The 144,179-nt window shown below is 42.6% G+C and overlaps 4 protein-coding genes and 1 long non-coding RNA gene across 8 annotated transcripts; 3 read left to right on the forward strand and 2 right to left on the reverse strand.

Moving 5' to 3' along the window:
- Positions 1-20,518: 20,518 nt before the first annotated feature.
- On the reverse strand, positions 20,519-69,174 carry lrrc75bb (leucine rich repeat containing 75Bb; the record flags this gene model as incomplete). The annotated part of the gene is made up of 4 exons (XM_029710635.1): positions 68,458-69,174; positions 51,119-51,247; positions 46,493-46,605; positions 20,519-21,005 (listed from the first exon to the last, which is right to left on the reverse strand). Coding segments are annotated over exons 1-4 (1,023 nt in total), but the record flags the coding sequence as incomplete, so codon positions are not given.
- Positions 69,175-76,109: 6,935 nt separating this feature from the next.
- Positions 76,110-86,045, forward strand: ggt1b (gamma-glutamyltransferase 1b). Its single transcript, XM_029709115.1, has 13 exons — positions 76,110-76,209; positions 80,839-81,009; positions 81,384-81,514; positions 81,664-81,753; positions 81,902-82,094; positions 82,277-82,437; positions 82,560-82,709; positions 83,786-83,922; positions 84,950-85,137; positions 85,225-85,352; positions 85,473-85,588; positions 85,700-85,813; positions 85,899-86,045. Exons 2-13 carry the CDS (start codon positions 80,843-80,845, stop codon positions 86,043-86,045), a joined length of 1,722 nt encoding a protein of 573 aa, XP_029564975.1. The 5' UTR covers positions 76,110-76,209; positions 80,839-80,842.
- Positions 86,046-88,557: 2,512 nt separating this feature from the next.
- On the reverse strand, positions 88,558-98,755 carry ggt5b (gamma-glutamyltransferase 5b). The gene is made up of 12 exons (XM_029709116.1): positions 98,458-98,755; positions 95,006-95,133; positions 94,793-94,888; positions 94,309-94,504; positions 93,439-93,599; positions 93,129-93,275; positions 92,868-92,998; positions 92,600-92,784; positions 92,294-92,385; positions 92,044-92,156; positions 91,778-91,888; positions 88,558-90,645 (listed from the first exon to the last, which is right to left on the reverse strand). Exons 1-12 carry the CDS (start codon positions 98,634-98,636, stop codon positions 90,499-90,501), a joined length of 1,686 nt encoding a protein of 561 aa, XP_029564976.1. The 5' UTR covers positions 98,637-98,755; the 3' UTR covers positions 88,558-90,498.
- Positions 98,756-106,723: 7,968 nt separating this feature from the next.
- Positions 106,724-125,605, forward strand: LOC115159420 (calcium-binding protein 1). Of its 4 annotated transcripts, none has more exons than XM_029709117.1 (9): positions 106,724-107,672; positions 119,030-119,194; positions 119,373-119,378; positions 121,283-121,313; positions 121,682-121,825; positions 122,518-122,627; positions 122,962-123,036; positions 123,162-123,234; positions 124,330-125,605. In XM_029709117.1, the coding sequence occupies exons 1-9, from the start codon at positions 106,992-106,994 to the stop codon at positions 124,353-124,355; spliced, it is 1,311 nt and encodes a 436-aa protein (XP_029564977.1). In that variant the 5' UTR covers positions 106,724-106,991; the 3' UTR covers positions 124,356-125,605. The 4 variants fall into 4 exon arrangements, with proteins under 4 accessions (XP_029564977.1, XP_029564978.1, XP_029564979.1 ...); XM_029709120.1 differs by lacking the exon at positions 106,724-107,672 and adding an exon at positions 115,580-115,989; XM_029709118.1 differs by lacking the exon at positions 119,373-119,378.
- An 11,464-nt stretch (positions 125,606-137,069) lies between these two features.
- On the forward strand, positions 137,070-139,737 carry LOC115159421 (uncharacterized). The gene is made up of 3 exons (XR_003868883.1): positions 137,070-137,306; positions 137,482-137,595; positions 139,684-139,737. It is a non-coding gene; the product is annotated as an uncharacterized LOC115159421 (long non-coding RNA).
- Positions 139,738-144,179: the final 4,442 nt, after the last annotated feature.

Consider the following 144,179-nt stretch of genomic DNA (forward strand, 5'->3'; position numbering starts at 1 on the left):
TCATGCACAAAGTAGATGTCCTAACCAACTTGCCAAAAGTATAGTTTGTTAACAAGAAATTTGTAGAGTGGTTGAAAAACGAGTTTTAATGACTCCAACCTAAGTGTATGTAAACTTCCGTCTTCAACTCTCTATATATGAGATGAGTAATGCAAGATATGTAAACATTATTAAAGTGACATTATTAAAGTGACCAGTGATCCATTTATTAAAGTGGCCCATGATTTCAAGTCTTTGTATGTAGGCAGCAGCCTCTCTGTGCTAATGATGGCTATTTAACAGTCTGATGGCCTTGAGATAGAAGCTGTTTTTCAGTCTCTCGGTCCCAGCTTTTATGCACCTGTACTGACCTCGCCTTCTGGATGATAACGGGGTGAACAGGCAGTGGCTCGGGTGGTTGTTGTCCTTGATGATCTTTTTGGCTTTCCTTTGACATTGGGTGCTGTAGGTGTCCTGGAGGGTAGGTAGTTTGCCCCCGGTGATGTGTTGTGGGTGGTGCAGTTGCCATACCAGGTGGTGATTGTCTGTGTGGGTGGACCATTTCAGTTTGTCAGTGATGTGTATGCCAAGGAACTTAAAGCTTATTACCTTCCCCACTGCGGTCCCGTCGATGTGGATCGGGGGGTGCTCCCTCTGCTGTTTCCTGAAGTCCACAATCATCTCCTTTGTTTTGTTGACGTTGAGTGAGAGGTTATTTTCCTGGCACCACAGTCCCAGAGCACTCACCTCCTCCCTGTAGGCTGTCTCGTCATTGTTGGTAATCAAGTGTCATCTGCAAACTTGATGATTGAGTTGGAGGTGTGCTTGCCACGCAGTCATGGGTGAACAGGGAGTACAGGAGGGGGCTGAGCACACACCCTTGTGGGGCCCCAGTGTTGAGGATCAGCGAAGTGGAGGTGTTGTTTCCTACCTTCACCACCTGGGGGCGGCCCTTCAATAAGTCCAGGACCCAGATGCACAGGGCGGGGTCCAGACCCAGGGCCTCGAGCTTAACCTCTTTGAGAAAGGCGTACCGCTAGCGCCCGGCCTCGTCAACATCCGGTGAAATTGCAGAGCGCAAAATTGGTAATATTAAACATTCATGAAAAAACAAGTGTTATACATTGATTAAAAGCTTAACTTCTTGTTAATCCAGCCGCTTTGTCAGATTTCAAAAATACTTTACGGCGAAAGCATACCATTCGATTATCTGAGGACAGCGCCCCGCGTACAAAAGCATTAAAAACATTTTCCAACCAAACAGAGGCATCACGAAAGTCAGAAATAGCGATAAAATAAATCACTTACCTTTGAAGATCTTCCTCTGTTTGCAATCCCAAGGGTCCCAGCTAAATCACAAGTGGTCATTTTGTTCGAGAAAGTTATTTTTTATATAGAGTTAATTTAGAGTAGTAATATTAGACCTGTTAATATAGAGTAGTAATATTAGACCTGTTAATATAGAGTAGTAATATTAGACCTGTTAATATAGAGTAGTAATATTAGACCTGTTAATATAGAGTAGTAATATTAGACCAGTTAATATAGGTCAGAGTAGTAATATTGGACCTGTTCATATAGAGTAGTAATATTAGACCTATTCATATAGAGTAGTAATATTAGACCTGTTAATATAGGTCAGAGTAGTAATATTGGACCTGTTCATATAGAGTAGTAATATTAGACCTGTTAATATAGGTCAGAGTAGTAATATTAGACCTGTTCATATAGAGTAGTAATATTAGACCTGTTAATATAGAGTAGTAATATTAGGCCTGTTAATATAGAGTAGTAATATTAGACATGTTAATATAGGTCAGAGTAGTAATATTAGACCTGTTAATATAGAGTAGTAATATTAGACCTGTTAATATAGAGTAGTAATATTAGACCTGTTAATATAGAGTAGTAATATTAGACCTGTTCATATAGAGTAGTAATATTAGACCTGTTAATATAGAGTAGTAATATTAGGCCTGTTAATATAGAGTAGTAATATTAGACATGTTAATATAGGTCAGAGTAGTAATATTAGACCTGTTAATATAGAGTAGTAATATTAGACCTGTTAATATAGAGTAGTAATATTAGACCTGTTAATATAGAGTAGTAATATTAGACCTGTTAATATAGAGTAGTAATATTAGACCTGTTAATATAGAGTAGTAATATTAGACCTATTCATATAGAGTAGTAATATTAGACCTGTTAATATAGGTCAGAGTAGTAATATTGGACCTGTTCATATAGAGTAGTAATATTAGACCTGTTAATATAGGTCAGAGTAGTAATATTAGACCTGTTCATATAGAGTAGTAATATTAGACCTGTTAATATAGAGTAGTAATATTAGGCCTGTTAATATAGAGTAGTAATATTAGACATGTTAATATAGGTCAGAGTAGTAATATTAGACCTGTTCATATAGAGTAGTAATATTAGACCTGTTAATATAGAGTAGTAATATTAGGCCTGTTAATATAGAGTAGTAATATTAGACATGTTAATATAGGTCAGAGTAGTAATATTAGACCTGTTAATATAGAGTAGTAATATTAGACCTGTTAATATAGAGTAGTAATATTAGACCTGTTAATATAGAGTAGTAATATTAGACCTGTTAATATAGAGTAGTAATATTAGACCTGTTAATATAGAGTAGTAATATTAGACCTGTTAATATAGAGTAGTAATATTAGACCTGTTCATATAGAGTAGTAATTGTCACGTCCTGACCAGTAAAAGAGGTTATTTGTTATTGTAGTTTGGTCAGGGCGTGGCAGGGGGTGTTTGTTTTGTGTGGTTTGGGTTTTTTGGTTTATGTTCTACATTTTCTATTTCTATGTGTTTATCTAGTTTTTCTACTTCTATGTTGGGGTTTTGGTAGGACCTCCAATTAGAGACAGCTGGTTGTCGTTGCCTCTAATTGGAGACCATATTTAGTTGGGGTTTGTTTCACTTGTGTTTTGTGGGTGGTTGTTTCCAGTATAGTCTGTGCACCTTATTGGACTGTTTTCGTCGTTTGTTTTGTTTAAGTGTCTTTCTCTTTAATAAAATAAGAAGATGAGCACTTTAACCGCTGCATTTTGGTCCACTCCTTACGACGACCATGACAGAACCACCCACCAAAGAAGACCAAGCAGTGGAGGAAGGAGCAGAAGGAGAGCTACTTGGAGTCATGGACATGGGAGGAGATCCTAGATGGAAAGGGACCTTGGAGGCAGGCTGGGGAGTACCGGCGACCGAAGGAAGAATTGGAGGCAGCAAAGGCATAACGACAGAGTTATGAGGCATTATATCCTCCATTTCAGGAGGAGAGGATGCAGCCCCCAAAAATATTTTGGGTGGGGCACATGGGTAGTTTGGCTGGGCCAGGGGTGAGCCCTAAGCCAACTCCCCGTGCTTATTATGGTGAGCGTTTGGCGTGGAGAGCACCGTGCTATGCGGAAGTGCGCACGGTCTCGCCCATCCGCAAGCACAGTCCGATGCGGTCGATACCAGCCCCCCGCAAGTGCCGTGCTAGAGTAGGCATCCAGCCAGGAAGGAGTATGCCTGCGCAGCACATCTGGCCACCAGTGCGTCTCCTAGGCCCAGGCTACCCTGCGCCTGCTCTACACATGACAGCCATCATTCCTCAGCACAGCCCAGTTCGCCCTGTGCCAGCACTCCGCCTGTGCCGGTCTACAGTAACAACTCAGCCAGGACGGGTTGTGCAGGCAGTGCGCTCCAGACCTCCAGTGCGTCTTCAAGACCCAGTGTATCCTGTTCCTGCTCCTCGCACTAGCCCTGTGGTGCGTGTTACTGTTCTGGCAACTCCAAAGCCAGTCCCACGCATCAGGCCTCTAGTGCGTCAGCCCAGCCCAGTACGTCCTGTTCCTGCTCCTCGCACTAGCCCTGAGGTGCGTGTCAATAGTCTGGCGCCTCCAAAGCCATCCCCACGCATCAGGCCTCTAGTGCGCCTGCCCAGTCCAGTACGTCCTGTTCCTGCTCCTCGCACTAGCCCTGAGGTGCGTGTCAATAGTCTGGCACCTCCAAAGCCAGCCCCACGCATCAGGCCTCTAGTGCGCCTGCCCAGTCCAGTACGTCCAGTTCCTGCTCCTCGCACTAGCCCTGTGGTGCGGGTTACTAGTCTGGCGCCTCCTAAGCCAGCCCCACGCATCAAGCCTTCAGTGCGCAGTCCAAGTCCAGAGCTTCCGGCAACAGTTCCCCGTCCAGAGCTTCCGGCGACAGTTCCCTGTCCAGAGCTTCCGGCGACAGTTCCCCGTTCAGAGCTTCCGGCGACAGTTCCCTGTCCAGAGCTTCCGGCGACAGTTCCCCGTTCAGAGCTTCCGGCGACAGTTCCCCGTCCAGAGCTTCCGGCGACAGTTCCCCGTCCAGAGCTTCCGGCGACGTCCCACAGTCCGGAACCGGAAGAGACGGCCCACAGTCCGGAACCGGCAGAGACGGCCCACAGTCCGGAACCGGCAGAGACGGCCCACAGTCCGGAGCCGGCAGAGACGGCCCACAGTCCAGAGCCGGCAGAGACGGCCCACAGTCCGGAGCCTGCAGAGACGGCCCACAGTCCGGAGCCGGCAGAGACGGCCCACAGTCCGGAGCCGGCAGAGACGGCCCACAGTCCGGAGCCTGTAGAGACGGCCCACAGTCCGGAGCCTGCAGAGACGGCCCACAATCCGGAGCCTGCAGAGACGGCCCACAGTCCGGAGCCTGCAGAGACGGCCCACAGTCCGGAGCCTGCAGAGACGGCCCATAGTCCGGAGCCTGCAGAGACGGCCCACAGTCCGGAGCCTGCAGAGAGACGGCCCACAGTCCGGAGCCTGCAGAGAGAAGGCCCACAGTCTGGAGTCTGCAGAGAGACGGCCCACAGTCCGGAGCCTGCAGAGAGACGCTCCTCAGCCCTGAGCCTGCAGCGACGCTCCTCAGCCCTGAGCCTGCAGCGACGCACCTCAGCCCGAGGTCTCCAGTGACGCACCTCAGCCCGAGGTCTCCAGCGACGCACCTCAGCCCGAGGTCTCCAGCGACACACCTCAGCCCGAGGTCTCCAGCGACACACCTCAGCCCAGAGCCTTCAGCAGTGGTCTACAGCCCTGAGCCTTCAGCGGGGGTGGGCAGGTTAGAATGGGGACTAAGGCCGGAGCCAGAGCCACCTCTGTAGTTGGAGGATTGGGGGGGGTGTAGCACGGGAACCGTCGTTGACGGTGGCCCCCCTCCCTTCCCTCCCTTTAAGTTGGGGAGGGAAGGGAGGGGGGGGGGGGTGGTACTGTCACGTCCTGACCAGTAAAAGGGGTTATTTGTTATTGTAGTTTGGTCAGGGCGTGGCAGGGGGTGTTGTTTTGTGTGGTTCGGGTTTTTTTTGTTTATGTTCTACATTTTCTATTTCTATGTGTTTCTCTAGTTTTTCTATTATAAGTGTCTTTCTCTTTAATTAATAAAATAAGAAGATGAGCACTTTACCCGCTGCATTTTGGTCCACTCCTTACAACAACCGTGACAGTAATATTAGACCTGTTCATATAAAGTAGTAATATCAGACCTGTTAATATAGAGTAGTAATATTAAACCTGTTAATATAGGTCAGAGTAGTAATATTAGACCTGTTAATATAGAGTAGTAATATTTAACCTGTTAATATAGGTCAGAGTAGTAATATTAGACCTGTTAATATAGAGTAGTAATATTGGACCTGTTAATATAGAGTAGTAATATTAGACCTGTTAATATAGAGTAGTAATATTAGACCTGTTAATATAGAGTAGTAATATTAGACCTGTTAATATAGAGTAGTAATATTAGACCTGTTAATATAGAGTAGTAATATTAGACCTGTTAATATAGAGTAGTAATATTAGACCTGTTAATATAGAGTAGTAATATTGGACCTGTTAATATAGAGTAGTAATATTAGACCTGTTAATATAGAGTAGTAATATTAGACCTGTTACTATAGAGTAGTAATATTAGACCTGTTAATATAGAGTAGTAATATTAGACCTGTTAATATAGAGTAGTAATATTAGACCTGTTAATATAGAGTAGTAATATTAGACCTGTTAATATAGAGTAGTAATATTAGACCTGTTAATATAGAGTAGTAATATTAGACCTGTTAATATAGAGCAGTAATATTAGACCTGTTAATATAGAGTAGTAATATTAGACCTGTTAATATAGAGTAGTAATATTAGACCTGTTAATATAGAGCAGTAATATTAGACCTGTTAATATAGAGTAGTAATATTAGACCTGTTAATATAGAGTAGTAATATTGGACCTGTTAATATAGAGTAGTAATATTAGACCTGTTCATATAGAGTAGTAATATTAGACCTGTTAATATAGAGTAGTAATATTAGACCTGTTAATATAGAGTAGTAATATTAGACCTGTTAATATAGAGTAGTAATATTAGACCTGTTAATATAGAGCAGTAATATTAGACCTGTTAATATAGAGTAGTAATATTAGACCTGTTAATATAGAGCAGTAATATTAGACCTGTTAATATAGAGTAGTACTATTAGACCTGTTAATATAGAGTAGTAATATTAGACCTGTTAATATAGAGTAGTAATATTAGACCTGTTAATATAGAGTAGTAATATTAGACCTGTTAATATAGAGTAGTAATATTAGACCTGTTAATATAGAGTAGTAATATTAGACCTGTTAATATAGAGTAGTAATATTAGACCTGTTCATATAGAGTAGTAATATTAGACCTGTTAATATAGAGTAGTAATATTAGACCTTCTACAAGGGGCTATTTGTGACTTCTTACCTGCAGTAATCAACTCCTTCCAGTTTGAAGTTGCTGAAGGAAAGAGTGCGAGAATGTATGACGTGGGATTGACATTGTTTTCTCTAATCATATGCTGATTCAGTTGATTACTGTAATTATTGATCCCAACGTCCTCCTAAACTTACATGAGAGTTGTGCCTCCTCTGGTTGGGGGGGGGGGGGTTGAAACAATCTGTGTGTGTGTGTGTGTGAGTGAGTGAGTGAGTGAGTGAGTGAGTGAGCGAGTGAGAGAGAGAGAGAAAGAGAGAGATGAATTGTATTTCTGTATTTATTCTTGGGTGGGGTATTTCTGTATTTATTTCTGGGTGAGGTATTTCTGTATTTATTCCAGATTGGGGTATTTCTGTATTTATTCCTGGGTGAGGTATTTCTGTATTTATTTCTGGGTGAGGTATTTCTGTATTTATTCCAGATTGGGATATTTCTGTATTTATTTCTGAGTGAGGTATTTCTGTATTTATTTCTGGGTGAGGTATTTCTGTATTTATTTCTGGGTGAGGTATTTCTGTATTTATTTCTGAGTGAGGTATTTCTGTATTTATTTCTGGGTGAGGTATTTCTGTATTTATTCCTGGGTGAGGTATTTCTGTATTTATTCCTGGGTTAGAGAACTTCGGTATTTATTTCCGGGTAAGGTATTATTCGTTCCTCTGCAGGTTAACCACCATGGATCCTACAAAGGGCCTTCAGTATAGAACACACTAGGTCTGAGATGGCTGGACTGGACGGGTATCGTAGATGTTAGTACCAGTACACTTCCCGCTCTGATGTAACAGTCGTCTCTAGAGACAGCTGTGGAAACCAGAGACACCAGATTCACTAGACCATGGACATCTGAAAGCTTCAGAAATCTCAAATTCACTCACCATTTTACTTCCCTACTTAGGCACTCCTCAGGGAGCAGAGGTCATCAACCACTCCTCTCCATCTCTCTCTATTACCTATTTACTCTGACCAGTCCTGACCCCTAGTCTCACTTTACCCTCACCTCACCCCATTGTTAACCCTCACCCCTATCCTCCTCACCCCATCCGTAACCCTCACCCCTATCCTCCTCATCCCATCCTTAACTCTCAGCCCTAACCTCCTCACCTTACCCTTACGTCTACCTACACACAGATCCCTCTATCATAACCTCAAACAGACACTCCCCCAACACACTTAAGGGAACCCCAGCCAAGAAGTAGAAAACATAGTTATTTGTCTGTCCCCATAGGAGAACCCTTTTTGGTTCCATGTAGAACCCTCCAAAGAAAGAGCTCCACAAGGAACCCAAAAGGGTATTATTGCAACCAAAAAGGGTTCTTCAAATCGTTCTCCTATCGGGACTGCCAAATTAGCGTTTTAGGTTCTAGATAGCGCCTTTTCTAAGAGTGTAGTTTGGCCTCCCCTGCAAGCCACTTCAGGAGCAAGGAGACCGTGGTCAGTCTGCATACCTACCTACATAGTCTAACCCCCATGGGAAAACTTCCAGGAAAAGGGTCAGAGGTTAGAGTTCAAAGTTTAACATGGCTCACTGCAGAATGGGAACAGGATAGGGGTAAATTCCGTTAGACTCATATTGACTACTTACTAATGGCATGTTAGTGAGTGTCCCATTGTCCACTGTCCACTGTCGATTGTTTGAGGACGGCGCCCCACATCAAAATATTTTTCCACCGGCACAGGTTCACAAATAGCGATTAATAATTCACTTACTTTTTGAAAATCTTCCTCTGATTTGTCATCCAAAGGGTCCCAGCTATAACATGTAGGATAGTTTTGTTAGATAAAATCATTATTTATATCCCAAAAAGTCTGTTTAGTTGGCGCCATCGATTTGAGTAATCCACTCGTTCAACATGCCAAGACAGGAATCCGAAAATCTACCCTTAAACTTTGTTTCAACAAGCCAAAATATGTTTCTATTTAACCGTCACATACCCTAAAATGTAATTAAACTGTAATATTTCATACAGAAAGAAGTATGTCAGCAGCATACAACCCTGCATCCCACTGCTGGCTTGCTTCTGAAGCTAAGCAGGGTTGGTCCTAGTCAGTCCCTGGATGGGAGACCAGATGCTGCTGGAAGAGGTGTTTGAGGGCCAGTAGGAGGCACCCTTTCCTCTGGTCTAGTGACACAGTGACCCTGTGATGGGTGCTATCTTTCAGCTGAGATGTTAAAAATGTGTCCTGAGGTCATTAAAGATCCCATTGCACTTATTGTAAGAGTAGGGGTGTTAACCCTGGGGTCCTGGCTAAATTCCCAATCTGGCCCTCATACCATCATGGCCACCTAATCATCCCCAGCTTACAATTGGCTCATTCATCCCTCTCCCCTGAAACTATTCCCCAGGTTGTTGCTGTAAATGAGAATGTGTTCTGAGTCAACTTACCTAGTTAAATAAATGTTCAATAGGAAGGTGATATTAGCATGTGTGTGTGCATACATGAATTTCCAAGTCTGTGTCCCTGTAGTATAACTGATATTTCTTACTTGTTTTGGAAGAAACAAGCCTGAAACTTTGAACAAGGACTACTGACATCCAGTGGAAGCCATAGGAATTGCATACTGGGAGCTAGATTTAATTATTTCCCTATACGTTCCATTGGAAAAGCATGGCTCTCAAAAACAAATAATTCCGGGTTGGTTTTTATTTAGATTTTCTCCTAACATATCTATTGTAATATATTATCCTACATTACTTTAGCATTTCTACAAACGTCAAAGTGTCTTCTTTCCAATGGTACCAATTATATGCATATCCTGGCTTCAGGGCCTGAGCAACAGGCACTTTACTTTGAGCACGTCAGGTCATGCGGAAATTGAGAAAAAAGGACCCTAGCCCTAACAAGATTTAACAAGCTACCAGAGATGATGTTCCGTATAGCTCAGTTGGTAGAGCATGGCGCTTGCAACGCCAGGGTTGAGGATTCGTTTCCCACAGGGAACCAGTATGAAAATGTATGGTCTCGCTACTGTAAGTTGCTCTAGATAAGAGTGTCTGCTAAAATGTAAATGACTATCTGATATAATTGTATATTCAGCCAGATAGCAATGTTCACATACCTATAACAGACATACACTGTGTACAAAACATTTAGAACACCTCCTCTTTCCATGACATAGACTGACCAGGTTAAAGCTATGATCCCTTATTGATGTCACTTGTTAAATCCTCTTCAATCGATGAAGGGCAGGAGACAGGTTAAAGAAGGATTTTAAAGTTTTGAGACAATTGAGACATGGATTGTCTCTGTGTACCATTCTGAGGGTGAAGGGGCAAGACAAAAGTTTGAAGTGCCATTGAACGAGATATGGTAGAAGGTGCCAGGCGCAGAGTGGCTGCTTTCGACACCTTGTAGACTCCATGCCCCGACGAATTGAGGCTGTTCTGAGGACATGTGTGTGTGTGTGTGTGTGTGTGTGTGTGTGTGTGTGTGTGTGTGTGTGTGTGTGTGTGTGTGTGTGTGTGTGTGTGTGTGTGTGTGTGTGTGTGTGTGTGTGTGTGTGTGTGTGTGTGTGTGTGTGTGTGTAGCCTGCTTTCCCCAAAATAATATTCTGTCACTACAGCGGGTCGACAGGCAGCCTTTTCAGCAGGGGCCAGTGGGGGCTACAGACCCTGGGCATAGTGGAGCCACTCAGTCTCACATCAGAGAAACACACAATGAGAGAGTCTGTTGGGCTAACAGCTATACACACACACTCTCTCTCGTTTCCTCCCCTTATTCACTGGACCCCTCAGCCACTCTGCTGGTTGAACACAAATATGATAAGCTGTTCCAGGATCAACCAGCTACAGATAGAGAGACAGTGATTGAGCAACTCCATATGGAGAAACAGAAACATGCATTCAGTCACACAACCTCAGTGTATAACCCACACAACAAGCCTTTATCTGATATCCACTCACACTAATGTGAGACACTGGTTGTTGTTTTGATACTGTCTCATTCCATCTCACTACACATCATGGTGATTGAAGCCAAAATGCAGGAATCTATATTTCTTTAAATTCTAATAACCATCTCTCAAGTAGTCTATCCCTGCATTTAATTGGTTCGTCAACCATCCTTCCCTCCACCATCTCCCATTCCTCTCAGCCTCAGAGACAGACACGGGGAAAGAACGGTCCCATTCCTCTCAGCCTCAGAGAGGGACACGGGGAAAGAACAGTCCCATTCCTCTCAGCCTCAGAGAGAGAGACGGGGAAAGAACAGTCCCGTTCCTCTCAGCCTCAGAGAGAGAGACGGGGAAAGAACAGTCCCGTTCCTCTCAGCCTCAGAGAGAGAGACAACAAAGACAGAGACAGATGTCATTTCCAACAAACTCAAACTGTTTGAAAGTTTTCTAATCAAGGTGGATGGAAATGTTCTTCTTTTCTTAGTAGTCTGTATGGCGCCAAGGAGGTGCAAGTGTCAAAGGCACATAAGCAACGATACAGTTGACAGGGGCCTAGTATTTTGTATAGACGTACATATGTTATGCGTAAAGAAATGTAGGCCTACGTGTACACACAGTGTCACGGAACGAGAAATGCAATTTATGATATTTACCTTCTGACCCCATCCTAATTAGAAATATTGTTGTTTAGATTAAAAACCAAGCATAGCCTCCCCTCCCTCAATAAAGGCAGTTTTTTTGTCCTTCCCAATGTAATCGCCAAATAGCAGTCTCTCAATAAAGGGGTTTGCTCGTGAGACTGCTTTGAAATGAATATGAATGACCAAAGCTTACTAAAAGATCAGGTTTGGGAGCAGCAACACAGTGAGCTGACATCCTCTTTTCATCAGTATTCTAGCCAGCTCACCTTATTATTTTGGATGTGCGTAAACGCCTCCATAGTCTACCTTAATATTATATGCCCACAGGGAGCAATTATGGTGTTTGACCAGGGGTGCAACTTTCAATGACGATGGGGGGACATGTCCCCCCCACATTCTGAAATTGCATTTTTGTCCCCCCCCCAGTTTTATCATTGGAATGTGATACAAAATGAGGCAATGGTGTGCTTTAGGACCATTCGGAAGCCTCCGAGTGGTCGGGTAGGCTGTTTGGAGTGTTTATCTGATAGGATAAAATAAATAAATAATAATAATTATGTCCCCCCACTTCTAAAACCAAACTTGCGCCCCTGTGATTATTCACTCTCCCCACTGGGCACAGACGTCAATTCAACTTCCATTCCACTTTGGTTCAACGTAATTTGATTGAAATTATGTGGAAATAATGTTGATTCAACCAGTGTGTGCCTAGTGGGTCTTTTTAAGCCTTATCCATAGTAAATTGAATCCTGCTTATTGACAACCTTTGGCATGTCCATTGCTTAGACATGGCAGACATAATGCAATTTAAATTAGGCCTAGCCCCTATAACAGTTGGAATGCTATGTTTAACAAAACATTTCCATATTGAAGCCATGCAATTAGGTTTCTTATAATTTTGACTGCAAACATGTTAAACATATTTAGCAAAGATGGAATATGCCTACATACAGTTTGTTATTTTCTTTCTGTAGGTTAAACTAGGCTATAACCGACTAACATTCAAATTGGAGTTGATGACAATGCAATATTAAAGACTGTAAATACACAACTTCAAGCAACTACATATTTAGCTTTGGACCACGTTCTGATTGGCCAGTGAGAGGTCAAGTCTCACCACAACTACAACTTGTTTATTAATCAGCTACTGTGCCCATAATTCTGGTTGTGAAAATATTTGTAGTTCACGTGTTCACTGGACGTGCTACCTGTGCCTGACCTGCTGTTTTCAACTCTCTAGAGACAGCAGGAGCGGTAGAGATACTCTGAATGATCGGCTATGAAAAGCCAACTGACATTTACTCCTGAGGTACTGACCTGTTGCACGCTCTACAACCACTGTGATTATTATTATTTGACCCTGCTGGTCATCTATGAACATTTGAACATCTTGGCCATGTTCTGTTATAATTTCTACCCAGCACAGCCAGAAGAGGACTGGCCACCCCTCAGAGCCTGGTTCCTCTCTAGGTTTCTTCCTAGGTTTTGGCCTTTCTAGGGAGTTTTTCCTAGCCACCGTGCTTCTGCGTCTGCATTGCTTGCTGTTTGGGGTTTCAGGCTGGGTTTCTGTACATCACTTTGTGACATCAGCTGATGTAAGAAGGGCTTTATAAATACATTTGATTGATTGATAATGCCTGCGCTCCTGAATGGCGCAGCAGTCTAAGGCACTGCATCTCAGTGCAAGAGGTGTCACTACAGTCCCTGGTTTGAATCCAGGCTGAATCACATCCGGCTGTGATTAGGAGTTCCATAGGGCGACGCCCAGTGTCGTCTGGGGTAGGCTGTAATTATAAATAAGAATTTGTTCTTAACTGACTTGCAAATAAAGGTTACATTTTTAAAAATGCCATCTTTTTGTGGGCACTAACTCCGTCATGGTTCATTGGATAAAGCCTATAGGAAAATTAATGGAGTTGTTGTAGGGTTTTTGCATAAACTCAAAAAATAAGGTCTGTGGTACAGGTTTAGGAGATCTTATATGTTTTGTACTATGAGATAATCTTCATCAGCTAACGTCACTTTTTGTGAATTTTTAAGAATTGATGTAATTTAAAAAAGCACATAAACCACATGAAGACTTCATAATTCATAAAGGTCATGTTAACTGACTGATATTATCTCATAGAACAAAACCTATAAGATCTCCTAAACCTGTGGTAACCTCAGAACTTATTTTCAGCGTTTATCCCAAAACCCTATTCTTTCCCCATTAATTTCCGCCATAGGGATGGCCGAACGAACCAGAGGTAACTCATTTCCAGGTTTTAGGACAAGCTGGCGAGCTTTATGTCAGCTGCAAATTGGCCCAGAATCTCCTGTTATCTGACACTGAGCTCCAACGTGAATTTCTACAGGCCTAATAACAGCAGAAGATGGATGGCCCTGCATACCGGTACTATCCCTATGAACCGGGAAAGCTGCATACCCAGCAGAGCATTGGGTCACAGTCAGCACTATAGTGATATTACTCTACCACTGGCAGGTCCATATAGGACTGGGCCTCGCCTCCATCTCATTGCAATCTGCTCATTCACACAGAACACAGACCGTGGCTGAGAATCCAGCTGATGTATTGGAAAGCCATAGAACTATACAGAGGGATATCCTCTCTCGATGGACAGATAGGGTGACCACATTGTGCGGGAAAGTACTGCATTTTGGCCCTTTGTCCCACGACCAAACAATTATGTCCCAACAAATTCAAACACCATTAATTTATGAAAAAGGTTGATTAGTCCCGTATTTCAGTCAGACATTTCAACCTGTCTCTTTTGCAGCAGAGAGGAAGAGGTGAAGCGAGAGGTTTCACTCGCCAAAATCTGCCCAAAATAAGCCCAATGTGTTTCCATGGGCTTATTTTGGAACTAAACTAATCCATGAGCTTCTCGTCATTATATACAGATCTCTATTTGCCGTCACGTTGCGCTTTTGACAAGATATACAGTACCAGTCAAAAGTTTGGACACACCTGCTCATTCAAGGGTTTTTCTTATTTTTACTATTTTCTACATTGTAGAATAATAGTGAAGATATCAAAACTATGAAATAACACATATGAAGTCATGTAGTAACCAAAAAAAGTGTGTTTTTATTATATATTTATATTTTATATTTCAGATTCTTCAAAGTAGCCACCCTTTGCCTTGATGACAGCTTTGCACACTCTTGGCATTCTCTCAACCAGCTTCATGAGGAATGCTTTTCCAACAGTCTTGAAGGAGTCCCCACATATGCTGAGCATTTGTTGGCTACTTTTCTTTCACTCTGCAGTCCAACTCATCCCAAAGCATCTCAATTGGGTTGAGGTTGGGTGATTGTGGAGACCAGGCCATCTGATGCAGCACTCCATCACTCTCCTTCTTCGCCAAATAGCCCTTCCACAGCCTGGAGGTGTGTTTTGGGTCATTGTTCTGTTGAAAAACAAATTATAGTCCCACTAAGAGCAAACCAGATGGGATGGCGTATCGCTGCAGAATTCTATGGTAGCCATGCTGGTTAATGAATTTTAAATAAATCACAGACAGTGTCACCAGCAAAACACCCTCACACCACCTCCTCCATGCTTCACGGTGGGAACCACACATGCGGAGATCATCCGTTCACCTACTCTGCGTCTCACAAAGACATGGCATTGGAACCAAAAATCTCAAATTTGGACTCATCAGACCAAATTTCCACTGGTCTAATGTCCATTGCTATTGGTCCAAGCAAGTCCTTTAGTAGTGGTTTCTTTGCACAATGGGACAACTATGCATTGCCTCATGGGTCTCCCAGTCAGCTGTGACACAGCCTGGGATTGAACCCAGGTCTGTAGTGACGTTTACATTTTAGTCATTTAGCATACACTCTTATCAAGTGCAACTTAATGTAAAGAGTGTATACATTTTAACTCTGGTCCCCCATGGGAATCAAGCCCACAACCCTGGCAATGCAAGCACCATGCTCTAACAATTGAGCTACACGGGACATCTTGTGATTGCGGTGCGTAAGACTGCTGAAGTCTTGGTTTAAGGGTCTCTCTTCCAAGCTTAAAAGGATAAACATTTACATGCAACACCATGGGCCAGAAAAGGTTGAATACAGCACGAGTGAAAGAGTAGTTAGTTTGTACATTTCATAGTTTGTACATTTCAATTGTCAGTAGAAACCACATTTGTTTATGAAAGTCAGCCATATCAGCTATGTTTTTTTTAAATGCAGTAAATGAGGCTGAATGAACTGTTTCACTGCCAGACAAGGCTCCACTGATATCCTGGTGTAGCAGTGGTAAGGATTCAGTCCATGGTGCTGAAAAGAAAGCTCTGCTGTTGGGACAGCTTTATGTAGGCCCTAACAGTTTGTGGTACATGTTTTGTCATTGTTATAGTGCAATTAATGTATTGTTTAGTGTTGTGTTCTATAGTGGTTTTGCTGGCATGCATCTACATTCTTTTTTTAAATGTTGAGTTTGCCCCACCAATATTTACATTCTAAAATCGCCACTGCTTGTGAAGCTCTCCATGCTCATTAGTTGCGTCAATATATTTTCTGCTCACTCAGTCTGGTTTTCAAAGTCTCCCTTCCTAACTGTTTTACACTTGCTGAAACCAACCAAAATTGTTACCATGGTCAAGTATTCCCAAATGTTCATAAAACAGCCAACATTTGGTCTCTCGTTTCTGTATGACCAAAAGGATTAGCCTATAGGCCCCCGTCAATTATTTTCGGTTCAGCGGAAAGGGGATTTTTTGCTGCCCCAAAAAATTATGAATGTAGGTGACACTGTCCCGCAAAATCATCCCTTTGTCCCGCATTTGGGTATTTTAAATGTGGTCACCCTATACCAGTAATGATGTTAGTATGTAAATCTTGGTGGAGCAAACTCAAAAAGATGCATGCTAGCAAAGCCACTACACAACACTAAACAATACATTAATTGCACTATAACAGCCACAAATGGTGCCCACAAACTGTTAGGGCCTAAATAAAGCTCTCCCAACAGCAGAGCTTTCTTTTCAGCACGATGGAGTGAATCCTTACCACTGCTACACCTGGTTATCAGCGGAGCCTTGTCTGGCAGCGAAAACAATTCATTCAGTTCATTTACTGCCTTTTTATAAAACATAGCTGATATGGCTAACCATATCTCCCTGGCATATTACATAATTTATGCAGCAGCATATAAGACATTTTTGGACTCACTTTGTGTGCGGCGGTCCTTGGTCAGCAAATTTAGTCATCAAAGAAAAAGTTTACAATTCCGAGTTGGATGACCGTTCAAAACGGATTTTCCAAGTCTGGCTTCCCAGTTGCAATGCTTGTGGTTAGCCACTGTCACCGATTCCTTCCAAACAACTAATTGCTGAATTTGCGATATCCATCTTGTTGTTTATGTCCAATGGCCAATGAGCACTGATATGTTTTATCTATAATTTATCTTCATATGACAAGGATTAAAAAGGATTTGCCAGTAGATTGTCTACTTGGTTTATGATGATGACGGCTAGCTAAGATTTTGAAAGTAAGATGTTCAGTCCAATCAAAACTACTGTAGATGATTTGGAAGTGCCCTTCCAAGAAGGCTCAAGGTCATTGGCCACAAATAAAACGAGATTTTATCTGTGGCCCATGACCTTGAGCCTTCTTGGAAGGGCACTTCTAATGTAACTAACTCTATGGCAGCACCCAAAGGGCTCACATTCTTGATGTCTACCCTTACTAAAGGGGGGTGATGTAGTGTCCCCATGAGTGACAGAACATTGAGCTAATCACGGTGCAATGCTGAGCCAATCACAGTGCAATGCTCCTATTTTCTGCTGGCCAGCCCCACCACCAAAGAAAGCACTGAGCTAGGCTGAAACACCTGCATTTTGGAGCTGCCTGTCTGCGGCTTTATTAACTCAATGATCTAAAAAAAAAAAGACATTGTTTGCAAACTGATATGTGACACGTATTAATGCCAAAATAACATGCAAAACAGGCAAGCCCCCCAATTTAAAAAAAAGATGACGTGTCGCCACTGCCCTATGCACAGAATATGAGTGTTCAACTTCTTGGTTTAAGTGCTTGCCTTGGGGGAGATAAACGTCAGTTTATACAGTTCAACAACAAACAACAACAATGACCACGTGGATGGAATTGTGACATGTATTTATTTTGTTACAGTAAGCAAGAACAGTCATAACATGTATTCTATCATTTGTTACTGTAGAGTAGACTGAGGTGGGAAGCAGAGACAAATGCAGTATGTTGGAAGCCATAGTGACTATAGCGGTTTGGATGAAGATCAATCCATTCTGGTGGACATTCATTTAGGGAGTTGTGACTGGATAGAGCCAGTCTAAACAGGCATTGACTTGTACTTGTATTCAAAGTGCGAACGAGTAAACAACAGTTTCTAGAGGACACCAGGTAATTCCAGAGCACTCACAAACACATACATCCACACCCACACAACTGTGCACACAGACACACATAGACAACCACACGAGTGCACAAACAAGTACACACACACACACAATATAAATAATTTATTTAAAACTGTATCTCTGCAGACTATTGTTGAGCTGCAGTAAACAGTCATGTCAGTAAAAAAAATAAAAAAAATAATGCTCAAAATAAACACTGAACAGAACGTCTAAAGAGAACAGGTGATGGACACCTGTAACATGCTTCTTCTGATCCTCATATTATGCGCAAACAGCAGTACAGAGGAAAGAAAAAACAAATTCATTCATCATCTCAATATTTTTGCCTTTCATTTGAACAAGTAGGGCACATTTTATTTATATATGGTGCGATTCACAAATATAATCTTCCACATAACCAACGGTGGAAGATGCACTCGAGAGATCATTCCGTTTTGCTATGAGAAAAATGGTTAATCTCCTCAGCATCTGTCTCTGGTCACCTCTAACACGACCTGACGGAGGAGGCAATCAGTTCATCAGCTGCCCAAACCCTCCCAGACAGACAGACTGGGTGTCCTCTCCCCAGCTCCCAGCCCAGGGCGGCCCGGCCCAGAACTCGCCGGCTGAGGCTCACTCAGAGGTTCACAGCCTCACCGGGGCTGCTCTACTTAGAAAATAATAACTCTTCTTTGATGAATGGGATTCTGGTGAATTAAAACCATCTGTTCTGAAATCAGCGTTTAGTCAATGTTGTGTGTTGTACAATAAAACACAGCAGCATATTTATGCAAACAAACCCTCCCACTGTGTGATCCAGTCTGCATGTGCTACATGAAAGTACCTCAATACATTAGAAAAAAGTACTTGACATTAGAAAGCCAAAACAGTCAGGTGAAATCTAATCTGTCTTGTTCCTGTTGAGGATCTTATCCCGATCTAATCCCGGTAATGGGATTCATTGTCATGTGACCATGGCGGGGAATTCAAAACTGCAAGAGTAATCATTTCAAATAATCAAATAATCAACTATTTTCCTCCATTTGAAAGATATATCTCCTAAATCTAACCACGCTGTCCGATTTTCCGAGGCTTTACAGAGAATGCATAAAGTTAGGTTATGTGAGGAGAGTACATTGACAATAGCTGCATGTAATGTTTAGCCAATTCAAAGAAGGGCATCAACAGACAGAAAACTAGCTAGAATTATGCACTTACCTTTGACAATCTGCATCAGATGACACTCATAGGACATTATGTTATACAATACATGCATTTTTAGTTCCATCAAGTTCATATTTATATCCAAAAACAGCATTTACAGTCGCGGTGAAATTCAGAATTTTTTTCGGCTCGAATGCACCCAGTGAATCCAGCATTACAAATCACGGAATAACTATTCGAAAACATTGGTAAATTATAATATTGTCATTCAAAGAATAATATATTATCATCTCGTAATTGCTACCGAAGGGCCAGATCTCAAAATAACTTTACTGGGAAATCACATTTTGTATAAACTGGGTACTATGCTAACAACAATAGGCTATATGCTAAGCTAAGCTAAGCTATACCGTTAGCATTAGCATCATCTAATATCGATAATAACATTCTAAATATCCCCTTACCTTTGATTATCTCCATCAGAAGGCGCTGCCAGAGTTCCCAGGTCCAGAACAAATGTGGTTTCTTTTGACAAAGTTCATCATTTATGTCCAAATAGTTAGCGTTCAGTAGGCTCCCACAAAATGAGGTGGGCACTGTAAAGTCACTTCGAAAAGCTAAAGAAAACCTAGTAAATAATCTATTTACGTTTGTTTAAACATGTCAAACGTTGTTTAGCACTAATCTTTTGTTTCATTTTTAACGTGAAACATCAGTAAACATCAGTAATATTTTCACACAACCTATCAAGTGTCTAGAATAAACGATAATGACAAAGACTCTCTTCTCAGATTCATGCGCAGGCGCAAAAAATGAAGTGATGACGTGTCAACTTGTAAGCTTTCTTATTCGGTCTGTATTCATGACAGATGCTTCCAACAACTTTCTAAAGATCGTTGACATCTAGTGGAAGCAGTAGGAGTTGCGAACAGAATCCTTTCTCACTGTGGTATCTTTAAAACAATGACACTAAATAGTACAGTCACAAAATTCTCATTTTTTTTAATCTATTTTTCACAGGTTTTTGCCTGCAATATGAGTTTTGTTATACTTACAGACACCATTCAAACTGTTTTAGAAAATTCAGAGTGTTTTCTATCCAAACCTGAACAATAATATGCATATTCTAGCTTCTGAGTTGGTGTAGGAGGCAGTTAAAAATGCGCACATATTTTTTTCCAAAATTCTCAATACTGCCCCCTGGCCTCAACAGGTTAAGATTCCTTTGCTCATAAATAATGACATTCGGAGGACGACACAGTAACAACGTCACTGCAGTACCTAGGATACCAATGTCTGTACCAACAAAAGAACTGTACATTTTCCTGAAACTGTCTTTAGCTCTCTGCAATCGGAACATACAAAGGGACAACACAACACAGTGTTTTCTCCTAGTGGGTGTTTTATGAAATTGGTGACCCCAAGCTTCTCCTGTCATGATGACGCATGCTGACACGGGAGGCAGGACTCAGGGCAAGGTGAGGGTACAGTAGGGTACAAAGATTTGTCAATACACAATGCTGGCTCTGACCATTCACCTCTCACAGTAGTGCAGAGCCACATTCGTGGATACAACCTTCCCCCCAAGCTTCTCCCCAACACCCCACGCCTCCAGCTCCAGCTTATCCTCATTCTCTTCCCCCTCCTCCTCCTCCCTCTTTCCCCCCTCCTCCTCTTCATACAGGCTGGGTTCTTCAATAGAGGTCTCCAGGGTATAACTACTATAGGCCTGCACCTCACTGTACTCATAGATTGTGGGCAGGCTGCTCCGGAGGCCGAAGCGTCTGCGCAGGGCCACTAGGAGAGGCTGTGGCACGGTGAAGATGTCCACGTTGTTGCCCAGGTCCACCCAGGCCAGGCTGGGGAACTGCAGGGGGTTCTTCACCATCTCCGTCAGGTCCTTCAGCACGCCCACCGTCAGACGGTTGCCGTTGATGGCCAGGGTGGTGAGTTTGGGCATGGAGCCCAGGTGGGGTAGCAGCAGGCGCAGGCTCTCGTCCTGCAGCTCGGTGAAGCTGAGGTCCACGGCCGACACAGAATCGCCGTTACTTCGGAGGTAGTAGGCCACCCGGTGGACGTCTCGGCCAGACAGAGGGATGCCAGACAGGTTGACCACATCGTTGGTCAGTTTCTTCTTCAGTGTGGTTTTAAGACTGTGAAAGGAAAGACCAGAGACTGTTAGAAACTATACAGAGAATAGAATTGAAAAGCCAATATTGTTTGCAAGTTGTTTTGGTTCTCAGACTCTAGAGCACAGAATAGCCATTTAGTATACATGATAACAAAGCTGAGACCAAGCATCCTATATTGGCAGTTAGGTATCCTCTAGCGTGCAAAAACAAATTATCTTAACTTAATGAGCCTGTCTTTATCGATGTACAGAGAGCCCTGTTATGGGGGACTATGGATGTTGTTTAACTTGACATGGGATCAGAGGTCCCACTGCAACCAGGCAGTAAAAACAGATTATAAGAGAACTGGGAGAATTGTTTTGAGAAGTGTTTTTGATGAATGTCATGTATTCGTGTGTGTTTCTCTCTCTCTCTCCCTCCCTTCTTCCTTCAGAACAGCCCAAAAAATGCCAAATGTCCCTTTCCACAGGGCACGGCTGACATTGACTATACTGTCCCTTTTACACAGAGCTGTCAGTGGGCAAAGAGGCATCAAACTGGCACTACCGACAATGTGATTTACTCAACTCTATCTCTGCATATAGTAGAAGAGCAATCTGTTTTAAAAGAGGATGGAATCTGTGGTGATGGCAAATTAAGGGTATGGCATTTAATGATCATACCAATCTTCAAATGACTGGACTAGTGAAATAAAAAATAAAAGTGTATGGAGAGTTCAAAGTGTATGGAGAGTTCAAAGTGTATGGAGAGTTCAAAGTGTATGGAGAGTTCAAAGTGTATGGAGAGTTCAAAGTATATGGAGAGTTCAAAGAGTGGTGCTATTGGACCTTTGACTCTGTCATGGTGAATAATCACATCCCTCACTAGCTCTGAGACTAGGCAGAATAGAAGCACTAAACAAAAACCTGCTCCCTGCCATAGTGTGATTAAAAATTCATTTGAAAGCTCTGAGGCAGCTGTACCGTGCGGAGGTGGCACTGGAGTGCAGGACTCTAGATGTGTCATGGAAGAATATGTTATGGATTTGGGGAGAGGGTTGAGCTCCTTTCTCTAGCTTCCAGCAGGACATTACAGTAGGAGGAAGTCAGGGGGAGGAAGTCTTTAAAACAATTGACAATGACAAAGTGGGCATGGAGAGAGATTTACATACACACACACAGCATTTCTGTAGTTCGCTGGGGGATGTACTAGGTTACACTCCAGTCGTGTATACATTAGCCCCTCTCTCTTCTTAGTCAGTCCTGTTTGCCTGGGGGTTTGAACCCCCTCTCCTCTTAGTCACAGTGCTGTTTGCCTGGGGGTTTAAACCCCCTCTCCTCTTAGTCACAGTGCTGTTTGCCTGGGGGTTTAAACCCCCTCTCCTCTTAGTCACAGTGCTGTTTGCCTGGGGGTTTAAACCCCCTCTCCTCTTAGTCACAGTGCTGTTTGCCTGGGGTTTGAACCCCCTCTCCTCTTAGTCAGTCCTGTTTGCCTGGGGGTTTGAACCCCCTCTCCTCTTAGTCACAGTGCTGTTTGCCTGGGGTTTGAACCCCCTCTCCTCTTAGTCAGTCCTGTTTGCCTGGGATTTGAACCCCCTCTCCTCTCCCCTCCTGCTCCTAGGTTGTGTGGGAGCAGGAGCTTCATAAGCAGGAGCTTCATAAATGGGCTGCCTGTGGTCCTCACATCTGTCAGCCTCTCTGCTCTGGAGCAGCCAGGGAAAGGCCTGCAGCAGCTAACTGGAGCTCAGATTTGTGAAGTTATTGATTCCTTGAGTGGGCTATAATTCAACTCCCTCTCTCTACTTCCTACTCTTGCTTTCCCTCCTTCCCTCGATCACCATCCATCCCGCTCTCCCTTCCTCTGCAATCCCAGTCTGGGCTGCTTTCAGGTTATTTTGATCTGTATGTTGTAAGATCTATTTTTATCTTGCTACCCTTTTCTCTCTAATAACCCCTAAGGATTAGAATGGCAAGCTGATTTCCCCATAGAAATATAAGGTGTACTCTGCACCTCCTCTATATGGTAATTAACGTCATTGGCATTGACTGGTTGCTCCTTCACTCTCCCCTCTAAATGCCAGGGAGCCCCATCTGTCTCTCCCTAGCTCTCCTCAGCAGAGTGGCTCTGGGACTTTTGCTTTGTGCAAGATCTGCAAGATGTAGGCTACACTTTCTGAGCCAACAGAGCCATGCATCAACTTTCGTTTTGTGTTGCTCTGTATTTTGGCAGCTTGAGGGCTCAGAGGATGTGGGTATTTCCCAGTTCCTGCTGGAGCAGCCTGCTTTCTCACCTCACTGTGTGGGCGGAGAGAGAGAGGAAAGAGAGAAGGGGGAGTAGAGCGAAGAGGGGATAGGGAGAGAGAAAAAGAGAGTGCAGAGAAAGAGCGAGAGAGGGAGATAAATAAGGAAGGAAAGAGCCTGTTCCAGTTCGACTGCGACGGGGCGTGTGGGTGGCGTAGGGGAATATTCTCTGTACTATTGTTTTAATGAGGCTGAGAAGCAGAGACGGTCTCAGACCGCCATCCAAATCCACTGCCTCCTAGCAAGGTGGGCAGAATGCCACCCACAGGCCTAGGGCTCCGCTTGGTTCAGACTTATGGGCACAACCAACCTTTCTCACTGCCCGTTACCATGAAAAGATAAAATAACATAAAAAGTATTCTCTCTTGTTCTAATTTAATGCACCCACTTTGCCTGTGGCCACCAGTATCATTTTACTTGGACCTGCAGTTTCTACAACACAAATAAAGGACTTCAAAGGCAGCCAGATTCTGTCTGCATAATAAGCAAGATGCATCTCAAGAACACTGAGCTTTTCCTGTATTAGGTCTCATTTAACAGCAAATGAGCGAGGGATATCCATCTATCCACTCCAGCAAGAGGGAATTGATTATGCAGCACAGGAACCTAAATGAGAATGGAGTCCCCTTCGAAAAGATATTAGCTGGTTAAGTCCCTTATTTAGGGGACTTTGAGCAGTTCTGGACCGGTTCCGGACAACATTTTGTGTACAGAGCTCTCAGCTGAGATGCAGTATGTGAAATCTGACACTTCATTTGCATAGGGAGCGACACGTCACATTTTCTGGCATAGCCAGACAAATGATCGATTTCCTCTGGCTGTGAACCTTGCAGCTCCGCTTGCAATACTGCATATGAAACGGAGCCTAGCGATTACAGATAAAGCTGTCTCATCTCACTGTAATGTCCTCAGATGGATTAAGAGCTCACATCATGAAAAAATACCAAATCATTTTGTCAAATTGAAACAAGACCACTTTCTCTTGGTCACAGAGGGACGAAATCCCTTCGTGCTTAAAGCTAAAATTATATCGAGTCATCAGCCATTTGAATGGCGTCTCTGTTATTGGAAATGGTGAGATGTTAGCATGTCTTGGGGGTATGATCTTTGACCCTCTGTAACTTTCTCACTCATCTTTATTCACGATTCATTGAGGATTATCCATAATCATGGTAGCATTCACATTAATGTAGAAGTGTTTAGAAACATATGAAATTCTTATTTACAATAAAACTGACTACAAAACGACACAATACAATATTTACAATTCATTTCTATTGGGCACAACATAATCTGAAACACAACCAACATTTCTGTAGTTCGCTGGGAGGATGTATTACAGTGGTTCGTCCTTTAAAAGTTGCAGCGTACTGCGGCACAGCTTGCATGGTGCCGCAGAATTCAATGGCACATTATTTAAGTGCCAACTACTGGTACCATTAATGCTAGTTAGTGCTAGTTTGACCACCAGAGGGCATCTTTGAGAAGCATTTGACAGCCTTCAATAGTGGCTGTACTAGAGAATTTAAAACCTTTTTTGTAAGAACATAGTATATGGGACTGATTTAAAGAAGTTTTGCTTAATTAATTTGATTCATATTATGGTGTTTTTATTCCAAGAAAAACAAAAAACCCTCTGGGTTTCCATTAGGATGGAATGGAAAATATGGCGCTGTATAACGTGACGGTCGGGAGTAGGCTACAGTACTTGGCTATTTAGCTAAAGAATCTCCGTGTTGTGCGGGCATGTGGGAGGCCGGGGTTCAATTCCCTGATGGGGAGGAAGGAGTAGGCTGTCCTTGTAAATAAGAATATGTTCTTAACTGACTTACCTAGTTAAATAAAGATTATACTAAGAGCATAACATTTCTACACCCTAAATGTATAATTCTAGTCTAATCAATAGCCAAACGGTGATTCAGTCAAAATAAAAATCTCATTGATTTATTAAGACCAGCAGCGTAAAACAGTCCTAAAATAGTTGTAGGCACAGGTATCTGTAGCAACACATTTTGCACTGCGATGCGGTGACTTAGACAGCTGCGCCTCTCTGGAGTCCCCATCCACAAAGTATCAAAATACAGAGAGGTGTTGGTAAAGGTATATTGTCCTGCTAATAGCCCATAATGGGCTATTATAATACATACATGGGGTCCATAACTAAATAAACATTGTTATTTTGAAAGAGTATTTTTATCATTATTTCATTAACAAAAGCATAAAGATGCCATTATTAGTTATATTGTTTTAGTTTGAACGTGCAGACTGGCACTAAGAACAGCGGGAATGTTTTCCTAGTCAGTGCCATTATTAGTGCAAAACCCCTTAAAGTGTTGCTCTGTGCTACCCAGTGTGGCGGGGTGGGGGGCCACCCCCCTTCCCCATGGGCTTAGGTCTGTCTTCTGTGGCCCATCCCGTGCCCCCTGCCCTCGTGCCTTAAACCTCACGCGCTTTCAGTGGATACAGCTGGAGAACTGCAAGGCAATCCCATTGTGCTCCACTCGGGAGCCATGACCAATATGACCAATAGATATTGTCCTGCTAACAACAGGGTTAATCATATATCTGTGAGAATATCCAATGGGCTTTTATATAATTCTAAATGAATAATAATCACTTTGTTTAAAAAATAACATTATTTTGGAGGCCATGGGGTGAGACATTGTTACTAATTTGTAAATAAAGCCAGTTCGTTATTTAGAATGATTTATTTCTGTTTTTACAGGGAGAGAAACCAAAAACCTACAGGCATCTCATTGGTCTCCCAGTCGAGGCTGGCCCAGGTATTGAACCAGCATCTGTAGCAACACAGCTTGCACTGCTATGCAGTGTCTTAGACTGCTGCACCACTCAGGCACTGTACAATGTGATCGGTCAGGAGTGGGCTACAGTACAACAGTAAGAGCAAAATAATCCTAACAAAATAAAATAATAAAAACCTCAGTATAACAACAGTTTTAGTAAGTAATACTGAAGTCATGCACAATTAGCCGTTTCGATTTAGGTTTATGGTCACCCATTCATTGTCAGTTAGAGACAAAGCAGGACCCAAAAGCATAATCGGTGCTCTAACTCTCCCTTGTGCTGGTCTGGAGCAATGAAGTGGTGACGCAGGGTACCGTACTAAACAACAAATTACCTCTAAGTCCCGCAGCATAATCACACTACTTTTAGTGGAGCAACCACTGTAGGTTACACTCCAGACGTGTACACATTAGCCCCTCTCTCATCTTAGTCAGTCCTGTTGCCTGGGGTTTGAACCCCCTCTCCTCTGTTTCAGATTATGTTGTGCCCAATAGAAATGAATTGTAAATAATGTATTGTGTCATTTTGTAGTCACTTTTATTGTAAATAAGAATATAATAATTTTCTAAATACTTCTACTTTAATGTGGATACTACCATGATTATGGATAATCCTCAATGAACCGTGAATAACGATGAGTGAGAAAGTTACAGAGGGTCAAAGATCATACCCCCAAGACATGCTAACGTCTCACCATTACCAATAACAGAGACGCCAGTCATGTAATCATTGCGTGCTAGGAATATGGGACCAAATTAGAGGTCGACCGATTAATCGGAATGGCCAATTAATTAGGGCCGATTTGAAGTTTTCATAACAATCGGTAATCGTATTTTTGGCCACCGATTAATTTTTTATTTTTTTTACACTTTTATTTAACTAGGCAAGTCAGATTAAGAACACATTCTTATTTTCAATGACAGCCTAGGAACGGGGGTTAACTGCCTTGTTCAGGGGGGATTCGGGGATTCGTTTTTGAAACCTTCTGGTTACTAGTCCAACGCTCTAACCACCTGCCTTACATTGCTCTCCAAGAGGAGCCTGCATGGCAGGCTGACTACCTGTTACGCGAGGGCAGCAAGAAGCCAGCTAGCATTAAACTTATCTTATAAAAAACTATCAACCTTAACATAATCACTAGTTAACTACACATGGTTGATGATATTACTAGTTTATCTAACGTGTCTTGCGTTGCATATAATCGATGCGGTGCCTGTTAATTTCTCATTGAATCACAGCCTACTTCGACAAACGGGTGATGATTTAACAAGCGCATTTGCGAAAAAAGCGCTGTCGTTGCACCAATGTACCTAACCATAAACATCAATGCCTTTCTTTAAAATCAATACACAAGTATGTATTTTTAAACCTGCATATTTAGTTAATATTGCCTGCTAACATGAAATTGTGTCACTGGTCTTGCGTTCATTGCCTGGCTCGTTGCGAACAAATTTGCCAGAATGTTACGTAATTCGGTAGCGGGTTTTTGGGCCCCCAATAATCGGTATCGGCGTTGAAAAATCATAATCGGTCGACCTCTAGACCAAATACTAACATTTTGACTACTTTATTTCTAAGAATATTTAGGGGTGTCAATAATTTGGAACCCTACCGTGTTTTTATAACTTCTGAAACAAATGTATTTTTCTGAGTAATTAGTACAAACAAATATAACTAGAAAGCATTTCAATCATTTCAAGCCCTATTCCCCCATTTTTGTTGAATAGGGAGAAAAAAAATCTTATGATTTTTCATATTTGTACTGTGTTCTTGAGCTTCTGTCCTCAAAAGTGACTACAGCTCAGCAATTCAATCTTTCTGGCAGTATAAGCATTACTTGGTATTGTTTATGGCCCTCTCATGATAAAAAATGATTGGTTATGTCTATTTATGCGGAAATCTACATTTTGATATTACATTTATCAGGTTAACATTTAACAGCTGCTCTGGCTGATTGACTTTCATAGCTGTTCTTTCCTATAGGAAATAATCCTCTTTTTAATATGGATGTCTATGGACACTCATTCTCATTATATGACAATCTATGTTATCTATTGAGGAAAAGGGCTGTAGGGTAAAATATCCTCAAACACTGGTGTATAAAGCTGAGATGGTAGGCCAGAACTAAAGACAGATCTTTATCAGCTTCAAAAGCTCTGAACAAACAATCCTTTCAGTGAAATAGGGTGAGGCCATCACCTGTGATTCAGTGTCAGTTTAAACAGCTCTGGATTGAGATCAGACAGGCTAAATTATGGCAACATCCATTTCAAGACGTGCCGGCACAAATCCAGAGATTTACAGAGCGAGCCGCGACAGCACAGATAACATGATGTCAACTCATGTCTCAGCCAGAGGAGCTCTCTTCATGCAATCCCTATTCCCTATTTCAGCACACATCAGCATGCATGTGAATTTGTATTCAGGATGTTGGTTTGCATGTGTATTTGTGTACTGTGTAAGTGTTGCTTTTCAACTCTGGTAGTTGAGTTAATTCTGGTCACTTAAACTTTTCCTGGCTGTAGTGATAGCAACTCCAGTAAAAACCTTAGCGGACCCATTGATTTCTTTCTTTACCTTCACCCTTTCTGATCCTCTCCTTTAATCTCTACCACTCTACTACTGTCTGTCAGGGTAATTTTAGACCCATTGAGGCTAATGGCTATATTCAGTGTAGCTGCTCTCCTGGTGGACAGAAGGTAAGTGGTCATAAGCATTGGCCTTCTTTGTCCCTCCCAATTATTTCTCCCTGGGAAAACCCTGGCACGACTTAACTCTCTCAAGGTACGCAATCTATCTTGAAATGGGAAAGTGGGGGATGAACATTTCTGTCACCACTAAAAACTTGATTTGGAAAGAAATGTGGTTAACTTTTACCAGACACTTTTCACACAAAACCTAAAGTGCCTGGGGGTGGGTGGTGAGTGATAAATGCAAATGTCGAGGGAATCTTGAAATCTGTCCATCCACATAGAATACACATCCCCCTTCATTTACCCCCATAAATCAGCATAGAGAGCCTGGGTGTAAAGTTCTAGTGTTTCAGTGGATATAGACTAATTCCTACTGACCGGTTTTTGTGCACTTAAATATCCAAATCTACTCCAAATGGTGGGATGACTCAGTCTCATATGGTAAATGTAAGGAATTGCTGTGATGATGATGAAACTCACACTTAGTCATTTACCAGACACTCTTATCCAGAGCGACTTACAGGAGAAATTAGGGTTAAGTGCCTTGTTCAAGGGTACAGACAGATTTTTCACCTAGTCGGCTCAGGGATACAAACCTGTGACCTTTTGGTTACTGGCCCAACACTCTTAACCGCTAGGCTACCTGCCAGCGTAGCAGGACACTCCAGAAATATGCTCGGAAAGGTGCTCAGGCATAAATAATATGCACTATGTGAGTCTCTCAGGGAACTGGGAAGAGGGCCTAACTAGGTAATGCTAATTAGAATGTCCTCCAGTCGGCTACACTTCAGCTGAGCATGCAAAGACACACGTGACTAATTTCAGCCGAATTAAATAAAGGCACTTGAGAAACATTGGATGTGGATGCGATCCCAGAGTTCTGGTGGATCCAGCTGGATCAATGTCTGCTTCATCAACACTTTGGTCCTGAGTTGTTTATTCAGGATATGGATCCAGGCTGTTTTGTCTCTGGGTATCTGTATTAAACATGATGGATGGTCTGGGTATCTGCATTAAACATGATGGATGGTCTGGGTATCTGTATTATACATGATGAATGGTCTGGGTATCTGTATTATACATGATGGATGGTCTGGGTATCTGTATTATACATGATGAATGGTCTGCGTATCTGTATTAAACATGATGGATGGTCTGGGTATCTGTGTTATACATGATGAATGGTTTGGGTATCTGTATTATACATGATGAATGGTCTGGGTATCTGTATTAAACATGATGAATGGTCTGGGCATCTGTATTATACATGATGAATGGTCTGGGCATCTGTATTATACATGATGAATGGTCTGCGTATCTGTTTTAAACATGATGGATGGTCTGCGTATCTATATTAAACATGATGGATGGTCTGGGTATCTGTATTATACATGATGAATGGTCTGCGTATCTGTATTAAACATGATGGATGGTCTGGGCATCTGTATTATACATGATGGATGGTCTGGGTATCTGTATTATACATGATGAATGGTCTGGGTATCTGCAATAAACATGATGGATGGTCTGGGTATCTGTATTATACATGATGAATGGTCTGGGTATCTGTATTATACATGATGGATGGTCTGGGTCTCTGTATTATACATGATGGATGGTCTGGGTATCTGTATTATACATGATGAATGGTCTGGGCATCTGTATTATACATGATGAATGGTCTGGGTATCTGTATTATACATGATGAATGGTCTGGGTATCTGCATTATACATGATGGATGGTCTGGGCATCTGTATTATACATGATGGATGGTCTGGGTATCTGTATTATACATGATGAATGGTCTGGGTATCTGCAATAAACATGATGGATGGTCTGGGTATCTGTATTATACATGATGAATGGTCTGGGTATCTGTATTATACATGATGAATGGTCTGGGCATCTGTATTATACATGATGAATGGTCTGGGTATCTGTATTATACATGATGAATGGTCTGGGTATCTGTATTATACATGATGAATGGTCTGGGTATCTGCATTATACATGATGGATGGTCTGGGTATCTGTATTATATATGATGAATGGTCTGGGTATCTGTATTATATATGATGAATGGTCTGGGTATCTGTATTATACATGATGGATGGTCTGGGTATCTGTATTATACATGATGAATGGTCTGGGTATCTGTATTATACATGATGGATGGTCTGGGTATCTGTATTATACATGATGAATGGTCTGGGTATCTGTATTATACATGATGGATGGTCTGGGTATCTGTATTATACATGATGAATGGTCTGGGTATCTGCATTAAACATGATGGATGGTCTGGGTATCTGTATTATACATGATGAATGGTCTGCGTATCTGTATTAAACATGATGGATGGTCTGGGTATCTGTATTATACATGATGGATGGTCTAGGCATCTGTATTATACATGATGAATGGTCTGGGTATCTGTATTATACATGATGGATGGTCTGGGTATCTGTATTATACATGATGAATGGTCTGCGTATCTGTATTAAACATGATGGATGGTCTGGGTATCTGTATTATACATGATGAATGGTCTGGGTATCTGTATTAAACATGATGAATGGTCTGGGTATCTGCATTAAACATGATGGATGGTCTGGGTATCTGCATTAAACATGATGGATGGTCTGGGTATCTGTATTATACATGATGAATGGTCTGCGTATCTGCATTAAACATGATGGATGGTCTAGGTATCTGCAATAAACATGATGGATGGTCTAGGTTGGCTGAGCCTTGTGAGAACCAGGGCTTTCTGCTAACTAATCTATTCTTTCAACACTAAACCAGGTGTGGAATTCTCTCATTGTGCTGTATGTTATTCTTTCTTTCAGTCTGTGTCATGTCTATTGGCGAGATAGGGCACAGATTCCTAGGCCTGGGTGGTTTTAAAAGGGGACACCACAGAGAAGCTTTTCAGAGTGAAAATATTTTACAACATTTTAGTACTGCTGCTGGGCCCATTGCACAAATGGATGTGCATGCAGTGATTCAGAACTTTGCCACAGGGCCTTGGAAGCTAACATCCAGCAACACGTTTGGTTTGAGCCAAGCTATCATTCTGATTGGGCACGCATACGAACATACACACACAGGCTTTCACCCCTAAACCCACCGCTAAGTAAGCCTCTTCCAACAGCCTCTGAAGGAGTCCTCTCCTCCCACCAACCCTTCATGATCCAGCTCTATGAGACCCCCCAGGCTTCTCCACAGGTGTATGCCAAGATGCTTTAATTAGCCCAGAGAAGGGCACAGAGGTCTCAGAGGGAGGGGAGGAGCAGACTGTATCAGTGCCAACCAACGCCTCCTTCCCTCCACTAATCCGCCAATCAGCCACTTCTCATGGGCCCTCCTGACACCAGCACGCCACCGGGTTCTCCTAACACAGGCTGGAGTGGCAGCTCAGCGCAGTGTACAACGACACGCACCACAACACAACAACGTGACGGAACAGAACACAACACAACATGAAGGAACACACGTACAATAACACAATTCAAGGTAAAGCAAAGCCATGAACTATAAAGCGTAATAACCTTTCTCCCACACTCTGTTTGCCTCGCTCTCCTGCCTAATAGGATCTACTGTATCTGTACTAAGTTCACAAAGGTTGTTTTTTTCATTGAATGTATAAAGTGAATTATTAATAAAGTGAATCAATGACAGTTGCTTACTCAGTATCTAGAGCTACAGGTGTTAAGACATATCTCTGTGAGCATGTATTCTACGCTCTTAGAAGAATCTTGTGCTATGTATAACATAGAAGGGTTGTTTGGCTGTCCCCATAGGAGAACCCTTTGAAGAACCATTTTCTGGTTCCAGGTAGAACCCATTTGGGTTCCATGTACAACCCTTTCCACAGAGTGTTCTACATGGAACCCAAAAGAGTTCAACCTGGAACCAAAAAGGGTTATATGGGGACAGCCAAAGAGCCCCTTTGGAACCCTTTTTCTAAGAGTGTATGAAAAAACAAAAACTATTCCAGAAGTACATTATTTGCCATGTTTTCAGTTTCCATGGAAAAGGGTTTGCGTTACATAACTGTAACTGGACACCAGGAAGAGTAGCTGCTGCTTTATCCTGATAAAATACTGAATAGTAAATCATGGAAGACTGCACCCCTGTCTGCAATGTCAAGGCCCGGTTATGAAACCAACATTAAAGTGCAGCGTTCCAAAGGGACACAGTGGTGCTTGATGGTAGTTGGGAGGCAATGGGGATTTGCTCTGTGTAAAAGTCAGACCAGGCAGCAACAAAAATGCTCGTTGACTCATTCTTCAGGTTTTCTCTCCCTCCATATTTTCCTGTAATCCCCAATGTTTTTTTCTACGCAAGGTCCAAATCAAAAGCTCTAATATCAGATCAACATGTTTTCACAGATATAATCAATGGATCACAACCACAGAGAATGTGGATATCCTAATTTAGAATTTGGCTAACAGAGCAAAAATGCTGTCTACTGGTATTAAGGTAATCAAGGTAATTCTTGCAGGTACATGTGGTGTGGGAGAGCCCTACCACTCAGAGGGGAGAATGTGGTGTAGATGTCTCCCACACTATCTCCTGAGGTAGTGTGGGAGACATCTCTTCAAGAGAGATTTGAATCTAGATCCGTCTCTTTATACTACACAAGTATCTCTCCTGGACCTAGTTTGTGCCGTCAAAGAAGTGTAGTGTAAAGAGGTCCTACGATGCTGGGCTCATTGGGAAATGTGTCATTCATTATGGATAAGGACCACGGGTGACTCCTTATGTTTCTCTACAAGGTGGAGGCTAGACATTTTTTTAACCATTATTTTACCAGGTAAGTTGACTGAGAAAACATTCTCATTTACAGCAATGGCCTGGGGAATAGTTACAGGGGAAAGTGCAAACTGGGGATGATTAGGTGACCATGATGGTATGAGGGCCAGATTGGGAATTTAGCCAGGACACCAGGGTTAACACCCCTACTCGATAAGTGCCATGGGCTTTTTAGTGAACATAGAGAGTCAGGACACCTGTTGAACGTCCCATCCAAAAGACAGCACCCTACACAGGGCAATGGGATATATTTTTAGACCAGAGGAAAGAGTGCTTCCTACTGGCCCTCCAACACCACTTCCAGTAGCATCTGATCTCCCATCCAGGGACCAAACCTGCGTAGCTTCAGAAGCAAGCCAGCAGTGGGATGCAGGGTGGTATGCTGCTGGCGAAGAACAATGAGAGATTGATTGGATTACCTAGAGTATACAAGAAACTACACCGACTACTTAATCTATGAGAGGAGGAGACTTTTATACTCAATCAAATGGGTAGGGGAGGGACAACACGAGGCAATGTTCACAGATAAGGTACTTACAATGACATACCACTCTGTGACCTGCTAAGACATTTCCCTTTTTCATTCTCTATTTCATTCTAAGTAAGCATTTCACTCGACTCTAAAAGGAAGTCTATATTTCTGTTTATATTTTCCTCCCACATGTTGTTTACTCATTTCACCTCCTTTTCTCACCTTGAGCATGTCTCTCAGGTTATTAAAGGGTCAGGAGGGATGAGTCAGAGTTGTCATGACCTTTTTGTAGAGAGACCTCAGGGGATGCCTGCCGAGACTCTCTGGAAATAGGTTAAACACATTGAAACAGCTGACACCGGGGAAACAGGCAGATGAGTGATGTAAATAAATAAATGAAGGAGAAGTGCTTCAGTATCATGAACAACTTTGACCTAGACTCACAAGTCTACTGGAGTCATTGAACAATGGTAGTGACACAACAGGTAGTGGTAGCAATAGAATGACAGAACACTGTTGTGCTCCTGAGCAGGGTAGCTAATTAACCTGAACTGCCTGAGTAAACCAACGTCAACTTGTATACAATACTGCATGCTTAGCTGAACAAGCAAGCCAGCCAATGAAAAGCATACTACAATGTCCTTGTGAGTGTATGAGTGAATTCAAGGGACAAAAATAGGCAAGAAAGACCAATGAAGTTACATCGCATGGGATGTGCAAAAGTAACCTTGGCAGTATCTTTTTTTCCGCACTGTATCAAGTCGTTTCACACCTTTGGATCAGTGTGAAATTGACAGTCAATCAAACGGGGCTTGACACGTGCTGAGTTGACTGAAACCCTACCTCCTCCACCTGCCTTGGATAAACCTGTTACCTCATGTCACAGCCAGAGTGTATGTGGAAGTGTCTAGATGTGTGGGTGTGTGTGTGCAAAGGTTTGTGTGTGCCAGCAGTGTGCTAGGGATAGCAGTGAGGAACAGGCTGTCAAATGCGTGGTTGGTACTATGTAACCTAATCGTCTGATTCTGTAGCCTGTGTCTGGGTCAGATATCAGAGCCCCTGGTAGACAGCCTCACGTGTAGCAGACAGATGGAGTCAGAGTGGATATATTCACCCACATGCACAGCTGATAAGACCTGTGCGAGGTCAGTACAGGTGCATCAAAGCTGGGACCGAGAGACTGAAAAACAGCTTCTATCTCAAGGCCATCAAACTGTTAAACAGCAATCACTAACTCAGAGAGGCTGCTGCCTCGATAGAGACTCAAATCACTGGCCACTTCAATAAATATATCACTAGTCACTTTAAACAGTGGCACTTTAATAATGTTAACATATCTAACATTACTCATCTCATATGTATATACTGTACCTTATACCATCTATTGCACCTACCCTATGCCGCTCGGCCATCGCTCATCCATATATTTATACAGTTGAAGTCGGAAGTTTACATACACCTTAGCCAAATACATTTAAACTCAGTTTTTCACAATTCCTGACATTTAATCCTGGTAAAAATGTCCTGTCTAGGGTCAGTTAGGATCACCACTTTATTTGAAGAATGTGAAATGTCAGAATAATAGTGGAGAGAATGTGTCACGTCCTGACCAGTAAAAGAGGTTGTTTGTTGTTGTAGTTTGGTCAGGGCGTGGCAGGGTGTGTTTGTTTTATGTGTTTCAGTATATGTTCTATGTTAGTATATTTCTATGTCCGTGTCTAGTTTTTCTATTTCTATGTTTAGGGTTTTTGTTGGAGGCAGCTGTTTCTTGTTGCCTCTGATTGGAGGTCCTATTTAGTAGAGGTTTTTCAGCTTGTGTTGGTGGGTGGTTATTTCCTGTTTTGTGTTTGTGCACCTGACGGGACTGTTTAGTGTCGTTTGTTGTTTTTGTATACGTGTTTCTTTTGTTTTCCTTCTTTAATAAAATAGGAAGATGAGTTTACACGTTCCCGCTGAGTTTTGGTCCAATCCCTACGACACCCGTGACAGAATGATTTATTTCAGCTTTTATTTCTTTCATCACATTCCCAGTGGGTCAGAAGTTTACATACACTCAATTATTATTTGGTAGCATTGCCTTTAAATTGTTTAACTTGGGTCAAACATTTCAGGTAGCCTTCCACAAGCTTCCCACAATAAGTTGGGTGAATTTTGTCCCATTCCTCCTGACAGAGCTGGTGTAACTGAGTCAGGTTTGTAGGCCTCCTTGCTCGCACACACCTTTTCAGTTCTGCCCACAAATGTTCTATAGGATTGAGGTCAGGGTTTTGTGATGGCCACTCCAATACCTTGACTTTGTTGTCCTTAAGTCATTTTGCCACATCTTTCGAGGTACATCCACAGGTACACCTCCAATTGACTCAAATTATGTCAATTAGCCTATCAGAAGCTTCTAAAGCTATGACATAATTTTCTGGAATTTTCCATGCTGTTTAAAGGCACAGTCAACTTAGTGTATGTAAACTTCTGACCCACTGAAATTGTGACACAGTGAATTATAAGTGAAATGATCTGTCCGTAAACAATTGTTGGAAACATTACTTGTGTCATGCACACAGTAGATGTCCTAACCGACTTTCCAAAACTATAGTTTGTTAACAAGAAAATGGTGGAGTGGTTGAAAAACGAGTTTTAATGACTCCAACCGAAGTGTTTGTAAACTTCCGACTTCAACTGCATGTACATATTCTTATTCCATCCCTTTAGATTTGTGTGTATTAGGTAGTTGTTGGGGAATTGTTCGATTACTTGTTAGACATTACTGCACTGTCGGAACTAGAAGCACAAGCATTTCGCTACACTCGCATTAACATTTGCTAACCATGTTTATGTGACCTATACAATTTGATTTGATTTGCTAACAGCCCGACAGCCATAAAAGCACTCAACGCCAGTATCTAACCATTCACCTAAAGTTAATAATGCTTTCTATTGAGCTGCTTGGATAACCGTTGACCCATGCAGCTGATAATGCTTCTGAATGATGAGTTTAGTATGAGTGTAGTACAATATAAAGGGATAAAAAAAAGTATAAATTGGGTTAGAAGTAGAAGTAGCATTTATTTACTGAGCATGCACACACAGCATAGAGCATTTAACTCAAATCCACTGACTTCCTTCATAACTTCAAACCCTCATCAGCTAGTACTGTGCAATGCATTTATTACTACATGGGGAATGTTGTCTTACGGTATCCACTAAATTGGCTGCAGGCAGGGCTTCTTCCTATTTTTACTGAGCTAGATTCATCATTGGATGTCGTTATTAAGACCTCAGATGACGGCGTCAGTGATTGCCTGGAAGTAAAGATAAGTAATGAAATAACATCTGCTATATGAGCGAATTCTCCTCCGATTGTGCTGGAAGAGCAATTTCAGGGTATTAAAGAATATGGAGTTGATTAATTTGAAATCCAATGCAGATGTAGAAAATATTATAAACATGTTCAGGGGGACTCAGTCAGTTATTAAAAGGAGGACACTACAACATGCTATTGCGGACACTAATCAAATAGACTTTCAACTCTCCTGGAACACGATTCCAAACAATAAAGGACAAAATGTCTCTGCACCTTACACAGTGTTCTAGGACTGAGCTGACTGAAGTAATACATTTTATGCATGAGCTCTGAAACGAATACAATGGATTCTATTCCATCTCTTCTGTGAAAATAATGACATTTTCTGTCGCTGGAAAGCATGCTATTGCACATGTAATAAGTATTTTCTTTCCTATACATGAGAGAACAGATCTATAGCTGTAACCTATTTACTGTAAGACAAGGTGGGAGGAATGAAAGAAACACAGGGGTTCTAATGGGTAACCTTGTAGTGCCCCCCCTCCTCTCCCACCCACCCTCTCTCATTCTTTCTCTTCCTCTCTTCGCTCTCTCCCTCCCTCATCTCTCTTCTTCTCTCTCTCTATGACAGAAGATTTTCCCAGGAGCCCCAGCTCAGACCGCAGACCTGCTCTGTTCGCTCTGTGAGGCAACTGTTGAACAAAATGGACTCTTAAAAGAAAGAAAGAAAAAATAGAAAAAAAATCGATGTGAGAAAAAGGATTAGAAAATAGGACCAACCTGAGAGAGAGCGTGAGAGAAACAGAAAGAGAGAGAGAGAGAGAGAGAGAGAGAGAGAGAGAGAGTGAGCGAGCGAGCGAGCGAGCGAGCAAGAGAGAGTGAGAGATAAAGAGGATAAAAGGGGAAGATTACTCAAAATCATAAAGACATCAATTGAAGAAAAGCGTAACTTTATGTAAAGTATACCCATTATCAAACATTGTTAAATACCTATTATCATTGAAACAGTGAAACCATTATGAATTCTAAATGCTACTAGTATATTCACAGCACAAACTCTTTCAAAGTCTTCTGATATTTTTCATTAAGCCTGGAAATGTACTTGAATAGAAATGGGTTGACGGCAGGGTTTCCGTTAGAAAAATGTGGCGCCGGATATTTGACCGGCAGCATTTTCATTTACCGCACACCTGAGAAATTTACCGGACCGATATGCATTCGGTGCGTAACCTGATTAGGGCGTCCATCCACGGTGCTCAGAATAACAGAAATCACATTTTGATTATGGTAATTCATATGAACAGGACATACAAGTCGAGGATGCAACGATGTGCGATACTTCTTACCGAATTCTGATGTACACTTTGAAGATGTTAGAATTCCTTTCCACATTTACTTTTCCCCAGCCAACAAGATGAGTAATGAACAGCAAAATCACTAGCCTATGTCAATCTACTATCCCCCATAGATCAAAATCGACCTATTCTATTGGTCAGTTTGTCGAGAAAGAAATAGCCTATTCCAAACAGACTCTGGAACAGTTGTGAGACGATAGTGCCCAAATTCATACAACCAGTAGGCCTAGGTTACATATAAAATATTAAAAAGCAACAAATCTGATGCAACAGATCAGAACTTTTAGCTTAAAATGTTTGTTACATAATGCAATTAGCGGGAAAACACAGTTTTAAGAAGGGCAACGTGCATGTGAATGGTTTCATGTGACAGAGATATAATTTAGAAAGAGGGGAGATCTAATATGCAACAACTAGCATGGGTTGCTAATAGGACTAGTATTGTGCCTTTGGCTACAAGACAATGAAAGAAAGTTGATATTAAATCACTGTCCATGGATATGGTATGACTTTGGCTAGGTTACTTGGAAGCAAGGTAAGACATGCCTCATAATAAACTCAGCAAAAAAAGAAACGTCCTCTCACTGTCAACTGCGTTTATTTTCAGGAAACTTAACATGTGTAAATATTTGAATGAACATAACAAGACTCAACAACTGAGACATAAACTGAACAGCTTCCACAGACATGTGACTAACAGAAATGGAATAATGTGTCCCTGAACAAAGGGGGGGTCAAAATCAAAAGTAACAGTCAGAATCTGGTGTGGCCACCAGCTGCATTAAGTACTCCTCCTCATAGACTGCACCAGATTTGCCAGTTCTTGCTGTGAGATGTTACCCCACTCTTCCACCAAGGCACCTGCAAGTTCCCGGACATTTCTGGAGGGAATGGTCCTAGCCCTCACCCTCCGATCCAACAGGTCCCAGAAGTACTTAATGGGATTGAGATCCGTTGCCCATAGGCGACGTTGTTGCCGGTGATGTCTGGTGAGGACCTGCCTTACAACAGGCCTACAAGCCCTCAGTCCAGCCTCTCTCAGCCTATTGCGGACAGTCTGAGCACTGATGGAGGGATTGTGCGTTCCTGGTGTAACTCGGGCAGTTGTCATCCTGTACCTGTCCCGCAGGTGTGATGTTCAGATGTATCGATCCTGTGCAGGTGTTGTTACACGTGGTCTTCCACTGCGAGGACGATCAGCTGTCTGTCCTGTCTCCCTGTAGTGCTGTCTTAGGTGTCTCACAGTACGGACATTGCAATTTATTACCCTGGCCACATCTGCAGTCCTCATGCCTCCTTGCAGCATGCCTAAGGCACGTTCACACAGATGAGCAGGGACCCTGGGCATCTTTCTTTTGCCGTTTTTCCAGAGTCAGTAGAAATGCCTCTTTAGTGTCCTAAGTTTTCATAACTGTGACCTTAATTGCCTACAGTCTGTAAGCTGTTAGTGTCTAACGACCGTTCCACAGGTGCATGTTCATTAATTGTTTATGCTTTATTGAACAAGCATGGGAAACAGTGTTTAAACCCTTCACAATGAAGATCTGTGAAGTTATTTGTATTTTCTACGAATTATCTTTGAAAGACAGGGTACTGAAAAAGGGACATTTCTTTTTTTGCTTTATGTATTAAAACGATCAGGTTTCAAACGATTCAGTATATGTTTTCAAAATGCATACTGCCTCCAGTTCATTGCAAAGTGGTGTGTGAAGCGCTGATTAAGCATGCCTTCTGTTGCCTATGCATTTTCTGTTTGAGATTTTCCACTCAAAGGCTCTGTATTTGTATGCTGTACGCATGTGATAAATAAGATACATAACGAATATACTGTACACGTGCCAATTTAATTCCACAAAATTATGGAAATGAACATATACACCAATAAGCATTACCAGTCAAATGTATTTAAAGTACATTGACTGGTATTTCCATCAATGAATAGGCTAAAAAGCATCATTTCGCAATGAGATTTTTTCTTCTTCTCCCGGACAATTGGTAGGCACCAATTTTATTTATCGGCTTTTCTATTTTTTTATCGGTCAAAATGCGGCTATTACCAGCTAACGGAACCCTGGTTAATGGGGTTCCATCGCAGTATGGCTGAGGCTGTCTGGCTAGGTAGTTAGTTAGGGTTGAGGCAGTGAGGAGAGAGGCTGCCTGGCTGGGTAGTTAGTTAGGGTTGAGGCAGTGAGGAGAGAGGCTGTCTGGCTAGGTAGTTAGTTAGGGTTGAGGCAGTGAGGAGAGAGGCTGCCTGGCTGGGTAGTTAGTTAGGGTTGAGGCAGTGAGGAGAGAGGCTGCCTGGCTGGGTAGTTAGTTAGGGTTGAGGTAGTGAGGAAAGAGGCTGCCTGGCTGGGTAGTTAGTTAGGGTTGAGGCAGTGAGGAGAGAGGCTGTCTGGCTGGGTAGTTAGTTAGGGTTGAGGCAGTGAGGAGAGAGGCTGTCTGGCTGGGTAGTTAGTTAGGGTTGAGGCAGTGAGGAGAGAGGCTGTCTGGCTGGGTAGTTAGTTAGAGTTGAGGCAGTGAGGAAAGAGGCTGTCTAGCTGGGTAGTTAGTTAGGGTTGAGGCAGTGAGGAAAGAGGCTGCCTGGCTGGGTAGTTAGTTAGGGTTGAGGCAGTGAGGAGAGAGGCTGCCTGGCTGGGTAGTTAGTTAGGGTTGAGGCAGTGAGGAGAGAGGCTGTCTGGCTGGGTAGTTAGTTAGGGTTGAGGCAGTGAGGAGAGAGGCTGTCTGGCTGGGTAGTTAGTTAGGGTTGAGGCAGTGAGGAGAGAGGCTGTCTGGCTGGGTAGTTAGTTAGGGTTGAGGCAGTGAGGAGAGAGGCTGCCTGGCTGGGTAGTTAGTTAGGGTTGAGGCAGTGAGGAGAGAGGCTGCCTGGCTGGGTAGTTAGTTAGGGTTGAGGCAGTGAGGAGAGAGGCTGTCTGGCTGGGTAGTTAGTTAGGGTTGAGGCAGTGAGGAGAGAGTCTGTCTGGCTAGGTAGTTAGTTAGGGTTGAGGCAGTGAGGAGAGAGTCTGTCTGGCTAGGTAGTTAGTTAGGGTTGAGGCAGTGAGGAGAGAGGCTGTCTGGCAGGGTAGTTAGTTAGGGTTGAGGCAGTGAGGAGAGAGGCTGTCTGGCTGGGTAGTTAGTTAGGGTTGAGGCAGTGAGAAGAGAGGCTGTCTGGCTGGTAGTTAGTTAGGGTTGAGCCAGTGAGGAGAGAGGCTGCCTGGCTGGGTAGTTAGTTAGGGTTGAGGCAGTGAGAAGAGAGGATGCCTGGCTGGGTAGTTAGTTAGGGTTGAGGCAGTGAGGAGAGAGGCTGTCTGCCTTGGTAGTTAGTTAGGGTTGAGGCAGTGAGAAGAGAGGATGCCTGGCTGGGTAGTTAGTTAGGGTTGAGGCAGTGAGGAGAGAGGCTGTCTGCCTTGGTAGTTAGTTAGGGTTGAGGCAGTGAGGAGAGAGGCTGCCTGGCTGGGTAGTTAGTTAGGGTTGAGGCAGTGAGAAGAGAGGATGCCTGGCTGGGTAGTTAGTTAGGGTTGAGGCAGTGAGAAGAGAGGCTGCCTGGCTGGGTAGTTAGTTAGGGTTGAGGCAGTGAGAAGAGAGGATGCCTGGCTGGGTAGTTAGTTAGGGTTGAGGCAGTGAGGAGAGAGGCTGTCTGGCTGGGTAGTTAGTTAGGGTTGAGGCAGTGAGGAGAGAGGCTGTCTGGCTGGGTAGTTAGTTAGGGTTGAGGCAGTGAGGAGAGAGGCTGTCTGGCTGGGTAGTTAGTTAGAGTTGAGGCAGTGAGGAAAGAGGCTGTCTAGCTGGGTAGTTAGTTAGGGTTGAGGCAGTGAGGAAAGAGGCTGCCTGGCTGGGTAGTTAGTTAGGATTGAGGCAGTGAGGAGAGAGGCTGCCTGGCTGGGTAGTTAGTTAGGGTTGAGGCAGTGAGGAGAGAGGCTGTCTGGCTGGGTAGTTAGTTAGGGTTGAGGCAGTGAGGAGAGAGGCTGCCTGGCTGGGTAGTTAGTTAGGGTTGAGGCAGTGAGGAGAGAGGCTGCCTGGCTGGGTAGTTAGTTAGGGTTGAGACAGTGAGGAGAGAGGCTGTCTGGCTGGGTAGTTAGTTAGGGTTGAGGCAGTGAGGAGAGAGGCTGTCTGGCTGGGTAGTTAGTTAGGGTTGAGGCAGTGAGGAGAGAGGCTGTCTGGCTGGGTAGTTAGTTAGGGTTGAGGCAGTGAGGAGAGAGGCTGCCTGGCTGGGTAGTTAGTTAGGGTTGAGGCAGTGAGGAGAGAGGCTGCCTGGCTGGGTAGTTAGTTAGGGTTGAGGCAGTGAGGAGAGAGGCTGTCTGGCTGGGTAGTTAGTTAGGGTTGAGGCAGTGAGGAGAGAGTCTGTCTGGCTAGGTAGTTAGTTAGGGTTGAGGCAGTGAGGAGAGAGTCTGTCTGGCTAGGTAGTTAGTTAGGGTTGAGGCAGTGAGGAGAGAGGCTGTCTGGCAGGGTAGTTAGTTAGGGTTGAGGCAGTGAGAAGAGAGTATGCCTGGCTGGGTAGTTAGTTAGGGTTGAGGCAGTGAGGAGAGAGGCTGTCTGCCTTGGTAGTTAGTTAGGGTTGAGGCAGTGAGGAGAGAGGCTGCCTGGCTGGGTAGTTAGTTAGGGTTGAGGCAGTGAGAAGAGAGGATGCCTGGCTGGGTAGTTAGTTAGGGTTGAGGCAGTGAGAAGAGAGGCTGCCTGGCTGGGTAGTTAGTTAGGGTTGAGGCAGTGAGAAGAGAGGATGCCTGGCTGGGTAGTTAGTTAGGGTTGAGGCAGTGAGGAGAGAGGCTGTCTGGCTGGGTAGTTAGTTAGGGTTGAGGCAGTGAGGAGAGAGGCTGTCTGGCTGGGTAGTTAGTTAGGGTTGAGGCAGTGAGGAGAGAGGCTGTCTGGCTGGGTAGTTAGTTAGAGTTGAGGCAGTGAGGAAAGAGGCTGTCTAGCTGGGTAGTTAGTTAGGGTTGAGGCAGTGAGGAAAGAGGCTGCCTGGCTGGGTAGTTAGTTAGGGTTGAGGCAGTGAGGAGAGAGGCTGCCTGGCTGGGTAGTTAGTTAGGGTTGAGGCAGTGAGGAGAGAGGCTGTCTGGCTGGGTAGTTAGTTAGGGTTGAGGCAGTGAGGAGAGAGGCTACCTGGCTGGGTAGTTAGTTAGGGTTGAGGCAGTGAGGAGAGAGGCTGCCTGGCTGGGTAGTTAGTTAGGGTTGAGGCAGTGAGGAGAGAGGCTGTCTGGCTGGGTAGTTAGTTAGGGTTGAGGCAGTGAGGAGAGAGGCTGTCTGGCTGGGTAGTTAGTTAGGGTTGAGGCAGTGAGGAGAGAGGCTGTCTGGCTGGGTAGTTAGTTAGGGTTGAGGCAGTGAGGAGAGAGGCTGCCTGGCTGGGTAGTTAGTTAGGGTTGAGGCAGTGAGGAGAGAGGCTGCCTGGCTGGGTAGTTAGTTAGGGTTGAGGCAGTGAGGAGAGAGGCTGTCTGGCTGGGTAGTTAGTTAGGGTTGAGGCAGTGAGGAGAGAGTCTGTCTGGCTAGGTAGTTAGTTAGGGTTGAGGCAGTGAGGAGAGAGTCTGTCTGGCTAGGTAGTTAGTTAGGGTTGAGGCAGTGAGGAGAGAGGCTGTCTGGCAGGGTAGTTAGTTAGGGATGAGGCAGTGAGGAGAGAGGCTGTCTAGCTGGGTAGTTAGTTAGGGTTGAGGAAGTGAGAAGAGAGGCTGCCTGGCTGGGTAGTTAGTTAGGGTTGAGGCAGTGAGGAGAGAGGCTGTCTGGCTGGGTAGTTAGTTAGGGTTGAGGCAGTGAGAAGAGAGGCTGTCTGGCTAGGTAGTTAGTTAGGGTTGAGCCAGTGAGGAGAGAGGCTGCCTGGCTGGGTAGTTAGTTAGGGTTGAGGCAGTGAGAAGAGAGGATGCCTGGCTGGGTAGTTAGTTAGGGTTGAGGCAGTGAGGAGAGAGGCTGTCTGCCTTGGTAGTTAGTTAGGGTTGAGGCAGTGAGAAGAGAGGATGCCTGGCTGGGTAGTTAGTTAGGGTTGAGGCAGTGAGGAGAGAGGCTGTCTGCCTTGGTAGTTAGTTAGGGTTGAGGCAGTGAGGAGAGAGGCTGCCTGGCTGGGTAGTTAGTTAGGGTTGAGGCAGTGAGAAGAGAGGATGCCTGGCTGGGTAGTTAGTTAGGGTTGAGGCAGTGAGAAGAGAGGCTGCCTGGCTGGGTAGTTAGTTAGGGTTGAGGCAGTGAGAAGAGAGGATGCCTGGCTGGGTCGTTAGTTAGGGTTGAGGCAGTGAGGAGAGAGGCTGCCTGGCTGGGTAGTTAGTTAGGGTTGAGGCAGTGAGAAGAGAGGCTGCCTGGCTGGGTAGTTAGTTAGGGTTGAAGCAGTGAGGAGAGAGGCTGCCTGGCTGGGTAGTTAGTTAGGGTTGAAGCAGTGAGAAGAGAGGCTGTCTGGCTGGGTAGTTAGTTAGGGTTGAGGCAGTGAGAAGAGAGGATGCCTGGCTGGGTAGTTAGTTAGGGTTGAGGCAGTGAGGAGAGAGGCTGCCTGGCTGGGTAGTTAGTTAGGGTTGAGGCAGTGAGAAGAGAGGCTGTCTGGCTGGGTAGTTAGTTAGGGTTGAGGCAGTGAGAAGAGAGGCTGCCTGGCTGGGTAGTTAGTTAGGGTTGAGGCAGTGAGGAGAGAGGCTGCCTGGCTGGGTAGTTAGTTAGGGTTGAGGCAGTGAGAAGAGAGGCTGCCTGGCTGGGTAGTTAGTTAGGGTTGAGGCAGTGAGAAGAGAGGCTGTCTGGCTAGGTAGTTAGTTAGGGTTGAGACAGTGAGAAGAGAGGCTGTCTGCCTTGGTAGTTAGTTAGGGTTGAAGCAGTGAGAAGAGAGGCTGGCTACTAAGAGGGTTGAGGCTATGAGAATAAGGACGGTTTACAGCGAGGAGCCTGCTGCCAGAGCAGAGTCTGCTAATGAACACAGTGGGAGAGCCACCCTCGTTATTGTTGACACATCTTTTGAAACGTTGCAACAAGGAGACGGGCTAGGAGGTTCGACTGGGGCTGTCAAACATCTCACAAACTAGTTTAATTGCTCAGGGAGATAGAAACACATGAAGATCATTAGATTGTTTCCTTCCTTCTTCCCCTCAAATGCACCTTGGCAATTAGAGCTGGAGAGCATTTGCAGTTCTGTCTATTCTTTACACAGCGTTTCTCGAGCTGAATCGGTCTGATGTTTTATTTCATTAAAACCTTTCTGTTATTCATTATGATTGATTTGTTCATTTATTTCTGGGTGAGCTAAGTCTACAGCACCATGGCAGTTGTCAAGCTGTGCAGTGAGGCGACAGTACACTCCCCAAGAAACTGAAACTGACCAAGTGAACATGATATCCTGCCCCAAACTGCACAGGTCAATATTATAGGAGCCCAATACAATAACTTATTAGACTTTGTGGCAGCTGGTGCTGCTGTATAATTATCTAACACAGGGCTCTCCAACCGTGTTCCTAGAGAGCTACCATCCTCTAGGTTCTCACTCCCAACCCTAATTTAGGGCACCTGCTTCTACAAATTAGCTGGTTGATAAGCTGAGTCAGGTTCGTTACAAGTGGGGTTGGAATGAAAACTTACAGAAGGGCAGCTCTCCAGGGACAGGGTTGGATGTGATCTAGCACATGAAATCCTAGCAGGTATTGTACAGTAAAGCGCCTTAGCCCAATGTCAGGAGTGCCTTATCTCTGACACACACTGACCATGAGACTGTCTTGTTTTACTGGGTTTAGAAGGTTCTAGGGCATGCGTACCGTATCACTGCTCTGGTGTCAGTTTGCTGTTAGCTGTTTATTCGTTTGCGTTGGTGTTATGGCAGTAGCTGTCCCGGTGTGTGGATGTGCAAACGGGCAGACGGACGGACTCACCAGGCCTGCGACTTCCTCCTGGGCACGCTCTGTCTCATCCACTTGGAGTGAGGGGTCAGGTGGAATATCAGCTGTCTGCAGATCTTGTCGGACGACTTCAGGGTGTCCTTCTCCTGTAATACACACATACAAAAACACACAAACCCAAACACCTTCATCTCTTTTGCTGGCGGCTACAGCTGAAAAAAGGCCTCAAAAGGTTTCAAAGGGCTTAAAAAGTGTCTGGCTTTCAAATTGAGGAATAATCACATGACTGCTCTATTTGACTTTCTGCAGTGAATTAATGTAATGAAAACATGCTTATTTTCCTTTCTGACATCATGAACAACTGAATTTGACCCCTTTGTTGAGAATTGGTTCAATATCCCAGGTGATGTACATTGTATATGTATAAAGTACATAACTTTACTAAATCATATCCAATCGAATGACTGTATCCATATTATACAGTGCTGAATATCTTGCAAGAGATTGAAAACTCTTAGGAATGTGTTTACAACAAATGCACCTGTTGTTCTGATTTCAAGGTAGTCTTAACCACATTTAGCACAACAGGTAAACTTGTGACTCCATAGAATGAATTTATACATTTAGAAGCCCAAGGCAGAACCTCTTGGAAAAACATATTTCAATGGACCATTGTATCACTTACGGCCTTATAACCCCTATTATGACACATTGAGCTGTGGAGAGGAGGCTGTTTCCTTTGTTCCTAGAATGTTGGTTTAAAAGGTAGTTATTTTGACTGCTTTCACCAAATGATCTCAAGGCTCTTCTCATTTGTCCATCCAACATGGTTGCCTCGAGCATGTTATACATAAAAACATGCTTTAGCATCTTTGTCAGTCTCCCTCTCTTCTCCTCCTTGGTCTCGCCCCAGCTCTTGCTCCCTTGCTTTTTCTCCCTCTCCCCCCCTCTCTCTCTCTCTCGCTCTCCCTTCCTCTGTCAAAGACTTTAAACGGATTGGGTTGAGCAGAGCAGGTTAAATCTAATTAATGGTACAGCACAACAACAAGAAAGAGGCAATGCAGCAAAAGAGAAAAAAGACAGGGGCAATTTACTTCAGGCGATTAACCATTCCCACTCCTCCCACTCTGTGTGGCACAAAACATGCCTCATACACTTCAAACCTTCCAGCGTTTCGTTTCAGGCAATGAAATGACAGTGAGAACACCATTACAGTATTTGTTATGTTAAATCTTGGTGGGAAAGGGGTTAACTGAATGGAAGTAGTCTTAGACAAGCTATTGACTCTAATCTGGGAATAACATGTTCTTCTCTTTGATGTGAATTCGGGCATTGTCAACATGGAATCTGTTTAACATTGTTCAAAACATGTTTTTCACTCAAATTCAAACCCGATTCTGAATATTCATAGACTTAGACGACCACAGGGCTCTTGAGTTAGATATACAGTTCTATAGTTGAATGCACAATAATTGTAATGAAGCAGTGAAGCGTTTTGATGAGTTGTTGTTTGCATTTGATTGTCGATCCCTTGAAGCATAGAGGTAAAGGAGGAAGAACCGTGACTGGACCTGCAGCCGAGGTCCTGAGGCACAGCAGACCAACTCCCTAAAACCCTGTCACATTTCACTAACCCTGCCAAGTCACCACGTCATTTCAAGATAATTATGGAATTTTTGGTCGAGACGTTCATCAATGAGATTACAACCTATATTTACCCACTCAAAAAGACAACCAAAGGTTTGTTGAATTCCCAATGTGTTGTCACTATGCTGTCAACCATCTAAAAGCACAACCAAATTCCAATGTCAGATTTCTGGTTTAGTGGTCACCCACATGTCTATCACTGCACTTTCAACCATTTAAAAGCACAGCAAAGTTCAAATCAGAAATGTTGTTTATTTATACTACAGCTTAATGTGTTATCACTGTGCTTCATCTAATAGCACAACCAAATGACCTGGATTACAGATGAGATTACATGTGATCAATGCCGTTCCAGATTCTGTGCAGATTATTAAAGCAATTGTGAAGATCTCCATAGACCTGCAATATCCTATGCATGCTGTCTAAAACATGCACGCCTTATATGATTACATAAGAAGAAATGTATAGTAATCTCAAAATGTGACCATGGATATGTTACTTATTTTAAGGTTGAATGTTACATTAGTTTGAAGTTTGCCTTAACTTTAGGCCATTTACTGTATCAGCAAATGTAATATTGTACATTTCAACATCATGTCTCCATCTCAACCAAAAATCTAAGTTAAAGAATAGGAATAAATCTAATGAAATCAAACTTTAAATGCACTTTAAATCAAGTTTGATTTGAATTACTCCTATTATTTAACTTAGATATTTGGTTGAGATGGAGACATGAATCCAACATATCAATTATTCATTTGTAGACAAACTGGAATTAAAGCCAGACTAAGTCAGTGGTATAGATGGAACTATCCAAGCAGAAGATGAATCTCCATCAAATGTTGATATTTGGTTGCCTTGACAACCAACACAATTCAATATCACTGAATATCATAACATTTGAAATCAGGGGTTTAAGCCCTAGGCCATTTGTATTGCTTTTTTGTTGTTGAATTCTGGGTTGAATTGAAACAATAGCTGTTGATGACTTTGCAAATGCTATATAGGCCTAAATAGCATCATTGATGTTATATGAGTGATAAAGGGCGCGTTCACATATCCCCTTATGATCCGTTTCCTGGACCGTTTGGTACCCCGATCCATGCTATAGAGCATGTGTGAAACGCAAACGAATCCTGGACCTGCGTGAGTAGTGGGTCCAAAATCCAGGACAAAAGTACCAGGTTTTGCGACATGGCAGGGCGAGTCGCGTGGAACTTTTTGGCCCGTTGTAAGCAAGATAGCTCAATAACGTCATGTAGAATTTGCATCTTGCTAATCAAACCCTGAAATGGTTATTTTCAGGTCTTGCGAAAGCAAAACGTATACTGTAGAATTCTCACAAACGCTCCAGGAAACCAAACCAGGGTATCAAATTTCATATGTGAAAACGCAGTACGACCACATTTCATTTGACCTGGTTAAAACCCTGGATGGGAGACCAAAGGGTAGATAGATCAATTCTAAAGCAGGAGGTGCTACTGAGCTTATTATTTTTTCTTGTGTGTAACGGCTGTCGTCGCAAGAAAACCAAGATGCAGCGGAGGTTGTGGATTCATTATAAATATTTAATAAAATGAACCACTACAAACAAAACATCAAACAGCAACGATAGCTAACAGTCCTGTCTGGTCAAAAACAAACGAGACAGAGAACAATCCCCCACAAAACCCAAAGGAAAAACCTGCTCCTTATGTGTGAACTGCCCAAAACAAAGAAATACAAAAAACCTAGAAAAAGAACATAGAACGCCCACCCAATGTAACACCCTGGCCTAACCAAAATAAAGAACAAAAAAACCCTCTCTATGGCCAGGGCGTTACATTGTGATAGTGGATTTAATGTTGAACATCTCACGTTGTTTTAAAGGTACAAATGAAACATATTTTATACAAGGTTGTCTATGTTAAAATTTGGTTACCATGATGACACATAGATTCCATGTCATTATACGTTGACAAATTACGTTGAATCAACCAATTTGTTCCCAGTGGGAAGCCGGGCGGTCACAGCGGAGAACACCCCTGCCTACCCCTCACGACCCCCCCCCCCAAAAAAAAAATCCAATACACACCACCCTAGGTATGCTGCCCTTATCGAAAGATCTGATTTCAAAATAGCCTTTTTTCAAAGGTATTTTTCATCATCTGTTAAAGAGAAGAAGTGCTTCATAGTTCAACTTTTCTATCTACTGTATTTCACAATGTGTTCCTAGATCTCGCTGGGTGCCATTTTAAACAAGATGAGCCTGTTAGCTGGGCACAGCTGTCTGTCTTTGTTATTGGAAACTGTGCCCCTTCCCTGCATATTCTTCTGGGAAGCCATTTAATGGGAAAAGAGCTTATCAAAAGATGCCTGGTACATCTTTAAAGCAAGGGAAAGGTCAACCACATCAATCTGAGAGATTCAAGCTCCCAGCAAATTCATTTAGACCAGAAGATGATGAAAACAAAGTATTTTAGGATGGAGCAAACACTTTTGGCCGAAAACTCTATATGAGCTATTGTCTGCTTAATGTTTTCCTGGCAGTAAATTCATTATTATAGATCAATTGTCCACTATTACCTATTTTCATGCAAGTGAATACTGAATAAAAAGTAACAAGAAACAGAAGATACTGTGTTGTAAGTTGTGTACGTTGTTGAAATGACACCACACTGTGACTGACCTACTTCTGGCCATTAGTTATAAATAGGTGCCCATGGCTCCGGCACCCCAAGAGTGAACACGTGCACACACACAGGCATCGTTTAAAGCCTAATCATAACGACTGTATGGATACTGGCAGCAGTTGGAAGGCTGGAACCAAACCAACTGGCCTAGCAGTCATATTTAGAAAAGACTGACTGTCATGTACTTGCTCTTGAATTGACCCATGCAGCTGTGGATTCCTAAACATTCTATTTTCTGAGCCTGATCTCATTTGATGTTCCCTGACAACAGCACGGCTGAGGAGGTCGAGACAAATAGACAGACAGACAGATCAACAGCCAGACGGTACGATGGGCTTACCCTCTTTGGGCACTGCATGTCTTTGGCCAGGCTGAGCAGGAGCTCATGGGAGATTGGATCCACCAGGTTGAGAAAGGCTGCATTCTTATAGAGGATATCATTAAGGGATGTTCCCTGGAGTCCCAAGTCCTGTGGGAACACAGAGAAGGAGAGAATAATCAATCATTGGTGTTTCCTTTCAATCATTCCAGAGCGTGAATTTCAATATTTTTAAAGTGAAAGTCAGGAATCATTACACATTCAACTGACATGACATGGACTGCTTAATGGTAACAGATTGTCAATGTATTTACATAATCATTTCATCATCCACTTGCCTCATGATGTTCACTTATTAAGCTGAGAGGATTTTAAAGTAAGAGTGTCACATGGGACAAGGCACAGGGAGGGCTGGGGTGTGGCATGAGGGGTATGGGGGGTTAAAGCCGGACAATTTCTCCCCAAATAACATTTCAACAGATACATAACAACTAAAGTGATGTGCTGTACCGTCATTCACCCCTAAAGCCCTGGGTCTTTACACATACCACACTGAACACACTCCAGTTATCTAAGAACAACCTCTAAACACCACGCAGGCACTTAAGAGAGAAACGGTTCAAGTCTACAGAACTCCAGTACCTCACCGTCTTCTCTGGAATTCAAATGGCAGGCGGGTGTGATGTGCAGACTGGTTTAATAAAAATGAGGAATGAGAAAACGTCCCCAGAGGTTGTTCTTACTAGTATCATCTGCAGGGTGGCTGCTATTTGCAGTGACAGTGTAACTATATTGAGGCAAAGGAATCTGCAGCTTCAGGTAATGCTCTGAGGGCTGCTGCTGGTGAGGGGTGTCATCGGGAGCCCGAGTTTGAGATGTAATGCTTTGAGACACATCAAAGGGTCTTCGACGTAGCCCTCACCCACCTGCCCTGCCGAGGAAGATGACCTCAACCAAACAGACACAGCAAGTCCTGAAACAAATTAGCTGAAACCGCAGGCAATATGTGAAGGAGAGGTTCAAAAACAAAACATCCACCACAATGAAAGGTTAAGGCAGAGTAGAGCAGAGGACAAAAACGAAATTTGGAAAATATTTCTCCTCCTCTTGCTTATAACTTGGTTTACTGTGTTCAGCGTCAAATATGGGGGCTATATAATATCAAGAAAAATTATACAAAATATTATGTTCTTCTCTTCTGTTCTACAGTACGTGCAAAGCTGCTGTAAATCTGTTTACTTGCTGGACTGTTGACTTGCTGGACATGCAATGTGAAGATAGTATCAGGCGAGGGCTTAGCGCTATACATGTAAGCTGCTGTAAAGAGGCTGTATAGGAGGAGGCTGGGGACTCATGCTATGTTAAGCAGGACCTACAGTCTGACAGGCCAAACACTGAAGGCTACAGTGAAAGCTCTGAGGCAAATTCCCATCAGCACTTTCTCCTCCGCCTCCAGCTTTCTGGCTGATTTATTACACTTAAGCTCTCTGGGATTCCCTGACTCCGAGCCATTCTCCAGTGCTCCCTTTATGACAGGGAAACATACCCCAACAAAATATAGTAAACAAGTCCCAAACAACAACAGTATAGAGATAGGCCTATATAGTAGATCATTTTCGAATTAGTATGTTGAAAATGTGTTCAATCATCAAGTAGGTCAACTATGACCAATTTTGTGTAATATTGGAAGAACCCCAGCACAGTCATCAGCCTTGAAGAAAATGCCATGGTTCTAAATCTATTACGGTAGGAATGCTTTTTCTCTGGGTTCACAGTAAACAACAAAACAACATTGTGTGATGTCTGCATTGGTGTGGCGGCGCAACCCTGCATGGGTTAATCTGACAGAATAACTGACGTGCCACTGCGTCTCTCATGTTCCACCATCTCTGTGTGAAGGGTGTTTCATTTTGCCACTGACAGTGTGTCTGCGTCGCCGTCTCTGCATGAAAGTTGTCTTCAGATCACTCCACAAAGCCTGCTCCGTAGGCTGCCTGCATATCTAAAATGATTGCTGTCTTTTCAACCAAGAATTGAGTGCTGAGAGTTTGGAATTTGAGAACAGCCATCCCACATCCACAGCTCATTAGGAACCTATTAAAACGTATTGCATAGAGCCCCACAACCAGTCCCGGAGTCTGTTGCCTGCTTTACATTTTCTTTGACAATTTGACAAGTGGGATTATTAGACATAACAATCCTCTAAAATTGCTCACATCTAACACTTGCCTTTCAAAAACTATGAATAAAAGGGAACAACAACATAAAACACTGTGACACTTTCTGTGTTCTGAAAGAGTACATTTTCATACACCCAAGTCTTTAATTGTGTATGAATGGCAGAAGGCTACCAAATAAACATAAAACAAGCACTGACAGATCATTAGAGCAATGAATTAAATGTAACTGATTGTGGAGCAACATAGAAGAGGGCAAGAGGCGTAATCTTCACACCAGTCCAATTTGGCCTCCATATGAGAGATGTATAATATAGACATTTAATATCCAGTGCATTCGGAAAGTAGTCAGACACCTTGACTTTTTCCACATTTTGTTACTTACAGCCTTATTTTTAAATGTATTCAATTATATTTTCTCCCTCATCAATCTACACACAATACCCTATAATGACAAAGCTAAAACAGGTTTTTAGAAATGTTATCAAAATAATAAAAAAACAACAACTGAAATATCTAATTTGTGACTCGTTTCAGGAAACTAGGCACGTCACGACTTCACAGGAGCACCATTAGAATATAAACTTTTTTTTAAAATTTGAAATGTGTTTTTTGGCAGAAATGCCTTCTGGAAGATGTGAACTATCATGTTCCTTAATAACAAACTTGAATGCCATCTGTAAATACGAGAAAAAAAAGCTAAAATTAAGAACCTAGATGGGTTAGCCACAGAAAAACGAGCCTAGATGGGTTAGCTACAGAAAATGGGAGCAACCTTCCCGCTAGCCATGATTGGCTGAGATAATGAGTGGGCTGGACATGCGAGAGATGAGTTTGGATTGGTCTGCCATGTAGCACGCTCCTGTCTACAACACAAGCTGGTCAGTATGTGTAGGTAATCCTTTTTAACGCTGCTTTTTTGAAAGATATCACGTAGTAGAACTGCATAAGTGTTGCTCTTCACTTTCTGGAGGACTAAGTTTTGAAATCAGTGGAATTAGAGTATGATAGCTAAGGAGATGGAGAAAATTCTGGCGTAATTAAATTGTTGCCAGCAGCACAGTTGCAGTCACCAACGCTCTGGATAACATAAAAACAGCCAAACCAGCTCTGCTAGGGCGAGTAAAATGGTGAGCTGTTCTCTCATTTGTTTCTGGAAATAGGTAGCAAGCTAGCCAACGTTAGCCAGTTAGCTTGGGTGCTTGACTGCTGTTGTTGAGTCAGAATGCTCGGATCAACCTTACTCCTAGGCCAGAGTGTCCAGTGTGCGCTCTGAACGCTCTGAGAGTGAAACACACTGAATTTAGAAACAGACAATCTGACATCGCTCTGAGTTTACGAATGGCCAGAGCACACTCTGGCAATCCAGGTCAAATTTACAAACGGGGTGTATATACGTAGTATAAACCAGCCTTTAGTCTTGAAATCTTTGGTTGTTTAGTACATAGCCTCACATGTGAATCCTTAAAGAGATGGGTGGGGCTAAAGCTTAAGAGGGTGTGAACGATGCTGAATGGGTGTAGACAAAGAAGGGCTCTCCAGTAGGTACCAAAAGACCCATGTTCTTAAAAGAGAGGTTACACATGTGTCAACTTTCAAAGCAGAATTACTTTCCCATTGTTCCTCAACTGTAGTGTATGATATACAGTATGTAAATAAGGTATTTCTGTATTTTTATTTGTAATAAATGTGCAAACATTTCAAAAAAACTGTTTTCACTTTGTCATTATGGGGTATTGTGTGTAGATTGATGATCAAAAAACGTAATTCATAAAATTTTAGAATAAGGCTGTAACGTAACAAAATGTGGAAAAAGTCAAGGCGTTTGAATTATTTTGCGAATGCACTGTACATATGTATAATACATGATTGGTATGTAGCCTATTCCTTAAGATCCAACTATCAGAAGTGGCACCTCACATTATGTTTCAAACAACGGTGACTCACTAATCCTCTCAAACACAACTGAGGTAGTAAAATGATGCACTATTAAGTCTCATTCCAACGGTCATTTTATCTAGCCTTTTATAACCTCAGGGGCACTTTAGTATTTGCTTCCTTTATCACTAAACATATTCTGTGTTAATGCTTTTAATCTTAATGCCTGCTTGCTGATTCCTTGTTTACTGACGAACATAGAGAAAAGTCCAAAGTAATTAACATTAATAGCCCAGAAGAGATTGGAGATGGAGATAAGAGTCCGGTCTCATTGAGTCCTCTGTGCATCTCCTCTGTGTAATGACTTCCTGTGTGCTGTGCTGTGCTCTGAAGGAGACATCAGGCATGCTCCAATATCATCCACCATCTCAAGTAGATTAAAACCTTATTAGACCCAGGCAATCCCTAAGTGAAAAACCTGAAATTCATTACTTTCATTTATCTGCTTGCTCTGCCCTCATTTAGCCTCACATTGAAGTGTTTTACCATTTTATTTTCAGGACAACCAGGGCTACAAGTAGAACACAAACCAATTTGACATAAATAGTTGCATTCATGAGTTTTTATTAACAAATGTAAATCTAAAAATAAGGTCTGCCAAGCAAAAACCTGATAGAAAATAAATGTATAAGAATACTGTAAGTACAGAAATAGTTGGATAAGTTGGAAATGAATACCCAACTACTCAGTGACAACTGTGTGGAGTTTGCCATAGCAACTATGTGAACGTATTACAGTATTGTTACAGTGGGACTAAATGTTGTGTGTTTGATAACTCACCTTCCGGGTGTGATTTAGGCCCCCTTTAATCTGGTTGATGAAACAATAAGGGTGTGTGCTCGCATTCGCTCTGATCACGGTCGATCTGTGATAACACGAGCACCACCAACGTTCTGTACCAACGCGTCTGTCAGTAAACCGACATTATTTCAGAACCTTATATCTGTTGTTGTGTCACTCTACGCCTCTTGTCATGAGTATTTCTTACTACCTTCTCTAACAGGACACCACCACTAGTCGCCTAGCTAGCTTGCTATGGCTAGGCTAGAATTCCATAGGAGCAATATAGAGAGATAAATAACATCTACAGTACCAGTCAAAAGTTTGGACACACGTACTCATTCAAGGGTTTTTCTTGATTTTTACTATTTTCTACATTGTAGAATAATAGTGAAGACATCAAAACTATGAAATAACACATATTGAATCATGTAGTAACCAAAAAAGTGTTGTAAAAAAAAGTAGCCACCCTTTGCCTTGATGACAGCTTTGCACACTTTTGGCATTCTCTCAACCAGTTTCATGAGGAATGCTTTTCCAACAGTCTTGAAGGAGTTCCCACATATGCTGAGCACTTGTTGGATGCTTTTCCTTCACTCTGCGGTCCAACTCATCACAAACCATCTCAATTGGATTGAGGTCGGTTGATTGTGGAGGCCAGGTCATCTGATGCAGCACTCCATCACTCTCCTTGGTCAAATAGCCCTTATACAGCCTGGAGGTGTGTTTGGGTCATTGTCCTGTTGAAAAACAAATGATAGTCCCACTAAGCGCAAACCAGATGGGATGGCGTATTGCTGCAGAATGCTGTGGTAGCCATGCTGGTTAAGTGTTCCTTGAATTCTAAATAAATCACTGACAGTGTCACCAGCAAAGCATCCCCACACCATCACACCTCCTCCTCTATGTTTCACGGTGGGAACCACACATGCGGAGATCATCTGTTCACCTACTCTGCATCTCACAAAGACAAGGTGTTTGGAACCAAAAATCTCAAATTTGGACTCTTCAGACCAAAGGACAGATTTCCACCGGTCTAATGCCTATTGGTCGTCAATGGACAATGGCCCAAGCAAATCTCTTCTTCTTATTGGTGTCCTTTAGCAGTGGTTTCTTTGCAGCAATTCAACCATGAAGGCCTGATTCACACAGTCTCCTCTGAACCGTTGATGTTAAGATGTGTCTGTTACTTGAACTCTGTGAAGCATTTATTTGGGCTGCAATCTGAAGTGCAGGTAACTCTAATGAACGTATCTCCTGCAGCAGAGGTAACTCTGGGTCTTCCTTTCCTGTGGCGGTCCTCATGAGAGCCAGTTTCATCATTGCGCTTGATGGTTTTTGCAACTGCACTTGAAGAAACTTGCAAAGTTCTTGAAATTTTCCGAATTGACTGACCTTCATGTTTTAAAGTAATGATGGACTGTCATTTCTCTTTGCTTATTTGAGCGGTTCTTGCCATAATATGGTCTTTTACCAAATATGGCTATCTTCTGTACACCACCCCTACCTTGTCACAACACAACTGATTGGCTCAAACACATTAAGAAGGAAATAAATTCCATAAATTAACTTTTAACAAGGCACACCTGTTAATAAACATTTATTCCAGGTGACTACCTCATGAAGCTGGTTGAGAGAATCCCAAGAGTTTGCAAAGCTATCATCAAGGCAAAGGCTTGCTACTTTGAAGAACCTCAAATATAACATATATTTTGATTAAACAAATCAAAATATATGTTATATTTGAGGTTCTTCAAAGTAGCTCTTTTTTTGGTTACTACATGATACCATATGTGTTGTTTCATAGTTTTGATGTCTTCACTATTATTCTACAATGTAGAAAATAATAAAAATAAAGAAAACACCTTGAATGAGTAGGTGTGTCCAAACCTTTGACTGGTACTGTACAAAAAGCATGACAGTATGATAGACACTATGTCATGGGATGTCCAATGATCTTCTATGTAAAAGAACCCTTACCTTCTAACGACCACTGTGCGGCTTGTGAGCGTCATAGAGCAAGACAGACGTGCGTGTTTTGTGAGAATCTCAGCTTTTCATTCTCACAGAACACGCATGTCTGTCTTGCTCTATGACGCTCACAAGCCACACAAGAGTTGTTAGAAGGGTTCTTTTACATAGAAGATCATTGGACATCCTACCTTGTCTCACAAACAACGCTCTCTTTCAGCCCCTGTTAATCGCACACGCTAATGGTTGGTATCCGCGGAAGCAAAAGAAATAGACAAATCCAATGCAAAAAAGCAGCAGTCTATAGCTCAAACATTAAATGTTTAAAAGGGGTTAGAATCACTAAAACACGCTGGCATGGGACTCAAAAGCTTTAACTCCAAATCCAGCCTTCCCTGAAAGAAAAAACAGCTTTTCCACTCATTGAGGAAAAACAGCAGGGCTACAACAACTACTGTGTTGTTAAAGTGGATCAGTGGAACGATGTGAGTTGATATAGGTTTCATTCCCACCTGACTGGACCAGTGTTTTTATCTAGTGGGCGGTTTTCTTATCAAGTTGCATTGATGTGTTCATTAAAATGATCTATCATTGGATCAAAAGTGTAATGGGTCGACACAGCAAGTGGGAAGAGACTGTCTATTTATGTTGAACAGAATAGATATAGAGATGTCAAACGTTCAGCCTGCTGCACAATCACTATGGAAGCTCTAGTCTAGAGTGCCCTGTTAAATTGTGGTTAGGAACATTTTTAAACTCTCTCCATGTTAAAGTAGTAAGAAATAGATGTAAAATTGTGAGTGTGATTAATCTTAAATCTAAATATTGAATTATTTTGACATTCGTAAAAAAATATATATTACGCTAAATTCCCCATGGTAGACAGAACATCTTAGTACTATCACCACATAAAAATGAGAGGAAATACACATAATTTTTACCTCAGATTGGTGGTGTTAGCATAAAAGTTTCTAATCATCACAATCTTACAAAAACAAATCAATGTCTTTGGTTTAGTACCAGTGTTTCTGTCTGTAGTGGAACTTTAAGGCCATAGTGGCAAGAAAAAATTATATATAAACATCTCTGGCCTCACATGAATTTGCAGATTTGAGGATTAAGCTATCGTTCAAATGAAAGCCAACCCCTGTCGCTATTTAGAAACCAACGTGAGGTGCTGATTCGTTGAAATTGTTCAGTCAAAAAGTGAGTGTTGTGATACCTTATTCGTATTGGCTGTCTTCCGTAAAACATTTCTCACAGAGACATGAGTTAATAAATGGCTACTACAGGTTCTCATTTATCTGCTGGTATATGTAGTATACCCAAGTGCATTGAGTTTTGTCTGTTAGAAGAGCGCAAGCGGTACATATCTACGCATTTTTTTTTTACCAGTTTCATTGATTTTAATACAAATATTGATGTTTGTGATTAATATGCGCACACTATTGATTACAGTAGAACAAGCTAATCAATTCCAGTCTAGAGAGTCCCCCTGGTAAAAATTGGTGCCAAAGCAGTTTACAAGGTACTAATTTACAAGTGTGATGTGTGTGTGTAGGGTAATTTTCCTTGTCTTCAACAAATCACAGTTTATTTCAACATATTGATTTTGAATTTGGACATCTAAAACCGGTGTTTTGACACCTGAAAACAGGAAGCAGCCACAGTATCATGTTAAACTTATGAAATATAAATTATTATTTGAAGATAATAACTCTACTTAATTAGGTATAAACTACTGAATGAGCCCAAAAAAAACGTGCTATAATGTATTGATTTTCATGATATACAGTGTATGTGAAATCGTGATAATATGTTTGCCCTGCCTAATAGATGCATAGTATTCTTCAGATAGGGAGATATACTGTAACGGCCGTCGAAAGGAGTAGACCAAGGCGCAGCGTGGTGAGTGCTCGTCATTAACTTTTAATAGAACACTTTCAACAAAACAAGAAAACGAACGACAGCTAAACAGTTCTGTCAGGAACATGAACTAAACAGAAAGTAACCACCCACAAAACCCAAAGGAAAACAGGCTGCCTAAGTATGGCTCCCAATCAGACACAACGATATACAGCTGTCCCTGATTGAGAACCATACCCGGCCAAAACAAAGAAATACAAAACATAGAAAAAAGGACATAGAATGCCCACCCTAGTTACACCCTGGCCTAACCAAAATAGAGAATAAAACCCTCTCTATGGCCAGGGCGTGACATATACTGTATGGCAGTACAGTACTATTTAGTCTCCTCTGTGGTATGTTAATGATGGGAGGGAGTCAGGCACTTGTTTCTCTGAACTTTAAGAGGCTTTCCTGTAAGATCAATATAAGTGGCTACCCAAGCACAATAAAACCCACAGCAAGGCCCAGATTCATTAATTACAGACACTGATTTTAAATACCCACTGTTAGTTGTGTGGCGAATCTGTGAAAAGTAAGGACTTGACAAGAGAAGGTGGAGCTGATTATGTTTTAATTAATGTTTTTTTTGGTTTTATTTTATTTAACCTTTATTTAACTAGGCATACTGGAGAGGTCTTCTTTGTCTACACCCATTCAGCATCGAGGGTGTGAGCGATGCTGAATGGGTGTAGACAAAGAAGACCTCTCCAGTAAAGCTTTAGCCCCACCCATCTCTTTAAGGATTCACATGTGAGGCTATGTACTAAACAACCAAACATTTTAAAACTAAAGTCTGGTTTATACTACGGGTGTGTTCGTAAATGTAATCAGGAGTACCAGAATGTGCTCTGGGCGTTCGTAAACTCAGAGCGTTGTCAGATTGTCTGTTCATAATTTCAGAGTGTTTTGCTCTCGGAGCGTTCAGAGCGAACACTGGACGAGGAGTAGGGTTGATCCGAGTGTTCAGACCTAGCAACAGCAGTCAAGTGCCCAAATAATAACTTTGGACATGTGTGAGTTCCTTTCAAAGTAAGTGCCTTATTTTCTGTATATTGTGTTGGCGTTTCTACGTTTCTACTGGAGTATGTATGTATGGAGCATAATGTATTTAGCGCCCAAGCTAACTGGCTAACGTTGGCTAACTTGCTAGCTACTTCCAGATACAAATGAGAGAACAGCTCACTCTGACCATTTTAATTGCACTAGCAGCGCTGGTTAGGCTGTTTTTATGTTATCCAGAGTGTTGGTGACTACAACTGTGCTGCTGGCAACAATTTAATTACGCTTTTTTGCACTCAGACGAGATTGCTCTGAAATCGGAGTAGATAGCCAGAGCGAATTTACCAGCTACAGCTATCGACAGTTGTCTCAGTGACATCATAAACATTCTATTGAAATAGTTACTTGCAAAGTGGAGTCTTTTGTTTAGACATGTAGCTAGCTAGCTAATCAACAAACCATAATCCCAACTCATAACATGAACATAAATCTGCAGGTAGCTAACCAACCAGGTTAGCTAACATTAGGCTATAACTAGCAATGCAAATGACTCTGAGATACGAATAATATTACTAGATCTTACACGTAACATTAGATAGCTAGCCAGCCAGCTAACATTAGCTAGCTAGCTAACAGTACACTTTAACTTGAAATTTAAAAAAATTCTGACAAAATTAGAAATGTGTAATATCTGACAATGTAGCTAGCTAGACTATCTTACCCGTATACATGGATGGACACTTCTCCCTCTATCACGGATGCCATGGTTGCCCTTAGTTTGAAGATGTAATCTGAAGACAGGTGTTTTACACAACAGCCTTCTGTATATTCTCTTTTCGACTTCATCTGCATATTTGCAATCAAACGGCAGAATTTTTTAGCTATCATACTCTAATTCCACTGATTTCAAAACTCGGTCCTCCAGAAAGTGGAGAGCAACACTTATGCAGTTCTACTACGTGATATCTTTCAAAAAAGCAGCGTTAGAAAGGATTGCCTACACATACTGAGCAGCTTATGTTATAGACAGAAGCGCGCTACATGGCGGACCAATACGAACTCATCTCTCGCATGTCCAGCCCACTCATTATCGCAGCCAATCATGGCTAGCGGGAAGGTCTTTTTCCGTGGCTAAACCAACTAGGCTCCTAATTTAACAATTTTATTTGCATTTATAGATGGCATACAAGTTAGTTATTAAGGCACATGAAAGTTCATACGTTCCAGAAGGCATTTCAGAAGGCAACAGTTTACGTTCAAATGGCGCTCCTGTGAAGTAGTGATGCATGACATAAGCCTAGTTTCCTGAAACGAGTCACAAATGCCAGCAATGTAAAATAATGTCATTAACCGGTTCCCCTGCTTTTAAAATAACGGTTCTGTTCCGTAACAGTATATATCACTTTCATTACCGGTTCTGTTTCTGTTCCTCAAAAAAAATTGTTTTCTCTTCTGTTCCCTGAACCGGTTCGAACCCCTGAACACAATAATAGTTGGACACATTTCTGTGTACCCTGTAGATAACTTAAAGCTCAGCAGATGCAGGTACCATCCGTCCAGTAAAATAAAAAAGCTAATTATTTGCAAATTATTTCAATTTATGCTCAGCTGTGCCTTGCAAGTGCTACACCAACTGATCTAATTTATTATCAAAGCTTGAGTTTTGAAATAAATTATGGTCTGAGAAGAACAATATTGGCAGGCCAGGAATATAGACAATATGCTGTGATAATGTATTAGGCCTACTGCACAAACCTCTTTCCTACTGTTTTTATTAGGTTAATGATTTAAAACTATTCTGACAGGTAGATCTCGGCTTGCTATTTGACTGCAAAAGTGATCTTGACTCAGAAGAGGTTGGTGACCACTGGTTTAACATATGTGTGAAGTAGGCCTACACTCTAGCCCAGGGGTGTCAAACTAATTTTGCCCCGGGGCCGCATCCAGTCTTCAACGAGGTCCGGAGGGCTGCACTGAAAATGAGGTATATTTCCTTGTCTTCAAAATTGGTGAAAAATAGGGTTCTATCCATCGTTTTTTACATTTCCGATGCTCCCTGACTGTCTAGTCAATGATTATTAGTGAGCTGGACAGTCAAGATTTTTTTTCAAATGTGAAGAAAATGAAATACAGAAATATCAAATTTACATAAGCATTCACACCCCTGAGTCAATACTTTGTAGAAACACCTTTGGCAGCGATTACAGCTATGAGTCTTCTGGCACAGGAGAATGCTGAGGGGAGGACGGCTCATAATAGTGGCTGGAATGGAGCGAATGGAATGGCATCAAACACATGGAAACCATGTTTGATGTATTTGATACCATTCTACTAATTCCACTCCAGCCATTACCACAAGCCTGTCCTCCCCAATTAAGATTCCACCAACCTCCTGTGCTTTCTGGATAAGTCTCTAAGTGCTTTCTACACCTGGATTGCGCAACATTTGCCTATTATTATTTTCTAAATTCTTCAAGCTCTGTCAAACTGATTGTTTATCATTGAAGGTGGTTCCTCTCCTTGTTCGGGTGGTGCTCGGTGGTCGGCGTCGCCGGCCTTCTAGCCATCACCGATCCATTTTTCCTTTTCTGTTGGTTTTGTCTTTGATTCATTCACACCTGGTTTTCATTTGCTTAGGTTTGTGTGGGGTTATTTTCATGTTGCTTGTGGAGGTTTCTTTCCTCAGTTTATTCACGTGTGTTAAGTATAGTAGGAGCGTTGTTTTCCTCCTTCTGTGAGTAACTGTGTGTTCCATTGTCTCGGGCGTTTATGGACTTTGTAACTGTACCATTTTCGGACTTATTAACGATGCTACATTGACATCTCTGCTCTCCTGCGCTTGACTCCTTAGCTACCTTCAGTACGATTACGCAACACAGATTTAAGTCAAAGCTGTAACTCGGCCGCTCAGGAACATTCACCTTCTTGGTAAGCAACTCCAGTGTAGATTTGGCTTTGTTTTAGGTTATTGTTCTGCTGAAAGGTGAATTGATCTCAGAGCGTCTGGTGGAAAGCAGATTGAATGTCATGTCGTGTCTTTGGGCACCATTAACTTGAAGACATGTTTATCAAATAACTCCCTGTTATTATTATTATTATTACGCGATTAAACTGATGAATCGTTTAACTGTAACTAGGAGATCGGGGCACCAAGGAAAATATTCAGATTACAATATATATATGGGGAGTAATCACGGAATTGATAAGGTCCAGGTGTGCCTGATGATGAGGCGCAGGTATGCGTAATGAAGGGTTGCCAGGACCAGCGGTTAGTAAACCAACGACGTCATATATATATATATATATATATATATATATATTTCCTTGTCAGACGTGTCTCTTGTTTTGTATTCTATGTTCGTTATATTAAACTAACTGCACCTGCTTCCTGACTCCCTGCATCGATGTTACAGAATAATGCCTCACCACATTGAAGTAGTAGTTGATCAAGGCATCTTCCAGACGGTCAGCGAACAGGGAGACATACTTCGCCAACACCACGACCAGCTGGCTCAAATGGGGACGGCTATGGATGAGATCCTCCGTGTTCTTCAATGTCTCGACGTTGCCCAAAGGGCGTCACCTACCTCGGGCGGATTATTCTTTCTTATGATTCGAGCCAGCATCCCAGCCCATCCAGCAGTCCGTCTAGGTCAGCGAGGTCAGTTTGTCCCTCCCGGACAAATACGACTCCATCAAAATGCCGTGGCTTCCTACTCCAGTGCTCCCTCTATTTCCACTCTTCAGATGGGAGCCCCTACCGCCGAGAGGTCCAAGGTTGCCATGGTTATTTTCCTGCTGACTGGACGTGAGTTGGAGTGGGCTACGGCCATCTGGGAGAAAGGAGAGGAGTAGCTGGATTTTTATGAAGAGTTCATGGCTCTGTTCAGGAGGGTCTTCGACCATCCACCAGAGGACAGAGATGGAGGTGAGCGCTTACTCCACCTATGGCAGGAAGGCCAGACCGCTGCGGAGTACGCCCTCACCTTCAGGACAGCGGCAGCATCCAGTGGATGGAATGAGCCAGCGCTCCGCACCCTATTCCAAAGAGGATTGCACGAGGAGATCCAGACGGAGTTGGCGTGCCAAGATGACACACTCTCTTGAACGCATTTATTGTGATGGCCATCCATCTGGATAACCTTCTGCGGGAGCGTCGGAACCACCATCACCGCTCTGCCTCCTTCGTTGACCAACCTGAGTCAGAGCCTGAACCCATGGAGGTAGGGGCCATGTGCCTCCCTGCGGCTGAGCAACTCTGCCAGAGACAGATGGGGCTCTGTCCCTATTGCGGACAAGAGGGGCACCAGCTTCAGCCGTGTTCGATATGTCCCAACCTGGGGTCCACAAGAGCAGAGGGATGGTCCCGTGATCATCCCTCTCCTGGGTTTGGCGTGAATATTCCACCATCCTCACTTTCCGCCAACCCCTTTCTAGTATCAATATCACTAGCTGGCTGTCCCTCATTTGTTGTATCTACTGCTCTAGTGGACTCCAGTGCCACAGGGAATTTCATTGACCAGGCCCTTGCCTCCTCACTTAACATCCCCCTCATACCCGCTGTTCTCTCAATTTCCGGTTCAAGCGTTGGATGGTCGAGCACTGGGATCCAGAAATGTCACACCCATCACAGCACCACACCCTCACTGTGGCACCAGGAAAGCCTACCCTTCCTCATCACTGCACCCACGCACAAAGTCATCCTCATTCCTCTAGTCTCCCTACTGCTCTCCAGGTAGCTGAGGTACTGTTTCAGCAGGTGTTCCGGTACTATGGCCTTCCGGAGGACATCGTCTCCGACCATGGCCCCCAATTCACATCACGGGTATGGAAAAACTGGGTGTCATGGTCAGCCTCACTTCCGGGTACCGGCCTCATTCCAACAAGCAGGTGAAGAGGATGAACCAGGAGCTGGTGTGTCCTGGGTTATTATCCAGCCCTGGCTCCATGGACGCCAGACCAAAGCCCCTGCGGTGGACGAATGGTTCCAGTGCGCAGAGGGGGTGTGGAGTGATGTCCACGTGAGGCTCTAGCGCTCCGTCTGCCGCCAGAAGGAGCAGACTGATCGCCACCGCAGTGAGGCGCCCGTGTTCCATCCTGGTGATCGCGTCTGGGTCTCCACCAGGAACTTCCCACTTCGCCTGCCCTGCAAGGTTTGTGGGGCTGTTCAAGGTCCTCAAGAGGTTCAATGAGGTGCCATACAGATTACAGCTCCCCACTGAGTATTGGATCTCACCTTCCATGTTTCTCTCCTCAGGCCGATGGTTCCTGGTCCGCTGGCTGAGGCCGTCCCCCAAGACACCCCTCCGCTGGACATCGAGGGAGGTCCCGCCTATGCCGTCAGATCCCTCCTGGACTCCAGATGTTGTGGGGGACGACTCCAGTACCTGGTGGGCTGGGATGGGTATGGTCCAGAGGAGCGGTGTTGGCTCCGGTGGACAACATTATAGATCCCAACATCATCCGGCCCGCTCCTCGCCCTCAGGGCTGTCCTCCTGGAGCCGTGCGTCGGTACAAACCACCGGTCCTGGCAACCCTTCATTACGCACACCTGCGCCTCATCAGGCACACCTTGACTTTATCACTTCCCTGAGTACTCCCCCCATATAATAGTACTCCCCCTATATAATAGCACTCCGTCTTATTTCCCATCAGGCATTATTGGTTGTGTTTCCTTGTCAGATGTGTCTCTTGTTTTGTATTGTTCTATGTTCGTTCGTATTAAACTCACTAACTACACCTGACTCCCTGCGTCGACATTACACTGAACCAGGTTTTCCTCAAGGATTTTGCCTGTGCTTAGCTCCATTACGTTTCTTTTTTATCCTCAAACTCACCAGTCCTTAACGATTACAAGACTACAGATAACATGATGCAGCCACCAGTATGCTGAGTGATACTCAGTAATGTATTGGATTTGCCTCAAACATAACACTTTGTATTCAGGCCAAAAAAGTGAATTGCTTTGCCACATTTTTTGCAGTATTACTTTAGTGCCTTGTTGCAAACAGGATGCATGTTTTGGTAAAATTGTATTCTGTACAGGCTTCTTCCTTTTCACTCGGTCAATTAGGTTAGTAACTACAATGTTCTTGCTCCATCCTCAGTTTTCTCCTATCACAGCCATTAAATTCTGTAACTGTTTTAAAGTCACCATTGGGCTCATGGTGAAATCGCTGAGTAGTTTCCTTCCACTCCCACTCCGGCAACTGAGTTAGGAAGGACGCTTGTATCTTTAGTGACTGCGTGTATTAATACACCATCCAAAGTGTAACTAATAACTTCACCATGCTCAAAGGGATATTCAATGTCTTTTTTTTTACCCATCTACCAATAGGTGCCCTTCTTTGCGACCTCCCTGGTCTTTGTGGTTGAATCTGTTTGAAATTCACTGCTCAAGTGAGGGACCTTCAAGATGTGTATGTGTGGGGTACAGAGATGATGTAGTCATTCAGAAATCATGTTAAACACTATTGCGCACAAATCAAATGTTATTGGTCACATACACTAATTTAGCAGATGTTATTGCGGGTGTAGCGAAATGCTTGTGTTCCTTGCTCCAACAGTGCAGTCATATCTAACAATTCACAACAATACACACATCTAAAAGTAAAATAATGGAATTAAGAAATATATAAAATATTATGAGCAATGTCGGAGTGGCATTGACTAAAATACAGTAGAATAGAATACAGTATATACATATGAAATGAGTAAATCAGTATGTAAACATTAAAGTGACTAGTGATTCCATGTCTATGCATATAGGGCAGCAACCTCTAAGGTAATGGCTATTTAGCAGTCTGATGGCATTGAGAGAAGCTGTTTTTCAGTGAGTCCATGCAATTTATGTGACTTAAGCTAATCTTTACTCCTGAATTGATTTAGGCTTGCCATAACAAAGGGGTTGAACACTCATTGACTCAAGACATTTCAGCTTTTCATTTTTAATTAGTAAAAATTCTGAAAAACATCATTCCACTTTGACATTATGGGGTATTGTGTTTAGGCCAGTGACCAAAAATCTGAATTTAATCAATTTTAAATTCAGGCTGTAACACAACAAAATGTGGAAAAAGTCAACCAGTGTGAATGAGAGCATCTGCTAAATTACAATTTTTTTTAAATTGATACTTTCTGAAGGCACTGTACCTGAGCCTGAGGTTAGCAATCTGACAAAGCAGTTACACCTTTGCTCTGAGATTATATAAAAGCCAAGCCACTGAATAATTGTTCCCTGGAGCAAAGTAAACTATAAAGCTAAGACACTTAATAAAGGTTGACAATGAAATGAACCAAAACATTTAAAGACATACAGTAAATAATTTTAAACGGGAAACCCCAAAATAAGAAGGAACCCAGCCTAACGTAAAATCAAACCTAGAGTATAATAATCTAATACTAATAATAGATGCAGCATTTTTACCAGTACATTTGTAATAATTTATCAGGCACTGACTTGAGTGACAACCTGTGGATACTGCTGAACAAACAGCATCACATTCTGCAGGTGCAGTAGGTGACTTACAGAGGGCACGTCTTATGAAGTTGAGAAGTTAATATTCAGTGTTAAACATTCTCTCTTACCTTTCTTAGCAATTTGAGCACTTCGACTGCTTGTTCTTGTTTCTCTTCTCGGATAAGCTTCTGTATTTCCCGGATCCATGCCACCCGTCTCACGTAGGGGCTGTGGTTGGTTTTTCGCAGCATCCCTGGAAGCTTGTCGGACTTTAGAATCAGGGATGTAAACAAGAACTCTCCGCCACCATTGCCTCCACTCCTCTCGGTTTCTCTGGAGCTGTCATGCCGCTGGCGTCTCCTCTTGGAAAATGTGGTTTCTATTTGGTCCAGACTACTCTGCCTGGTCAACTTAGAACCCATTACTTCACAGAATAATGTTTCACTTAAACAACGGCTCCTTGACACTATGTAACATTAACGTTTGGCAGAATGTAGCCATAACAGTTGCACCGTAGCCTAAACTTGGAAATTGAGTAACGCACGCATGTACTTTTATCTTTACAGTATGAGAACAAAGGGAGAAGATATGAGCGGAGGTTGATAAATTACTATATTTTCTATTATATTCGTTTGACCTGCTTGGCTGCAATGAATTCTACACCGTCAGTATTGCATAGCTTTCTATTCGCAATTCGTCTTCAAATAGTTTCCATCGTCTTGCAGTAATAACCACGCACTGCTACAGCAGAGCTCGTGCAGTAATACAACATCACACGGAGCTCGTGGTCTTTGCGTCCAATCAGAACCCGCGCTGCCCAGATCAGAGTCGCGCGATTACTCTCTCTTCATGCAGGTCCAAGGCTAATTTTGTTGTTTAGCTCACGATGTACTAACTCGATTTGAGAGATCTGACCCAATGCTTTTACATTTTGTACACACAAAAATGCTTGGTTGTTTGGTTGACCCAACTGCTGGGTTGCAGGCTTTGGCTCACTTAGTTGGGCTGTTTTCTTTAAAGAGTGCTGGGTTATTGATGCTGGGTGCTAAGTTATTGATGCTGGGTTATTGAGTAGTGATGTGTAGGTCGAGAACGATTTCTTCTTTTTTGAACGACTCTTTTTAGTGACTGAGAGGCGTGATTCGGTTTTCTGAGGGACTCGTTCAGTCCTTCGTTTGATCTGCTTGGCTGCAATGAATTCTACAGCAGGATTAATTGACAGGTTGTTTAGTAACAAAACCGACGCGTGCGCAACTATGGGGCAAAACAGACATAATTGGTTTAGATTGTTGACAACATGTAAACTATACTTCGTCTCCAATATTTATTGAAAACATAAATACATTTGCACAATGAGAACTTGTCTCAAATACATCGTTACAGTTGTTGGTTAGCTAGCTAGCGAATTTTTTGCCATATTATCACATACGAAACACCTCAAAATAAGACATGGTATCAAGACAAAATAAAACTTGCTGAAACGAGCCTCCTACGATTCCCTGCATGGCAGATTCTTGACATTGTTGCTACAGTAGCTATCTGGCCATCCAGAATCACAACAACACCCATTGCAGCACACTCATCATTTTCGTGATGTTGTCAGCTAACTTGTCTATGTCTATACATGCTCCTCTGTGGAGACGTGCTCTGACGGTCAACTGTCTTGTCATACAGTGCCTTCAGAAAGTATTCACACCCCTTGACTTATTCCACATTCTGTTGTGTTACAGCCTGAATTAAAAATGTATTCAATCTTTTTTCTCACCCATCTACACACAATACCCTATAATGACAAAGTGAAAACATGTTTTTAGACATTTTTGCAAATGTATTGAAAAGGAAATACAGAAATATCTAATTTGCTTAAGTATGCACACCCCTGAGTCAATTAAGCAATAATGGTATAAGGCCAGTATACCACGGCTAAAGGCTGTTCTTACGCACGACCCAATGCGGAGTGCCTGGATACGGCCCTTAGCCCTGGTATACTGGCCATATACCACAAACCACAGAGGTGCCTTATTGCTATTATAAACTGTTTACCAACGTAATTAGAGCAGTAACAAAATATGTTTTGTCATAACCGTGGTATACGGTCTGATATGCCACGGCTGTCAGCCAATCAGCATTCAGGTCTCTGTCAACCACCCAGCATTCTGGGTGGTTACCCAGTTCATAATACATGTTAGAATCACCTTTGGCAGCAATTACAACTGTGAGTCTTTCTGGGTAAATCTCTAAATTCGTACCTGGATTGTTCAATATCTACACATGATACTTCTTCAAGCTCTGGGTTGATAATTGATCGCATTGTGCAAGAATGAATGCAATTAATTGATTATTGAATGTTATGATGGACACAGCTTTGTAGAACCTAAACCTACACAGCCTTTGCTCAAGAAACTCGAACTCGAGAACAAATTGTTTGGGGTGCTGCAGTTCACCAACGATATTGTGCTTATCACCCTCATAGCAGTCATGCAATGCATTCCGCCAAGAGTCGTTCACAATCTCGTCAAATTTACCAAGAAATAATCATATTTGTAGGCCTAGCAATCAACAAATGTACATTGTTTAAAGCACGCTTTTACAAGTCTCAATAACAAATGACAGCTCCAATAAGCCCTTTATGGGGAATGACATGTGAACGAGTGTCACGTTCGTCATATGAAGGAGACCAAGGCGCAGCGTGGGTATCGTTCCACATCTTTATTTATATGTGAAACTATGCAAGACATACAATAAACTAAAAACAAAACAACAAACCGTGACGAAGAGGTGCAACATGCACTAACTCAAAATAATCTCCCACAAACACAAGTGGGAAAAACAACTACTTAAATATGATCCCCAATTAGAGACAACAATGACCAGCTGCCTCTAATTGGGGATCATATTTAAGTAGTTGTTTTTCCCACTTGTGTTTGTGGGAGATTATTTTGAGTTAGTGCATGTTGCACCTCTTCGTCACGGTTTGTTGTTTTGTTTATAGTTTATTGTATGTCTTGCATAGTTTCACATATAAATAAAGATGTGGAACGATACCCACGCTGCGCCTTGGTCTCCTTCATATGGGAATCATATGAAAACCCCAACATAGAAAAAAGAAACTAGAACACAACATAGAAAAATTAAACTAGACAAAACCTCCCAGTCACGCCCTGACCTACTCTACCATAGAAAAATACGAGCTCTCTATGGTCAGGACGTGACAACGAGAGGCTTGTGGAATCATGACTATTTCAACGGTAGGGGGTCCTCAATCAACCAATCAATCCAATGTATTATAAAGCCGTTTTTAAATCAGCAGTTGTCACAAAGTGCTTAAACAGAAACCAAACCTAAAACCCCAGAGAGCAAGCAATGCAGAAGAATGGTGGCTAGGAAAAACTCCCTGGAAAAGACAGAAACTAGGAAGTAACATAGAGTGGAACCCTGAGGGGTGACTTCAGAGCCTGATTCCTCTCTAGGTTTCTTCCTAGGTTCCTGCCTTTCTAGGGAGTTTTTCCTAGCCACCGTGCTTCTACATTTGCATTGCTTGCTCTCTTGCTCTATGGGGTTTTAGATACGCTACCGGTCAAAAGTTTTAGAACACCTACTCATTCAAGGGTTTCTTTATTTTACTCTTTTCTACATTGTAAAACAATAGTGAAGACATAAAAACTATGAAATTACACATATGGAATCATGTAGTAACCACAAAAGTGTTAAACAAATCAAAATAAATGCTATATTTGAGATTCTTCAAATATCCACCCTTTGCCTTGATGACAGCTTTTCACACTCTTGGCATTCTCTCAACCAGCTTCATTATGGCAAGAACAGCTCAAATAAGCAAAGAGAAATGACAGTCCATCATTACTTTAAGACATGAATGTCGCAAAAACCAATAAGCACTATGACGAAACTGTCTCTCAAGAGGAACGCCACAGGAATGGAAGACCCAGAGTTACCTCTGCTGCAGAGGAAAACTTCATTTGAGTTACCAGCCTCAGAAATTGCAGCCCAAATAAATGCTTCAAAGAGTTCAAGTAACAGACACATCTCAACATCAACTGTTCAGAGGAGATCTTGTGAATCAGGCCTTCATGGTCGAGTTTCTGCAAAGAAAACACTACTAAAGGACACCAATAATAAGAAGAGACTTGCTTGAGCCAAGAAACACGATCAACGGACATTAGACCGGATGAAATTTAAGATTTTTGGTTGGTGTGAATTTCCCACCGTAACGCATGGAGGAGGAGGTGTTATTGTGTGGGGGTGCTTTGCTGGTGACACTGTCTGTGATTTATTTTGAATTCATATGCCATCCCATCTGGTTTGGATTTAGTGGGACTATCATTTGTTTTTCAACAGGACAATGACTCAACACACCTCCAGGCTGTGTAAGGGCTATTTTGCCAAGAAGGAGAGTGATGGAGCGTAGATGACCTGGAGTTCAGATGACCTGGCCTCCACAATTCCCTGACCTCAACCAAATTGAGATGGTTTAGAATGAGTCTAACCGCAGAGTGAAGGAAAAGCAGCCAACATGTGCTCAGCATATGTGGTAACTCCTTCAAGATTGTTGGAAAAGCATTCCAGGTGAAGCTGGTTGAGAGAATGACAAGAGTATGCAAAGCTGTCATCAAGACAAAGGGTGGATATTTCAAGAATCTCAAATATAAAATATATTTTGATTTGTTGAGCACTTTTTTGGTTACTACATGATTCCATATGTGTTATTTCATAGTTTTGATGTATTCACTATTATTCTACAATGTAGAAAATAGTAAAAATAAAGAAAAATTATTGAATGAGTAGGTGTTTTAAAACTTTTGACCGGTAGTGTATCACAATCCTCTTCTGGCTGTGCTGGATGGAGAGTATAAGAGTACATGGCCATTAAGGCCAGATTGTTCTTCTAGATGTTCAAACGTTCATAGATGACCAGCAGGGTCAAATAATAATCGCAGCGCTTATAGAAGGTGCGACAGGGCAGCACCTCAGGAATAAATGCCATTTTGCTTTTCATAGCTGAGCATTCAGAGGTCGAGACAGCAGGTGTGGGGGAGAAGAGAGAGAGAGAGAGAGAGAGTGAGGGTCGAAACAGCAGGTTTCGAACAGCAGAAAGCAGCATGACCAGGTGGACTGGGGACGGGGACAGCCAAGAGTCGTCAGTTCAGGTAGTCCTGAAGCATGGTCCTGGGGCTCAGGTCCTCCGGGAGAGAGAGAGAGAGAGAGAGAGAGAGAGAGAGAGATGGGAGAATTAGAGGGAGCATACATAAAATCACACAGGACACCAGATTTATAGGACTATGGTTAAACCCCTATTGTACTCTTTTTTCCACCTTACAATATTTAATGGATTAAACTTGAATATGGCAACTTTCAAGATGAATCAAACCACTGTATATTTGATTCATCAATATATTTGATTCATCAATATATGTCATTAGCAAAGGCTCTCCAAACAATTATTTTATGATTCATACTAACTTTCCTAACCCTGAAATTTGCCCAAATGCTGAAATGCTGAAACGGAGACGAATATGCATATATTTAGATGGCTTTCTTTCACTGATCCTTGAATTCTGAACCGTTCTCTCCATATATTCTAGTGAGTCTGGTGAGAAAATTCTAATTAAAGGTACACCAAATTCAAAGGGATGGCTTTAGATAAATGTTGTGAAAACCCTATTGAATAAAAACTCCACAAGAAAATCTGTTGGCCAGCAAGTGGGAGGGTTTATTCAGCGCACGCAAGGGAACCATGTCTGCAAAGCCCATTACGCACCTGCCTAAGGTAAGTCTGAATACCAACTACTGAGAAGTGCATAGGAAAGAAGTGAATAGGAAATGCGTACGTTTCCTAATTCTGAATCGGGCCCCAGGAGCCTATGCATATCCCAATGTTGGGATATGTAAATAATAATGTTATGAATGTTATATTATAATATGTTATGTGCAAAAATATTAAAGGAAAATTGAAATTTGCAGTGTACAAACTTAAAGGTTCTACATATAGGATATATTACATTTTGCATTGTATTTTCAGAAAATGTCCATAATATATCTGCAGTAAGAGTGGAATTATAGTGTTTCACGGTATTACTTACCTGCCAGTGTTGTGATTGGTTGTGATATTTGCCTATTGAGTTCTCCCGCCGGCACGGCATCTGTTGTCAAAATGGAAAAGCTGTTTTGACTTTGTGGCTGTGTTATCCAGTGGAAATTAGGTTGAGTGTCCAATGTAGAAATCACTAATTTCCTGGTGAGAAAACAATCACTGAATAGTGTAGGGAATCATTGTATCATCTAAATAGCTGTGAAATATATTTTCAATAACAACAAATATAGTTTTAACAGCTGTTTGAAGCTGGTGGAACAAAACCGAAAGTAAAAGGCTCAAGCATGAGTCTCCACTATATTACGGGGAAATGAGATGCGGACTAGGGGGAGATTTGTTTTGAAAGTAGCCTAGTGCTGTTGCAATTCACCTAGCTTCCATAAAGGGGAGAAATTAAGAGAGATTCTACATGTAGCACCTTTAAAATGATTAACAGGAATGACATTTACTCTTACGGGTGGCCAAAAATAATAATGTGACAGCCACGCCCCTACTAGGCCATGCCCCCTGAAATAACCGATTGATTACATTAAAAAAGACCTAGCTGCTGGGTCGACTGATGGTAAAAAAAAAACTGTTGGTTTTAAATTAACCGTTTGGGTAATCCAAGCAACCCCAACACATAAAAAGAACCAGCGTGTGTTCTGTCCATAATTTACCCAGCGCTGGGTTACCAAATAACCCAAATCGAAAATGTGTCTTCCGCTCCATTCTCCGTTCTCTGTTTTTTATATATTGTCTTACAGACCTACAATGCAGATTTTTTTCAGATTCTTTCTCTCTCTCTAGCTCACTCTCTTTCTCACCAACCTTTTTATTTAGCTATCTGGGTATTTCCAGAGTATTACATACTCACATAATATAAATGAATGTTTATTATGAGCCGTGAATCAGGCTGGGAATGAGACTCCCATGCAGTCAATATGTAAAAGTAAATGAATTTAACTAACTATTGGTAATCACATTTAATAGGCGAGTTAAACCTAAAGAGAAAATCAATTACGCAGTTACTGTATAATATATTCTACGTGTCAAGAAGAAATAAAACCACAATTCTGTTGTGAAATGAGGTGATGTCATGTCATTCTCGAATGAATAAAATGAAGAATCTATAAAACTCAGCAATATAGTAGTGTTATTAAAGATTTTTATACCATCTCAACCTTTGTTGCACCCATTGAACTTAAACATTAAAACCAATCCAGCTGTGTTGTTCTCAGAAAAAAACTATAAGAGAAGAGATCTACAAGCATTGTACCACACTGCTATGCCTTTTCATGTGGTAGAATGCTGCATAGGTAATGTGCTAAAAGATAGTGCTTCTAGAAGCACATTTCACATTCAAATCATGGCAGTTAACCTGTTTGAATTCATCTCCAACAACCATTTTGCTTCATGTGGTTAATCTTTCATGTGGGTAGCTATGCACAAGAGCAGTCTATTTGTTAAAGAGATAATTTGTCCTATTGGTCCGGACATCCAGTCTCTGGGGCAACAAAACGGCATCTTAGATGGTTTTATGTTGATGTTAATTTGTAAATGAATTCCCTCATAAGAGAGGTGAATTTTCTGAATGTTCCTGTCTGCTTTTGCCACAGTACCACCGATGAGGTGCTTTTATGGAGGCGTAGGTTAATGTTTAATGGCATTGTAATAGTTACACATTGAGAGCTATTGCCTACATGGTGCTATGTACTGCTCAAACTTGCTCAGAGGACTGTGAGAAACCCACTGGCAACCAGTCTGTTCCAGAGGCCTGAGAGACACCAAGGTAAGAGAAGGATCTGATCTTTTACTATTTGGGTGATGGACAGCTCAATCGATGGAACAACAACAACAACAAAAATGCTGTAAAGAGTGAGGACAGGGAATAATTCAGTCTGATTGGTTTGTGTATTTTCATCAACTGCACCTGTGCTGCATAAGCTAAAGGAAGTGTCCAGAGATGTTACACGCATTGAACGCTGTTGCTTTGAAGGCTGAGGAATTTGCATGGCAGTAAATACATAGCACTGAAAGGAGGTATTATCTGGCTGAGAAATTCCAGTCTTTTGTGTTGCTGGTTTAATTTTGTTGGCCGCAGGCAGCACATGCTTCACAGAGAGGGATGTGCTGCATTACAGTGTGCTCACATATATTGTAGCTACAGTTCTGCAGTGAGGTAGGATTTGATGCAGGCAACACGTCCGCGCTTTTCTAACAATTAACAGGTCTCTCTGTTACTGGGAAACAGTCAAGTCAATAAATGATTCAGTGTCAATATATTTACCAAATGTCCTTAACTAAATAGCTAATAGTGTCAGTCAGTCCTTGTAAAAAGTCTGCATCTCAGTGGAAATATTGTTCCTTAACAATGATGGGTAATTGGTAGCTTATGATATGACATTTGTCAAATAAAAAGGGTTTGAAAACATAATGTGTTTCTATGTTATTTAAAGCATTGTAGATGACAGTATTTAACTATGGGGGTTGTGTATGTGAGTTGAGATCATGTGCAATGGTGAGAGAGTTATGGTCAGCTAGAACGGGTCATATCTTTTGGCAACACTAGATGGGCAGTTTGGTGCGTGGGTGACTGTTCAGTGTTGCCCACTGAAGCTGAGATGTGTCTGTATGTGAATTTATCATTCTATATTCAACAGTAGCTCACCTACACCTGGTGCTAGTATCTACTGATGAATGTGACACACTAGGGTGCTGACACACTGGGGTGTTGATTCAGCGATAAAGAGCATATCATTTTCATCGACTGTTGTTGTTAAAGTATCAAATCTGCTCTGTATTCAACACAGACACACATATTCCCCATAAATGTTGTTTATTACATGTTGCTTATAAAATTAAAATAAAGAAAAATGCTTATCACATGCTGCTAATTCAAATAATATAAATCAATAAAAATGTTTTTATTCGCAATTCGAAAGTGCTTCTTCAAACACAAAGAGAAACACAATAAACCACACCAAAAATTAGATGTGTTACTGAATGGGCACAGAACAAAGCTATTCTTAATTTTTTATAATCTAATCTCTTGTTGGTCAGTCTTGTATAGTGTGGGTTATGACTGGTGGATTTGTAATAGTCACACTTGAAGAGTGCCTGTTTTTTCTCATTTTACTTTGGCCTACTTATTCTCTCTGCTGTTATTACTTACACGAAGTGTACAAAACACCTTCCTCAATTTGTCGGGGCATGGACTCTCAAGGTGTCAAAAGCGTTCCATAGGGATGCTGGCCTATGTTGACTCCAATACTTTCCACAGTTGTGTCAAGTTGCCTGGATGTCCTTTGGATGGTGGACCATTCTAGATGCACATGGGAAACTGTTGAGATTGAAAACCCCAGCAGCGTTGCTGTTCTTGACACAATCAAACCGGTGTGCCTGGCACCTATTACCATACCCTGTTGAAAGGTGCTTACATCTTTTTCACCCTCTGAATGACACACATACACAATCCATGTCTCAATTGTCTCAAGGCTTGAAAATACTTCTTTAGCCTGTCTCGTCCCCTTCATCTGCAGTGTTTGAAGTGGATTTAACAAGTGACATCAATAAGGGATCATAGCTTTCACTTAGATTCACCTGGTCAGTCTTCGTCATGGAAAGAGCATCAAAGAGAGGACTGTAAGATTTTGACGTATGGAACACCAAGAAATTCATTTGGAGATGGTTTCAGATACTAAAGTAAAGACTTCTAAAATCAAGAAGTTGCTGCCGTCAAGAAATTGTTGCAGCTCTATGCAGTACTGTACAGTGCATTCCAAAAGTATTCAGACCCCTTGACTTTTTCCACATTTTGTTACATTACAGCCTTATTCTGAAATTGATTAAATCATTTTTTCCCACTTCAATCTACACACAATAACCCATAATGACAAATGAAAAAACAGGTTTTTAGAAATGGTGGCAAACGTAAAAAAATAATAATAATGAAATATCACATTTACATAAGTATTCAGACCCTTTACTCAGTACTTTGTTGAAGCACCTTTGGCAGTGATTACAGCCTAGAGTCTTCTTGGGTATGATGCTACAAGCTTGGCACACCTGTATTTGGGGAGTTTCTCCTATTATTCTTTGCAGATCCTCTCAAGCTCTGTCAGGTTGCATGGGGAACGTCGCTGCACAGCTATTTTCAGGTCTCCCCAGAGATGTTCGGGTTCAAGTCCGGGCTCTGGCTGGGTCACTCAAGGACATTCAGAGACTTGTCCTGAAGCCACTCCTGCATTGTCTTGTCTGTGTGCTTAGTGTCGTAGTCCTGTTGGAAGGTGAACCTTCACCCCAGTCTGAGGTCCTGAGCACTCTGGAGCAGGTTTTATTCAAGGATCTCTCTGTACTTTGTTTCGTTTATCTTTACCTCGATCCTGACTAGACTCCTAGTGCCTTCCTCTGAAAAACATCACGACAGCATAATGCTGCCACCACCATGCTTCACCGTAGGGATGGTGCCAGGTTTCCTCTAGATGTGACACTTGGCAGTAAGGAAAAAGAGTTCAATCTTGGTTTCATCAGACCAGAGAATCTTGTTTCTCAAGGTCTGAGAGTCCTTTAGGTGCCTTTTGGCAAACTCCAAGCGAGCTGTCATGTGCCTTTTACTGAGGAGTGGCCTCCGTCTGGACACTGTACCGTAAAGGCCTGATTGGTGGAGTGCTGCAGTGATGGTTGTCCTTCTAGAAGGTTCTCCCATATCCACAGAGGAACTCTGGAGCCCTGTCAGAGTGACCATCGGGTTCTTGGTCACCTCCCTGACGAAGGCTCTTCTCCCTTGTTTGCTCAGTTTGGCCGGGCGGCCAGCTCTAGGAAGAGTCTTGGTGGTTCCAAACTTCTTCCATTTAAGAATGATTGAGGCCACTGTGTTCTAGGGGACCATTCAATCCATTTTGGTACCCTTCCCCAGATCTGTGCATCGACAGAATCCTGTCTTTGAGCTCTACGGTCAATTCCTTCAACCTCATAGCTTGTTTTTTGCTCTGGCGTGCACTGTCAACTGTGGGACCTTATAAAGACAGGTGTGTGCCTTTCCAAATCATGTCCAATCAATTGAACTTACCACAGGTGGACTCCAATCAAGTTGTAGAAACATCTTAAGGATGACCAATGGAAACAGGATGCACATGAGCTTAATTTCAAGTCTCATAGCACAGTGTCTGAATATTTGTGTAATTACTGTATAAAATAAAAAAATAAAATAAAACAACTTTTCGCTTTGTCTTTATGGGGTATTGTGTGTAGATTGATGAGGGATTTTTTTTAATCCATTTTAGAATTAGGCTGTAACGTAACAAAATATGGATAAAGGGAAGTGTCTGAATACTTTCCGAATGCACTGTATGTCCAATATCTATACAGTACAGTGCAAGCTGTGGCGGCAGGTAGCCTAGTGGCTAGAGCGTTGGACCAGTAACCGAAAGGTTGCTAGATCGAATCCCGAGCTGACAAGGTAAAAATCTGTTGTTCTGTCCCTGAACAAAGAAATTAACCCACTGTTCCTAGGCTGTTGTTGTAAATAAGAATTTGTTCTTAACTGACTTGCTTAGTTAAATAAAGGTTAAAAAATAAAAAAAGCTCTGGAAAATTCTCAATAAGTACATCAAAAGGCTCTTATCTGATGTTAAATTTCCAACCAGCTTGATAAAAAAAACTTCCTTTTAAAAGGTAGAGACTACCCTCTCACCAATGGCACATCTGTGTGACTGTTTAATATGAATATGTATAACTTTCTTATTTTATGTCAAAGCTTGTTATTAGCATTGCCCAAGGTCAGAATCAAATTTGATCAAATATTTAGTTAAATAATTATTTATTTTAATGTCGTAGCCGACATGTATGCTGTTAAGTTGTCAGTGTACATAGACACACTGGCTTTATTCAAGGTCAGCAGAAGGTCATTAGTAAAAACAGAAAAACAATAATGGCCCAAGCCTGCTGCCATGCGGTACACCACACTCAACTGAAATTACATTAGAGAGGCTTCCATTAACGAAAACCCTATGTGCTCTGTTAGATAGTTCATTCTCAATACATGATAAGGCAGAGGATGTAAATCCATAACGCTTAAGTGTTTTCAGCAATAGGTTATGATCAATAATATCAAAAGCTGCACTGAAGTCCAACAAAAAAGCTACCACAATCTTATTATTATAAATGCATTTTAGCCAATCATCAGTCATTTGTGTCAGTGAGGAGTGAGGTGAGTAGTAATGGCATGGTTTCATATTTGAACAGAGTGTAAGAATTGATCAACAACTCACACTGTACAGTTGTGATGCACTGTCTTTTGCCTTTGCTCATGTGTTTTGCAATTTTGAGAGTACATTTGTGTGGGGGTGTTTTTATGTGTTTATATAACTCCCTTCAATTGAGATTGACTGTAATATGATGTCCTGTGTTTCCCTGACAGAAATATGGTCCATAAGTCCATAGTGACGGGTCTGGTGGTGCTGCTGGTGGCTGCAGTGAGCACCTTTGTGGGTGTATTCTTTGGGCTGGGGAGCAGGTCGACCTCAAATGACCATTCCTACTCCAGGGCTGCCGTGGCAGCTGATGCTGGCCCATGCTCAGAAATCGGCAGGTAAGAACTCTCACACAAACACATACAGTATATACAGTACCAGTCTCAAACATTTCCACACCAACAAATTACTCATGTAAATGTTTTTGTAGACATCCAGACACAAACATACCTGTTTCAAAGCATGCTGTTCCAAGCAGGCCTAATAGCAGAAACCAGGCTCAAGTTTTTCTTGGTCTGAACGTAAAAATAGGCTCCTGTTTCTGAGTCTATTTATGTTCATCCGTCATCTCAAATCCTTCCCATTTTGTCATGATAATTCATTCTGTCTGTGTAAACTGCCTGCTGTTTCTTTATGAACTAGTGCATTTGTATGCAAACTAGGGCCACTGAATATAAACTTTTTTCTGCGTGGGTGTGTCTGTAAATCTCAGAGACACATTGCAGAAAGGTGGCTCTGCAGTGGATGCATCTATTGCTGCCTTGCTGTGTGTTGGGCTGATGAACGCCCACAGCATGGGCATTGGAGGAGGACTCTTCTTCACTATCTATGATGCCAAAACTGGTACAGTCAGAGCCCTAATCCTTGACTTAAAACTATACCATATTTATCTTTAATGATGTCACCAAATCCAACAATGACGCCTGAACTAAAAATAGGAAATGTAAAACCTTGGTGTGACGTTGTAAAGATGATTTTGACTTCCTTCAAAGGAAAGGTAGAGACCATTGATTCCAGGGAGACGGCTCCCGCCAACGCAACAGAGAACATGTTTGGGAATAGCACCCAGTTAGCCAAGAAAGGTAATGTTTTACCAGTTACCTAACACCAGAAAATGGATGAAAGGCGTACGTTTACGATGAGTGATGGCCTTGCGATAGAGTCAAAGATACAGAGATAAGAGTTGTACAGGAACGTTTGACAGTAATGTTTGGCAGTAACGTTTGGCAGGAGGGTTGTCCATCGCCATACCAGGGGAGATCCGTGGATACGAGCTGGCACACGATCGCCATGGAAAATTGCCATGGAGAGAGCTGTTCCAGCCTGCAATCCAGTTGGCACGGAAGGGCTTTCCTTTGGGCAGGGCATTGGCCACTGCTATCTCCAAGAACGGAAAAACCATCACTGGTGACACAGCTTTATGGTAAGAATGCCTAGAAGGGAGACATAATATGGAGTGGTGATCTGAGTTACTGTACAGAGGGTCAAGTTTTCACATGAGGAGATACTCCCCTTTTAAGATGATTTTTGCCCTTATTCCCAAACATGAGAGCTCAGTGTCTCATATGTTGTCTCTGACATCTCTGTTTTTGGTCTCTCTTTAAGTGAGGTGTTTTGTGACAAAAATGGTGCCATCCTGAAGGAAAACGACACCATCACCTTTACTAAACTTGCTGACACCTATGAAACAATAGCAAATGAGGGGCCTAATGCTTTTTATGAAGGCCCACTGGCAGAGAACCTTGTGAGGGACATTCAGTCAGCAGGTTGGCTTCTCCCTTATATCTGCCAAATATTAACAAACCGCAATTTTGATTGAATTTCATTCAGGGTCTGCTGGCTGAACATCTTAACAGAAACAGTGTCTGTTTACCGGTATGTGTTTCAGATGGTATCATCACACTGGATGACCTAAAGAACTACAAGCCTTTTTTGGATGAGAGTCCTCTCAATGCTAATGTGGGGGAGTACATCATGTATGTGCCCAACGCCCCAGCCAGTGGCCCTGTCCTGTCCCTCATGCTCAACATCCTGAATGGTAAGCCTTCAATCTGATGACACAGAGTTGTATTCAACATCAAATTGTGGCAGTTCTATTTAAGGAGGTTTGGAAAAAATATTGCAGTCACATTTGGACAGCCTGTCACTCTCGTGCCACAGTACAAATGTATTAGAGATGTGGCAGCTGCTCAAGATAGGAGTAATTAAGAACCAAAGATAATTGTTTTCTGAGCCATCACACCCGAGGCGCTCTGCTCTGCAGGCCTGTTGCTCCGTCAGCACTGTTAACTGCGGAAAATGATGCTGAACTGTTCATTACCATTATAGCAGCCCTGGTCTATCTCATCCTGTTACTGTATGCTCCATGTCTCTCTCTTGACAATGCATATTCAGATAGATAACCACCTTCTGTTCGGTGGTGGTGCTGCTGACTGACCAGTAATTGGGGTGTAGAAATACATCTCCTCTTCTCATCCCCAGCTCTGTTTCAGCTTCACATTAATGCCCGGGGTCTATTGGATATCTAGTCAATAGAGTACTTCCTCCAGACTCCCTCTCTCTGCTGGTTCCCAGTACAGTAGCTATATAATATGACAGTGTCTGTCAGGGGATTAGATGGAAACTTTATTCCAGAGTATTTAAACTCCCTAATTAAACTAAACCGTCTCTTCCTGTGGCTCCTCTGCCTGGCCACCCCATTTACAGTGACTCTCTGCCTCTACCGCAAACACTAATCTGACCAATTTACCTCTAATTGGACACAGACGAGTGGTGGGGGAATCACATAACACTGGCATGCCTGGGCCCGCTCAAGCCCTTCATCCTGACAGTTCTCTATGACTTCTGCTACTGCCTGTCAGCTGAAATTCATCAAACAATTCCATTTGGTTACAGTTCTCTTTCATTTTTTCCCATCCTCTCCTCCTCTATGGCTGTGAGCTAAAACAGTTCTAACACTGATAGTCTGGAACTGGGAAACAGAATGAACAGAACTTTTATATTGAGAGTAAAACACTTTGAATGTCAACTTCACCTGATCAAATTGAATGTACCATATTATTGTTTAATAAATGTAAAGATGGTGGCTATGGTTGAACTGGTTACTGTTTTCAGGATACAACTTCACCTCAGACAGTGTCTCCAGCACTGAGAAGAAGATCCTCACGTACCACCGCATGGTCGAGGCCTTCCGATTTGCTTATGCCAAGCGAAGCATGCTGGGAGATCCAAACTTCCTCAGCATCTCTGATGTAAGTCTCACCCCCATCTTCCCCAGAGTTTATATTCAATAGTTCTCTCAATCACTTACTGATCATATTCAATCAACGGCTCATAGTACTGTATGTGTTGGAATGTCATGGGTCAATAAGTTCATGTTCATTGGAGACAGTTAATATGGATATGATTTCAGGTAGGCCTCCGAGCTACAGCAAATAAATAAAAGGTAAGAGGGATGCTTGGCAACAATGTAAAAAAATCAAACAAAAGGGCTTGCCAAGGAAAACTTACAAAAGGACTAATTCGAAGTAGAAAGGAGTTGGAGCACTCAACAAAAAAGGCAGGGATTTATTTTTCTCAGCTTTAATCCATTGGATGAGCAGTTACAGGTGACTGACCCAACAATTGCACTCAACTCCTATTTTTAGCCTAGTGGCCTATTGAGACACAGCAACGTGAAATTAAACATAACAGTGTCAATGGCTAATAATAACACAAAATAATAGTAACAAATATCAGGTGTCTCGTTGATTAATAGGCTATATCAAAATAAACAAAGGTGATATTTGGGTGTCTGTGAAAACAGCGGCAGAGAGACACAAAAAATCATGGCAACGTTATAGAAACGAGGACAATGAAAAATCATAGTTTAACCCCTATTCCTGCACCAAAGGAAATACAGATGAGCTTCGTGATTTACATACATTCACTGAAAACCCACACTAACACATGGTTATATTAAAAGGATTGCACTTTTAATGTAGCCTACATTTTGTCAGCTAATAGCCTAATCACAGATGAAGCAACATTATGGACTTAATGTTACAATCCTGTTTTCTTGGTAAGCCCTTTTATTAAATATGCTCATATAAGAGAGTTGATTGGATTATTGATTGAAATGGACTTCTGTCTGCCAAGAGACTATTTGTACAGCTGCTATGTTGAAATTTCTGTAAATGCAAACCAGTACAGCTTCATCATTCTAGACTGTTCTAAATGCTTATTTTTATTATTGGGCATTGATTTGAGACTCATTCTCCTGTCCCCTCGCCTCTTCAGCTCATCCGCAACATGACCTCAGATTACTTTGCCGATGCCCTCCGTCAGAAGATTACAGATGATACCACCCATCACATGAACTACTATGAGCCGGAGTACTTTGTCCCCGAGAACCACGGGACAGCACATCTGTCTGTGGTGGCAGAGGACGGGAGTGCAGTGGCAGCCACCAGCACCATAAACCAATTGTAGGAATCATGTCCCAGTTAAACATTTGATTAGAAAAATGAACTGGAGCTAGTCCTCATAATCATTCTTTTCCATTTCCTCCCTAGTTTTGGCTCCAAAGTCATGTCACGATCTACAGGAATCCTCCTCAACAATGAGATGGATGACTTCAGCTCCCCTCTCATCACCAATGGCTTTGGAGTGCCTCCTTCACCAAACAACTTCATCAGACCAGGTAAGGGCTACATCTGTACAGACGCCACACTTTTCAGTTCACCACCCGGCTCTAATAGCTAGAAATTGATACTTGATGGTCGGTAAGGATGGGCCTAACTGCCTTGTTATCTCTCCCCAGGTAAGAGGCCCTTGTCTTCTATGTGTCCAGCCATTCTCTTTGACAAGAGGAGCAACAATGTCAAGATGGTGGTGGGGGGCTCAGGAGGAACAAAGATCACCACGGCAACTGCCACGGTACATCAGGCTACAATGCCCTTTCATCGCTGTGTGAAAGTACTCTAATACTTTCTTTGCATTCTACCAAGTTGTCGTCTGTGAATGAATTGTTGGCTGTTCATTCTGCAGGTGATTCTCAACACGCTGTTCTTTAACTACGACCTGAAGAAAGCTGTGGCAGATCCCAGAATCCACAACCAGCTGAGTCCAAACACCACACTGGGAGAGCCCGGGTTTGACGAGGTGGGTTAGATGACTGACGACAGTGAATTCACATACTCTACAGTGCATAAAAAGGAGTGTTACAATGAGTATGCTTTCCTTACAGAAGGTGATGGCAGGTCTGGCTTTGAAGAACCATGAGACAGAGTTCCTGACAGCCACAGGGGCTGTGGTTCAGGCAGTGGTGCGCCAGGGGGACCGGCTCCATGCTGAATCCGACCCCAGGAAACAGGGCTACGCTGCTGGGTACTGAGACCAACCACAGAACCCTGCTCCCACGAACTGAGGCAAACCACACACCTCTGCTCCAACAGACAGGCTGGCTGATTGGACTTCTGATTCAGATGAAAGCCACCTCTACAATAGGGGTGTGACAATACCAGTATCGCAATATTTTTTCCATGGTCCTTTAAAAACCTGCTGTACTGTATGTAAAATATTGTGTGCTGTAGATGGAAAACATATACATCGGACTCTGGATGACAACATAATGATGTTTGTTTCCAACATTAGGGCTGTTTTCCTGAAGAAGTTAATCCGCTTGGAGATACTGGTATCGTCCTGGCCCTACTCTATAGACTATATTACACACCAAGAGAAAAACATTCCGATTCCTGTCACCTCAGCAAAGACCCACGACCTACAGTATGACCTTAGTCCTCTCTGGTAAACCAGGGTCACCTTTCTCCCCTCATTGGTGTCATAAGAAAGTGGAGAGAAGCTACCCTCCAACGTCTCCTATCCCTCCAGTGCCTCAGTCTGAGATCCAGATGCTGAGATAGAGCTATTCATTCTCCACAGTCCTCCTCCACTCTGCTTTACAATGCAGTACTATCTGTACCATCTCAATATTTCTTATTCAAAGTAACTGTGCCAACACTATATCAATGTTTTTCTTTCACTGCAATCTTTCATGGATTTTCAGTCAGGATTTTCATTTTGAGATAATAGATGATTATAATCACTGTTAGCCTTAAACCAAATGTTATATTCTGTAAAGAAAAATGTATATTATTTGTGTTGCTTTTGAGAAGACATGCTATTGGTTCAAGATGAATAATTCACAAGCCATACCCATATAACAGTTTTATGATGTAATGTTAACAAGACTGCAACAATCTTATAAGCACTGACCAACAATGAAAACATAGGAAGACAGAAACAAAGTTTCAAATAATAAAAGAGGGCTTACTTCATGGTTCAATTGTTCTCATGACACGACTGCAAAGTGCAATGTTTGTTTGCCGTTTGTTAATTTATGTTGGTCAAATACACCATGTAGGCTATACTAATACATAGAGTCACACACAGCCTTATTCTAAAATTGATTATATAAATCATAATAAAACAGAAATACCATATTTACAAAAGTATTCAGACCCTTTGCTATAAGACTCGAAATTGAGTTCAGGTGCATCCTGTTTCCATTGATCATCCTTGAGATGTTTCTACAACTTGATTGGAGTCCATCTGTGGTAAATTCACACACCTGTCTATATAAGGTCCCACAGCTGACAGTGCATGTCAGAGCAAAAACAAAGCCATGAGGTTGAAGGAATTGTCCGTAGAGCTCCGAGACAGGATTGTGATGAGGCACAGATCTGGGGAAGGGTACCAAAACATTTCTGCAGCATTAAAGGTTTCCCAAGAATACAGTGGCCTCCATCATTCTTAAATGGAAGAAGTTTTGAACCACCAAGACTTCCTAGAGCTGGCCGCCCGGCCAAACTGAGCAATCGGGGGAGAAAGGCGTTGGTCAGGGAGATTACCAAGAACCCGATGGTCACTCTGACAGAGCTCCAGAGTTCCTCTGTGGATATGGGAGGACCTTCCAGAAGGACAACCATCTCTGCAGCACTCCACCAATCAGGCCTTTATGGTAGTGTCCAGACGGAAGCCACTCCTCAGTAAAATGCTCATGGCAGCACTTGGAGTTTGCCAAAAGTCACCGAAAGGACTCTCAGACCTTGAGAAACAAGATTCTCTGGTCTGATGAAACCAAGATTAAACTCTTTGGTCTGAATACCAAGCGTCACATCTGGAGGAAACCTGGCACCATCCCTATGCTGAAGCATGTTGGTGGCAGCATCATACTGTGGGGATGTTTTTCAGCGGTAGGGACTGTGAGACTCGTCAGGATTGAGGGAAAGATGAACAGAGCAAAGTACAGAGAGATCCTGATGAAAACCTGCTCCAGAGTGCTCAGACTGGTGCGAATGTTCACCTTCCAACGGGACAACGACACTAAGCACACAGCCAAGACAATGCGGTTTCGGAATAAGTCTCTGAATGTCCCTGAGTGGCCCAGCCAGAGCCTGGACTTGAACCCGATCGAACATCTCTGAAGAGACCTGAAAATAGCTGTACAGTGACACTCCCCATCCAACCTAACAGAGCTTGAGAGAAGAATGGGAGAAACTCCCCAAATACAGGTGTGCCAAGCTTGTACTGTAGCATCATACCCAAGAAGACTCAAGGCTGTAATCACTGCCAAAGGTGCTTCAACAAAGTACTGAGTAAAGGGTCTGAATACTTATGTAAATGTGATATTTGAGTTTTTACATTTGCAAACATTTCTAAAAACCTGTTTTTGCTTCGTCATTATGGGGTATTGTGTGTAGATTGATGAGGGAAAAAAACAATTTAATACATTTTAGAATAAGGCTGTTACGTTAAGAAATGTGGAAAAAGTCAAGGGGTCTGAGTACTTTCCAAAAGCACTGTATAAGCTACCAGAAATGTATTGGCTAAACCACCAACGTTTCGGCATCACATTGCCTATACCATGACAACATATTTATTGATGATAATTGTTTATCTTGTAAGGCTAAGTGTTACATAACTTTTTTTCCACACTTTTTTAAAAACTATATATTGCATGTGTTTACTTGATGCATGTTATTTGGACAGTAAACATGAAACCATTATGTTATAATGGCATAGAGGATAACAAGAAAGCTAATGTAAACCGAACCTGAAACTATTTTCAGTGCCACTCAGGGATATAGTGAATGCATAACATAGACCATATACTCTATGACCAAATATAGCAAACAAAAAGGGACAAGGTCTGTTAGAAAATATTGAACCTGTGTCTATTGTCTTTAGCGTCATGTTTTGGACATAGTCTATGTGACATACTATGGCCAACGGTCAAAGTGAAAGTGGGAACAGCATGTGCTGCAGAGCTACAGTTTATGACTCTAACAATCATTTCCCACCAACAAGAGTTCAGTAAACACTCATGACATGACCTCAATAATATTGTCTCTTCTGACAGGGTCATACCACATCTCTCAATGTATTATTGGAAGGAAAGGAACATAAAGCACTAAAACGTTTGGAGAGCAGGATACAAAACAGAGACAAAACTATAAGGCAAAGCTTTTAACAACTATTTTACAGCAACTATTTTACAGCTTTGGCATGCCCTGGACAGAGAATACGCTGTATTGGAGAGTTGATTATTAACTAACGCTTTAGTCAAGCATTTCCACGAGTGTTCGAGATGGTCTGATTCACGAGAGCCTTACTATCATTCAGCTAAACCTGATGAAACACTCTGCCACATACCAAAGACTGAGCTCCTTTACTCCAAATGATCCCACATGAACACCAGACACCAGCACCTAACACTGGGTAGCAGATTTGCATGTTTTCATAATTCACATCTAGCGCCTGGGAGGATCCACTTCGGAGATCATTACTCATTCATAAGCTCCACTATTGAAACACATCTCATTACTATTGCCTTTGTCTCCGTCGGGGGGGGGGGGGGGGAAGCTGTTCTCACCTCTTTTAGGGCAAACAGAAAAAGTAGAACTAATTAGTATTCGTCTCAGACACAACATGCTGAAAGTTAACACTGGTTGAAGTTTTAATAGACCTTGAGGGGACTTATATAAACCTGTACATTTGTGACAACAGGCCCTGGTGAGGTCAATTAAATACATAAAAAGCTAACACAGTACTCTCACAGTATCAACATCAGTGCACATTACTTTTCACATTTTGGTAATATGTGCCATTATAGCTTTTGTAAGATTGCACACTATCACTATCGCACCCGTATTCATTCAGCCCCTCTAACCGATTTACTTGCTATTTCAGATGTTGATTCTATTACAATGTACTGCGAAAGGGGGCTGCAGAAAGCCTGTTTTATCTTAGTGAATGTGTGAGTCTCAGAGTATTGCTACTACACTCCAGAGAAGGACTAATAAATGAACTTGGAGGATTGTGTTGTTACATGTTCTGCCTGAATCTGACAGGTCCTTGTGGTCACAGCAAGAGCCCTGTGTTACCACAGGCTGACAGGCTGTACTGACCTTCTGTTCCCATGTCAGTTCCTTCAGGACCTCACTATACTGTACGTGTACTGTACAGTAAGTCCTCAAGAACAAACATGTACTGTATGCACTTTGTAAAATGTGAAACTCCATCCATTTGAGTGCCAAAGTGAGAGGCCCCAAAAAAGGCCAAACTATTTTGTCAAGTGGCACATTTGAATCTTCTTAAGGCTCTTGGACTGTTGGTTTAGAAAAATAGTTAATATATAAACATAAATGAACTATAAAAATACATCTCACTAAAATGATGATCCCCTTGGATCTACTGCAGTGTCCTGAGGCCCACTACTTGGCTGTAGACCTGAGTAAGGGAACACCTGGTCTTGGTAACCTCTTAACGTCCTTGTTTTCTATTGGTCAGTAGCCAGCAGCTTTGCCCTGCTTCCTGCCGTCTGACACGGCTGTGATGCATCTGTCCTCCTTGGCCACAGCATTGACCACGTTGAAGAAGTATGGGTAGTCTGTCACTCTGTGTCCAATTACTTTTAGGGCCTCTATCACAGACTGAAAGCACAGACAGACAGTTAGTCAGAGTAAAACAAGCACCACTCGCAATCCTTACCTATTCCACGTCATGGTTTGATTGCGATGAAGCAACACTTACTCAGTGTACATTTTTTTAAAACATTTTTTTAGGGGTGGATCAGCTTAATATTGGGAGAAAATGTTGCTCCCATCAATGTAATTGTCTGCATCATTTCCAATTCCCCATATATTTTGGGGTAAATATATATCCATATACTTTACATACACGCATGCATACATATACACATACACATACCTATATAGACATACATACTTTTTTTAGAATATACCTTTATTATTCCCCGCAAACCCTACCACCCTTCCCCCAATTGGTGTAAACCAATAAACACTTAGGCTTCTACCTTCAGTTTATATATCTTATACACATTTTACAGACACAATCTATTTTACAATAGTTATATTTTGTTTGTTTTTAGTCCTTCCTCTATTTCTGATGTCCATCCAGTTTGATTTCTATTTGTAACTGTGCTATTTCACAAAAGTTCTGAACCTATATACATTTTACAGACCCCGTATGTTTTCATTGGTTATCTTGTTATTAGTCCCACCCTTCAGCTCCATTCAACCCCTCCCATCTATCTCTCAACATCATCCATTTTGGATTTCTATTTGCCATATGACCAAAAACGAGCTACATATGGACAATACCAAAATAAATGATCTAATGACTCTGCCTCCTCACAGCAGAATCTGCAGAGCTGGGAAGATTGTATCCCCCATATATATAACATTCTATTGGTTGCAAGAATTTTGTATAGTAATTTAAATTGAAAAATTAAAAGTTTTGAATCCGCCGTTGTTTTGCGTATCAATTCATAAACCATGTGCCATGGAATGGGCACATCGAAAATCTCTTCCCAACTATTTTGCAATTTATATGGCACAGCTGTCCGTTTTTTGCTCCTTAAATGAAATTGGTATCTGTTTTTATTTATCACACTTTTCTTTAACCATTTATGTTCTTTAATACAGGGCCGACATACAAGTTCCTTACATTTCTCAAATGGTCACTGCTCTCAGGCAGTCAATTGCAGTGACCTTGGCTGTCATTTTCATTGGTTTACTGAGAGGATACGAACATGGGAATTACCTTATCAAAGGCAGGCTCAAAGTTCACATTGTTGTTGCCGTCAACAAACACTACAGGAGCAGCAATGGCCTCTTTCAAACTCATCCCCAGCCAAAGGTGGTTCATGATTGACTGAAAGGAGAGAGAAAGAAAGAAAGAAAGAGAGCAAGAGAGCGAGAGAGAGTTGATGAGGCCCTATGGATCCCTTTCTCAGTTTTTCAGACGGTAATGGGTTGAGAAGGAACAGTCAGACTTGTGAAATTGGTAGAAATTGAATCTAGACTCACCAGGGCCATGGCGGTGGTGATCATGCTGCCCCCTGATCCCCCAATTACAAGGGTATTTTTTCCAGAGCTGGAGCTCAGTATAGCTGGAGCCATTGAAGAGGGAGGTTGTTCACCTGTGAGAAATTAGATATAATCATATACACAGATATCACCCATAGACTTATATAATAAGATATCACCCCATGAATACCAGTTAGAGGTTAGACAGGTAGGCCTAAGTGATACATTCATTTAAAAACATTGAATCTACCTGCACTGACGCTCTCTGCTCTAAAACAGAAGTCCGCCAGCTCGTTGTTAAGGATGATGCCTGTTCTAGGAGAGTAAATCGCTGCACCAAAACTACGAGGAGAGAAAGAAAGACTGTTTTGTTAGCCAAGTGAAGAGTACACAACTCCAAAATCTGCAGTGTTAGCTGGTTTGTTTGCTGTCAGGACTGCCATCATATTCATATTTAGAAGGAGATTGTGTTCTAATACAGTAGACAGTGTTCTATTTAGAGGGACGTAGCTACTGTTCTGCAATGTTTTCTATCTCAGCGAGGGAAGAGGTTCACATTTGGTTGATGGTGCTTGTGACAGAGACTGCAGATCCATCTTCAGCCAGGACTGACACGTGTGTGGTCCCAAAGCGGTCAGGGGAAGGTGTGATGTTGTAGTAGGAGTTGTTATAGGTACGGTTATTACTGATCAATACCCTGATCTGATCAGCAAAATCTGAGTCCTTCATATACGATGCATCCTACATGAAAAAAAATATTTCACATATTAGTGGGTGAAAAGTACAGAATACACTTAAAGAGGCAGTTCTTCTCAGATCCTTACTTTTTTAGGGTTGAAGACAGGATCGCGGACGCGTCTCCTCTGTCCTTTAGCAAATTTAGCTGCCTCAATGTAGTAGTGATAGGTCAGGACCTTCTGGTCCCCCTCCATGGACCTGGGGGTGAAATGAAACCCTGGGAAAGGTTACAAACAGCCATTCAAATCTCTACTACCCGATGAAGGGACATTTTGGAACTCTTCAATGATTGTGAGCTACCACGATGATTTGAGTTGAAAGACTTGAGAAAGTATTTGATCATGCACCTTTAATGATGTTGAGAATAAAGGCAAGCATGGCTCCCCCTGCTGGAGGTGGAGGGATGTGCATCTGGTAATCTCCCAGAGGAACAGTCCAGGCATCTTCCACTCTGACTTGGAATGACTTCAGATCCTCCATGGTTAGGGTCCCACCTAAAATATAACGGGGAACAAAGTATGTCTATCCATGTGAGCAATCCAGACAAGAAAACATAACAAGCTGGAGTTTTCATATACATTTTTGGGGGATATAGTTTGTTCTTTCCTTCTCTCTCTCTCTTGCTCTCTCTCATTTACACATACAAACCTCACCCACCTGCTGCTTTTACATCTTGGATCAAGTCAAGTCCAATTTGGCCAGTGTAAAAGGCATCTGCTCCTTGTTCTGCAATGGTTTCCATGGTTTCCGCCAGCTTAGGGAACTTCAATATGTCCCCCATGCCCAGCACCGTTTTGTTCTTGTGGCAGAACACCTCACTGGAGGGGAATGCATTCATTATACCATAGCAACCATAAACTGGGAAAAGACAAGAGATCAAACATAAACATGCACATGTAGCCAATGCCATAGCCTATTACTTGGATGTTACGCGACTTCACTGGATTACAGAGATAGAACAGAGAAGTAGCTACCGCCAACAAACGTTACATCTGTTTACCACCTAATTTCATAAATATCTCCCTTCCTAAGCAGCTTGTGGAAACCCATTAGCATCTCAAATGATCCCTGAGTATATGTGAATCCCCCTGTCCATCTGCTGGGGGGCCAAGGGCACTTTCTCTATGCAGATCTTGTGCTACTGCTTAGACTTCTGTTCTGTAAGAGGAGGAGAGAGGGGAGGAGAGTGGGGAGCTGAGGGGAGACAACCTCCTTTGATGTTAATCCCAGGGCTGGGCTTTAGGAAAGCCTCTGCAGTCTGTCTGTGTATAGTACCGCACAACCATACGGATGAGAACTTGGTCTGAGCCAACAGATAAAGACTACAGCAGAAGACGTTTATTATTAGCTTCAATGCTAGGGTAATAGGACAGGATATCTGGACTTCTCTGACTGAGATACATGCACCTTGAAACAACTTTGTTGACTTTTCATTTGGGAAAATGCCTGTTTTAGGTAGAAGTACGGTTAGAATGAGAACAAATGGAACACATTTGAGTTCCTGTGTGTCAGTGTGAGATGTACTACCAGAGTGATGTTGCTTTCACCAGGTTTTCTATGATTGGGAAGTTAAGGAGGCGTCCCAGGTAGGGCGGCAGAGGGAATCCCTCTCTGGCCAGTCTAATGGTGGGCTCAAACAGCTTGGCCCAGGGCAGCTTCCCATACTGTCTGTGAACCACCTCATACCCACGCAACTCTCCAGGAACGCCAATCCATTGACTACCTACCAGGGGCCACAGAGGCAGAAGAGGTGTAAAGCACAAGCAAAAAGAGATATGTGATGCCACACTCCAGGACAGAGAGCAAAATGAAAGGGGTACAGACATGGGCTTGTGGTTTGTTCACATTTGATGTTAGAAATACTAAAAGACATTTCTACTTTAGTGGTCTTGGAGTAATTTGAATTTGAATCAGTTGTTGTTGTCATGCAACGTTTACATATTCATACTGTATATTGATCCTTCCATCAATCCATTCATTCATTCCTCCATCAATTGGCAAGTCTACCTACCTGTGATAAATGTGACAGATGTGGGACAGCCCTTCAGCAGGTCAGCTTTGAATAACTGTGGGACAGTCTCTCTCGAACTGAAGGTTTTCACCTTACCTGAGAATAGATTGATAAAGAGATGTAGAGGTCACACAATTCCACCACAAACATTATTGGCTAAACCGTACACGGTACAGTAACACAGAAGCAAAGAACAGTAAAGAACAGACTCACCAAATGTATCCCTAACAGTAAATATAGAGCCTCCTCCCAGGCCCATGCTCTGAGGGTTGACCAGTGAGGTGCACAACAGAGCTGCAATGGCCCCATCTACTGCCGACCCTCCTTGTAGCAGTATGTCTCTGGAAACACAGCACATATTACAGCAGCTTTTCCCAAACTCGGTCCTCAGGTCCCCAAGGGGTGCATGTTTTGGTTTTTGCCCTAACACTTGTAAGGTGAAAAATCCTGTATAAGCTTTTTAAGCTTGATTAGCAGAGACAATGTAATGAATAATGAATTTAATATTTCTTAATGGTTAACTTTGTTATGTACATGCGCTGTATGAGCCTTAAACCTGTACATTTCCACTGTTTTGTAAGAAGGAGCTGGCATTTTTCCACTTTGACTCTGTGTGGAGATATGAGGTGAACAGAGGCTGGCTTGAACAGAGAGGAGTAACAGAACCAACGCTATCACTTGTTTGTGCGCTATGACCTCACACACCCGATACACACAGCCACAAGAAGAAAACAAGGTAGCTTATGATGCCCTGGTCTGCCGGCGAGGGGTGGAACGAGCCATGACTAAGTCATTTTTAGGTCTGCTATATAACACATCAGCATTTCCTGTATCATCGGGCTCTCGACGAATCACCTACGGGTGGTTCGTTCACCAGCTTCATTATTGTAATAATTAATCGATATTAAAGTATGATTGTTTGGAAAAATAAAGTCTCTCCTTATTGGTTAGAATTTCCACGACACACTACACAGTTGATTTAAATGATCAAAGCTTGATGATTAGTTGATTAGCTGTGTAGTGCTAGGGCAAAAACCAAAACGTGCACCGCTTGGGGTCCTGAGGACAGAGTTTGGGAAACCCTGCATTACAGTATAACTTCAATGCTCCACTATAAACAATACTTGACAGGATAACACTGACCGTGTGCGCAAAGGCTACATGCACACACATGCACACACACGTCACAGCTTCCTGTAGTTGAGTCATTTTAATGAAACTTAAGTTATGTTATGTTCAAGGGAAAGTCAGAATGACCAATCCCGTGCCAAGAGGCAAGTTTGGGCCATGCACCATGTCTCAACCTGTCAGAGCACAGCTAACAGAGGAAACTGACTATTTCTGAATAGCACTCATCATATCTAACACGTTACTTTTATATGGGTCCTTGTTTTCACTTTGGTCGCTTGAGGATTTATTATTATTTATTTATTTTTTACATATGGATATTTTAAATCAGAGGTTTGATCAGGGTTACATTAAAGATGGTCATAATCACTGAGGATGACAAACATTTGCCAGCCGATGAATTTGCCTGGGGCTCATTGAATGAAAAAAAACATTATCTTTCAGATAGAAAGCAAAGAGGACCCAGTAAAATAATCAAATATGCCTATATAACCTCTTTCTATGGGAGTAGAATTCAAAACTTTAAGACTTTCTAAGAACACAGGGTCAAGTGAAGCATTCACATCTGTTTCTACTGTTGTCTCGCCATTTCCTGTTAATGGAACATCATTTTTGGCATGGGCTCACTGATGAATCAGATCCTACATTTACACTGAGCATACAAAACAATAAAAACACTGGCTCTTTCGAGGATAAAGACTGACTAAGTGAATCCAGATGAAAGCCATGACCCCTTATTGATGTCTGGCGGGACTTTTCCGGGACATTAAAATAGGGTCATAAAAATACTACGACACAGGTATTAAAAGCCTTGTGTCCTTTCTCATTTCCTCTCTTTGTTAAACAACAATAGACGGGACTGTATGGCGATCTGAGGCCACGGTGTCATCACACAGCTTGTTTGGTTTGTACATGTACATTCAGTGGGAATGTCCCACCAGACAGAAGTATGTCCAACTATAACGGTCCTTACATCCTCTCTCCTCCAGTCAGGTGGTGCATGTTGGGTAATCTGTACCCCTAGAGTGTCTTCATGTCTCATTGTTTGCGAAGGATAAAGATAGTTTCACCCAACTGAAGAAGGAAATGGATTGCTGAAGAGCGACAACTTTTGCAGCCGATAGTAATAGTATCTAGCTGCAGCCCCGCAGCAACCTGTCACTAAAACTAGCCTGTAACTAAAACCTATAATATCGCCATTTACTGGCTGTGGTTAATCACTACATGTTCTCACTACATGAGAACTCATTTACATAATTTATCCAGAGCATTTTAAAGCAGGGGTTCTCAAACTTTTTCAACTTCCCTACCTCCCTTTCCTCTCCTCCTTCTCTCTATTTCCTTATCTCGTTTCTTTTCAAGCTTCCTTTTCCTTATCTACTTTCCTGTCCTAGCTCATTTCCACCTCTCCTAGCACACTTTCCTTGTTTCCTTTCCTTCTTCCTTTCCTTTCCTAATTTTCTTTCCTGTAATTATTTGCTCGCTGGATGCATCTGGCCAATAGGGGACATATAATGACCTTCAACACAGAAAAGCATGGTGTGTGCTCTACCACTACCTGTTCAGCTAACAAAGCTGAATATTTTCTGTTGCTTGAGGAGCTGACTTCAAGCTTGATTTGATGCTACTTATTTAAGGTCATGGTAGCCCTCACATTAACAAAATGGTAATGCCAAGTTAGGGATTATATCGAAGGAATGTAAAGCTCAAGCCATTGAATACACAAAACATGTCAGTGTGCTTAAAATACTTGGGAAAAGTCACAGATAAAAAAACATAACAGTGTTTATTGTCGGACAACATTTTCTGAATTTACAGATATTGCCGTTGACTGGCACACTTGATTTGTTTTTTGTAATACAAGTAAAGCTATAGATCTGATCAGTCACAGTTGAATCAAGTCACTTGGGTTCAATGAAATGTTCTTCAGCCCATAATCTCCATGACAGCCTATCAAATCCCTTAATCCGTTTACTGTTCACTAGTCTACATTTTATATCTCACTGCACCTTGACTCGGTTGAAAATAAATAGTCTACAAAGATTCTAATCCCTGCAGTAAAGATTGAGTATTCCTGCAATATTGACATTTCAATTTATGTTGTACAGTACAGGATAAGGCACATGGCTTGAACCTGTAGCCTAAAGAGACCAGTTGAGCCATTTTACAGAACCATCAAACACCTGTTTAGATCAAACTCCTATTGATAACAGTGAAAACTTCAAATAAGATGTTTAAAATAAATCCTCACAAGCTTTACCTTCTTAGAAAAAGGTGTTATCTCGAACCTAAAAGGGTTTTTCAGCTGTCCCCATAGGATAACCTTTTGAATAACTATTTTGGTTCCAGGAAGAACCCTTTTCGGTTCCATGTAGTAAGGGTTCTACATGGAACCCAAAAGAGTTCTACCTGGAACCAAAATGGGTTCTACTTGAAACCAAAAATGATTCTCCAATGGGGACAGCTGAAGAACCGTTTTGGAACCCTTTTTTCTAAGTGCGTATCTAACTAAGCAAAGCAACCGTACTCTACTTTACCTGCCAATCTCTGAGCAAAGTTGAGAATCCGCAGAAACCGCCGCTTTCTTGAAGGTGTCCTCCGAGCATCCTCGGTGGATAAATACATCGAAGGCTATGCAGAGACAAATGGATAGTATAGCACCCAATAAACCAATACAGAGACAGCAACCAAGCTGCCAGGTCTTATATCTGGCCATACTTTCAGGAGTAAAACTTTTCCAAGTACACGTTCGTCCCAGCGGAGAATGGTATTGTATAGTCCCGTCACATGAGCGCGTGGTACAGCAGGCAATAAGCCCTCCTATTTATGCACCAAATCCCCCTCCCCCACACGTAAAAAAAGAAATAAATCAGTGCTCAAGAAGTTAAAGTAAATCTGGTATTCTCTTGAGACATGTTATATTAGATATTAGATGACATTATAGGGAATGTGGCATATTATACATTTCATAGGCTTATCATCATCCATGTTTTAAGCCAGGGTGTTCAACCGGGGGTCCGCAGACGGAAGCACTGCAGGGGGTCCGCGATAAATAAATACATATATTATATATATGAATAGCTCTAGCAACAACAGAATAAACAACATCTGAATTATATACCTACGGTAGAAAAGAGGAGGATATTTTTTTTTCTAATGATGTCAACTATTTCCTAACTACTAATGTAGTAGTCAGAATGCTTTTTTGTTTTTCTGGGAATTTGGGATATTTTTTAATGAGATGCCAACAAGCATTACTTTAGAGTGTACTTGGAAGCAGATAAACAGCCAAACAGATGAGTGAGCAAAAATCTGCTTTTCATCCTTTGAGGCGGAAATATAGTTCCGAAAGAGTATTTGTCCAATTGAGTCACTCCTGGAAAGAAAGAGAGAGCGAGAGAGGGGGAAAGATTAGAACCTGAGGTAGTGGAGAAACAGAGTACACAAAACAGTGTGAAAGAAATAACAAGCTATTGGAGGACTGAACTAAAAATGATTTTACGTAGAAGTAAAAGTGAATGGTTCATTCAATTATAAATCATAGAAACTAAAACCCTCTAAACTAATCAGTAAATTATATTGCAGTAATCATTATTTGTGAGCCCATGCAGGCACTTAGTATTAACGTCACTTTCAGTGACAGTGTCTTTCCAACCAGTAGAGATTTGCTTCTACCTGAGAAGCAAAGTATCAGATAAGAGCGTTCATTCACATTCTGTCCTCATTGTATATGCCATAAGCTTGTGTGTGGTTAATTATTAAAGCAACCGATAAATGTTTCAGGGGTACCAAACTGTGCCAGGGGACAGGGTTAATGGGGGTGCAAGATGTGGTCAGAGATAAGAGACAGTCAGCAGGGAGAGGGCTACATGGACAACAACGAACACCATCCACACATACTGTACCATCCACCATACATATCTCTATATTTTCGATTTTTTTTATTTAACCTTTATTTAACTACGCAAGTCAGTTAAGAACAAATTCTTATTTACAATGACGGCCTACACTGGCCAAATTGCGCCGCCCTATGGGACTCCCAATCACGGCCGGTTGTGATACAGCCTGGAATCAAACCAAAGCCAAATCTACACTGGAGTTGCTTACCAAGAAGACAGTGGATGTTCCTGAGTGGTAAAGTTAGAGTTTTGACTTAAACCTGCTTGAAAATCTATGGCAAGACTTGAAAATTGCTGTCTAGCAATGATCCCCAACACCTTTACAGAGCTTGGGAAAATATTGCACAATCCAGGTGTGCAAAGCTCTTATGAAACTTACCCAAGAAGACTCACATCTGTAATCACTGCCAAAGGTGTTTCTAACATATTGACTCATGGGGATGAATACTTATCTAATCAAGGTATATTAGTGTTTTGTTTTTCACTTTGACATTACAGAGCATTTTGTGTAGATCGTTGAAAAAAAAAGTCAATTAAATCGATTTTAATCCCACTTTGCAACACAATAAAATATGAAGAACTCCAGGGGGGTTGTAGATTTTCTACACAGAAAGAAGGACACATTGAAACAAGAAAGACAGGGAGGGTGAGAGGATGACACAATTAGAAATAGCATGAACAAGAACAGGAGAAGGCGGCGAGGAAAACAGGGGATGGGAAAGAGATGAAAAGAAAAGCGAGATATTCTGCTGCCTATCCCTGGAGCAGGGGAGACAGAGAAACAGATGTCAGAGAGGCAGGGGGCAGATGGGGGGAGGATGGGGGAGACAGAGAAACAGATGTCAGAGAGGCAGGGGGCAGATGGGGGGAGGATGGGGGAGACAGAGAAACAGATGTCAGAGAGGCAGGGGGCAGACAGAGGGAGGATGGGGGAGACAGAGAAACAGATGTCAGAGAGGCAGGGGGCAGATGGGGGAGGATGGGGGAGACAGAGAAACAGATGTCAGAGAGGCAGGGGGCAGATGGGGGGAGGATGGGGGAGACAGAGAAACAGATGTCAGAGAGGCAGGGGGCAGACGGAGGGAGGATGGGGGAGACAGAGAAACAGATGTCAGAGAGGCAGGGGGCAGACGGAGGGAGGATGGGGGAGACAGAGAAACAGATGTCAGAGAGGCAGGGGGCAGATGGGGGAGGATGGGGGAGACAGAGAAACAGATGTCAGAGAGGCAGGGGGCAGACAGAGGGAGGATGGGGGAGACAGAGAAACAGATGTCAGAGAGGCAGGGGGCAGACGGAGGGAGGATGGGGGAGACAGAGAAACAGATGTCAGAGAGGCAGGGGGCAGACGGGGGGAGGATGGGGGAGACAGAGAAACAGATGTCAGAGAGGCAGGGGGCAGACGGAGGGAGGATGGGGGAGACAGAGAAACAGATGTCAGAGAGGCAGGGGGTAGACAGAGGGAGGATGGGGGAGACAGAGAAACAGATGTCAGAGAGGCAGGGGGCAGACAGAGGGAGGATGGGGAGACAGAGAAACAGATGTCAGAGAGGCAGGGGGTAGACGGAGGGAGGATGGGGGAGACAGAGAAACAGATGTCAGAGAGGCAGGGGGCAGACGGAGGGAGGATGGGGGAGACAGAGAAACAGATGTCAGAGAGGCAGGGGGCAGACAGAGGGAGGATGGGGGAGACAGAGAAACAGATGTCAGAGAGGCAGGGGGCAGACGGAGGGAGGATGGGGGAGACAGAGAAACAGATGTCAGAGAGGCAGGGGGCAGACGGAGGGAGGATGGGGGAGACAGAGAAACAGATGTCAGTGAGGCAGGGGGCAGACGGAGGGAGGATGGGGGAGACAGAGAAACAGATGTCAGAGAGGCAGGGGGCAGACGGAGGGAGGATGGGGGAGACAGAGAAACAGATGTCAGAGAGGCAGGGGGCAGACGGAGGGAGGATGGGGGAGGTAGAGTCCACTTACAGTTTACATTGACATTTTAGTCATTTAGCAGACACTCTTATCCAGATCTTATTCCTCTTAAGATAGCTAGGTGAGACAACCACATACTAAAGTCATAGCAAGTACATTTCCACTCAACAAAGTAGTTATCAGCAAAGTCAGTGCCAGTAGGAAAATATATATTTTTTGTGGAGGGGAATCATTTAAGATACTGTTTGAAGAGGTAGGGTTTCAGATGTTTTCGGGAAGATGGGCAGGTACTCCGTTGTCCTAGCTTCAGGGGGAAGCTGGTTCCACCATTAGGGTGCCAGGACAGAGAAGAGCTTTGACTGGGCTGAGCGGGAACTGACCCGTAGGGGTTGGACAGCCAAGAGACCAGAGGTGGCAAAACGGAGTGCTCGGGTTTAGGGTTTGAACATAGCCTAGGTAGGGAGGGGCAGTTCCCCTTGCTGCTCCATAGGCAAGAATCATGGTCTTGTCGTAGATGCAAGCTTCGACTGGAAGCTAGTGGAGTGTGTGGAGGCGCGGGTGACATGGGAGAACTTGGGAAGTTTGAACACCAGGCGGGCTGCAGCGTTCTGGATAAGTTACAAGGGTTTGATGGCACAAGCTAACAGAGAGTTGTAGGTGTCTAGAAAGGAGATGACAAGAGCCTGGATTAGGACTGCACATTCAAACACAGTTAGGAGGGAGAGGTTGTATGTCTAATTGGGTCTCTATATAAAAATCCTTCAGATATGTACTTCTGCCCTGAATCCCTGGACATCTGCTCTGAGTCAAGACCATGGGTCTGCAAGACTGTCAGGTTTTACTGCAACTATCTGGCTACACAACATCGTTTTTCTTTCATTAAGTAATGATGCAATCATAAACAGAAATGGGTTATAAGTTTCTTATCTGAAGAGCTGCTATTGATAAAGAGCTTCAGATCTACTGTCCCTCACCTGTTGTATCTTCTGGTCTCTCATTAAATACTTATGGTCAAGAATGTATGGGGAATTTCATCATTTCTACACACTCATACTGAGTAAATGGTGCTGTTCAAAAGCACTTTACATTAAGCAGGCCTTTATAAAGGCTTTGCAAAAGTTGATTGAATTATAACAGCTACATAGAACACCATTATTTTCAGCAAGCACAAACAATCACACAATTTCAACCACTGATAGACAAACCCTTCATAACATATGAAGTGCTAAGTCATTTTACATTTTATTTTACCATAAAAAAAATGTATGCACTGTAAAAAAAGGATATAAGGATTCAGTCAAAATGACTCGTTTGAACTAGCAAAGTCAACTAAATTAGTTGAGTTTACCTTTTTTTCCAAAAGTTGAGTTGACTTCAACTCACTGAAAATGTCAAAACATATTCAATCAAGTTGAGTTAGCAAAGAACTATGTGTTTACTCCACATAGAAATGCATAACCATGAAGTCAAATCAACTGAAGAAACACAACAGTTGTGCTGACAAAAAATGTCAAGGTAAGATAACTACAACACATCAAATAGTCTTCATTTATGAACTCAAGTTGAGTTAGCAAAAAACGATATGTTTACTCAACTTATAAATTGAAAACTATGAAGTCAAATCAACTGAAGCAAAATAACACATTTCAAATTCAGATTACCAAAATTTACATTTTGGTAATTTAGCAGGCACTTTTATCCAGAGCAATGTCAACATTCAACGAAGGTAGATAAACAACCAAGTTAAAACGAACAAGTAAAACATTTCTGTAACGGTTACTTAGCATGTTGTAGTTAAAGTGGTGTTGGTTAGTTGACATTACTGAGTGCACTGCCAGTTTTGAAACTGGTGAAAATGCTCACACATGAGCAAGAGACAGATGGGAGCATAATGTTCCCTACTGAAATCACTATTATATTATTTCAAAGATTTCAGCCCAGTTCAGAAATGTGTAATTAAAAAAAGTTGTTGTTTTAACTGTTTTGGAAGTTGACACAACTTAAAATTGTAAGGCAGCATTATGACAAACTTTGGTAAGTTGAAACAACTAATAGTTCTGTTTTTCTGACTAGCAAATACTTGTCCTTTCCACCAAGTAATTTGCAAAAACAACTTAAGTAACTTTGTGAGCACAACTAAAACAAACAGTTGAAGCACATTGATTTGACTACAAGTATCATGGTCACTCAACAACCTATTAAATCCAAATGTGTCAGTTCCACTTACTTTACTAGGTTAAAGTAACTTTAGATTAAGCTAACTCAACATGAAATCCTGATTGGACTTGTAACAAACTTTTGTAAATTGAGTCAACAAATATGTTTTTATAGTGTGGAAATTGGGTTGAAAGGTGAAGGTACAATGTTACATAAGACTTTCAGCTTCAGAGCATCTGTTTACCCTAGAGAGAAAAGGGGAGCACACAGGGGGAGAGGCCAGAGAATGACAGAGGCCACTGGAAGAAGAGCAATCTGCCAACAGGAGTGGTAATAGCCTATTTAGACATTGTGGATGAAAATGAATATATAGAGATTTTTTTTGAGGCCATTGAGCCTCTAGGGTTTCACCAGCTCAATCATTTGAAAATGTTTAGTGTAGGCTAGGCTATACAAGATGTATAGAAAGCTGGGATATAGTAATATCTTGGAAAAGGAGAAATGCTCACTAACAGGGATGTAAACAAATTTGTGCACAAAATTTGAGCGAAAAAAAGCTTTTTGTGCATATGGAAAATGTCTGGGATTTTTTATTTCAGCTCATGACCAACACTTTATATGTTGTGTTCATATTTTTGTTCAGTGTATTTCCCTTTGACATGAATAGGCCTTTTGTATTTGTCCAAGAGATGCAGTCCCACTTAGGTTGCCTTTAATCAATAACTGACCAAAATACTTGAACAGTGATTGGTCAGTGTTCTGCATATCTTGGACCCTAACACCCCCCCCCCCCCCAGGCAGTGACCAATTTTGGTGATATACGACTCTTTTACTGTTCATTATAATCTGTGGTGACGTGGAACATAACGAACTTTGCGCGAGGATAGTGTGCAGAATGCCGTATAGGAGGCAACTATAAATCCCCATCCAAAGGCACTCAAAATCATTATGCATTATGCACCTGTATAGGGTAGTAGGGGGTAACTGCCCCCCCCCCCCGTAATTCACATAAAGACCACAAGATTTCACAAAATCATTTTCCCAACACTTTCCCTGGCTGTCACTGTTCTTGCTGAACAAAAATTGTGCTTTGTGTCATCACAACTTTTTGAGATATTTTAACAAAATGATTTTGTGGTAAAAAAATGCAATTTTGAAAAAGTTACAGATAGAAATATTCCAATGAAGTTAGATCTATATATTTTTTTAAAATATACAAGTAGAAAAGCCTATCAGCAGTGTAAAAAGGGGGGTGGGCAATGCAAATAGTCTGGGTAGCCATTTGATTAGCTGTTCAGGAGTGTTATGGCTTGGCGGTAGAAGCTGTTAAGAAGAATTTTGGACCCAGACTTGGTGCTCCGATACCGCTTGCCGTGCGGTAGCAGAGAGAACAGTCTATGACTAGGGTGGCTGGAGTCTTTGACAATTTTTAGGGCCTTCTTCTGACACTGCCTGGTATAGAGGTCCTGGATGGCAGGAAGCTTGGCCCCAGTGATGTACTGGGCCGTATGCACTACCCTCTGTAGTGCCTTGCGGTCAGAGGGCAAGCAGTTGCCATACCATGCAGTGATGCAACCAGTCAGGATGCTCTCGATGGTGCAACTGTAGAACTTTTTGAGGATCTGAGGACCCATGCCTTTGTCGTGCCCTCTTCATGATTGTCTTGGTATGTTTGGTCCATGATAGTTTATTGGTGATGTGGACACCAAGGAAGCTCTCAACCTGCTCCACTACAGCCCCGTTGATGAGAATTGGGGTGTGCTCGGTCCTCCTTTTCCTGTGGTCCACAATCATCTCCTATGTCTTGATCACGTTGAGTGAGAGATTGTTGTCCTGGCACCACATGGCCAGGTCTCTGACCTCCTCTCTATAGGATGTCTCATCGTTGTCGGTGATCAGGCCTACCACTGTGGTGTCAGCGGCAAACTTGATGATGGTGTTGAAGTCGTGCCTGGCCATGCAGTCATGAGTGAACCGGGAGTACAGGAGGGGACTGAGCACACACCCCTGAGGGGCCCCCGTGTTGACGATCAGCGTGGCGCATGTGTTGTTACCTACCCTTACCACCTGTCTTTAAAATTAGAATCGTGCAATAGCAGAGCATAATAGTTTCCACATCAAAGTTACACTGAGTAAAGTAGTTATTGTAATTAAATGTTATATTCCAGCGTTATTATTTATATTCCATTCCAATATTATATATTTAATATGAATTTTAAAAAATTATTCAAAACCTTTTGCTCCTGAATGTAATTTTAAAGACTGCTCTTGCATTATTCAAATCATATTTAGTGCAATTGGACATAACGGATTGTATGATAAAGGAACAACAAAGGAACAAAGAAAATGAATGTACAGGTGAGTTAAAAAGAGGAACTTTACATCAAATCTCCTTATGGTGGGGATATTAATGGTGACATGTGCAACACCATTACCCCCCTCCCCATATTTTATTTAAATCATTAAAATAAGACAACTAGACATAGCTTTTAAGTGTTACTTACTAAAGAATGTCTAAATAAAACGGATTAAATGGATTTTAACACACTTGTGTGAAACTCTATGCCATATTCTTCTACCAGGGAAACGTTCCTTTCTAAAAACAACATTTCATGAAAAAACTAAAAAAAGTGTAAACTGTAGCCATTTAGTTCCCTTTATATTGTATTCGCCAAAGCATGATCTTCATCCACATACCAATTTTTTTCAAAACTTGCTTTTTTTGTGTCAGCAATTAGACATTGTTCTTGGGGGGGGGGGGGGGGGCGCGTTACCCCCTAGTACCCTACTATAGAAGCGACTGATTCCTCACTTCGCCTGACACGTAAGGACATCTTTACAATTGCGCAAGCAGGTAGCATTCAGAACTTTATAATTTCACAAGTGAGAGTGTAGGTGGGTGTTCCTAGTTTGCATTGTAGCCTAGGCTAGAGACGCGCGAATAGGTTACTCAGAGGTGATCCAACAGGCTGCCCTGACTACACACTGGCTAAATGCTCAGCACGACCACACAGGTGCATCTGTCTTAACACGACCTCCTGTCTAGTCCTAGTATCTGCACACAGTAATACATTAAGGGAACGGCATACGACGATGAGCTCCTCTCTTCCCAAAAGCGAATCTACCACCTCTCTGCTGAGAGCTTCGGCCGTGCCGGTGAGTCGGAGGTCCGAACATTCCGAGCATCATGGGTCGCGCAGCCACTGCAGTCACATCCATCAACCCGACGGAGGTAAAGATGTACCAGACGAGCCGTGTTGGACCGATGAGCGCGAGGCAAGCGCGCGCAGACCCCTTTGTCAACCGAGCCATGCTGGTGGCAGGACAGACAGGAATGGATGTGATAAACGGGGACATTCCCAGCAGCAAAGCAGCCACTACAATGACGGCTACAGCCAGGAAGAAATTAGAGAGAGGATGGATCGGAGCGGGAAAGACCGCAGTAAGTCGTCTAGACACCCACACCACCACCACCACCACCACAACACCTCAAGAGCTGACCTGCCGCCAGCGCTTCACCACGGCAACGCACGTCCGGGGCGGAGGTCCTCGCCAACTCCATCCTATACTAAACAATCCGACGATACTGCGTACTTTTTTGAATCAAAGGACAGAATAAATACTGGGTCGTCCACGAGTTTAAACTCGGTCCCACCCGCAACGTCCACGCCAGTTGCCGGCCCCGTTACCAGCCGCACCTCCAAAAGACTCAGCACAGCTCCACCTGAACATGACTCCAATCTGCACCCGATAGTGAAATCAGTCTTCGGGCAGGTACGTAGTAGTCCCGTGTCTAGACAGAACTACAACACATGATTACTCTCGAACAAACATTCAAAGTCAGCACAAGGATTCAACAAGTAAATTAGACTGGGGATTAATAGACATTATCAATACATACGCCCATTGCCAAATAACGGCGCGCGACAGAAGTTCCCTTTTTATTCAATAGGAATATATGTATTGTTTTAATTCAAGGGTAATTTCTAATTGTCATTTTAGACAACCTTCATAGGCTACACCATCACTATACTGTAAAACTGACTGTCTCTAACAAAATGCAAAAAGATTCAACTTAATTTACGCTGTTGTCCCGTTAATGCATTGGTTTAAACCGCGCTCTTACGAATAAACGCGTAGGTGTTTGTTGTGTAACAAAGAAATGGGAAAAAAAACACGTTTAAAGTTCCAATGCAGCTGTTATTTTTTTTATCTCAATATCAAATCATTTATGGGTACAAATAAGTACCTTACTGTGATTGTTTTCAATTAAAATGGTCAAATCAACAAAAATAGCTTCTTAGCAAAGAGCAATTTTCAAGCAAGAATTTTACTAGGACTGTCTGGGAGTGGTCTGAGTTGGGAGGGGAAAACGGAAAACTAGCTTGTTACTGGCAGAGAAGTTTGGAACTCTCCTTCTTATTGGTCTATTGACACATTTACCGCCTGGTGATGTCACTAGGCAAGCCAAAACTGCATCCCACCAAAACAGGATGAAATTTCACGTGGTCTTGTCTCTTACACTAAAAAGGCTTTATCATAATGTTCACAATTTCACAATATTGTTTCAACCTCATAGTGTGGAAATATATATATAATCTCAGGAAAACATGTTTTTGAACGTTTTTTGAACAGTAATTCATGACACAGAAAGGTAGAATGCGTGACAACAGAGAAGGTATTCTGGATTTTTCCAACTGCACTACACAATGTCTCAAACTTGCCCCCAAGATTCCAATGCCTTAATATATTTGAAACAAGACAGTTTGAGACATATGAATAGTAGCCTATGGCTCAGACAGCTCAGACATGCGTGATATACACACCTAGAGAAAAATGGAATGCTTCACAGTGTCAGGTTGGTCTGGTAGGGTCAAAGGTGAGGGACAGGTAGAGCAGCAACCCAAGCCAAAATGTGACCGGACACCCATTCACCCCTGCTGACCATATTAAAAATGTATGTTCATTTTGAGTCCAAATTGAACTTCCGTGTATCTGATAATTAGTTTGATGGAGGGGTTGGCAGACTACCATGCGTAGCGGTATGAATAAGGATACTCTCATCATGTCTGTCAGGTGGATAAACTTTCCAATCCTGTGGAAATTGTAGCTGTGCTGAACACCCGACTGCGCACACGCACACACAAGCATACACACACACGCACGCACGCACGCACGCACGCACGCACACACACACACACACACACACACACACACACACACACACACACACACACACACACACACGCATACACACACCAAGCTATTTGTGGTAAGTCACACTCACATCAAGTGTTTAAAAAAGAAAGTGACATTGAACAGTGATAACACTGTGAGAAATTGGGGAAGGTAAAGGTATAATCTACGCTATACTTTGGGGCTGTACACCTACAGATGGAGAGGTGAGGGTGGATGGTAAAAGACGGGTGCTTCTCCATCTCTTCATTCCTGCATCCCATCTCCTCTACCATCTACAAATACGGAAGCCCTCCTCAAAGTCCTCATACAATAGTCTCATTCCTACTGTGCCTCTGTTGCTCTTCATATAGGATATCCAGTTTTTCTTTCTGTGCTTTGAAATATTCGTCTCAGTGCTGAAGGAGATATAAAGCTCAGGAGCCAATACTTTCCTCATGTGTTAATTTGTGACAGAAATAACTTCACTCAATCTAGGCCAGAGCTCTAATCAGTCACAGGAGTTCCAGGCAGCAAACCCCAATCTATGCAGCACTGCTGTGCTCTATACTGCCTATCTCAATCTGCTCCATAGTGAGACAGTAGCCCTCTATCACTCTATCCAATCATTATGCTTTGAAATGGGAATACAGAAGGACCTCTAATTACAGTATCTGTTCACACTCGCTTGCCTGTGAAGTTGCTCAGCTGGAGGAGTTTTCAAGTAGAAAAAGTGTGCAAGGTGACTGTGTCACTTGGCTTCTAGTTACTGAAAATCCGAGACTTGTCACAATGCTCTCAGACTCTTTCAGTAGTATCACATCTATAACTGGATATGCAGTGTGGTTGAGTCCAATTAAGTCATTGCAAAGTTTCAATGCACCTGAGAGTTGTGTTGTGGTGCCTAGACATTGCAAGATGTTCTGTTTGTCTGATACGCGCGTGTGTGTGTGTTTGCACAAATGTGCATGTTTGGACCTGTGGTTGTGTTACTCTATTAGAAGACACTGCCTTTCACATTTATATGCCACATCTGGTCGTGTTTTTTCATTGGCACTGGTACAAGTATACTTTGAATACATGTTTTCATATGGAGTGAGAATATACCCACTGACATTCTATATTTCATATTTCCATCATATTTCCATACAATCCCTACAGAACTTATTCTCTGCCAGTGGAAGCTAAATATAGCATTCCCAAGACCTGATTATAAGAGAGTAGAGGAGAGGAGCCTTTTATTTGGTACTAAAAATATTCAAATCCTTTGGTTAATGCGCTACCTGACAAAGCCAGTTTGCAAGCTGGTGACTAAAGCAGGGATTCCTGCATAAGCAAACAAATTATCTCAAGCATCCATATAAATGGCAGGTTTTCATTTTCTATAGAAGGAATGACTGAAATAGAGGGGCTATGAGGTCATGAGACTAATGAGTGTTTAAGGAGGAATGATTCCTATCAGTAAAGGAACATCTTGACCTAAGAACGACATCGCGGTCTAGGCGTATGAATAAATAAAACAACACAAATTTTGGTCAGACATGATAACAACATCATTACACTCCTACTCTCAGTTCACGGGGAACATAATTATCTCACACGTAACTGCTTTCATATTTTCAGTTCATCTGTGTTGTACTTAGCAGACTGTATGTCGATGTAGTCGTACCTTAATTACAGTATATAGGCTACATTTTCCATCGCTATCCATTTATAGACCAATCCAGGTAACAGCAGCACCTTGGTCATGGACAGAACAGCAGTGGGTCTGTGTCCGACATGGAACTACCACCAGTGACCTTCTGCCTTGCTTCTTAGCCACGATTGGGTCAAGCTCTTCTTTCAGTTTATTCACAGCTTTCACTGCTGTATTGAGTACTTTATTTGACCTAAAGATACCTGTTCTGAGGAAAGGAAAATATTCATTGGAAGTCTGGGAAAAGAAGTAAATAGATGATAGTTTTCTCAACAATGAGAAAACACCTCTGAGATGAGACCACCAGATGGAGGTGGCTGCTTGCAGTTTGTTAAACAGAGTGTGCGTTTGTTGGTAAGATTTGTGTCAAGGATTTGCATTACTATAAACCGTGGATACAAACACAAAGCATTTTCAATGTATTCAAAGTGGTGTATTTGTGTGTACATCCGTGTTTCATAACAGGCGGTGTGTTGGTTCTGCAGTTTACCCAGCTTGAGCTAATAAGTTGCTCATTATTAAACTGTGTTGTGTGTTAATGATTTTGACAATCACACATTAGCAAATCCACAGTTCTCAAACCAAACCTCTGTGTCATATAAGCAGGTATGTAAGGAATTGGATCAATAGGAGGAGGGATGCGAGCTAGGTGGACAGGCATGCTAATGGACCTGGGTTATGTAAGGAAAACACAGGACTCTATTTTTCCTCTTCAGCTCCCTGTTGTCACAGCATCTGACAGCTCTCTGGTAAAATCACAGCTGAGGCTTCCTTTTCCCTTGCTCCCTTTTCCTGCTGTTGCTCTGTCTCCCTCCTCCCTACCTTCCCTTGTCACTCTTCCACTGAACCATCTCCTCTTTCCCTCCCTCTCTCTCTCTCCTTTGTCAGTCTCATTCCTTTCCCTTTTTATTGGTTCTCTGACCATCTTTCCATCCCTCCCTTTTTACCTCCCTCCCTCCCCCCTTCCCCCTCTCCCGCCAGGGTCATACTGACCTTGATGAGGTCTGAAAGGGAAAGAGGTTAGAGGGGGGCAGAGAAAATGGAGAGAGATCATGGATGATAGAAAATAGAGAGAAAAGGGGAAGGAGTTGTGGATAAGCTGCTATGATGTAGGTATTGTCGTATGAACCACGTCATTTCAGGTTTCAATATGTCTATCGCCCAAAGACTATTTATAGGCACGGATGGGTATTTATACAGTCCATTAACGGATGGTTGTGAAGGAGCTAGATGTTTTCACTGTTCAGTTAAATCCTCATTGAAATGGGAAGGATTAGACCGTGAAATTCAAGAGACTGTGTAATGACGTGTGTGTGTCCGTGCGCATGTGCGTTCACGCGTGTGTTTGTGTGTGAATATTAATTATTAATATTCATGGTAACCTGAGGCTGTCTGTAGCCAGTGAAAGAGGAAATCAGTGAGAGAGAGAGAGAGAGAGAGAGAGAGAGAGGCAGAGAGACAGAGAGAGAGAGAGAGAGAGAGAGAGAGAGAGAGAGAGAGAGAGAGAGACAGAGAGAGAGAGAGAGAGAGAGAGAGTGTGAGAGAGAGAGAGACAGAGAGAGACAGAGAGACAGAGAGAGAGAGAGAGAGTGAGAGAGAGACAGAGAGACAGAGAGAGAGAGAGAGACAGAGAGACAGAGAGACAGAGAGAGAGAGAGTGAAAGGGGACACAGAGGTTAAAGCAGATGAGATGCAGAAGGAAAAGAGAAGTGTAATATTGGCTGGGGTTGTATAAAATACTATGTGCTTTGCTATTTGAAATGTTGACAGCAAACTACTCCCCCTCCATTCTCCTTTTTCATGAGCTTCTCTCTTCACTATCCCTAGCACGGAATGAATTAGTCTCAAATGAAAGATGATAGTTTCCTTGCCATAAAATAACAACCAATTCAACCTAATCAATTATTCACACTAGAATTAAAACGACTGTTATATTTTACCTCAGGAGATGACCTGTCACCATGAAGGTCACCATAGCCTCTCTCTGCCTGGGGCGCTTTTATAGGTCACTGAATGAATGCTCCTCTGGTGATCTTCACATACAGAGCTGTGAGGCTGCGAACATGCTACAAGGTCATCGTCCCAATTCAACTGGTTTCTCAGGCTCAGCTCTCCTCCATAAGGAGACAGAGATAAGGGTTATCCATTCTTCAATATTTACCCCCAGATGAAACGAAAATACGAAGAATAAAGCACATTATTCATCTAGTTTCTCAGAAGAACATCTGTGTCTGAAATGTGAATAGTTATGTGAGGCAACGTAGCGTTATAATATACAGTAATAATTATAGGTCATTGGAGGAGGTACAACCTTTTTACAGGGAGACTAATATTTTCATTGTTGTACAGAGGTTACAGAATGAGCCTGCACTCACATACAGTACCATAGTATAGTACAGTGGGTAGAGTACATACATGGAATGAGAAAATACATACCATGACGGCATCACGAGAGATGACGTTATCAGCCCTCCCAGTCCCAGACCCCCTCTCCCTTCTCTCCCAGCTCAGATCTTCTGTCAACTGCGAAAGCAATTATTAACATGACATTTCCTATTGGAATTAGTTGCCTGTCTCTCCCGTGACAAACTGTCTGCGTGTGTGCAGCTTGTTGAAATACTAATGCATGCTTTCCTTTGTGTGATGACTGGGTGTTCATGTGACTTGTTATTAGCACACATTATATAGGGATTGTTGTACGGATGAGTCGATATCAGGAGGTGTGTGAATGCAGTGAGCATGATTGTTTATGTGAATTGGTACCATTACGTAGGTTTAGTAAGCTGTGTGTGTGTGTGTGTGTGTGTGTGTGAGTGGGTGGGTGGGTGGGTGGGTGGGTGGGGGTGGGTGCGTGGGTGTGGGTGGGTGTGTGTGTGTGTGGGGGGGGTGGGTGGGTGTGTGTGTGTGTGTGTGTGTGTGTGCGCTGTGTCTTTGCACTGACGTTATGAGAGCCGACGGCTCCTGAGTCTGATTTCTGATGTGTTCTGATGTTCACAATGAGCCTCCGTAAGGGGAAACCGAGAGGCAGAGAATAAATGAATGGAAGAGAGAGGACAGACGAGAGATAGGACCTTGGTGTGTGTAACTATGGGAAACAATTGACAAAGTCAAACAGGAAATGATGTCGTTGATTATGTGACCAGTGGCTCCACTGCAGGGGATTGCAGGGATTGCTATCAGCATCAGCATCCCTGTGGCGCTTGCTGTCTAAAAGCTGAGACCCCTGTAGCTATCTAGCAAATATATGCAGTGATTTGTGGTGTGTTTGCGCGTGTGTGTAGTACATGTACGCATGTGTGTGTGTGTGTGTGTGTGTGTGTGTGGTCCATCATTCACATGCCTTTTATGTTCATTTCGTGCATATTCTGTAGAGCTTTGACTTTGATCTCAATACTGTCCCTTCTAGTTTAGCATGACTTTGTGATGAGCGTACTCCTCTGTGTGTGTACATGTGTGTGTACGAGAGAGGGGGAGGTAGTCTATTGGTTAAGAGCGTTGGGCCAGTAACCGTAAGGTTGCTGGTTAGAATCCCCGAGCTAACTAGGTGAAAAATCAGTCGATGTTTTCCCCTGTAGCAAGGCACTTAACCTTATTTCTCCTGGAAATTGCCCTGGAAAAGAGCATCTGACAAATGACTAAAATGTACATGAAGAGAGAGAGGGGAGGGAGAGAGCGAGGAGAGAGGGGGGGGAGAAAAAGAGAGGGGGAAAAGAGAGCGTGTGTTGTATTTTTAGCTCCATAGCCCCACATCTGTGTGTGTTTAATCCAGTGTATGCACGTGTGTGTTTAATCCAGTGTATGCACGTGTGTGTTTAATCCAGTGTATGCATGTGTGTGTTTAATCCAGTGTATGCATGTGTGTGTTTAATCCAGTGTTTGCATGTGTGTGTTTAATCCAGTGTATGCATGTGTGTGTTTAATCCAGTGTATGCATGTGTGTGTTTTAATCCAGTGTATGCATGTGTGTGTTTAATCCAGTGTTTGCATGTGTGTGTTTAATCCAGTGTATGCATGTGTGTGTTTAATCCAGTGTATGCACGTGTGTGTTTAATCCAGTGTATGCATGTGTGTGTTTAATCCAGTGTTTGCATGTGTGTGTTTAATCCAGTGTATGCATGTGTGTGTTTAATCCAGTGTATGCATGTGTGTGTTTAATCCAGTGTAGGCATGTGTATGTTTAATCCAGTGTATGCATGTGTGTGTTTAATCCAGTGTATGCATGTGTGTGGGTTTAATCCAGTGTATGCATGTGTGGGTTTAATCCAGTGTATGCATGTGTGTGTTTAATCCAGTGTATGCACATGTGTGTTTAATCCAGTGTATGCATGTGTGTGTTTAATCCAGTGTTTGCATGTGTGTGTTTAATCCAGTGTATGCATGTGTGGGTTTAATCCAGTGTATGCATGTGTGTGTTTAATCCAGTGTATGCATGTGTGTGTTTAATCCAGTGTATGCACATGTGTGTTTAATCCAGTGTATGCATGTGTGTGTTTAATCCAGTGTTTGCATGTGTGTGTTTAATCCAGTGTATGCATGTGTGTGTGTTTAATCCAGTGTATGCATGTGTGTGTATCTGGATTAGTGTCTCCAGTGTGTTGCTCGGGGGAAGGTAATATGTCAATGAGCTTCTTTACCACTTTCTCTTTGCAGAGATGGTTTGAAACAGTCCAACAGAGTGAGGGAGAGAGAGACGGGAGAGGGAGGGGGAAAAAGAGGGAGAGACTGGGGGAGAGAGAGAGACAGAGAGGACGGTGAGCCAATGAATAAAGCAATCTTGCATTTTCTGCTTTGAGCGCATGCATCTCGCTAAGACATGCCTGCCTCCTCTCCCTCTCATGTCTTTGTCACTTTGATCTTTCATTCTTTGTTGCATTTCTTTGCTTTCCTCCATTTAGGTTTACCTCCCCTCTTCCCTCTCTTCCTGTGACTCCCAGTGTCCTTCCCTCTAGGTCCTATGTTGATCCTGTGCAAGCTCACTCTCCCGCTCTTTCTCTGTGCGTCTCTCTCTCCCCCTAAATTCCCTCGTCTTAGTTTCTGACCCACTGGACCCCCCTTCTCTTTATCCCATGCATAGAAACACATGCACATGCAAACGCACACGCAAACGCATGCACACACACACCACACAGGCATACTAACACAGACACGTTTAGAGACGCACCACACAGCGAGAGGGACTTCACCATGGGGAACTCTGTCAAATCTCACTTCTCCAAGAAGGTAAGGTTTTGTGTACTGTGTTCTGGCTGTGGACCACCTGAACCCCTGACTGTCTGTGGTGCATGTCACACTATGTGTCCTTAACTTGACTGCAGGCTAATGGACCACACTGGACCTTTTTGACCCTGGGATTGTGTCACGGGAGGTTGGTGGCACCTTTATTGGGGAGGATGGGCTCGTGGTAATGGCTGGAGCGGAATCAGTGGAATGGTATCCTGGTTTCCATGTGTTTGATGCCATTCCATTTGCTCCGTTCCGGCCATTATTATGAGCCTTCTCCCCTCAGCAGACTCTACTGGATTGTTTACAGTAGTGTTGGACTGTGAGAGACTCGGTTTTAGAGCACACTGCTGTATTGACTGTGAGAGACTCGGTTTTAGAGCACACTGCTGTATTGACTGAAAGAAACTCGGTTTTAGAGCACACTGCTGTATTGACTGAAAGAAACTCGGTTTTAGAGCACACTGCTGTATTGACTGGGAGAGACTCGGTTTTAGAGCACACTGCTGTATTGACTGGGAGAGACTCGGTTTTAGAGCACACTGCTGTATTGACTGTGAGAGACTCGGTTTTAGAGCACACTGCTGTATTGACTGGGAGAGACTCGGTTTTAGAGCACACTGCTGTATTGACTGGGAGAGACTCGGTTTTAGAGCACACTGCTGTATTGACTGTGGGGCATCTCAGTCAGTCAGACTTCTGGTCTGAGGAGCAGTGCTCCCGCTCTTACAGGCTAGTTGTGAATATTAGAGGAGACAGGACAACCTAGTATGTCATGCTGTTGTCTCATCCACCCCACTGAACCACAGTAACTAAAATAGCCCGCTGACCAGCCTAGAATACCGACTGTGATGCTTGAAATCATTTGTGGACTGGATGACGACAATACCACACTACCACGCACTAGGGCTGTATTGTGTCTGCTTTTCCATATTTCTTTTTCATAGATATATACCAAATATATAACTGTTTTTCCCTACTGAATGTCAGTTGTGCTGGAGTGTCTGTGTTGGAGTCCTCAGCGTAGCCAATGAGGCTCAACCGTCACTCAACCGCAGTCGACAGTGTCTAGTTGTGTCCTGGAACCCGCTAGCTGGGATGAGTGGTGTCAATGAGCAGGTTCATGTCAAGATCGACCACACGAGTCAAAGGACTTAGCCCCAAACCAGCGCCACCACTTCACCCCTTTAGAGGGGATACAGTGGAGCGGACAGACCAACAGGTGGCGCCATCCTGTTTAACCCTGCCTGCAGGAGCACCATGCACCGTAACCTGATTTTAACAGAAACCTTGTTGACACAGGTTGTTTTTGCAACCGGCTGATGTTCATTGTTCCATACGTGGACTACAAACTGGATTTGACTGAGCGGCATGTATCTGTAAAATGGATATATTGGACTTAGTTGTACAGTATCTGCCAGCGCTACATGCTTAGTCTGTGTACAACAATGACAGCCACAGTTCTTTAGCTATCTCGTACAAAGATAACTGCACAATAAAGACATGATTTCATGTTCAGTGGGAGCGCTGGTTCACCATGCATCAGAGATTTAAATCCCCTTCGGCAGCTGTACATCCTTGAGCGTGTACAGTACAATATGACAAGCAACAGTTGAAGCCATCTGGTAAATAGGGAAGTTACTTCTTGACTGCTTCTCACATTCCAATATTGTTCTAGCTGCCTTTTCAACGTCATCATTTTTAACATACGTCTCCGCATTAGTAGTGATTTTGGTGACACGCTGGACCTTCAGAAAATCTGCACTGCTTCGTGCATCACTCGCTCAGATTACCCAGTGGACAGTGTGATGGGGTGCACTGTAGCAGGGCAGGAGCTGGCGCTAGAAATCCCACAGCAACAGATGGAGTATGAAGGTCACCCAAAATATCCCACCAAGCTAATTAAAATCCCACCAAGGGAGGGAAGGAAGGATAGTGGGGCAGGGGTAGAGAGAGAGCTGTCTCGCTGCTGAGAAAGGCTTTTTTGGGGGAAAACGAACAATGGAGGGAAATAGAAGCATGTCCTTCTTAAGCTGCCAGCTCAGTGTTCCTTGTATAGTGACCCTTTTGTCATAAGCCTGTCAGCGTTCCGGTCTCTGAACACAGCTCAGCTCTGTCCACTGATGCCACTTTTCTGTTTGTCTGTCATTCGACTGCAGAAAGGTTGGCCCTTATTTGCCTTGTTGCAGATTAATATTTGTAAAGGTTTCAATGGTGGCTGATGTTCCCCTCTTTAATTAACCTGAGGCTCTGTCTGTAATTGGGGCTGTGCATTGTGTGGCCTGCTGCTGCCCCGTGGTCCACAGACTAATTGGTCATTATAATGTAATGGCTGGATGGATTTGATTCCTTCCATCATTGGACAATGGCTAATTGGAACGAGCACAAATAAGCCATCCATCGCTTTCATATGCAAGTGGCTTTCCTGTCATGAACTAAACCCTGTATTTAAAGGTTAAATGGAGATTAGACAAAATGATGTATTGACAACCCTACATTTTTAACCAGTAATGAGTGTGACCATTTTTGGGGTACCTGTCACATGGAACACTGTACCACTACTAAACTGTGCCTGTCAAAAGCAATGGCTTGCAGATATTTGTTTGCGTCTTCCTGCGTGTTCTCCCGTGGATTGGTCTGATTGTCTTAGTTAGCTGTTGTGTCTCTTTGATTGTATAAATCTGGCAGTGTGCTGAGTCAAATAAGTGTCCCCAGCTGCATAGAGAGCATCTTTAGGATGGATGGATGGATGGGTGGCATTCAGTGCCCCGTTCACTGAACCCAGCCCCTGACTGTGTTCCTTTCACATGACTGACACCCTGACCAGCCCCATTACCATCCTGACCTCTGACCTCACAGGGACTAGCAGACCTCAGCCTCTCTACCTCCACCTCCACCCACCCACCCTCATGCCAGCTAGCCTCTTGTTGCAGTCTGACTCCATGTTGTCCATCCACAAGCTGAGTCACAGTCTCTGTCCCTGTCTCTGCCCCTGCGCCTCTATCTCCTGGCCCCACACCCTGGATGTCTGTGGCCCCAGGACCAGAAGAAGAACTACAGAGCAGTGCAGTCCTGTGAGGAGGGGACTGGGGGGGCCTATCTTGAGCCACTAGTGGCTCTGGCTCAGAACGGAGGCAACATGCACAACGTACTGGGGCCTGCCTGCATCTTTCTACGCAAGGGCTTCGCTGAGAGCCGGCAGGCTGTACGTAAGTCCAGACACAGACACATGCCCATGATGCATGCAGAGACACATTTACAGTATGGAGCTGCACCTGATAAAACAGTGTTCACAAAAGCTTCCGCACAATCATACAGACATTCTGTCTTTGTCTGCTTCTTTTTCACCCACGTTGACCAATACACTCCTTATGGACTCAAAGAAGAAGGTAATGGACTCCAAATATTTGCAGTAACCTACAAATAGAATGCCTGCCAGGTGGTGTGAAGATAAGTGTATGCGTATGCGACTGTGTGTGGGGGTGTGTGTGTGATGGCACTCATTGCCATTTGTGTCACGCTGATAGATTGTAAGTCCTTGTGGTACACCCAGTATTACCCTGACAGAATGCCACCCTGAGTACTAAAGTCTGCGTGGAGCAGCGGCAGATGTCTTCAGCTGTCTCACTCTCGCTGTGATCAGTGGCAAGGCCTTGTCGTTAAGGGAAGATGTGCACTGACCTCTCCTTGGTAGACTGGCACCGTTCATAGCCTGCCCTGACGATGTGCTCTGTTCTGGGGATGCAGGGGTGGAGGCGGGGTCGAGCTTCTTCAAAGGCTAGACTTTAAACTTGAGAGAGAACAAAAAAGGAACTCCTTCAGTCCTTGTTCCCCCACGACTCACCACCAACCTTCAAAGGTGGCAGGTACCTCTCACCTAAGTAGATGGGCTACTCAGACAAGCGTCAGACAAATTCTCTAGACTAAGTTGCATTTGGGTAGCCTGACAACTCACACTAAATTCTTCCCCTGTTTTTTGGTTCGCTACATACTTTAGTCTGAGGCTGCTAACATTGAAGTAATTTGTCATGACAAAGGGCATGAGGGGCGGTGTACAAAACAAAGACATCAACGATTGGATCGTCTCTTACTAATCAGAGTATCAAAGCCAATGAAGCTTTGCACTACGTGTGTCCTGGCCGAATACATTGGTTTCTGAACCAATCAGACGGCTCCAAATGTGTTCACATTCGGTGAAGGGTTGGGGAGCTACTCAGATCCAGACTTATTGTGGAGAAGAGTAACGTCAGTGGGCGTGGCATGGCATTTGGCCGGAGCAAGGAGTCTGGGTAGCCAGGCAAGCGTTTGGGTTCATCATTACATGATTTATCACAAGAAAGGGGTTGCACACATGACAAAGGTACTCTATGATATATTATACTGAACCAAAATATAAACGCAACATGTAAAGTGCTGGTCCCGTGTTTCATGAGCTGAAATAAAAGACACCAGACATGTTCCATATGCACAAAAAGCGTATTTCTCTCAAATTTGGTGCACAAATTTGTTTACATCCCTGTTAGTGAGCATTTCTCCTTTACCAAGACAATCCATATCCCTGACAAGTGTGGCATATCAAAAAGCTGATTAAACCGCATTATCATTACATATATGCATCTTGTGCTGGGGACAATAAAAGGCCACTCTAAAATGTTCAGTTTTGTCCCTCAACACAATGCCACAGATGGCTCAAGTCTTGAGGGAGTATGCAATTGGCATGCTGACTGCAGGAATGTCCACCAGAGCTGTTGCCAGAGAATTTAATGTTAATTTCTCTACCATAAGCCGCCTCCAAAGTCGTTTCAGAGAATTTGGCTGTACGTCCAACTGGCCTCACAATCGCAGACCACGTGTAACCACGCCACCCCAGGACCTCCACATCCAGTTTCATAAACTGCGGGATCGTCTGAGACCAGCCACCCGGACAGCTGATGAAACTGAGGAGTATTTCTGTCTGTAATAAAGCCCTTTTGTGGGGAAAACAAATTCTGATTGACTGGGCCTGGCTCTTCGGTGGGTCTATGCCCTCCCAGGCCCACCCATGGCTGCACCCCTGCCCATTCATATGAAATCCACAGACTAAGGCCTAATTCATTTATTTCAATTGACTGATTTCCTTATATGAACTGTAGCTCAGTAAAATCGTTGAAATTGTCGCATGTTGCGTTTATATTTTTGTTCATTATACTATTGTTGAATTGATAATATCTGACAAGCGTTTTGTAGCGTCATGAGTCAATACCTGAAGAATGTCACTTGCTGGATCCTGACCCTGTCTTGTAATTCTTTACAGGATAGAGAGCTGAGGCCGGAGGAAATGGATGGTAAGAATCCTTATACAGGAGCATACAGTTTAAATGACAAAGAGCCTTCATATTGCATGGTATTGCATGGTATTGCATAGTCCAGATTGGGCTGTAGCAGTCCTCACTGGTTTAGATGCAGACCAACAAAGGGTCTGACCTTGGTAAACTTTCATTGTCATGTTGTGTGCCTTTAAGTGCCTTTCCATGAACTTTTCTGCCCAAAATCATCATTGACCCTGCGGACTGTTCCAAGCTTACACAAGCTTACCTCTCACTCTCATGTTCATTATACCACTACACTCATTGTAGTAGTAACGATAAACTAACAATGATTTTGATAATGTGGTTGAAAAACCCATTTCCCCATGTGTGTCTCTGTCTCGCAGAGTTGCGTGAGGCTTTTAAAGAGTTTGACAAAGACCATGATGGCTTCATCGGCTGTAAAGACCTGGGCAACTGCATGAGGACCATGGGCTACATGCCTACTGAGATGGAGCTGATTGAACTGAGCCAGCAGATCAATATGAACTGTGAGTAACTGTGTGTGTGTGTGTGTGTTTAATAAGATAGGGAGAATGGTCCAGTGTTCCTTTGTTCTATGATATTTCCATTCCCTCTCTCTCTTTCTCTCTCTCTGTCTCTCTCTCTCTCTCTCCCTCTCTCTGTCTTTCTCTCTGTCTTTCTCTCTCTCTCGTTCTCTCTGTCTTTGTCTCTCTGTCTTTCTCTCTCGGTCTTTCTCTCTCTCTCTCTCTCCCTCTAGCACTTTCCTTTTTAACTCTATTACCCCTCTCTCTCTCTGTCTTTCTCGCTCTCTCTCTGTCTCTCTCTCTCTCTCTGTCTCTCTCTCTCTCTCTGTCTCTCTCTAGCCTTTTCCAACTCTCTTTTATTGTTTCCTCTCTCTATCTCTTCTCCATCCCCTAACACACACTCGAAGACTTGCACTCAGGCCTCTGAACATTCAAGGTCCAGTACCTCTGACGTACATCCTTTTAACAATTATCCCTGAAAGGAACATAAAATCACATCCGTCCAATAAATACTCTGTGGGCTTTGGGAACATTGATGGCTGAATATGACGCTGTAGATGTGACAAATAGCATAAGTCTTGCCAGCTTTGTCTTTCTGTCCTCTTTCAAGGTTGCATGTTTCTGTCATTGTGCAAATGTCCCTGTAGATGTATTCTGTAGAAATGAATGTTTCCTCTATCCTCTATCTCACACAGTGGGAGGACATGTTGACTTTGAGGACTTTGTGGAGCTGATGGGGCCAAAACTTCTGGCTGAAACAGCAGATATGATCGGGGTCAAGGAGCTGAGGGACGCTTTTAAAGAGGTGAGAATAAGGGATGGAGAGAAAGGGGGGTGGTATGGAATGAGAAAAGAATAAGAGAGAGAGAGAGTGATGGAAGTAGAGTGAGAGGGAAAGGAAGATAATGAAAATAGGAAGATAATGAAAATAGAAATTAGATAATAGAGAAAGAAAGAACCAAATCCAAAGGCGATGAAAGAAAGCTAGAAAGATTTAAGCTAAAGGAAAGTTGATTCAATGAGGAGAAGCACTACTTACAAGGGGAACTCAATAGTCATTTGGGAGAGATGACGGTGTTTGGAAAGGGCAGAATACAATATTGCATGATTAACTAGTTCACTATTAATTACTCGTTCAGTTTGACACCAACGGTGATGGCAAGATCAGCACATCAGAACTCAGAGAAGCAATGAAAAAACTTCTTGGTCAACAGGTAAGAAAAGCAGTCTTTCTGTTTGTGTGTCCTTTCACTCAACTTGTCCACCTATCTGTCTGATCCTGTCACTGTAGCCTACATCGGAGTAGTGTTATTTCTCGGTTCTTTCCCTGTTCTGCTAGGTTGGTCACAGGGACCTAGAAGACATCCTGCGGGACATTGACCTGAATGGAGATGGTCACGTAGACTTTGAAGGTGAGCTGTCCAAGTGGGTTCTACGATGCCTCCTTATAGGACGTTATTTGACCGGTATTATCGTCGTTGTTATTTTGTTGTATGAAACATCCCAGGGGGCACGAACTGGTTGAATCAACGTTGTGTCCACATCATTTCAACAAAAGTCAAACCTGGATTTGAAAAAGTCATCAATGTTAAGGAATTCCTTGGAATGTTTGTCTCTTTTTCACCCAACTTTTAACCTAAATCCAATGACATGGTTCAAATTGTTGTTGAGTTCACGTTGGTTGAAAACTCTATCAAATGTAAATCCAAACTAGACGTTGAACTGACGTCTGTGCCCAGTGGGATTAAATTGCAGCACCTGACAAATCCCTCTCCACTGTTCATATCCAACCAGCCCCTTTGGGATTGCTGATATTGCTCAAAGTGAGCTACCTCATAATAACAAGTCTCCACAAGATTTTCTAGCTTGCTTTATTGAACATAAAGCAAGCTAGAAATCTAGTGGAGACTAATCCCTTCGGACACTCTCACATACTCAAATACAAACACAGTGCACAAACACTCTCTGTCTCTCTACCGCTCACACACACTCTCTCAATCCCACACACACTCTCTCTCCAGCTTCACACTCACATTATCTCTCTCACACACATACAAGCACATTCACATGCGTAGACACGCTGCCTCAGTGCCAATCCTCACACACACACAGTTTGAGTCAGGATACTCCAGCGTCATGCTGAGAGTGAGGCGGGAGGATGAAGGGCTGTCTGTCAGATTATCTCCACACCAAGGGATTATGTCACCTCATAGATGACCAAGAGAACAAGGAAAGCATTTTCTCTCTCTCAAGACAGGCGGGAGAAAAATAGCAATGTGCGGCTATTCTTCCTAGAGTCATTACCCACTAAATCCATCCAGGTTTAGGATCCCCAGTGCTCATTTAGAAATAGAATTGTTGCTATGAAAATACACCTTTATTTTTATTGGCTGATAGCAGCGCGTACAGTTCTTCAGAGCGCCATGCTCTTCAGCCCCTACACTTGATCTAAATCATGTTCATTCTCTATCTCTGTTGTTTTATTCATCTTTCTCCACACCCCTCAGAGTTTGTACGTATGATGTCTCGCTGAGTGACAGGTTAAGCACCTGCAGGTCACGTTTCTGACGGGCCCCTTTTCCTGGTAAGAGAGGAAGAGAAGGAGAAGAGATGCCGGAGTCCTAACCAACGGACCACTTACCTCTGACTTCTGTACAACAGAAGGGGAAGACGACATATCAACAACCGCCCTGCTACTGCCACATCCGAAGACGAGCACAGAAGCTGACGGAACAACGTCAGCGACCATGATGCTGTATGCTGCTGACTTTAAGAGCAAAACAGAACAACAGCCAGCCTCCCACAATTTTACACTGTACATTTCCGATATTAGAGAAAACATATCTAGGTGTTTACAGGGGCTAAAGAGCAATGTGATGTTTGAGCTACTTACAATCATTACCATGGTTGGTTAAGGCTGTGGGAAAGTAAAGGAGACACATTGACATTTTTAGCATTTTCTCATGCTAGCGTCTCCCATAACTAACCTAAAGCACTATATTCCCCTCTGGGGCTTTGTACTCCTCAGCTAAACTTTTTAATGGCAATATTATTTCAATGTACCTACTGTCAAAATATGTATTGTTCATGTGTGCTTACGTGTATGTTTGTGTGTACCTCAATTCTCCCATATTGTACAATTCCATATGTCTTAAGCTACTGTAGAGTTAGTTTCAATCCCAAGGCATATGCTAGCCAACTGTCTCTGTCTTGAAATACATCTCATGTATTAGCGCTGATGCACTTCTTCAGGTTTTATTATTATCAAACACATAGAGTTACATTATACAAGCTTTGAACATAGACGGGCAACTGCTTTGATAAAGGAAAGAGCATTTTCATGAAAACCGAAGACTGGGGAATGGGGTAGCAATCATAATTCAACTGTTTACGTCTGGCCAACCCAATACCCCAAAATGTGCACATTGTTTTGCATGAATACTGAGATTGCAAGCTCCACTTTTGATTTAACCAGACACACTGTCACGCTGTCACTCCATACAAATCAACAATGTGCACCACAGACAAACATACACACTGTAATTTATTGTGGTGATCGACATAACATTGAAACCTGTGTCTCTATGTGTGTGAGATCAGTGTGTATCTCTGTACTGATGAGAGTGTGTTTGTGTTTGAGTGTAGAACTTGTGAGTTTTTGTGTGTCTCCCTTATGCAGTCTTATTTGTGACTTGAATTTGTCTTGTGCGATTCTATGCATGCCAAATACTAAAACAATGTGTAGCATAGTAGTTGAGAATAAAGAGCTTTATTGCAATTATACACTTTGTGTGTGTATGTGTGTGTGTGTGTGTGTGTGTGTGTGTGTGTGTGTGTGTGTGTGTGTGTGTGTGTGTGTGTGTGTGTGACCTTGTCTTTCTGCATTCAGAGCAGAGAGCAATCAGACTGAACCTGAGCTAGTTGGATTTACACTGAGTGTACAAAACATTATGAACACCTGCTCTTTCCATGACATAGACTCAAGATTTTCAAGCCTTGAGACAATTGAGACATGGATTGTTTATGTGTGCCATTCAGAGGGTGAATGGGCAAGACAAAAGATTTAAGTACCTGTGAACGATGTTCCACTGGATATCTTAAGGTGAATGCACCAATTTGTAAGTCGCTCTGGATAAGAGCGTCTGCTAAATGACTTAAATGTAAATGTATGGTAGTAGATGCCAGGCGCGCCGGTTTGTGCGCCTGGCACCTACTACCCAAAGGACATCCAGCCACCACCCAAAGGACATCCAGCCAACTTAACAGAACTGTGGGAAGCATTGGAGTCAACATGGGCCAGTATCCCTGTGGAACGATTTCGACACCTTGTAGAATCCATGCCCCGACGAATTGAGGCTGTATTTTGACGTCCGGATGAAAAGTGTGCCCAAAGTAAACTGCCTGCTACTCAGGCTAAGAAGCCAGGATATGCATATTACATTTACATTTTAGTCATTTAGCAGACGCTCTTATCCAGAGCGACTTACAGTAGTGAATGCATACATTTCATACAATTTCATACATTTTTTTTTTTTTTTTTTTTCTGTGCTGGCACCCCGTGGGAATCGAACCCACAACCCTGGTGTTGCAAACACCATGCTCTACCAACTGAGCTACAGGGAAGGCATATAATTGGTAGATTTGGATAGAAAACACTAAAGTTTCTAAAACTGTTAAAGTAATGTCTGCGAGTATAACAGAACTGAAATGGCAGGTGAAACCCCGAGGACAAACCATAAAAAAAAAATTAAATTCAGCATACCACTGATTTCAATGCCTGGCACTTTTATAATAGGGCGAAATTGTCCCAGATTGCAGTTCCTAGGGCTTCCACTAGATGTCAACAGTCTTTAGAAAGAGTTTCAGGCTGGTTTTTGTAAAAAATTAGGGAGAAGTTGTAGTTTTTCTAGTGGCTCCCATTTTGGCTGTAGTGTTTCGAAGTGCATGGCCGAGAGAGCACGTTCTTCGGTAAAGACAATAACAATAACAATTCTCCGTCTTGAATTGTATTGTTTATTTGCGTATTAGGGTACCTAAGGATTGATTATAAATGTTGATGGACTTGTTTGGATAAGTTTATTGGTAACGTTTGGGATTCATTTTGTATGCATTTTGAAGGAAGGAAACTGAGTGGATTATTGACTGAAGCGCGCCAGCTAAACTGAGTTTTTATGGATATAAAGAAGGAATTTAACGAACAAAAGGATCATTTGGAATGTAACTGGGACATTTGAGTGCCAACAGAAGAAGATCTTCAAAGGTAAGGCATATATTATATCGCTATTTCTGACTTTCGTGTCACAACTCCCTGGTTGAATATGATTTGTTATGCATTTGTGTGCTGGACGCTGTCCTCAGATAATCGCATGGTTTGCTTTCGCCGTAAAGCCTTTTTGAAACCTGACACCTTGGCTGGATTAACAAGTTAAGCTGTATTTTGATATATTGCACTTGTGATTTCATGAAAGTTTAATATTTATAGTAATTTAATTTGAATTTCGCGCTCTGCAATTTCACCGGCTGTTGGCCCGGTGGGACGCTAATGTCCCATCTATCCCAAAGAAGTTTTAAGACAGAGTAATAACAGAGAAAATGATAGAGAAAATGCAGGAGCGGTATCACCGAAAAAAGACACTCACAAAAGGTTCCCTTTAAACACACATACCACACATATGGTTAGGCCTACTCACAGTTCATGTTGATCTGCTGGCTCATCTCCATGAGCTCTAGCTTAGGCATCACAGGAGGTTGGTGGCACCTTAATTGGGAAGGACGGGCTCGTGATAATGACTGGAGTGGAATCAGTGAAATGGTATCAATTACATCCAACACATGGTTTCCAGGTGTTTGATGCCATTCCATTTGTTCCTTTCCGTCCACTATTATCAGCCGTTCTCCCCTCAGCAGCCTCCTGTGGTAGGCATGTAGCCAATGGTTCTCATACAGTCAGTTGCCCAGGTGTTTTCAGAGATGAAGCCTCACGCAACTCTGAGGGAGAGTCACAGAATCAAAATATAACCACAATCAAACACCTGTCACATACAAAAATAATATAATTGATGACAAAATATTTAGAGAACTGAAACAAACAATTAGCTTGAACAGAAACAAACAGTTAGCTTGAATTTGAACTGTTTTCTCAATCGGCTGGTAGAACATGTTTTGACAGTGGATTTAAAAGTAGATTTAAAAGGGAAAAAAACGTCACTAGAACTTGATTAGTCAACCCTCCCAGCCCTCATGCATCAATAATTTGTATTCTTTTGGGTAGCGGCAGTTTGGACTTGTGGCACTCGCTCGGAGGGCTGTAAGAAAACTCAAAATCAGGATAAAAGGCAAGAACTCAGTTGGTGGGGGATGAATATTGCACCAATCTTCTTAGTAGAGACCTTGAAGAGAAAGAATATGGAAATTAACAGTTCAAAAGGTTAAAAAAAACTAGACTTTGGAAAAACTGTGCTCAACCAGGCATTTGATATGTCCGTAAATGTCACGTCCTGACCATAGAGAGCTCGTATTTTTCTATGGTAGAGTAGGTCAGGGCGTGACTGGGGGGTTTTGTCTAGTTTAAATTTTCTATGTTGTTTTGGTTATAGTTTATTTTTTCTATGTTGGGATTTTTGTATGATCCCCAATTAGAGGCAGCTGGTCATCGTTTAAGTAGTTGTTTTTCCCACCTGTGTTTGTGGGAGATTATTTTGAGTTAGTGCATGTTGCACCTCTGTCGTCACGGTTTGTGTTTTGTTTATAGTTTATTGTTTGTTTTGCTAAGTTTCACATTAAAATAAAAGATGTGGAACGATACGCACTATGCGCCTTGGTCTCCTTCCTACGACGAACGTGACAGAATCTCCCACCACCAAAGGACCAAGCAGCGTGCCCACGAATGGACATGGGAGGACATCCTGGACGGCAAAGGATCCTGGACATGGGAGGATATTCAGGCCGGATGGGATCGCCTCCCATGGGAACAGGTGGAAGCAGCGAGGTAGGAACGGCGATGAGATCGGGAGTCACGGCAACGACGGAAACCCGAGAGGCAGCTCCAAAAAATTATTTTTGGGGGGGTACACGGGGAGATTGGCGGAGTCAGGGTTTAGACCTGAGCCAACTGCCCGTGCCTACCGTGGGGAGCGTGTGACCAGTCAGGCACCGTGTTATGCGATGATGCGCACTGTATTTCCAGTGCGTATTCATAGCCCGGTGCACACTGTGCTGCGCCCCGCACTTGCCGGGCTAAAGTAAGCGTTCAGCCAGGGCGGGTTGTGCCAGCTCTATATTCCAGACCTCCAGTGCGCCTCCAGTATATCCTGCACCGGTTCTACGCACCAGGTCTCCAGTGCGCCTCCACAGCCCAGTACGTCCTGTGCCTCCTCCTCGCACTCGCCCTGAAGTGCGTGTCACCAGTCTGGTGCCACCTGTCCCGGCTCCACGCACTAGGCCTCCAGTGCGCCTGCCCAGTCCGGTGCGTCCTGTGCCTGCTCTCCGCACTTGCCCTGAGGTGCGTGTTACCAGTCTGGCTCCACCTGTGCCAGCCCCACGCATCAGGCCTCCAGTGCGCCTTCCCATTCCAGAGCTTCCGGCGACAGTTCCCAGTCCGGAGCTTCCGGCGACAGTTCCCAGTCAACCTCCTGAGACGGCCCGCAGTCCGGAACCTCCTGAGACGGCCTGCAGTCCGGAGCCTCCTGAGACAGTCCGGAGTCTACAACGACGGTCCGCAGTTTGGAGTCTGCAGCGACGGTCCGCAGTCCGGAGTCTCCAGCGACGGTCCGCAGTCCGGAGTCTCCAGCGACGGTCCGCAGTCCGGAGCCTCCAGCGACGGTCGGCAGTCTAGAGCCTCCAGCGACACTGGCGGGTTCGCAGGATGAGAGGGTTCATCGTCCTGCACCAGAGCTGCCTCCTATGTTGGCGGATCCGCAGGATGTGAGGGTTCTTCATCCCGCACCAGAACCGCCTCCGATGTGGGAGGATCCGCGGGATGAGAAGGTTCTTCGTCCTGCACCTGAGCCGCCACCAACACTAGACACCCCCCCAACCCTCCCTTTTGGTTTCAGGTTTGCGGCCAGAGTCCGCACCTTTGGGGGGGGGGGGGGTACTGTCACGTCCTGACCATAGAGAGCTCGTATTTTTCTATGGCAGAGTAGGTCAGGGCGTGACTGGGGGGTTTTGTCTAGTTTAAATTTTCTATGTTTTGGTTCTAGTTTCTTTTTTCTATTTTGGGATTTTTGTATGATCCCCAATTAGAGGCAGTTGGTCATCGTTGTCTCTAATTGGGGATCAAATTTAAGTAGTTGTTTTTCCCACCTGTGTTTGTGGGAGATTATTTTGAGTTAGTGCATGTTGCACCTCTGTCGTCACGGTTTGTGTTTTGTTTATTGTTTGTTTTGCTAAGTTTCACATTAAAATAAAAGATGTGGAACGATACGCACGCTGCACCTTGGTCTCCTTCCTACGATGAACGTGACAGTAAAAGGTAGGCTACTATGGACTAAGAATATGGTAAATAAATGTTTTATTAAAAATACTTATTTTGGTTAAACATTTTATTGAATTGTTGGCAACACACTATATTATGCAATATAAATTGGTTAAACTACATTCGCCTTGGTGTCAATTTATCAATATTCAGACTACGGATTGTCTATAAAATAATGCTTATAATAGTTAAAAAAAAACTGCACTTTGTCACATTTTATGTCAAAATGTAGTCTAAACATGATGGAAGAACATGGATCATTTGAAATTTAAGTACATTGAACTATATACACCACCCGAATATGCCTTAATTTCAATGTAATTGAATATTTATGTTTGGACACCAAAAAATTCCATAATTTGTTCAAATTTGACATCAGTCCTCATTTAACAATCCTTAACCTCTATGGGCTAGGTGGGACGCCCACCTACTCAACAGCCAGTGTAATCCCGTGGCGCGATATTCAAATACCTTAGAAATGCTATTACTTCAATTTCTCAAACATATGACTATTTTACACCATTTTAAAGACAAGACTCTCGTTAATCTAACCACACTGTCCGATTTCAAAAAGGCTTTACAACGAAAGCAAAACATTAGATTATGTCAGCAGAGTACCCAGCCAGAAATAATCAGACACCCATTTTTCAAGCTAGCATATAATGTCACATAAACCTAAACCACAGCTAAATGCAGCACTAACCTTTGATGATCTTCATCAGATGACAATCCTAGGACATTATGTTATACAATACATGCATGTTTTGTTCAATCAAGTTCATATTTATATAAAAAAACAGCTTTTTACATTAGCATGTGATGTTCAGAACTAGCATACCCACCGCAAACTTCCGGTGAATTTACTAAATTACTCATGATAAACGTTCACAAAATATATAACATTTATTGTAATAATTATAGATACCGAACTCCTTTATGCAATCGCGGTGTCAGATTTTAAAATAGCTTTTCGGCGAAAGCACATTTTGCAATATTCTGAGTACATAGCCCGGCCATCACGGCTAGCTATTTTGACACCCACCAAGTTTGGGACAACCTAAATTCAGAATTACTATTCGAAAAATTGGATTACCTTTGCTGTTCTTCGTCAGAATGCACTCCCAGGACTTCTACTTCAACAACAAATGCTGTTTTGGTTCCAAATAATCCATAGTTATATTCAAATAGCTCCGTTTTGTTTGTGCGTTCAGGTCACTATCCGAAGGGTGACGTGCGAGCGCATTTCGTGACAAAAAATGTCAAAATATTCCATTACCGTACTTAGAAGCATGTCAAAAGCTGTTTAAAATCAATTTTTATGCTATTTTTCTCGTAAAATAGTGATAATATTCCAACCGGGCAACGTTGTATTCATTCAAAGGCTGAAAGAAAAAAATTGAGAATTCTCATGAACGCGCATCTCCAGTGTCACTGTCCCCAGGCTGACCACTCACAAATTCTCCTGCTGTTCTTCGCCCAGAGACAGCAGACACCCCATTCCACTTTCTGGCGGCTTTAGAGAGCCAATGGAAGCCTTAGAAAATGTCACGTTACAGCACAGATGCTGTATTTTCGATAGAGATGCAACAGAAGGACAACAAATTGTCAGACAGGGCACTTCCTGTATGGAATCTTCTCAGGTTTTGGCCTGAGAATATGAGTTCTGTTATACTCACAGACACCATTCAACCAGTTTTAGAAACTTTAGAGAGTTTTCTATCCAAATCTACTAATTATATGCATATTCTAGTTTCTGGGCAGGAGTAGTAACCAGATTAAATCGGGTACGTTTTTTATCTGGCCGTGCAAATACTGCCCCCTAGCCCCAACAAGTTTTAAGAGGCATTAAAAGAAGATAAATAGAACCCATCAAACGCATTTGGTGTGTCATACCCACGTACCGCTAGCAGCATTTTAGGCAAAGATTTACATACTAGCTGTCTAGTGTTTTATAAATGTGCAATAAGCATAAAACACAAGTATATAAGGAATTGACAACTCATTCTCATTCTGAGAAATATGGTAGGCCGCTTGATTTCTGTAACGTGTACACTGGGAGTCGGGAAGCAAGTTCATGGAGTGTATTTAATAAATAAATGAACATAGAACAGAACAAGAAACACGGGTAGTGTACAGACATGAACACTGGAACAATAACACCCGAGGAAAGAACCAAGGGGAGTGACAGATATAGAGGAGGTAATCAAGAAAGTGATGGAGTCCAGGTGAGTGTCATGAGGCACAGGTACGCGTAACGATGGTGGTAGATGTGTGTAATGAATACAAAGAATAAGGATACAAAAGAAGAATACAAATTATTGATGCAGGAGGGCTGGGAGGGTTGACTAATCAAGTTCTAGTGATGTTTTTTTCCTTTTATAGACAACTGGCGACAATGAGCGCCAGAGAGAAGGAGCGGGAGTAGACGTGACAATTTGAATATCTGAACAAAGTGGACAGGCTGACATGCTTTTCAAACAATTGGAAACAGACAATGGTGTGTTCATAACAATTCAACTGTTCAACCTTGTTAACTAGCAAATAGATACAAGTTGGCAAACTTGAAATACAAAGATTCGCTGGTCGATCACTAGCACTATAGTAATTTAGCCAATCCAACTGGACTCAGGGGTAGACGTAACATAGTAGACATAATATAGTCAATTTAAATCCGGGACACTCCAATTAGTATGATACAGTGCCTTAAAAAAGTATTTACACCCCTTGACTACATTTTGTTGTGATAAAGCCTGAATTCAAAATTGATAAAATATTTTTTTTCACACCTATCTAGACACAATAACCCATAATGACTAAGTGAAAACATGTCTTTAGAAATGTTAGCAAATTTATTGAAAATGAAATAAAGAAATTTCTCATTTACATAAATATTCACACCCCTGAGTAAATACGTTAGAATCACCTTCGGCAGTGATTACAGCTGTAAGTCTTTTTGGGTAAGTCTCTAAGAGCTTTCCACATCTGGATTGCACAATATTTGCCAATGATTATTTTCAAATTCTTCAAGCTCTGTCAAATTGGTTGTTGATCATTGCTAGACAAATATTTTCAAGTCTTGCCATCGATTTTCAAGCAGATTTAAGTCAAAACTGTAACTGGGTCACTCAGGAATATTCAATGTCTTATTGCTAAGCAACTCCAGTGTAGATTTGGCCTTGTGGTTTAGGTTATTGTCCTGCTAAAAGGTGAATTAATCTACCAATGCTTGGTGGAAAACAGACTGAAACAGGGTTTCCACTAGGATTTTGCCTGTGCTTAGCTCCATTCCTTTCTTTTTTTATCCTGAAACCCCCCACAGTCCTTAATGATTACAAGCATACCCTTAACATAATGCAGCCACCCCTATGCTTAAAATATGGAGAGTGGTACTCAGTAATGTGTTCTATTGGATTTGCCCCCAACATAACACTTTATGTTCAGGACAAAAAGTGAATTGCTTTGCCACATTTTTGGCCGAATTACTTGTTGCAAACAGGATGCATGTTTTGAAATATTTGTCTTCTCTGGAGGCTTCATTCTTTTCACTCTGTCAATTAGGTTAGTATTGTGGATTAACTACAATGTTAGTTAAGTACGCCTGTATCTATGTAGTGACTGGGTGTATTGATACACCGTCCAAAGTCTACAGTAACTTTTTACCCATCTACCATTCAGTGGCGTGTACTCATGGATGCCAAGGGAAGCCAGGCTTCCCAAAGAATTGACCAAGAAAAAAGCCAATCAGCGTTGAGCTAAACTGAGTGACCTCAACTCTGAATGGTCCTGCTCACCAAAAAAAGTGTCAAGGGAAGCCAGTTTGGATTTGGCTTAACACCAACCACATCACATCAAAAGCAGAATGTCATTACAGAAAAACTGGGTCAGCGTGGTTACACGTGGTCTGTGGTTGTGCGTCTGATTGGAAGTACAGTGGCTTGCGAAAGTTTTCACCCCCTTGGCATTTTTCCTATTTTGTGGTCTTACAACCTGGAATTAATATCGATTTTTTTTTTGGGGGGGGGGGGGGGGTGTATCATTTGATTTACACAACATGCCTACCACTTTGAAGATAAAGAAATACGACAAAAAAACTGAACTTGAGCGTGCATAACTATTCCCCCCCCTTTCGTTTTTGTCTTAAATAACCTTCTGTCTCATATAACCATACCAAAAGTAACATATGATACTAATTTGAAGGTGTCAGATTTCCGTTTACTATGTTACGTCTAGTTTATGAGACCAGGCTGCCAAGGCAGGGGTCTCTTGGGTTCAGATAAGATGCAGGCTCAAAGAGGTGTAGTTGGGAGGGGGGAATATGGTAATAGTGAACTTTTACAACCTGTTTAAGAAACTACCGTTGATGGCCCTTGGGAATGTAGAAGGTCAAGATAAGAGATAGGTAATGATTTTAATACTCATAGTACGCTCTGGGGAGGGTTACGGACTCCTGAGTGGCGCAGCAGTCTAAGGCACTGCATCTCAGTGCTAGCTGCGTTACTACAGATCCTGGTTCGATACCGTACTGTCTTGTAGTCGGCCGCGACCAAGAGACCCATGAGGCGATGCACAATTGGCCCAGCATCGTCCGGGTTGGCCCGGCTGGGATGTCTTCTCCCGTCATGCTCTAGCAACTCCTATGTGGCGGGCCGGGCGCATGCATGCTGACACGGTTGCCAGGTGTACAGTATTTCCTTCGTCACATTGGTGCGGCTGGCTTCCGGCCTAAGCGTGCATTGTGTCAAGGAGCAATGCGGCTTTGCGGGGTTGTGTTTCGGAGGACGCAAGTCTCTCAACCTTCCCCTCTCCCGAGTCCGTACAGGAGTTGCAGCAATGGGACAAGACTGTAACTACCAATTTGGATATGACGAAATTGGGGAGAAAAAGGTGGTTTAAATAAAAGGTACTCCTAGAGTGCTGGGAACATGAACAAAATCGGAATACAAGCTTTGGGTGGATAGGCAATGGCATGGCCAGACAGATGGGGTTGTTTGGGAGGGAGTTTAGCCCCTCAGTGGTTCTTCCTGCTATCCCACCTTGGTTTCTCCCTCAGCCAGTGATAGAGCTGGGGTTGCTTGAGAGGATAAGAGATGTTGAGGAAGGATTAGATTCAGTTGTAAGTGAACATTTAAGAACACAATACTATGCTTTCTTGAATATATTCACATATGGATCTAAGGACCCTAAAACAGGGAGGACAGGTGCAGCTTTTAGTGTTCCTGAGTTTAAGGTGGCAGTGACAAAAGGAGAAATGGATCATTTATCTGTTTACACAATGGAGTTGTTGGCCATACTATTGGCTACAGAGTGGGTGGAGGAGGTGAGGCCAGACAGAGTAGTCATCGGCTCTGACTCCTGTGCAGCACTGATGAGCTTCCATTCATTTGTCTCAGAGCAGACAGAATGTATTGTATGAGGTTTTGCGGTAATTGTATAGGGTGAAATAGATGGTGGTATTTGTGATGTTCATCTAGGTACCAGCTCATGTGGGAGTAGAGGGGACGGAGGAGGTGGATGTTATCGCCACGCAGGCTCTTAAACATCCTAATGTTGAGATGGAATTGTCACTCAGTAAAGCAGAAGCCAAGGGGTTAATAAGAACAGTGGTTTAAAACAAATGGCAAGAGTTGTGGAACAAGGAGAGAAAGGGAGGACACCCGCATAAGATCCAGGAAAAGGTGGGGGCAGGGAGGTCCTCAGGCCGAGAGAGCAGGGAGGAAAGTGTAGTCACAAGGCTGAGACATACAAGGCTCAATAGTACATTGAAATTGGTGGGGAAACATCTGACTGGGAGGTGTGATCATTGTCAGGAGGAGATGGAGAAAGTGGAACATGTTTTATTTCAGTGCCAGAAATATGTGAGGGAAAGGGAGTGATTGTTATTAGAATTGACAGGTAATGGGACTGAAGAGCCAGGATTAAGTGATTTTCAGGGGATGTATTTAATGATGTATTTTGTTTCCTTAGGGAGATGAGAATATTGGATAGAATTTAGACCTTCTCTGTATCTGGTCCACACTCCAGTCCAGTTAGTGGCGGTAATGCACCTTAAAGTTGGTTGCCAACCGCCAAATAAGACCAGAAGAAGAACTCGCAGACAGTAGTAACCTGGAAGGAGATGGGAATGTATGGAAGGGAGTTTAGCCCAACGGTAGCTATTCCTGTAAATCCACCATGGCTACTCCCACCTCCAGTAGTAGATCTAGAAGTATTGGAGAGACTACAGAAAGATAGGGAGGGTGTTTGATAAGTCTTGATGTTGTGTATCAGGATTTTGTGGCCATATACACAGATGGTTCAAAAGATCCAAGGACAGGATGTACTTGGTCAGCATTTGTAGTGCAGGAATGTGGGGTCAAAGTCAGGAAACAGATATTACAGATAATCTGGCTGTATCTACGGTGGAGATGATGGCCATACTGTTGGCCTTGCAGTGGGTGGAGGAATTTAAGCCAGATGAAACCAAAATTGAACTCTTTGGCCTGAATGCCAAGCGTCACGTCTGGAGGAAACCTGGCTCCATCCCTATGGTGAAGCATGGTGGTGGCAGCATCATGCTGTGGGGATGTTTTTCAGCGGCAGGGACTGGGAGACTAGTCAGAATTGAAGGAAAGATGAACGGAGCAAAGTACAGAGAGATCCTTGATGAAAACCTGCTCCAGATCACTCAAGACCTCCGACTGGGACGAAAGTTCACCATCCAACAGGACAATAACCCTAAGCACAAGTCATGGGGTCTAAATTCTTTCTGAATGCACTGTACATGACAGCTTTCTGACCATTAGTGACTCACCACCCTAGCCTGTACTGAGCTCAAAGCCAGTCTTATGGGAATTTGTGGAACACACTCGTTGTTTTTAGATTTATGAGAAAGGCGGTTTTGTTAGTGTCTCATTTAATAGTTTCTTTGCTCTGTCCACAGTGAGAACAAACCAAAGAATGGAGGCATATGTGTGTTCAATCACAACTGCAATTGACATCATCCTGGCCAATGACGGCTGCTTTTCTATGGTATGTAAATCCTAGTGTGTCACTGTGAGCATTGTGTGTATGTGAGGCCGTCTCTGTGGTGTATGTGTGCAAGTGCGGAACGTGTGGGGCGTTTGGTTGGCAGATGTGTAACCCATTATTTGCAAAGATGTTAAATTGATCAAGATTGCCACTCAGTCTTCACGTCCTCTCTCAGGTTGGCCAGATACATGGTGGCCTGTCTGGGGTTGTCCAGAGAGCCATGGTGAAATTCAGCCCCCACATTTGGTTTGAGATATCTGAAGTCAGACTGACACCTTGTGGCCAAAAGGTAATACTGCAGCTGCTTGTTGAGAAACAACTGCATGCTTTCCTTCCACGTCTCATACTCAGACTGTTGCCTAAGGGCATTAAAAAGCAGTGGTGGAAAAAGTACCCAATTGTCATGCTTGAGTAAAAGTAAAGATACCTTAATAGAAAATGACTCAAGTAAAAGCGAGTCACCCAGTAAAATACTACTTGAGTAAAGTCTAAAAGTATTTGGTTTTAAATGTACTTAAGTATCAAAAGTAAATTTCAATTGCTAAAATATACTTTAGTATCAAAAGTAAAAGTATAAATTCCTTATATTAAGCAAAACAGATGGCAAGATTTTTTTATTTAACTCCAACAAACTATTTGTGTTTGAGTCCACCAGATCAGAAGAAGCAGGGATGTTATTTTGTTAATCTTGGGGATGAGGGTAACCTAATCCCACTGACAGGATTGCTAGCAAGGCGGGAAATTCAAAACATCAAAAATCTAATAATTTCAATTTCTCAAACAATCAACTATTTTACACCATTTAAAAGATAAACATGTCCTTAATCGAACCACATTGTCCGATTTTCAAAGAGGCTTTACGGCGAAAGCATAAAGTTAGATTATGTTAGGAGAGTACATAGCCAAAAAAGTACACACATCCATTTTCAATTCAAGGACAGGCGTCACCAAAAGCAGAAAAGACAGCTAAAATTATGCACTAACCTTTAACAATCTTCATCAGATGACACTCCTAGGACATTATGTTAGACAATACATGCATTTTTGTTCTATCAAGTTCATATTTATATCCAAAAACAGCATTTTACATCGGCGCGTGTCGTTGAGAAAATGTGTCTCCCCCAAAACTGCCAGTGAATTTACAAAAAAAATACTAATTATAAAACGTGGTTAAAGTATTAAACTGTTATTCAAAGAATAACGGTTGCATTCTGAATGCAACCACATTGACAGATTTCAAAATAACTTTACTTTGCAATAATCTGAGTACTCTGGTCAGAAAAATACACTAGGCTATACAGCTAGCCGCTATGTTGGAATCATCTAAAACCATCAATAACATTAGCAATATTCCCTTACCTTTAATAATCTTCATCAGAAGGCACTTCCAGGAATCTCAGGTCCACAACAAATGTGTTTTTTTCGATGAAGTTCATAATTTATGTCCAAATAACTCCATGCTGTTCGGTGTTGTTAGCACGTTCGGTAGGCTACTCAAAATGGGAGGGAAAAGTCACGACGAAAAGTCAAAAAAAAAATCTATTTACGTTCGTTCAAACATGTCAAACGTTGTTTAGCATCAATCTTTTGGTCCATTTTTAACGTGAAACATCAGTAATATTTCAACCTGACCTCTCCTGTGTCTAGAAACAAGTTTTGAAAAATGTCTCGCCTCACATGAACGAGCATGTGTGCGCAATAATGAAGTGACGACCTCCCAGGGACGTCAACTTCCCTTCCTTCTCATTCGGTCTCTGTTCATCATAGACGCTTCAAACAACTTTATAAAGATCGTTGACATCTAGTGGAAGCCATAGGAAGTGCAAAATGAATCCTTTGTCACTGTGTGTTTTATTACCAATGACTTGAAAATGGTACAGCCACAAAATTTTCCTTTCCTGCTTGTATTTGTTCTCAGGTTTTTGCCTGCCATATGAGTTCTGTTATACTTAGAGACACCATTCAAACAGTTTTAGAAACTTCAGAGTGTTTTCTATCCAAATCTACTAATAATAAGCATATTCTATTTTCTGGGCCGGAGTAGTAACCTGTTTAAATTGGGTACGTTTTTCATCCGGCTCGTGAAAATACTGCCCCCTAGCCCCTAGAGGATAAGTGTGTGAATTGGACCATTTTCCTGTCCTGCTAAGCATTCAAAATGTAACAAGTACTTTTGGGTGTCAGGGAAAATGTATGGAGTAAGAAGTACATTATTTTGTTTAGGAATGTAGTGGAGTAAAAGTTGTCAAAAAGGAAAATAGTAAACTTTACACCACTGTAAAAAGCAACAAATCAATTATGGCACAATCTTCTAACGTGGTGCAAACAGTTATTATTAGCATGTTATTCACTTAAAGTTATTTATTTTATTTTTCAGGTTGAGCAACCATGTTGCAGACAACTCAACACCCCGTCCTCATCTTCCCAGAGGTTTAGTATGGAAACTTTTCTGATGGATTGAGATTGAGTGAAGGCTGTACTATAAATGAAATGAAATCAATTAGAATTAGTCACATGTGCCGAATACAAACGAATTCACCTTACAGTGAAATGCTTACTTACAACCTTTAATCAACAATGCAGTTTTAAGAAAAAAATAGATACATAAAAAAAAACTGTAACAAATAATTAAAGAGCAGCAGTAAAATAACAGTAGTGAGTACAGGGGGTACCGGTACAATGTGAGGGGCACCGGTTAGTCAAGGTTATTGAGGTAGTATGTACATGTAGGTAGCGGAAAAGTGACTGTGCATAGATAATAAACAGAGAGTAGCAGCAGTGTAAAGGGGGGGGGGGGGGGTAAATGCAAATAGTCTGGGTAGCCATTTGATTAGCTGTTCAGGAGTCTTATGGCTTGTGGGTAGAAGCTGTTAAGAAGCCTTATGGACCTAGACTTGGCGCACCGGTACAGCTTGCCGTGCAGTAGCAGAGGACAGTCCATGACTAGGGTGGCTGGAATCTTTAACAATGTTTATGGCTTTGCTCTGACACTGCCTGGAATAGAGGTCCTGGATGGCAGGAAGCTTGGCCCCAGTTATGTACTGGGCCATACGCACTACCCTCTGTAGTGCCTTGCAGTCAGAGGCCGAGCAGTTGCCATACCAGGCAGTGATGCAACCAGTCAGGATGCTCTTGATGGTGCAGCTGTAAAACCTTTTGAGGATCTGAGGACCCATGCCAAATCTTTTCAGTCTCCTGAGGGGGAATACGCTTTGTCGTGCCCTCTTCACGACTGTCTTGGTGTGTTTGGACCATGATAGTTTGTTGATGTGGACACCAATGAACTTGAAGCTCTCAACCTGCTCCACTGCAGCCCCGTCGATGAGAGTGGGGGCTTGCTCGGTCCTCTTTTTCCTGTAGTCCACAATCATCTCCTTTGTCTTGATCACGTTGAGGGAGAGGTTGTTGTCCTGGCACCACACAGTCAGGTCTCTGACCTCCCTATAGGCTGTCTCATCATTGTCGGTGATCAGGCCTACCACTATTGTGTCATCGGCAAACGTAATGATGGTTTTGGAGTCATGCCTGGCCATGCAGTCATGTGTCAACAAGGAGTACAGGGGGGGGGGGGGGGCTAAGCACGCACCCCTGAGGGGGCCACTGTGTTGTGGATCAGCGTAGCGGATGTGTTGTTACCTACCCTTACCACCTGGGGGTGGCCCGTCATGAAGTCCAGGATCCAGTTGCAAAGGGAGGTGTTAAGTCCCAGGGTCCTTAGCTTAGTGATGAGCTTTGAGAGTAGTATGGTGTTGAACGCTGAGCTGTAGTCAATGAATAGCATTCTCACATAGGTGTTCCTTTTGTCCAGGTGGGAAAGGGAAGTGTGGAGGGCAATAGAGATTGCATCATCTGTAGATCTGTTGGGGCGGTATGCAAATTGAAGTGAGTCTAGGATTTCTGGGATACTGGTGTTGATGTGAGCTATGACCAGCCTTTCAAAGCACTTCATGGCTACAGACTTGAGTGCTACGGGTCGGTAGTCATTTTGGCAGGTTTCCTTAGTGCTCTTGGGAACAGGGACTATGGTGGTCTGCTTGAAACATGTTGGTATTACAGACTTTTTCTCTCTATACGAATTGTATTTCATATACCTTTGACTATTGGATGTTCTTATAGGTACTTTAGTATTGCCAGTGTAACAGTATAGCTTCCGTCCCTCTCCTCGCTCCTACCTGGGCTCGAACCAGGAACACATCGACAACAGCCACCCTCGAAGCAGCGTTACCCATGTAGAGCAAGGGAAACAACTACTCCAAGTCTCAGAGCGAGTGATGTTTGAAACGCTATTAGCGCGCACCCGCTAACTAGCTAGCCATTTCATATCGGTTACACCAGCCTAATCTTGGGAGTTGACAGGCTTGAAGTCATAAACAGCGCAATGCATTGCGAAGAGCTGCTGGCAAAACACATGAAAGTGCTGTTTTGAATGAATGCTTACTAGCCTGCTGGTGCCTACCATTGCTCAGTCAGACTGCTCTATCAAATCATAGACTTAATTATAACATAATAACACACAGAAACACGAGCCTTAGGTCATTAATATGGTAGAATCCGTAAACTATCACATTTATTCTTTCAGTGAAATACGGAACCATTCCATATTTTGTCTAACGGGTGGCATCCATAAGTCTAAATATTCCTGTTACATTGCACAACCTTCAATGTTATGTCATAATTACGTAAAATTCTGGCAAATTAGTTCGCAACGAGCCAGGTGGCCCAAACTGTTGCATATACCCTGACTCTGCGTGCAATGAACGGAAGAGAAGTGACACAATTTCACCTGGTTAATATTGCCTTCTAACCTGGATTTCTTTTAGCTAAATATGCAGGTTTAAAAAGATATACTTCTGTGTATTGATTTTAAGAAAGGCATTGATGTTTATGGTTAGGTACATTCGTGCAACGATTGTGCTTTTTTCGCAAATGCGCTTTTGTTAAATCATCCCCCGTTTGGCGAAGTTGGCTGTCTTTGTTAGGAAGAAATAGTATTCACACAGTTCGCAATGAGCCAGGCGGCCCAAACTGCTGCTTATACCCTGACTCTGTTGCAGAGGTGACACATTTTCCCTAGTTAAAAGAAATTCATGTTAGCAGGCAATATTAACTAAATATGCATGTTTAAAAATATATACTTGTGTATTGATTTTAAGAAAGACATTGATGTTTATGGTTAGGTGCAAGTTGGAGCAACGACCGTCCTTTTTCGCGAATGCGCACCGCATCGATTATATGCAATGCAGGACAGGCTAGATAAACTAGTAATATCATCAAACATGTGTAGTTAACTAGTGATTATGATTGATTGATTGATTGTTTTTATAAGATAAGTTTAATGCTAGCTAGCAACTTACCTTGGCTTCTTACTGCATTCGCGTAACAGGCAGGCTCCTCGTGGAGTGCAATGTAAAACAGGTGGTTAGAGCGTTGGACTAGTTAACCGTAAGGTTGCAAGATTGAATCCCCAAGCTGACAAGGTAAAATTCTGTCGTTCTGCCCCTGAACAAGGCAGTTAACCCACTGTTCCTAGGCCGTCATTGAAAATAATAAAGTGTTCTTAACTGACTTGCCTAGTTAAAAAATATTTATAAAATAAAAATATATACATTTTTTTTAAATCGGCAAATCGGTGGCCAAAAATACCGATTACCGATTGTTATGAAAACTTGACATCGGCCCTAATTAATCGGCCATTCCGATTAATCGGCCGACCTCTAATGTACGTACAGTCACTGTTGGGACAATGTCATCGATGCACTTATTGACTTATTGATGAATCCCAGAACATGCAGTGCCTTGCAAAAGTATTCATCCCTACAAAAAAAATTATACAAAATAAATAACGGAAAAGTGGTCCGTGCATATGTATTCACCCCCTTTGCTATGAAGCCCCTAAATAAGATCCGATGCAACCAATTACATTCAGAAGTTATATAATTAGTTAGATTGCATACAGGTGGACTTTATTTAAGTGTCACATGATCTCAGTGTATATATACACCTGTTTTGAAAGGCCCCAGAGTCTGCAATACCACTAACTTGTGGAGAAGTACAGATCAGCATTGGGTTATAAAAAAATATCCTAAATGTTGAACATCCCACGGAGCACTATTAAATCCATTATTAAAAATGTAAAGATTATGGCAACACAACAAACCTGCCAAGACAGGGCTGCCCACCAAAACTCACGGACCAGGCAAGGAGGGCATTAAACAGACAGGCAACAAAGATAACCCTGATGGAGCTGCAAAGTTCCATAGCGGAGATTGGAGCATCTGTCGATAGGACCACTTTAAGCCGTACACTCCACAGAGCTGGGCTTTACAGAAGAGTGGCCAGAAAAAAGCCATTGCTTAAAGAAAAAAATAAGCAAACACGTTTTGGTGTTCGCCAAAAGGCATGTGGGATACTCCCCAAACATATGGAAGAAGATACTCTGGTCAGATGAGACTAAAATGTAGCTTTTTGGCCATCAAGGAAAATGCTGTGTCTGGCGCAAACCCAACACCTGGGGGGGGGGGGGGGGGGGGGGATAGTTATGCACGCTCAAGTTCAGTTTTTTTGTCTTATTTTTTGTTTGTTTAAAAAAAAGTATTTTGCATCTTTAAAGTGGTAGGCGTGTTGTGTAAATCAAATGATACAACCCCCCCCAAAAAAATCTATTTTCATCCCAGGTTGTAAGGTAGCAAAATAGGAAAAATGCCAAGGGGGTGAATACTTTCGCAAGCCACTGTATTCCAGTCTGTGCTAGCAAAACTGTCCTATAGCTTAGCATCCGCTTAATCTGATCACTTTTTTATTGACCAAGTCACTGGCGCTCCCTGCTTTAGTTTTTGCTTGTAAGCAGAAATCAGGAGGCTAGAATAATGGTCA

The sequence above is a fragment of the Salmo trutta genome, chromosome 23 (genome assembly GCF_901001165.1).
Source record: "Salmo trutta chromosome 23, fSalTru1.1, whole genome shotgun sequence".
Classification (NCBI taxonomy): Eukaryota; Metazoa; Chordata; class Actinopteri; order Salmoniformes; family Salmonidae; genus Salmo; species Salmo trutta.

Coding starts and splice junctions, on each gene's coding strand:
- ggt5b (XM_029709116.1), bottom strand. CDS start 98,636: ATGGCCAGATATAAGACCTGGCAGCTTGGTTGCTGTCTCTGTATTGGT. Junction 92,999..93,128: donor TATTCTCAACATCATTAAAG/GTGCATGATCAA, acceptor AACCTTTCCCAG/GGTTTCATTTCACCCCCAGG. Junction 91,889..92,043: donor TCACCACCGCCATGGCCCTG/GTGAGTCTAGAT, acceptor CTCTCCTTTCAG/TCAATCATGAACCACCTTTG.
- LOC115159420 (XM_029709117.1), top strand. CDS start 106,992: ATGAGCTCCTCTCTTCCCAAAAGCGAATCTACCACCTCTCTGCTGAGA. Junction 107,673..119,029: donor TGAAATCAGTCTTCGGGCAG/GTACGTAGTAGT, acceptor CTGTGGCCCCAG/GACCAGAAGAAGAACTACAG. Junction 121,314..121,681: donor GAGGCCGGAGGAAATGGATG/GTAAGAATCCTT, acceptor TCTGTCTCGCAG/AGTTGCGTGAGGCTTTTAAA.
- ggt1b (XM_029709115.1), top strand. CDS start 80,843: ATGGTCCATAAGTCCATAGTGACGGGTCTGGTGGTGCTGCTGGTGGCT. Junction 81,515..81,663: donor TATCTATGATGCCAAAACTG/GTACAGTCAGAG, acceptor CTTCCTTCAAAG/GAAAGGTAGAGACCATTGAT. Junction 85,814..85,898: donor GAGAGCCCGGGTTTGACGAG/GTGGGTTAGATG, acceptor CTTTCCTTACAG/AAGGTGATGGCAGGTCTGGC.